The sequence below is a fragment of the Acomys russatus genome, chromosome 23, assembly GCF_903995435.1.
Source record: "Acomys russatus chromosome 23, mAcoRus1.1, whole genome shotgun sequence".
Classification (NCBI taxonomy): Eukaryota; Metazoa; Chordata; class Mammalia; order Rodentia; family Muridae; genus Acomys; species Acomys russatus.
The window spans coordinates 24,219,084-24,362,910 of NC_067159.1; the positions used below are offsets into that span (position 1 = coordinate 24,219,084).

Sequence of the window (143,827 nt, forward strand, 5' to 3'; positions counted from 1 at the left end):
GCAGATGAGCTTTTAGCCAATCGCATGCCAATCATTGAGCTTTTAGCCAATCGCAGACTGCAAACCAACAAGGCATGTCCAAATAAAGCAGCTACTGCCCTGTGTCCAAGCAGCCTCTTTCTATATGTCGTCACTTCTGTTTTCTAGCCAAACTGTGGAGTAGAATTCTCCAGACTGGCTTTGTCCCAAGTCATATCCAATAAGAAATGGGTCTTTTGTTCTCCTCAACATGATGCCATTAAGTGTAATGTAAGGTTTTTCTTCTTTAATGAGCTGCCTAGCTCTCTCGCATGGTTTACCTACACCCTAACAGGTTTTTCCTCTGTCCTTTTCACTTTAGTTCCTACTTTTACTTCATTGTTTAGATTGATAAAAATCAGCTTAGCAAATTACTTGGAGAATTTGCCTGCTTTATAGAAAGTTAGCACTTTACAGTTTCTTCAGAGATGAGAGAAGACATTTAAATTGAAGAAAAATCCTTAACGGTGGACATTGTATCTCTCCAGGTGATTGCTTTCTGACTAATGAGCTGCCTAGCTCATTGAAGTTCAACAGGGCAAGCTGGGCGTTGCCGCACTGAAAACATCGCACTACGGCACGCCCCTACGGCACACCGCCGCAGAGATCTCTGGAAGTATCCAGAAACCCTATGGTAAGCTTGGAGCTGGCTCCTCACTGGCCCACTCAGAGAACTTTCCCTTCATACTGTAAGCAAGATCACCAGGCCTGAAAACCTGCTGGGCCTTGTCAGATGACAGACTGTTTACAAACAGGACTGAAACTCCAAACACCCATCAAGTTCCCACCAAGGCTACAAGCATTTCCCTCTGCATCCAGCCACTCACTGGATGGTGTCCAGGGGTCGACGGTCAGATGTTGCGTAACAAAGCCCACACTCTATCAGCAGGGCACTTGTACACGATCATCCTTTGGCAATGGGCCTTGGCTTTCATAACCACATTCTTGGATTTGCTTGTGAATTCCTTTTTAACAAACCACGATAAATGAATGTCCGTGCCTGGTGATTCAATTTTGCAATGAAAAAGTGAACTGGCTAGTTGAAGGTTCTCAGACAAATGCAAATGGACCTACCTGGCCCTGAACATTGCAAAAACCAGATAAAGGAATTTGGAAATTACCACAGAACACATCTAAAAGGCTAAGGAGATGTTTTCAATAGTTAGTGTTTTCAGCAATATTTAACATGTTCATTAGAACCAGTAAAATAGATGATAGATGATAGATAGATAGATAGATAGATAGATAGACAGATAGATAGATAGACAGACAGACAGATATATATTTACAGAGCTAACCTGAGGGCAACAGGAAACTTAACACCAGAGGCATGGCGGGCTCGGCGCTAACAGCCCCAGTCTTGTCTGCAGCCCACATTCACACTTTGCTCTCTTTTAATGAGGAAGAGTGGCAGGAACAGGCTGCCGTTGAGCAAGGGCCAACACCGCATGTGGATACTAGTCAGGCTCTGCACAAAAGCCTGGCATTTCTACAACAGCAAAAAGCTGGAAGAGGAGATAGGACCGTGGCCATGCTTACAAAGCTAGGAAGAAACAAACTCTGGGACTGGAAGGGTAGGGTTGGGTAGATAACAGAGCCGAAACAGTGCTGAAGGCTCCTCCAGGAAAGCACCGAGGGTGTGTACACCCACTTCTGAGAGTAGGTTAGGGACCAGACCACAAGCTCTCGTGGGATTCTCCAACATCCTAATTCCACAAGAAATCCAAGCAAACATTGTTCCGACTGATTTTTCCATGAGGCGAAAAGATCTATGGATACAGGCCAGGCTGGAAAAACGGGACAAAAGGCTATACAAAAGCTATAGGAGACGTGAGACATTTGGAGTAAGCTGAGACTGCCCATGTCTCTGGGAGCAGATCCAGCCAACTCAGGAAGGGCAGCCGAAGGCTCTCTGTCTAGCTAAGGTTGAAAAGCCTGGGAAATAAGACAGGAGGTGGTTCTGGGGAAGGTCAGAGAGGTGTTTTCTCTCGAAAGCACTTGCAGACGTCAGAAAGACTCTTAGCCTTAGAAGTGCTGATACTCAAACTCACTGGCTTGCTATTACATGGTCTGACTTCATTTTGGGAAAGCAACACATAAAGGAAGGGATGTTTATGGTCAGTAAGAACAGCAAGAGGGCTGGTGGCCATTTTGTAAATCATAAAAGACCTTGATCCATAGCAGGTCAGAGAGAGAAGGTTAGGATAGGTTTGTTTGTTTGTTTCTGTTTTGTCAAAAGATTCTTAACCTCCATGCCTTCCCTCCCATAGGTACATGTTGCTAGGAACACATACCCAAATCTGCCCATGAATTGAAAGCTCCAAACAAGGCCTTCATTATAAAAACCTCATAATGAGTTCTGGTAAGTTGGCCCAAAAACTCCTAGAGAGAAGTCTTAGCCTGCCTTGTTCAATTCTTCACTGTTCTTGGCCCAAATTTTGTCTGATCCCTGACTCTTGGCAATGGCGTTTTATGCAACCATGAATCTCTCACTGCTTTGGGTCCTGGTGTGATGAATGGTCTTAGGAACTGCTCCTTAGCACTGCGGTGGCAAAATAAACAAAAACAAAAAAACAAAAAAATCCATAGACAAAAACCCCACAACTCTCACCTTGAAGTGAATCAAGGTTTTTATTCTGGAACCAAATATAAGTGCCCCAGGATTCAGGTTTCCCCAGATACCGTGTTCGACAGTGGAAATGATTTCTTGAAAGATTTTTATTAGTTACAGATCAAAGTAATAAATCGATGGACTTTAGGGATACATGGCTCGGGGCCATGGCACAGCCAGTAGGGAAATTGTTCTGGGTTACAGATGATACCATCTGATGACATTCTTAGCTTTTGGATTGTGGAAAGCAGTGGCTGCCTTAGAAAACATACTTAAGATTTTGGTAATCACAAGGATGTTAAGTCTGAAATGAAAGGTTTTCAAAAGGATTCAAAGTGGTCTAAGATATCTTGGCTCTGGCCTGCCACCTTCCATATGAAACCTGTATCTCTCCACTTCCAGCCAAGCCAATACACCTCATAAAATCTGCCAGTCTCTGCCTCTTGTCTCTGTCTCTCTCCTTGCTTAGGAGACCCCTCTAACATTCCCTCCTCCCTCCCTCCCTCTTGCTATTATTCTTTTGTTCTTATCAACTGGCTTAATTATCATTTCCTTTGTACCAGACATGCTTCTATATTTACCTCAAGATGGCACTCATCTAAATATATAGCCACGCCCCACTTCCCCAACACGTACACCCCCGTCCCCTGCCTTGGTCTGTCTGTCTGTCTGTCTGTCTGTCTGTCTGTCTGTCTCTCTCTCTCTCTCTCTCTCTCTCTCTCTCTCTCTCTCTCTCATTGAACTACAATCCCCACAGAATGGAAACCATGCATAAAGTTAGCTCCATGCCTTTCCATAATAAAGAAGTTCAGCCATTTGGCCTCAGAGCATCTTTTTGTGGCTTCCCACTCCCACATCCCAGTCCTGCTTAGAACTTCAACTGATGGCAGTGCCTTTATCCATGACAGTGATTTTACCAGTGCTGACCCAGACCCCTGCCCTCTGCCTCCTCTTTTCTTGGAAGTTCTAGGGTGTGATGGCGTTCTTAGCTTCAACCCCACTTGCCACGAAAGCCCATGCACACCATCCCCACCAGAGCAACACTGGCTCCATTTGTAATTTATCCCATGTTCTATGGCCAGCTTGATCTCTCTGGTACATTGTACATGGTTTTTCCTCATAGCTTGTGTTCATTTCTCGTTGACTTGTGCCTTGTCCTTCAGAGACCAGAGTTTGAAATCACAAAGCTCTGGGGCCTCTAACAACACCTTGATTCATTTCCTACCTGTCTCTGAGCTCCTACGCAGGGCCAAGAAGGAGGCAAGTGTAAGGCATGGTTTTCATTCTCTGATGCTTATATTCCAATGGGAGAAGGAAGGTAGGAAGGAAGGAAGGAAGGAAGGAAGGGCCAAATGGTTATGATTCCATGTGTGTACCACCAAGAGATGAGTGGAGAAGACACACCTAGTCCAAAGGAAATGATAGCTAAGCCCGTTATTAAGAACAAAAGAGTAACAAAAGGGAGGGAGGGGCTGGGGAATGACACTAAACCCATTTTAAACCACAAGAGTGAGAAAGACACTAGGGCAAGTTTTCTGAGGCGCATCAATGCGGCTAGATGAAGAGTGATGTGGGTTTCATGCGTGCTTGCAGCAGACACAATGAGAGGGCGACAAAAGAGCCACATCCTGCTAGGCTTTGACTAGTGTGTTCCGCAGCAGCTGGGCTCTATCCCACGGTGTACTCTACTTCCTAAACTGTACTGAATGGAAGAATAAACGGGGGGGGGGGGGGGGGTGTTCACAGCAGACCCCTGAGCTTTGCGTGAAGAAGCATGCACTCAACAGGCCGGAGACTACACCGGGGAATCTGCAGTTTTCGCAGCCCCTACCCCCACCTCACGGGGACGCAGAGGATGGCTGCGAGGTACGTCAAAGCCCCTGAGGATGGGTGCTGCGAGGTAGCTTTCCAAACACAGCTGTAGGAGCCGGGGAGCCATAAAAGGGTAGCATGATCAGATCTGTTTCAGAAAAGTCATTCTGGCAGAAAGTAGCCTGGGTACCTGCTCACTCAGCAAGAGCCCCTAATCCTTTGCTAATCCTCCCTTAACCCTCTGTGGTTTAGGGCCTGCAGAGCTCAGAACTGGCTCTGAAAGTACATCTGCTAACGCGAGACCTCTGAGAAGACCACATCCGAGTGGTCTTGAATTGTTATTTTAGACCTGTTAGGCTCCAAATATTGATGTAGTATTGTAGGCAGTGAAGGGAGCGGGTTGTGGAGGCTCTGGAACTCGATCCTCAGAAGGGGGTCTGGAGAGTGGAGTGTGGGCCTAGAGTGGGTGGATCCCTGTTTAGAGCTCCTGGGTGGACAGAGCCTATGTTTGGTAGTACAAGTCCAGCGGTTATTTGGGTCCAGCCACAAAACTATTTACCTCCAAACCCCAATTGTGTCATGTTAGGGAGCCGAGCCCACTTGGATTAACCTAGTCTAGTTTCTTGCAGCCAGTGATGATTAAATACACTGATACATATTTTGTGTTGGCTACAATAATGGCTTTCCAACCAAGAGCCTGTACATCCACTTTTTGAAACTCCATTGCAGGAGTTTTCAACACACCTTATTTTATCATCTTCAAACTTTACACGAGAGAAAGGCTATCTGTGGCTGCATGCAGCCCACGGGCCATAGTATGGACATGCTATACCACAGAGCTAGATTTTTACAAAACCTGCTTTTTCTTTTTTTTTTTTTAAATCTGGTTACTCCACTGGTAAGAAATGCAGGCCACTTGACACAAACTAATAGCACAAATGGCAAGGTGATGTCCATCCGTTCTTCCAACCTTCATCCACCTCAAGTTCCAGGTCTTGTGATGCTCGGGTCCAGCTTCTGTTCCAGCTGCATATGACTCTTCCACAGTAGGTCCCACCTCTTCTGAAGCTGAGCAGTGCTTTTGAAAGTAACACTCTAGCCTCAAAGGGCAAGAATTACATCTTAAGATTCTTTTTTCCTGGCTCCCTGTGTTAGATTTCTGAGGCAGTGTAAAGAGACAGAAGGCAGAAGAGACAGGGGTCTGACCTACAACAGACAGGACTGTGTTTATTGGTGGTCACAGCAAAGGGGCAGTCTCTCCGCCTTGGGAATTGAGGGAAGAGAAAAGCTGGTTGTGACTGACGCTTTATATGGGCGGGCTAAGGGGTTTAGGAATGAAACTGGTGCAACATATTTCTCTCCTACGATCTCCGGACCCACATCTCTCTCTTCCCTAAGGATGTTTGCTGAAAGCAAGACAGGCTGTCCCAACACAGTCCTCCCTAGGATGCTTGTTACTGTGTGACAACATCTCTGCTCCTCCCCTGTGTTATGTCTGAGGTCTGGAAAAGTTCCTGGAAGCCAAATGCCCATGCCATAGGTGTCTCCGGTCTTTGGTAAGCACAACTGGGATGTGAGTTCCAGGCAGATGTGACAGAGAGCCATTTGCTCATTGTGTATCAGTGCCCTTTGTCACCTGGGTCCCCCTGGGTTCTCGGCTTCAATGTTGAAGGGGGTCTCTTCTGAATGTCAACTGCTTCCCATGATCTATGTTAGTCTAGGGGTTGAATCTTAGGATTCAGGAGGCCAAGGCAAGGGGATTGTGAGTTCTAGGCCAGTCAGGGCTACATAGTCCCTAGCTCAGAAGGGAAGGAGGGAGGCCATTTTTTTATTAGGTCGCCGTAGCTGAGCCACATTGAAATGTTGCCTTACAGCTATGTAAAGCACCTGAATTATGATTACGTTTTAATTTTAGTCCTTCAGCCCATTAATTTCATGCATACTTGGGTGCATGAGCCTGAACACACATGTGCACGTACATGCATACACCATACTACCACTTCCACACAAACAGTCAATATCATGACACTCCAACTGCTAAGGATCCAGCTGTGAAGGGGCGATCCTTTTAGCATAAGAAGGAATGCTGAAAAGTGTTTAGAAAGTAAATGGATAGGCCAGGAAAGATGGCACCATGGTTAAGAGCAATTGCTACTCTTCTAGAGGACCTGGGTTTGGTTCCCAGTGTCCATATCAGGCAGCTCACACTGCCTGGAACTCCAATTCCTGGAGACCCAGTGTTTTTTTCATAGCTCATGGACACTTGGCATACAAATGGTATAGAGTCTTATACTCAGTCACACACACACATACACACATGTGCGCAACGTGTGTGTGTGTGTGTGTGTGTGTGTGTGTGTGTGTGAGCACGCGCATAGCCCTGGCTGTTCAGGAACTCACTATATAGACCAGGCTAGTCTCGAACTCACAGAGATCCTCCTGCTTATGCCTCCTGAGCCGGGACCAAGACATGGGTCACCTTGCCAGGCTTAATGAAATAAATCCTAAACTCAAGAAAGAAAAAAGAAAGCAAAGGGTCTCCACACAGTCTCCTGGTTATTGCAGCACCACTCACAGGAGGGCAGGGTAGTAGAGTGTCTCAGTCATAAGACAGGATTCCTACAAGATTACTCGTGACTTCCCTTTGTCATTCTAGCAAGGACTGTGTTGGGACAGCCTGTCTCTCTTTCAGCAAACAACCTTAGGAAAAAGAGAGATGTGGGTTAGAGATTGCAGGAGAGAAATATGTTGCACCAACTCCTTTCCTAAACACATGCGGATACCTGCAAGCCCCACTTTTGGGGTGCTTCCAGAAATAACTAGGGGGCATTTTGAGCCCTGGGGGGGAATCTGGTTTTGTGTAGCAAGAGGGGCAAGGATTAAACATCATAGGAAATGACTGGATATAGGATACAAGCTTTTTTTTTTTTTTTTAAGTCCAAAGAATGACGTTTGGGGGGAAGGAGTGGGAAGGAAGCAGGAAATTCTGTTGAATTTAATTCTGGGGATGCTTAAGTTTTTATAAGGAACATGTGTATTTTCATATAGCTCATAGGAAGACAGTCTCATTTAGAAAACAAAAGCTACACAGGCTGCAGCTTCTGCGCCTTTCTCTGCAGCAAGGCACAAGTAGGAGGCCACACTATGGCATGTAGTGCATGTCAGACCCTTGAAGGGGAATGAGACACAAAGCAGCAGGAGGCCCACATGCTCCCCCAACTCCAGGGTCTGAAATGGAATCATACCCAAGGGTAAAAGTTGGTTGGTGACCACTGCGAGGTGCCATGGTAAGCCATCATCTCTAGCATAGACACCCTGCTTTGAGAGCTCTGAGCACACCCCTTCAATGGAGGTCCCTGACTTCGAGTTGCTCACTCACATATGCTTAGGCTACAAGAAATGGAATAGATGGAATAAAGGTGTATGCCCTGCTGCTGCTGTCATGAAATCATCTGGTCTTGACAGAGGCTCACGTGACCTGCCCCACTTCCCTCCCAACCCCTGACCCCTTTCCAGCTCTCGGGCCAGCCACTGAACTAGGTGTAATCATTCTGTAATCTGGGGTTCCTGATCTACACTTACCCTGTGACTCATTCTCTCACTACCTCCGTGCCATTGCCCTTTGCAGAGTCCATCCTGGGTGTCTTCTGAGTTAAACACCCTCAGGTCTGCTCCCAGAATACTCTTGGGTCGTCCTAGGAAGCATCCCTACAGATTGTCCCCTGATTGCTTGCAGTGAACTCTACCAGACTGTTGGCTTGTTGTGGGCAAGGGTTGTAATATCTGCCACAGTTGCCTCTGGGTCGGGGCAAAGGGCTCAGAAATGTGCTCAGTGACTAAATTGTTGGCTTGTCATCCTTGTCAAGTCAGGCACAGAGCATCCACGGCTATACTCCCGTCCTCCCTGCCTCTTCACTAGAATGCACACTTAACTCAACTGTCTTGTCCTGAAAACTTCCACGTGGAAAGCATAGGATGCCGGCCAAGGTCCTGGAAACAGGAGACTCCCAGCACAAAATTCTCAGAGTCCCTCTACTAGGGATGAATAAGGGTTGCGAGGCCCAGCTAAATAGGTTTGAGGACTAAGGTTTTTTCTTGTCTGTGACCATGAAAGTCCTGTTACCATGGAAGCCTGAATGTCCCCCAGAGTGGCTAAGCCCCTGGGAAGGCGGGAGAGGGAAGACAACTGACTCATATGAACAGTACACAGGAGACTCACACTGAGACCTGAGCTCAGTCACCGACACAGCCCAACCCAAAGACTCCCACATAAAACAAGCTCTCCGTGCATGATACAGTCACATTCTGGGTTACAGGGCAAAATGCCACAAAGGTCCTTGCAGTTGGTGCTGTTTATAAACAAACAATTCTTGACTTGGTGGGAACCACTTTCCTCTGATATGAAGGAACCATGCTTCCCTTGGTCTCGTTGGCCATAGTTTGAACATTACTTGGGACATTATTTTTTTCCCCAATACTGGGTTATGTCAGTAGCCTAGAGACTGAGCCCCTGGAATTTCTACTCTGGAGGAACACACACGCACATACATACATACACGTGCACGCATGAACACACAGTAGTTAGGGGGCCATTGGCTATTGTAAGGGGAAGAGAGCAAACATTTCTTAGCTTTGGCTTCTCTCGGCAAGGAAAGAGGGGGTGGCTGTTGGCATTTCTTTTCTGCTTGCATTTACCTTTGCCGCTCATTTTCTTCTTGACTGGACACTTGCCCCCCACCCCACTCCAATGTCCTGCAGTTCTTCCTTGTGAATATTAGCATCTATTTTCAAAAGAATTTCCTCACGTACTTTTGCCACTCAGTTTTTTTTTTTTTTTTATCAAGACCAAATCCTGGTCTCACAGTGCAGGATTTGTATCTTTTTGTGTCACTCTCTACCCACTGCTTCATAGCTCCAGCTACCTTGGACCAGACAGTGAAGAATTTAATTATAAAAAGGTAACATCAGCCGGGCGTGGTGGCGCATGCCTTTAATCCCAGCACTCGGGAGGCAGAGGCAGGCGGATCGCTGTGAGTTCAAGGCCAGCCTGGTCTAAAAAGCGAGTCCAGGACAGCCAAAGCTACACAGAGAAACCCTGTCTCAAAAAAAAAAAAAAAAAGGTAACACCAAGTCCTCTGAATAGACTGCCCAGTCCCCTGATCACATTGGCAGCCAGGATCCCCTACAGCCCATCCCTATTGTCACTTTCCACACTGACAATACAAGGTGGCCCTCACTCGGGGCCCTGGCTTTAAGTCTGCAGGAGCTCTCTCCTCCGCCTTGGCAAGTTTTTTTGCTTAGTCACAGCACAACCTTTGCAATGGTTACATTTTAATCTCATTAAAAAAAAAAAAAAAAATCCCTGTAGCCTCAGGGTGGGGACAGGACTAACAGGAAGCTGGGAGGGAGCAGCATCAGGGCATGTGACAAGGGTGACATCTGGGATGAAGAGCCAGGTCCTCAGTTGTCCGTGCCAGCTCTGGGGCCAATAAACTTTACCCTTCTGTTTGGATTGGCCTCGGGTTTTTCTGTGTTTAGAAAAACCTAAAGGATCTATCTGGAGCTGGCAATGGGACAAGTGAAGGTTAATGACCCAAATTTTAAGTTAGGGTCCCCAACTAAAGTTTCCCTGACTTGGTTAATAAATAAGCCAGTAATTAAGCTGTTCTGGTACATTCTATCCTATAGCCCAGAAAGAATCTTTCTTATTGCCAGCAGATACAAAGGCTAGATTAATAACTCGAGTCTCTGTCCAAACTCATTATGGCTGTGACCTCTCCATAGGGTGCACGGCAAGGCCACTCAGCTACACCCAGCATCCCTATGGCAATTCCATGGAGACTCGGAGGAAAAGGGAGGCTCCTGGACCACTGTATGGGACTGGCCCAGGAGGGCTTGGCATGCGTTTGCCACTGCTCTGCCATTGTGCCCACCACCGTGCCCACTGCCTTACACACGTTTCTTTAGTTACTCTCATGACACTGCTGGGGCACAAAACTGTGATCTCTGCAACATACAGGGAACTTGTAGCTCAGAAAGGTTAAATAGTAAAAGCAAATCGAAGCCTGGCACAGTGGCTCACGCCTATGATCCCAGAATCCAGAATCAGAGATTGGCAAATATCTTAGTCTGGGACACCCTGGTCTAAAGAGTGAGTTCCAGGACAGCCGGGGCTACGCAGAGAAACCCTGTTTCAAAAACCAAAAATACAAAATAGAAGCAAAGTGGCAGAAGCAGAGGTCTCAAGTCCCGTGACCTGATGTCAGAGGGTGCCATATACTACCCCGACTGAGTTAGTACAGATCACAAGGGCTACAGCCTTTTCCCCAAACAGGGAGATCAATGCGTGGTGTTTTCTGTGGAATTCAGTGAGTCAAGGAGAAGGATATGCAGGGGCCATGGGAAGGGAAGAAGGCAGGAAGCTATGGGCAGGGAAGCTGCGAGGCATCTAATCTGTAGGTTGAGACTATCCAAGCATGTGCGGATGCATGCTGTGAACAGTAGCCAGGCCCCAGCACTCAGGGAGAGAGCTGCAGGGCAGGCAGATGGTACCCCATGCAGTTCTTCTTGGTCAGACTCTGTAGACACTCTTTCTGACACCTGGGGCATAGAGAGAATTGGGCTAGTTCATGATACTTCTGCTAGGAAAGGTCTTTAGACTCAAAACCCTGTCAAATAGAAGTTGATTTTCTCTTATGGTTCGAACATTTTTGTGTGGATAATTCTGCAAGTTTCATTTTGTCACTCTTGAAAAAAAATGTTTGCTTTTAATAAATTTCTTCTACAAATCAAATATATGTTCTCTTAAAACTACAGTCTTCTGAGTGACTTGTTCAAGATTCAAAAAGAATGCATCTCACGTGTTTCAGTTATAACCAGGCGTCCCAACAATGCAGTCAGAGCCCTGTGAGAGGTCACTGAGCCTGAGCACTCAGCCCCCTGGCAGCAGGACTCTTCTGCTCCTCCCGGGACCTCAGCGCAGAAACTGTCCTCCTAAAGTCTCTGCTTGATTTCATCTCCTGTCTCTGTGACAGGCCCATGATGCTGAAGTCTCCTGAGGTGGCCTGTGCTCCACCCACACTTCCGGTGAACATGCCCTAATGCCTGCTAAGTGCCAAGCAAACCTCCCTACCACTCTACAAAAGCTCTTTGCATTGGAAAAGCATTGGGTTTGACACTGCAGACTGCGTAGACTACATGAATCACAGTCCCAGCTTGCTTGACATACGGTCCTGAGCATGTCATCCTGCATCTTAGTATAGAGGTGACAGCAGTACCTTTCTCAAAGGGTTGAGAACCATATAAGTTCTCAGATGTAAAGCGCATCGATGGTTCCAGCTTGCACTCAGTTCCGTGTCTAAGTCACTGGTCCCCTCGACACAACATGAGTTAGCAGTAATGACCAGGCCAATACAGCAAAGTCTAAGCACGTCTTGCAACAGTAAACACAGGATGTTCTAGAAAAACACAAAAAGGCCTGGGTAACCTAGGAGGTTTCCCGAAGATTCACAGGCTAAACAGGGATTTTAAAAATCAGTTAACAATAGGGAGGAAATGCAATGATAGGGAGAAGAATGTTCCAGATTGCTTGCTTTCTATGATGTGTCTAGACAACACGCAAGTCACTGAGAAGCCTGAATTTGCAATGTGCCTGGGGTTTTTGTTTGTCTGCCATTGTGGCTACAACGCCTGAGAAAACAAGTTAAGAGGAGGAAAGACTTGCTTTACATTATGATTTCAGAAGGTTCAGTGCAGAGGGACAAGCCACTCACAGAGGCCTGCCCCTGGGGACCTACTTCTTCTAGCTAGTCCCCACCTCTCCAAATGACCACAACCTTCCAAAAACGGCACCCCAACTGGGCACTGAGCATCCAGAACACAGCCTGCGGAAGACACTTTGTACCCAAACCTTGACACTACGTCCACTGAAGCATTACTGAATAATCCACAGGATTTAGGTGTCAAAGGTCTAAACTACATTCATCTCCAGCAAGGTCAAAATGGAGCACACATTCTATTTGTCATCAGTGGCAAACAAGCACTCCAAATGGGCCTCCAAATAGATTAATGTAGGGCAATGTACTGGTTTCTTGGAAGATTGACACAGGGTGATTCTTGCTTTTCACCCCCACTCTCCCAGCATAATGCATTATAACATGAAAACTCCCCAACAATTTGCACTTATACCTAAACACACTGAATTTTAGTTTGCAAGCTAAGTTTTGTTTTTTAAAGAACAACTGCTTTTATGACAAACGTTCAGATGGGTCCTGCCAACACTCACTGCTCCTCTCTACATTAAACTCACAAAAGGCAAGTTTGGGCCTGGCTCCAACCTACAATAGATCTTCAAGATGAAGTCACCACAGGGCTGTGTTGCAGGACCAGCCAGCAAATCCCAGCATGAACCGAGCAAACATTAGAAGAACAATAAACCAACCAGACTGTGCACATCAGAAGGGCTCGGCATCTCAGAGAAGCAGCTGGGCCTGTGATTGATTAAATGTCTTTTTCCTGAGACAGAATTTCTCTGTATAGCCTTGGCTGTCCTGGGCTCGCTTTGTAGACCAGGCTTGTCTCGAACTCACAGAGATCCTCCTGCCTCCGCCTCCTGAGTGCTGGGACTACAGGCGTGTGCCACCACACCTGGCTTAAATGGCAATTTTTAAAGAAACTACGAGAGAGAGAAATTTCCCAGCAACTAATAATTCTTCTTAGAAGGCCAATAAAACTTCTTTCTTAGTTAAAAAACAAAACAGCAACAACAACGAAAAAGAGATTACTATCTGGGAATATCAGGAGGAAAGGGCTTTCATAATTCATCCCAAGGCAATGATTTTCCAACAAGTTTTGGCTGAGGAACCTTTGTTTAAACCGTTACCAAGAGGTCCACGGGAGCAAGAATACCAACTGCTCTGGTTGAAAGCAGGGTCAGGGTACAAGCCAAAATGAGTTCAGTACTGGACATCCAAGTAAAAAGCCAGGTATAGTCAGTCACATGTGCCTGTCATCTCAGGGCGTGGGAGGCAGAGACAGGAGGAGGATCTTGGGGGTTCACTGACCAGTCAGCCTAATCAGCGAGCCCCAGGTTGCAGTGAGAGAGACTGTCCCTGATGGTAGAATTCTGTTCTTTCCTTTCTTTTTCTTTTCTGTATTTTCATCTTTTCTATGGTGAATAGGTATTAATTTTAACATAAGAAAGGTAGAGATTAAGCCGGGTGTGGTGACGCACGCCTTTGATCCCAGCACTCGGGAGGCAGAGGCCGTCGGATCGCTGTGAGTTTGAGGCCAGACTGGTCTACAAGGCAAGTCCAGGACAGCCAAGGCTACACAGAAACCCTGTCTCGAAAACACACACACACACACACACACACACACACACACACACACACACACACACAAAGAAAGGTAGAGACTACATAGAGATGGGTGGGTAGTAGTCAAGCTATCTATCACCCAGCCAACAATCTCTTGCAGTATGCCTCATAAACTATTCTTTAAATATTGCAGCATAGGACCCAGGCCCCCTACACAGATGTAGCCAATGGGCAGCTCAGACTTCACATGTGTCCCTTAATAAGGGGACTGGGGTGGGGGTATGGAGCTGTCTCTGATATGGACTCTGATACCAGCTTTTTGATCACTTCCCCCTGGCACGACTGCCTCGCCAGGCCACAGGAGAAGAGGGCACACGCCATACTGATGTGACTTGATGAGCTGGCATGGATGGGAAGGGAGAATCGAGGAGGGGAGAGGGAGGAAGGGCGGAACTGGTAGGAAAGGGGTGGGGCTATGACCAGGATGTAAAGTGAATATAATGATGATGATGATGACGATGATGACGATGACGACGACGACGACGATGATGATAAAGATGATGATGATGATGATCATAATAATAATAATAATAATAATAATAATAATAATAATAATAATAATAGAAGGTTGGACATGGTGGCGCATGCCTTCAGTCCTAGAACTTGGGAGGCAGAGATGGGTGGAACTCCGTGAATCTGAGGCTCGTTTCAGGACAGCCAGGGCTACATAGAGAAACCCTGTCTTGGGAAAAAGAAAGTAAGAAAGGAAGGAAGGAAGATCAAGTGTGTTGAGTAGCTTTGTAAAGAGAAAATAGTTGACTTATTAATTCTATTGAAATTAAGAATTGCTACCATTTTATGTTGTTTTTATTTAAGGTTTATGTAAGTTTGTTTTTATGAGCAATATCCATTTAAGGTTAGAAAAGTAAATGTGAAATACTAATTGTAGTTCATCTCATTTCAAAACAGAAATGTTCATCTATGTCTGTCTTTTGTGTAATTTTAAGAAGCCAAAGGTATAGAGAACAAATATAATTGAAAAGCATTTTATGCATGTGAAACTCAAAAAATAAATAGCTATTTTTAAAAAATTATTGCAAAGCCAGATGCTGGTGAGCCCAGCTACTCTGTTGTTGGCTTGTTTGTTGTTTTTTTTTAACTGCCTCTCTTTAGCAGTTCTGGGACTCAAACCCAAGGCCTGAAGCATAGTAGGCAAGCATTCTACTTGCCTATTTGCCTACAAGAATAGGCCTTCATGTTTGGGAGAATTGTGGGTTCAAAGTCAGCCTGGGCAATATAAACACTACATAGTAAGACCTTGTCTCAAAGAAAAATGTTGAGTAATTTTAATAGTACAAGGAAATATGTGTTAAGATGTTAAACTTAAGACACATAGGCCGGGCGTGGTGGCGCATGCCTTTAATCCCAGCACTCGGGAGGCAGAGGCAGGAGGATCGATGTGAGTTTGAGGCTAGCCTGGTCTACAAAGTGAGTCCAGGACAGCCAAGGCTACACAGGGAAACCCCGTCTCGAAAAAAAAAAAAAAAAAAAAAAAAAAAAAAAAAAAAAGACACGTAGTTGATGGGCTGGAGAGATGGTTCAGAGGTTAAGAGCATTGCCTGTTCTTCCAAAGGTCCTGAGTTCAATTCCCAGCAACCACATGGCAGCTCACAACCATCTATAATGAGATCTGGTGCCCTCTTCTGGTGTGCAGGAATACATGCAGGCTGAATACCATATACATAAAAAAAGAAAGAAAGAGAGAAATATAGTTGTTGAGACTATGAATAGTAGTCACATAAAGTATGCGGGTTTTTTTTTTTTAAATTTTTTCTGCACATTCCAGATATGTTACAATAAAATTAGATTATTTTTATAATTAAAATGTGGGGCACGCCTGATGGCTCAGCAAGTTAAGTATTTACTATATAAGTCTAACATAAACTTTATCCCCAGAACACACATGACAATGTAAAGAGAACTGGTTCATAAGTGTCGTCCACTGACATCCACATGTGCACTATGATGTGCATTCATTCTCTCTCTCTCTCCCTCTCTCCCTTGCTCTCTCTCTCCTCTCTCTCTCTCTCTCTCTCTCTCTCTCTCTCTTCCCTCTCTCTCTCTCTCTCTCTTCCTCTCTCCTCTCCTCTCTCGCCCTCTCCCTCTCTCCCTCTCTCTCTCTCTCTCTCTCTCCCTCTCTCCTCTCTCTCTCTCTCTCTCTCTCTCCTCTCTCTCTCTCTCTCTCTCTCTCCCTCTCTCCCTCGCTCTCTCTCCCTTGCTCTCTTTCTCCCTCTATCTCACCCTACCCCTTACTGCACATCCTTAGCTGGCCTAGAACTCACTATGTAGACCAGGTTGGCCTTGAGCTTACACAGATCTGATTGCCTCTGCCTCTCTAGTGCTGAAAATAATCACCATGCCCAGAAATCTTTCTCTTCTTTATTTTAGGTATTTCGTTACAGCAATGAAAGACAAAAACACTCGAGATTAATTATTAATCAATATTAATTATTCTGCAAATATTCTTTCCTTAAAGGAGTGCTGTTTGTATTTGTTTGTTTGTTTTTTCAGACAGGGTTTCTCTGTGTAGCCCTCGCTGTCTTGGAACTCAATCTGTAGACAGGTTAGCCTCAAAGCCGGCCTCCCAAGTGCTAGGATTAAAGGCATGGGTCACCATGCCTGGCTTGTTTGTTTGTTTTGAAACTATATCTCATGCATGCCAGGGTGGCCTCAAACCACCTACATAACCAAAGATGGTCTTGAATGCCTCATCTTCCTGTCTCTACCTTCTAAATGCTAGAATTATAGGTATGTGCCATCACATCCAGTTTCTACAAATATTTCTTTAGATTTATTTTATGTATATGAGTGCTCTATCTACATGTACGCATGCATGCCAGAAGAGGACATTAGATCCTGGTATAGATGGTTGTGAGCCATCATGTGGCTGCTGGGAATTGAACTCATGACCTCTTGGAGGAGCAGACAGGGCTCTTAACTACTGAGCAATCTCTCAACTCCTGTCTACAGATATTTTTAATCACGGCATTTATGGCCAAAAAAACCTTAATGCTATCCTATAATCTCTCTGAGGCAACAGAATCCCAACTTAATTATTACCACCCACTGAGGAAACCAAACTGAGTGATTAAACCGGGGACTTTCATTTCCTGTTTTGTATACTGACTGACTAATCACAGCTTTAATCTATACCGAACACTCTTTAAATTGTTTGATAACCGACTCCCGAGTTACCAAGCTCCCCATCCAACAGCCTCTTATGATCAACAAGCACAATAGCAGTCACAGTAGACGTGCCCCCTATGGCCACGCTTCTGGAAAGCACCTGTACAAACCCGTTACTAGTTCCGTAGTCCCTGCAGCTGCATCACTAATAAAACAGGAGGCTATAGAGAGCAGTGGTCCTCAGCCTTCCTAATGCTAACCCTTTAATACAGTTCTTCATGTTGTGGTGACCCTGCCCCCCCCCAACTGTAATTTTGCTACTGTTATGAATTGTAGTGTAAACGCCTGACACGCAGGCTATCTGATAAGTCCAGGGCCACAGTAAAACAGACCTCCAGCTGAGGTCTCTGTACAGTTCTTCACTCTTGATCAAGAGGGTGTGGGTGGGACGAGAGAACACACCTGGGCAGGCGCCTGGTTTTTAATTCTAAGGAAGGCGGTGACTGTGTGTTTCCCCACTGGCTGGGGTGAGACCTCACAATTTTAATGCGCTAGTTTTGGAAAGAGTTGGCACACAGGAAATGGAGAAAGCGAAAGGTGTCACTGCTCCAGGCCATCAAATTCCTAGGATAGAGCAGTGGTTTTCCTAGGTGAGAAGGATTAAAATGTTGGCGAGTTCTCACACTAATTCCACAAAAAGAATTTTAAACATCAGGGGTTGTTTGTTCTCATAGATGGAAAAACAACCAAACCAAACCAACCAAACACATCAAACCCCCCAAAACAAAACCAACAAATGGAAACCGGGAATGAAAATGTTAACCTCTTTCTACAGCGATGACACCACCGGGACAATTTTTTTCCCCTTGTCTTCTTTGATCCAAATACTTAGAACTTGTGAGTCTGCTAGGTTTTCAGGAGTGCTGTGTGGTTGCATGCATTGGGGACATGGTAGGGCTTGTCACCAGCCAAGCAAGAGGGATGAAGGGGTTTGAAAGGAAAGCACAAACAACGCTATCAGATTCCACCAATGTCAAGGGAAAGGAAAGGCAGCAACTGAAAGGCACTGGGTGTTGGTGACTCCTCCTGCTTTACAGGGCTCCTGCAGGAGAGCGTTAAAGCACAGGAAAACAAAGGTTACAGTTTACCTAAAGAAGGAAGCAAGGCAAGCCCGCTGCCCTAGAGACAAAGGAGAAGACTCACAATGACTGTGCAACCACGCTTGTCTGGTTTGCAGTCTCTCCTTTAGCTGTGGCGGTACAGTCAATAAAATATGTATGGCACTAAAAGCATATAAATCATGTGCAAACACATTGAGGAATTTAAATTACCTGTAATATGGACTAGTAAATGTTTAAAATAAAGCACTTGGGGAGTCGTCATCATTCTCCCCCCCCCCCCCCCCCGGGTTGTTTCGAAATAGGTTTCTCATTGTGTAGGCCAGGCCAACGTTGAATTCCTGGTCTCCTTGCTTCGGCCTCCTGAGTGGTGGAATTGTAGGTGTGTCCTACCACACTGTAGTCTGAAAACAGTCTAGGTTTTGGTCGGGCCCGCTGGGATTTGTAACAACAGACAGTAAAACAACATAACAGGTTCTGGGGCTAGAGATGTAGCCCTCTGTCAGAAGGCATGTGCAAGATTTCACCCCCAGGACCACAAATAATTATTCTCACTTACTGAGCATTTACCACAAAGCCAAGTACTGAACTAAGAACTCACGCCTACCCAGTGGAGGATCTGACGCCCTCTTCTGGCCCTCAGGGCCCTGAACACACACTGTGCACATAAACTCATGGAGGCAAACACACATACACATAGATAAACAATTTTTTATTGTTTGCTTGGAGACAGACTCTCTCTACATAGCTCTGGCTGTCCTGGAACTCACTATGTGGACCAGACCAGCCTTGAATTCATAGAGATCCATCTGCCTCTGCCTCCCATGTGCTGGGGTTAAAGGTGTGCACCCCTGCCACCACCACCTGGCGGCCAGACAGATCTTTTAAAAAAGATTCTAGAAAAGAGAAATAACAGTTTAGGAAATATGACCACTAAAGTTTAACCAAATATTATTTACACGAAATATATAAAAAGTCAAGTAATTCAGCAGAAAAATCAATTGTGGTTTTTTTGTTTGTTTGTTTGTTTGTTTTTGTTTGTTTGTTTTGTTTTGTTTGTTTTTGGTTTTGGTTTTTCGAGACAGGGTTTCTCTGTGTAGCCTTGGCCATCCTGGACTCACTTTGTAGACCAGGCTGGCCTCGAACTCACAGCCATCTGCCTGCCTCTGCCTCCCGAGTGCTGGGATTAAAGGCATGTGCCACCACGCCCGGCTTGTTTATATTTTTTAAGTAGGCCATGAAGGGGGTGGGTCACACTAGGCCCAGAAATATTTGTTCAACATCAGCCTCACTTCTTCTGGAAGGATCTCCACTTCTTAACTAGTTTGCTAACTCAGATTCGTTTTTTCTTTTTGAAAGATTCTGCCCCCTTATAATGAAAATCTTGTTCGGTTCTAACATAGCTGACTGATTTCAACAAAACTGAAGGTTTCCTGAGTGAAACTTAATACACGGTCAGTTTGAGATTACACCCAGTCAACCCCAGTGGGAATGGTGGAGAATCAAAGCTTGTGTGAGTCATAAAGCGTTCTCTGTTATAGTCTGTTCCTTATGCTTCACTCACCTCGAAACGAAATGTCCTGTGATAATAATCGTATTATTTAATGTTTCATGAGCTTAGGCCTTGTCTTTCAAAGGACAGGCTTTTGAAAAGGGGAAAAATATTAAAGGCGTAGTCTCTGATTTCATATAGTATCAGCAAATAGGGTAAACCAACACGCTGGGGGGGGGGGTTAAAAAAAAAAAGATCAGTTTGGGGAAGAAAGGTTCTTGAGTGAAGCAAAGCCAAAATATAAAGTAATAAAACAAAACAAACGAACATAGCATTCCATCTGCTCTAGAAAAATGAGAGCAGGCAAGCTTCCAAAGCCTCGGTGGTGGCTTTGGGGGGGCGGGGGGTGAACAGTCACGAGGCGCCCGGCCGCGCTCCGCGCTCCGGCCAGCAGGGGGCGCCCCTCCGCGCGCCGCGCTCCCTCCGTCGCCCCGCGGCTCCGCCCGCGCCCCGCCGCCCGGCGCCACGCCCGCCGCAGGCCGAGGGCCAGTCACCCGCGGGCCTGCGCCCCGCCGGCCCCTCCGCGCCCCGCCCCTGGCCCGCCGCGGGACGAGTAACGGTTACGAAGCACTTTCTCGAGTGCGGTTTCTGCTTAGTCATTGTCTTCCAGGAAACGGCCCTCTTCTTTTCGCCGGCGGCTCCGGTTGGTGGCCGCAGAAGCCGCCGCGGCCGTCCGCGCCAGCGCCTCCCTCCGGGACCGCCTCTCCGTCGCCGCCCGGCCTCCTCGGGCCCGAGCGCACACCGGGCTGTGGCCGCGCGGCGTCGGCAGCCTCGCGCTCGCCTCTGGGGCCTGTGGGGCGGGGAGGGGGGCTCCGCCGCGCCCTGCGAAGGCAGCCGTCTTCCCGCCCCGCTCTCCGCGGCCCCGTCGTTTTCCCCGGTTCTCCCCGGGCGGCTTGCTGCCATGGGCACCGACAGCCGCGCGGCCGGGGCGCTCCTGGCGCGGGCCAGCACCCTGCACCTGCAGACCGGGAACCTGCTCAACTGGGGCCGCCTGCGGAAAAAGTGCCCGTCCACGCACAGCGAGGAGGTGAGCACGGCGGGGCCGAGCCCCGGGTGGGGTGGGGGGGTTGGTGGGTCGTCTTCCGTGGGAGTGTGGGGCGGGGGTCGGGGAAGGTGCGCGGGTAAGTGGGGACAAGCAGGACATGCCAGGGCCCGGCCCGCCCCGGAGGCCATCTCCGGAGGTATGGAGGTGAGCTGGGTGCCATCCCGGCTTGGCAGGTGCTACTGCCGGGCGAGGGGCGCCTCCGGCAGTCTCTCATAGTTGATCGCACAGCTCTCTAGCTCACGGGGGTCCCCTGCCAGGCTGGGGGATGTTGGACAGAGCCACTGCACCCCTGCGTCCCCATCTTCCTTCCCAGGTAAAGGAATATTAGGTTAGTGCTTGGTAGATGAACTAACAATGCGCTTAACTTTGATATTGTTGACATCGGTTTCTCTATTTGTGCTGAATTTGGATTTGGGGCAAATACTTACGGCAAGTTAACATTTTATTTGTTTCAAAACGAACCATTTATAAGCCGAGCACGGTAGCGCACGCTTTTAATCACAGCCCTGGGGAGGCAGAACCAGGGAGGGTCTCTTGAGTTGGTTGGTGGCCAGCCTGGTCTGTGTAGCAAACTCCTAGACAGCCAGGGCTACTCTGTCCCAACCCTCTCCTTCTCCACCCCTTCACTAGTTGGAAGTGACAGAGATTAATCTAGAATTAAAACGTGTTATATTTGTGTTAATGGCCCATTCCTGAGCCAGAAGTTCTCCATGGACTGTGCAACTAATTGCAGAGGCATATTGGTAATGGAACACGCAATTATCATGTGTTGTAAATAATAAGCTGGCCATGGTGGTGCTCCTCTAAATCCCAGACTCGATGGGATGAGGCGATAGCACGTGGGATTTGAGGCCAGTCTGGGCTACGATGAGAGACCCTGTCTCAAAAAAGAAAATAAATAGAAACTCTTTAAAAACAAAACATTTACATTTAGGTGCTATAGGATTTTGAGACAGTTCTTCCCGTCTGTAACTTTAGCCTTGAGTAATATCCTGTCATCAAGGTATTGTGGTAAGTAAAAGGTGGCTTTTTATCAACTGGATCATCAGAAAGGTAAACAAATCCTGATTTAAAAATTACCTTTTTCTGGCTGGGCACACTGGCCCATACCTGTAATCCCAGCACTTAGGAGGCAGAGGCAGACAGATCACTGTGAGTTAGTTGAAGGCCAGCCTGATCTACTAAGCCAGTCCAGGACAGCCAGGGCTACACAGAGAAATCCTGTCTCGAAACACAACAAAACAAAAGAATACATTTCCCAAGTTATGTCCTATCGTAACATTAGTATCTGTGATCAGAGACAAGCCTCTGATCTTTTAATGAGGCAGACTATACCAACAGTACCTGGAATCCTTATAATTGTAAATTGAGAGCCTGCCCGGGTCAGATTTAGGAACCTGAGTCGCTAGCCTAGCCTGCGTTCATGTTCCAGACAAGTTGGAATGTTTTGTGAAAACTGCCTGCTTTGCCTGTTTCTCCTAAAGGCATCATCATTGCCTTTTGGCTTGGAAAGCCTGGTTCTCCCAGCACTGAGTCCACTACAGCCTCTGGCCATGAGTAGGACTGTGCTGGGTGAAGCGGTCTCCTCCTGCCTTATCTCACCACAACACACACTAGTGGCTTTCAAAGTCTTTTTTTTTTTTTTCATGTTTTTATTAATTCTTTGAGAATTTCAGTGCCTCTCTCAACCATCATCGAAGAGGCTTTTAAAGTTTTTTTTTTTTAAGCCTTGCTTATTAATATGTATACAGTGTTCTGCTTGCATGTACACCTGCAGGCCAGAAGAGGGCATCAGATCTCATTATAGATGGTTGTGAACCAGGGTTGCTGGGAATTGAATACAGGACCTCTGGAAGAGCAGTCAGTGCTCTTAGCCTCTCAGCCATTTCTCTAGCCCCTCAGGTTGGTTTTTTTGTTTTTTGTTTTTGTTTTGTTTTGTTTGTTTGTTTGTTTTTTGACTAAAAATAATGCATTTTGTTCATTCAGTTCTTAGTTTTCCATTTCTGTGTGTGTGTCAACATATTAGAAACAGGTGCGTTACAAAGATAGTATTAACCCTTGCATACTGTGTGACAGCCTTTTTTTTCCTGTCCTGTTGCACTTTATAAAAATTGACTTTTTAAGCTGGGTGTGATGGGGTATGCCTTTGATCCCAGCACTCAGGAAACAGAGGCAGGAGGATCAACTGACTTTTAAATAAAAATATAATTGACTTTTTAAGTGTGTGTGTGTGTGTGTCAGAGCCCCTTGGAGCTGGAATTACAGCTGTTTGGAAGCTGCCTTGTGGGTGCTGAGAACCAGATTTGAGTCCTCTACAAGAGCTGTAGCTTTTCTTAGGCACTGAGCCACTACTCTTTAAAAAACAGTAATGTGCACAGTTTGAAAAGCATTGTTCAGCCTGGCGTGGTGGCGCGTGCCTTTAATCCCAGCACTCAGGAGGCAGAAGCAGGTGGGTCTCTGAGTTCAAGGGCAGCCTGATCTACAAAGTGAGTCCAGGACAGCCAAGGCTATATACAGAGACAGACCCTGTCTTGAAAAAACAAGACAACAACAACAACAAAAAAAGAGGGGCTGCAGAGATGGCTCAGTGGTTAAGACCACTATCTGCTCATCCAGAAGTTACTGAGTACAATTCCCAGCAGCCACATGGTGACTCACAACCATCTATGCTGGAACTCGACGCCCTTTTCTGAGATGCAGGCATACATGCAGATAGAGCGCTCATACACATAAAATAAATAAAATCTTAAGAAGAAAGAAAAAAAGAAAGACATTGTTCAAAGGATTAATCATGGTCTATAGTGTTTTTCTCGGGATGTTTCAGAAGAGTAGGATGTAAAGTAAACCTAGAAAACATTGAGGGAAGTCTTAAAATATGTCAGCATATTGTAAGGAATCCATAGCAGATTAGGTAGAATGCAATGGTGTGTTCTGTCTGACGAAAAGAACTCTGTCCTGTGTGTGAGCTCAGAGGTTGGTATCTGATGTTTTCCTCTATTACACTCTATCTTGTTGGGTTTTATTTGTTTATTTATTTTTAAAGACAGGGTGTCTCAACTGAACCCAGAGCTCAGGGATTGGCTAGACGCCCATCCTCACTCCCTCATGTCCCAGCACTACCTACTGGTACCTGCCACCATGCCTGTCTTTTGTCTGTGTGCTGGGCTCCGAGGTCAAGCCCTCAGCTTATGTGGCAGCCACTCTACCACGCGAGCCATCACCTCAGCCTGTGCATGAGGAATTTTCCAACAACCAGAGATCAGGATGTGCTGTTGTTTGAAACAGTTAGACTTCACTGAAGAGAGTAAGAAAATTGGAAGACAAAACAAAAATAACCACTAAATTTTTTCAAGGCCTGATTTTTTTTTTCTCTTACAGATTCTTATTTTTTTATTTTTAAATTTTATTTTTTATTTAATGTTTTATACTGTATACTTTAGTCATATTTCCCCTTCTGTGACTCCTCTCAGGCCGTCCCCGTCTCCCTCCCCATCCAATTTTATGTTCTCTCTTTCAAAACAGCCAGAAACCCCACAGAACCTCAAAATGAACAAGCGGAAGACCAGTAAGACAAAACAAACAAGACAAAGCAAAACAAAAAGTCCACAGAAAAACCATGGAGTTTGTTTTGTGTTGCCCAACTACTCCTAGGCATTGGCACTCCATTGAAGGAAACTGGTTTTTTTTTTTTCCCCCATGCCGATTGGTGTCTCAGGCATCTTCAAGGTTAGGGTTGGGACCCTGAGATACCTTTCCTCTCTCAGCACTAAGAACCCATCCCGTCCGGCTTGCTGCCACAGTCTCTGTGGGTTCACATGTGCTTCGGTCCTGTTGCACCTGGAGGACACTGTTTCCTTGGAATGATCATTACCCGTGGCTCCTACCATCTTCTGCATAGATCCTGTGCTTTGAGGAGAGGGTTGATGAAGACAACCCATGTAGGCCTGTGTGTTCCCAAGGCTTTCACTCTCTAAACATTGTCCAGTTCGCTCTCAGTTAATCCTGTCTACTGTCAGAAGCAGCTGCTCTGACGTAAGTTGAACAAGGCACTAATCTCTGGGTATTTGTTTGATATCCTAAGGTTTTCATTTTGAGTTTCAGTTTAGTTTGGGTTTTTTGGTTTTTTTCCTCCCTGTGGTTCTAGTTCTTTGACTTTCATATCCTGAACTGTTTTTATTATTTAGTTCAACTATATTTTTTCCAGTCTTCATTGAGGCATTTATTCATGTCCTCTTTAAGGTCCCTGAATAATTGCTGTTTTGAAGTGTGTGTCTTGTGCTTCAACTAAATTACCCTTCTCAGGGCCTGTTGCAGTATTGCTGTCTTAGCTGCTCTGGGACCCAGGCATCTGGAGTTCTGAATTGTAAATATCTGATATGCAGATGGTTTTAGGTGACCCCTGTGAAAGGATCATTTGACCCCCTCTCCCAAAGAGTTTCAACCCACAGATTGAGAACTTCTGGAAAGGAGTGGTGCTGGGCCAGGGGGAAAGGCTGAGAGGGCCAGCGGAAAAGAGCTAGGAGTGTCCTGTGTCCTTCCCAGGAAGTGCAGTCCCTGGGGAGTTGAGCTGGGTGCGGGGAGGGGCTTCTGCAAGCTGTCCAGGTGAAGCTGAGAGAGTAGAATGCAGAACCGGAAGGATCTGTAAATAACTTACCTGAGCCTCAGCCCTCTGTGGCCACTGGGCTCCCTGGGAGAAAGTATTTCTGTGAGTCAGTGGCTGACACAAAGGAGATGGGCTAGAAAGGGGAGGCTTGAGACAAGGTTTCTCTGTGTAGCCCAGCTCTCTTGGACCAGGAGACCAGGCTGGCCTTGAACTCACAGAGATCCACCTGCCTCTGCTCCACCACTGCCCGGTCCAGAGCTTCTTATTTTTGTGGGGACTCAAGTAGAAGCTCTCGGCGAGGATAGCCTGTGTCTTGGCGGTCTGACCCCGGCATTTTTTGGCTTCCTTCATTCTCTTGGTCTGCAGCCCCCCCCCCCCCCCTTGTTTAGTGTGTTGTTTCTTCAGAGCAATGCGTTGGTGACCGTGTGCAGGACATGTGGAGCAGCCGGGCACTGAGGCTTGGGTGCGTCTCATCTTCTTTGTTTACAGGCTTTGTGACTACATATTGGTGGATCGCACCCTCTGCAGGGGGACTGAAAAGTTTGAGGGTCCTACTGCCAAGGAACAGTAGTATCTGACAGTCCAGGAATACCTTTCTCCTCTTCTTCCTCCTCTTCCTCCTCCTCCTCCTCCTCCTCCTCCTCCTTATTATTATTATTATTATTATTATTATTATTATTACTGTTATTTACAGTAACCAAGTCAAGAACACTCAGATTATCATGCAAAATGCATCCCAAGCAGACTCGCATCTTCTGGCTCCAGTTCTTCCTGGTCTGGACCTATAGTAAGAATGCCTCTTGCAGGTACACACTGCTGTGGGTCAAGACAGCGCACTTCATAAGATGGCCCCATTTGCCGTTCCCACCGCTGACAGACCACATCACCCTTCCACTCTTTATTCGGGCCATTGGCAGTAACTTCTGTCTGTGGCAATGAATCCCTCACAGAAAGTGCAAAGTTTGCATTCCTTCCTGGTGGCTGGTCATCTTGATGCAACCAACCGCCTAGGAGGATCTGTGGAAAAAGAACTGATATAATTTTAAACAAGTTTACCTGTTGGTAGAATTCAACTACATGTTTTCATTTTATTTTATGTGTGGCATATGTCTGTATACCACATGTGTGCCTGATGCACATGGAAGCCAGAAGAGGGTGTTGGATTCCCTGGGACTGGAATGACAGGTGGCTGCGAGCTGCCATGTGGGCACTGGGACTTGAACCCAGGTCTTCTAGAACAACAACAGCCAGTGCTCTGAGCCATCCCTCCAGCTCCCTAAATGTATGTGGCCCAATGCAAAGCTGTAAATATACTTATAACATTTATTTGTGACTCTGCTGTGTAGTCTGGAGCCTGACCTTTGTAAATGACAGCATCGCAATGTCACAATGTCAAAAGTTGGACAGGAAACCTTGGCATGGTGGTGCTCATCTATAATCCATGTGCGTGGGAAGTAGAGGGGGGCGGGGCATCCTGGGGCTAGATCAGACTCAACAACTCAGCCACCTTCCAAAGGACACGCATGGTGGGTTTTGACCAATTGAGTTATGTGATAGTTTTTGTTGTTATTGCTGTTTTGAGACAGGATTTCTCTGTGTATTCCTGGTTGTCCTGGAACTTACTATGTAGACCAGAGATCTTCCTGACCTGAGAGATCCACCTGCCTCTGTCTCTTGAGTTCCAGGATTAAAGGTGTTTGCCACCACTGCTCAGTGTGTGATTGTTTGTTTGCATGCTTGCTTTTTAAGTTGTTACATAATTCAGCTCCAATGACTGGCTAAATTGTGGTGATATTTCTCTTCAATGGTATTGTATGAGTGTCCTAAGAAAAGGGAGAATAGGGAACGAAAAATACAAGGTGACTATTCAGGCAATATACATATTATGTAATTTGTAAGATTAGAAATTATTGTGTTTATGGTAAAGCTAATGAATTCCTCAAGCAATTAACTTTGGAAATTTTCTGTAATTTGTCCAGAATCCAAGGCTGATTAAAGAAATGGTTTCAGAGGCTGGGTGTGGTGGCGCACACCTGTAATTCCAACATTTAGGAAGCAGAGGCAGGCGGATCTCTGTGAGTTTGAGGCCAGTCTGGTCTACAAAGAGAGTCCAGGACAGCGAAGGCTTGTTACACACAGAAATTCTTTTTGAAAAACAAACAAACAAACAAACAAAAAGAATGGAATGGTTTCAGAAAAGAGGCCAGTACTTGGAAGGTAAACAATCTTGTTGGGTTGAGGAATTCATCAGCAGAGCTCTAATATGTAACTAGTCATCTTCCCAGAGAAAAGCACCTTAGAATATTTCCAAGAGTTGAACTAGAGCACTGTTCATAGAATGGTTAACCTAAGTCTGGCTGCTTCAACACTTACTAGTTTGTAAGAGAATATTGATGGAAAAAAAAAAAAAGAGAGAGAGAGAGAATATTGACGTTTTCCCGTTCACACTTGTGTAAGGGAGGCGTTGTGAGAGTGAATAGTGACTGTGAAGCCAGATGGCTGATGGGGAACAAGAGGTGCTGAGAAAGAAGGAGGGCAGAAGGCCACGTATGTCAAGAAATGGAGAGGAATTGAGGATGGAGGGAGCAGGAGTAAGGAGAAGAGAAACAACAGAAACGTTTTGTTTTGAAAAACACAATAATGAAACTTAATTCTTTGCAACCTAAAAACAAAACTTAAAAAAAAAGATGTCACTTTAAAGAAGCAGTGTGTGCCATTCCGGCGGTATAATGGTGGAGTCGGGAGGTGCGCCCAGGCCAAACAGTGGGGCTGGACTCAGGGTCGGTGGCCAAAAAAGAGTGCTGAATTTTTGCTGCACATGCTGAAAAATGCGGAAAGTAATGCTGAGCTTAAGGGTTTAGATGTAGATTCCCTGGTCATTGAACACATCCAGGTGAATAAGGCACCTAAGATGCGCCGACGAACTTACAGAGCCCATGGCCGGATTAACCCATACATGAGCTCCCCCTGCCACATCGAGATGATCCTCACTGAAAAGGAGCAGATTGTTCCAAAGCCCGAGGAGGAGGTGGCACAGAAGAAGAAGATATCCCAGAAGAAACTGAAGAAACAAAAACTGATGGCACGGGAATAAATTCTGCATAAAATAAATGCAGATAAAAGTAAAGGTCTTCCGGTGGTCTTTATTTACAAGCAGATTGTCTCAGAGATTACATGTTAGATAACAACAACAAATGTATTAACTTGTAATTTTCATTACTATTCTCTGCATGACAGTGCAGACTATGAATCACTGCGCCCTTGGTTATCTTTAAAGCAATGATTCCTAGCTGCCAGAGTTGGTTAATTAGTTGATCAGAAATTAGTTTAGGGTCAGGCTACCAAGATGGCTCACCAGGCACTTGCCTTCAGGCAGGACAGCCTGAGCTTGATTCCTGAGACTCAATGGTAGGCAGGAATTGATTCTTAAAAGCTGTCCTTCGGCTGCCCATATAGTAAACCAATGTAATAGAGGATTTTATTTTGTTTCTCTCCTTTTGTTGTTTTTAATGAGTTTAGTGAGGGGTTGGGCCGATGGCTGGGCAGTTAAGAGCACTTGTTGCTCTTGCAGAGGACTGGGCCTGGTTTCCTGCCGGACTTGGTGGGTCACAGCCATTTGTAGCTCCAGTTCCAGGGGATTTGACGCTTTCTGGTCTCCATGGACACATGCAGGCAGACAAAAGACACGTATAGTCAAAGGAATAAATCTAATAAAAAAGTTTAGTGAATAATGAAATGGTGTGCTTCCCCTATAGAATAGTAGCCATTAGCATGCTTGGTAGATCTAAGTAGCATGTTGTAATTTTTCTTTTGGTATGTACATGTAGGTCTTCATTAAGTAAATATGCATCTTATTAGAGGCCACTATCACTGACATTGAGATAAATACAAGTGCCTATTTTCATTTATAACATACAATGATGTTAGTGGAGGAATATTTTATAAAAACAAACAAACAAACAAAGCACTGAAGATAAGGTAAGAAGTGTACCCTGGGTGTTAGGAAACGACTTACGGATTGTCATGTTGCAAGTTGATCCATGCCTGTGGTTTTCAGACTGTAGACTTATATGGCAGTTACTTGGATGTTTGTTAACAGTATGTTCTGGCTGTTTTTAGAGAGTCTTTGGCCAATCTTTGATTGAGCACAGGAGTTTGAATGCACAGTTGTGGTGCTGGGGACTGATCCAAAGGCTGGCCTCAGGAATGCTGGGCAGCTGCTCTCTTGTTGAGCTGGATCCCTGAACCAAGACTGAATTACAGCTTCGTGCCACTACGACCTGGCCCAAGTCCCTTTATAACCATATTCTTGAAATAGTTTTTTGTTCTTTATGAATAATGTCTCCAAGTTTCACTGGTACAAAATTACCTTTTGAATGCTGCATTCACGAGGTAAAAAGCAGGTGAATCCCTGAGTGTGAGGTCAGCCTGGTTTACACGGTGAGTCCAGGACAGCCTGGTTTACACGGTGAGTCCAGGACAGCCTGGTCTACACAGTGAATCCAGGACAGCCTGGTCTACACAGTGAGTCCAGGACAGCCTGGTCTACACAGTGAGTCCCGGGACAGCCAGGGCTATGTAGAGAGACTCTGTCTTAACAAGCCAAAAAAGGATAAGAATAAAACAAAACAAAGGTTTGCTGGGAACAGTGGCACATGCCTCTAACCCCAGCACTCTAGGAGGCAGAGGCAGGTGGATCTTGTGAGATCAAGGCCAGCCTTGTCTACAAAGTAAGTCCAGGACAGCCAAGGCTACACATAGAAACCCTGTCTCAAAAAACAAAACAGCAGCAGCAACAACAACAACAAAAAAGGTTAGAATTTATAGTGCCGGAAACAATAATAACTATTACAGAGTAAACATGGGCTGGTGTGGTATTTTTTTCTCTTACTCCTTTCCCTCCTTCTAGGTGTGACGAGCTCTTGACTAACTTTGAAATGCTTCTTTCTGCAGCTTCGAGACTGTATCCAAAAGACCTTGAATGAGTGGAGTTCCCAAATCAGCCCTGATTTGGTCAGGGTAAGTGGACTGTGAAGTGGAAACCCTGCGAGCCTGTGCAGGTGTGAAGTCAATTTTCAGTTTGCCGTGTGAAGCCCAGCAAGCAGTTGGCCATAAAGCTCTGTGGCTTTTTTTTTTTTTTTTTTTTTTTTTTTGCTGATATGGTGGCCTGCTCTAGTAGGGTTGAGCAGAATATCTGGTCTCTAGCTAGTTCCTCATATAGTTTTCTTCTGCTTAGTTCCCACCACAGTTTGCTCACCCATCAGTGTTTTGTTCCAGTTACTGTTTGGTCAAGTATAAGAGTGCTTATCAAGGGCGCTGGAGAGATGGCTCAGAGGTTAAGAGCACTGACTGCTCTTCTGGAGGTCCTGAGTTCAATTCCCAGCACCTACACGGTAGCTCACAACCATCTATAATGTGAACTGATGCCCTCTTCTGGCCTGGCAGGTGTACAGGTAGGCAGAGCACTGTACACATAATAAATAAATCTTTTTTTTTTTTTTTTATTTTTTAAGAGTGATTATCAGCCTTAGTTGGTAGGTTGCTTGGTAGAATGTCAATCCAATAATATAGATAGGAACACTTTTTAAATGTCACTTTCTCATGAAACAGTAAGGAACTGTACTCCATTAAATGCCAGTACGTGGCCATTTTCAAAAAAGTTAACAGACCCAATAACTGTCTGCAACTACTCTGAAATCAGCAGGCAAAGGTTTGTGTTTGGTCATGTACTACTTTAAATAAAGTATGGAAGAGGAGCCAGGCATCATGGTGGATGTCTGCAATCCCAGCCCTTGGGAAGCTTGAGGCAAGAAGACTGAGTTGAAGCCAGCCTGGGCTACAGCAAAAATTCCAGGATTAGTAGGACTCTGTTTCAAACAAAGAACATGTGCTAGAAGTGCTGGTTCCCTTGGGCAGACTGTTTTAAACCGTATAGCTGCTGTACAGAAATTGGTTGTCATCTGTTTATGTGACTTAACCATCTCTTCTTTCCGTGCTTGACTTTGTGCTGTTAACTTTGTACTTATTTGTGCTAGGTACTGTAATGTGTGCAGGGACAACAAGAAAGATAATGTTGCTTTGTTAGATCGTAGGCAGTATGTTTCTGATGGGTAGGTGCTGTCTGTCCTTTTACCATTATCCCAATAGAGTATTCGTTGGGATGACCCCTGCCTTTTAAAAAATTATACTCAATAACATAAATATTTTAACTTAAAATATTTACAATTACAAAACTGAGTACACTGTTGTCGTGCAGCTCCTCATTCTTATGCATTGGGTATCTTCCCGAGGGACCTGAGTATTTATGCACACAAACTCCTACACATGGATGTTTTTTCCAGCTTTATTAATAATTGACAACGGTTTGAAATAGATGTTGTTAGGTAGACAAATGGAGATTAAGACTGTGGTGCATCCAGGCAGTGAGATTTTACTGAGTCCTGAAGAGCAATGCATGACTAAGCCAGGAGAGGCACAAAGGAGCCTGAAATGCACGCCGCTAAGTGAAAGAAGTCGTTCTAAAAGGGTGCGTTCTGAGTGATTGCAGGTGAAGCACTCTGATGGGATGGCGACGGTGGAGGAGGCAAAGTACATGTGGGAGAACTCCCTGTTCTTCCTGCTCAGTAGGAAGAAGCTATAATGCTCCTTTTCTTTTCTTTTTAAAGCAGCTATGTTACCTCAACAGGTCAAATTGGTGTGCTGGTTGGAGTGAGGATGATTCCTTATAGGCTTGTGTTTGTTGGGAGGGTTAGGAGGTTTGGCCTTGTTGGCTGAGGTGTGTCACTGGGGCATGAACTTTGAGGTTTCAAAAGCCCATGCCAAGTCTGTTGTCTCTCTCTCTCTCCTGTCAGCTTATCAAGCTTATCAGGGGCCTCACCCCATGAGCCAATAGGTCCATGCTTGAGAGCAGAAGGCATCGAAACAGGAGTAGTAACTATGGACATTTGGGCAACTTCTTCATGTAACTTGCTTGTGCCATCAAGTCATGGTCTCTTTTTACAGCAATAGAACAATAACCCAGACAGTTGGTAATTAATATAGAAGGTTTTCCACAGGTTTTAACATGTAATTATTCAAAATAGGTAATTTTCATCAATTCTGATACTTTTTTATTAACTCTAAGCTCCTCTTAGAGTTTTATTCATTTATTTATTTATTTTTGGTCATGGATACTTTTGAATACTTGGTCAAAATGAGACTTTTCTCCAGGAAATAGATCTCTCTCTCTCTCTCTCTCTCTCTCTCTCTCTCTCTCTCTCTCTCTCTCTCTCTCTCTCTCTCTCTCAACCAATATATCTCTACTAAGCTTTTAAAGTCCATTAGAGCTCACAAAGAATCTTATCTGTTAGTTCTTTGTTTCTGAAGTGCTTAGGACAATAAAAACTTGACAATCAGTAGTGCTGATTTTATGTCCATTGAACGTTGTGTTTCCTACAGGAGTTTCCAGATGTCTTGGAATGCACCATGTCGCACGCAGTTGAGAAGATAAACCCTGATGAACGAGAAGAAATGAAAGTTTCTGGTAAGCTCCGCCCCTTACAGTCACTGTCCTGTGTGCATGGGGGGAGGTCACCGGACACACACATGGGAGTAAACCCTTCCTTCTCACCCCAAATGCCTTGGTCACCAGACTCTAGCATAATTCTAATGTCAGGTTTTAGGAAGGAGTTACAGGACGTCAGAGCTGAGTGCTGTGCAGTCAGGATGAAAGTTTGACTTACTGTTCCTCGTTTGTGTGCTTTGTGTTTACTCGGCAACAGAAAGATTAAAGTGGGAGAAGTGGAGAGGATAAAGGGAACGGTTGGGAGCAGTGTCTGTGCAGAGCAAACCTAACCTTCCCTTCCTGGGAGCTGGTAAGCAGTGGCGGGGCCGCCTGGAAGTACAGAAGGATGTCTGGGCAGTAAGCCTCGGGGAAAGAGGCAGTGCATATCAATGTCCTGTACATCAGTATATGCCGGTGACTGCTGCATTTCAGAAGCAGCAGTAAAGGTTAGCAGATTCTGCCCTCAGCTTACAGACAGCATAGCAGTCACTAGCATCTCAAGCTTGCCTAGATTCAGGCTCCCTGAATGTGGAGACTCCTGATAGAATAACCTAGGGCTAGCAAGTGTTTAAACTCTTTGAGCCTCAATTTGTTTATCTGTACAGTGGGATACAATTATTTCACAGGCTTCTTTATATATAATATGGATGAAATAACAAGAGGCACATAACTAGGGCAGTACTTGCCACAAAGCAGTGCTGGGTCTCCATTATTTATTAAGTAACATATTGAGATGGATATGTATGCTGAGGTAATGAGATAGGAATGGTCTTTTCATTCCAATCGTAATACTGTCCTGCTTTATGCTAAACGCTGAGCTGTCCCTTTATGATTATATTTGTGCATGTAGTTGTCAAAGCAAACATACCAGGAAAGGACTGTGCTCCCCCGTCACACCAGTGGCATTAAATAATGTGACCGTTAGCCTTGACCTGGGTGTAGTGGCACACAACAGTAGTTCCAGCTTCTTGGAGGATGAGGCAGAGGATCAGAAGTTTCAGCTGGCCTGGCAACGTAATGAGACCCTACCAGCTAAAAAGTTAGTTAGTTGATGAACCCACACACTATGAAGGTATGCCTGACTCCAAAACCTGTGTCTTCTGTTAACTACACATCACTGCTTGTGTAGGAAAGGAAGTAAAGCCAATATTCTTGTGTAGCTGGTGGTAATCCATCATTGTCTCCCCCACATTGTCCTCCATTCCTGTACCATTTGAGAATTTTGATAGGAATAAAATTCTCCCTGTAATCAGCCTTTGTCTTTCTTTCTCAGAGTACCCCATCTTTCAGAGAGAGAGAGAGAAGGCCATTCCAGATGGCAAAATTTAGAGATCAGGTGTTAGTAGTGGGAGATTTTATTTGTGTCAAAGGGAGGAGGATCAAACCCAGGGCTTCACACATGTGAGGCAAATGCTCTATCACCTGGGAAGATTTTTCAGTGTGTGTGATGGGAGCTAAAGCTGGACCTAGCTGGTGAGCACTGACTTATCTGATAGGGGAGCTATAATGGCCGCTCATGAGGCGTAACACCAGGGCCAGATGTCTTAGGAAGATCTAGCAGTAGAAAAGAGGGCAGATAAACAAGTAAACAGGAACATTTGTTGCATATGTTGAACACTAGTCTCTGATTATGAGCATTTTTGTTATGTTTTCTTCCATTGTTCTGTTTTCTGTCATTGTTTTCCTACATCTCTTACATTTGTTTACAATTCTAAATGTACTCAGTAGACTTCAGGTTTATATAAACATGTACATATAAAGTTGAGTTTAAGTCAAGCATGTTTCCTTTATTGAAAATTAATCAACTTCTAGGGGTAAAGAGCTGGCTGCGGTGTAAAGAGCTCGTGCTGCTCTTCCAGAAGACCTGACCTTGGTTCCCACATAAGGCACCTCACAGCCACCTGTAACTCTAGTCTAGGAGATCTGACACCTCCTCTGGCCTCTGTAGCCAGCTTCCCCTACACATGTATATGTACACACACACACACACACACACACACACACACACATTAGATTTAAGAGAAAATAAACTTCCCTATTAACCAAAGAAATATCAAATAATACAGTCCTGGAAGGCTACATGTTATGTCTGCTAAATTTTAAGAAATGAGTACAAATTGACTGCCTGGAACTCGAGATGTTTCAGTCTCAGAGGTTTTCAGATTTTCTATGTTTGGGTGGATTTCACCGATTGCACGCCCTGCATGGTGAGGTGGATGGCCTGGTGCACTGGGGCATGGCTGTCACAGGACAAGGCATATAAGTAGAGCAAGACCCACGGGGTACACTGGTCAGAATCACATTTCTAACACTCTGCTTTGGGAAATGATTCAGTGTAGGGTTGAACAAAAAGTTACCAACTTGTTTACATAACAAAATACTGGAGCTGGGGCTGGAACATAAACTAACAGATGTTGAGTGGGCAGGACCCCGTCTGATGAACTCCACCCCAATACAATGCAGAATAATTCTCAAGAATGAGAAAGAAGAACTGGGTGTGCTTGGTGCAGCTGCAGCCCCAGCATTTGGGAAGGTGAGGGCAGGAACGTTGGGACTTGAAGGCAGAGTGGGCTAAAAGGAGACCTTGTCTCAAATATATATATATATTTTTTAGTGTGTAAAAGTATATGTTAAAAACATAGGCCAGGGTTGTATTTGCCTTCATACAGTGCAGCATTGAAAGGAAACCAAGAAAAGACTAAAAAAGCTTTGAGTGATAAGACTGCCTGCTGTCTTTTTTGGTCTTTGCACTTTTATCGATCTTTCTTGTTTGTGGAGTAAGTAAGCACGCTATTACCAGGAAAACTTTAAAATAACGTCTACATAGAAAACACATATGAAGTATTTACCACACAAAGATGAACCTAACAGGGCTGGAGAGATGGCTCAGCAGTGAAGGGCACATACTCCTTACAGAGGCCTGCAGTTCAGTTCCCAGCACCCGTGTAACTACATCTCCAGAGGATCTGATGCCTCTGAGGACACATGCACTCCTGTGTACTACACACATGCACACAAGTAAAACATTTAAGAGATAAACCAACTAGAGCTTTTAAAAAGTTATACCATACTTTATATTGTAGACTTTTCTTTTTTTCAGTTTTCTCATTACACATTTGAGGCTTTCTTAGATTTGTCTTACTGTAGAAGGTATGTAAAATGCTCCATTATGCTTACTTAGCTTATGAAAATAGACACTGAAGCTGGGCGTGGTGACACACGCCCTTAATCTCAGAACTCGGGAGTTCAAGGCCAGCCTGGTCTACAAAACAAATCCAGGACAGCCAGGGTTAACACAGAGAGACTCTGTCTGGTTGGGGCGGGCCGGTGGGGGTGGAGGGGAGAGAAGCAAAACAAAACAAAACAAAAAAAAAATAGACACTTAAAATAATTTTAGGTCCAGTTTATCTTGAGAAATAGACGTGTTGACAACTAGCATGTAACTTGACAACTAGCATGTAACTTAAAATTTACAGTATGTGTGCATATGTCTGTCTTAAAATGGGGTATGCAATTATAGAAGTAGGAAAAGAAAACTAAATCCGATCTTGGTAATCCTGCACAGTAAGATGTGGACATGTATGCACAGTGAGGTGTGGATACATATGGACAGTGAGGTGTGGATACACATGCATGGACAGTGAGGCGTGGATACACATGCATGGACAGTGAGGCGTGGATACACATGCATGGACAGTAAGGCGTGGATACACATGGACAGTAAGATGTAGACACACATTCATAGTAGGTGTGGACACACATGCACATTAACGTACAGACACATGTACATAGTGAGGTGTGGACACACATGCACAGTGAGGTGTGGACATACACAGTAATCAGCTTTTTCTTTGTTGTCCAGCAAAACTGTTCATCGTAGGATCGAATTCATCATCATCAACTAGGAGTGCAGTTGACATGGGTAAGCAAAACTTTTTCAGGTAGGTGGCGGCAGCGCACACCTTTAATCCCAGCACTTGGGAGGTAGAGGCAAGCAGATCTCTGTGAGTTCCAGGACGGCATGGTCTATAAAGTGAGTTCCAGCAAAGCCAGAGCTACACAGAGAAACCCTGTCTTGAAAATAAATCTTCTTCATAATATAGGTTTTTAATTATCGTAAGTGAATTAGTAACAACCATCTAGATAAAGAAAATAAGCTGATTTCAATTTTACCATTTAAAGACTTGAATAGGATTAAGTGTTCATTTACATATAGTAATAAATACATTGATAGAAATGTAAAAGATGTAGTAAATGTTACCTGTTTGAGGATCGAATTTCTTTTGAATCATTATTAGCCCTTTAAATATTACACGACAGATGAAATACTAAAATCAGAGACAACAAAATACAAATAGTTTGGATTCATTTTTAGCACCTGATTAGTTAAAAATAAAGGAAGGAAAACCCCAGGGAAGAGGGCAGGTGAGGGACCCACCTGTCTGCTGCTCAGAGATGTAAAGTTAAGCACTTAGAGACATGCTCTCAAGGACAAGCAAATTATGCAGTAATCTATTGTTCAGAAAATGATTAATGACCAAGACAGGATTGAGTGGGGCATGTTGGGGGCAGTGAGGAGTGTTTTTAGTGTAACACAGTCTCCTTTCATGTCTCCCTTTCCGTCAGCATGCTCGGTACTTGGAGTTGCACAGCTGGACTCTGTCATCATCGCTTCACCTCCAATTGAAGATGGAGTTAATCTTTCCTTGGAGCATTTGCAACCTTACTGGGAGGAACTAGAAAACTTAGTTCAGAGCAAGAAAATTGTTGCTATAGGCACCTCTGATCTGGACAAAACACAGCTGGAGCAGCTGTATCAGTGGGCGCAGGTAAGGATGTGCAGATGAGGACACTTGGCTACAGCCGTGGAGCATCGTGCATCTAGGGCATGTTTGCTGTGGGTGACGGCTGGGTGGGAGCTCTGAGACAGGCTTATCTAAAGCACCAGGAGCTTAACGTTTTACTGAACTGAGTATTCATCCACCTCAAGGAGTGAAGAAAATGTGGAATGCTAAGTTTCCAGAGCAACCCAGAACTGCATTTCAGGCTTACGTGATGAAATGTTACACTTTGTGTATTATGGCTCTAATTTCTTAAGTAAGGAAATATATGTATTTACTTTTCTGTTAAGTGAAGATGATTAGACTTAATTTATAGAAGCTGATATAGGGAAGGCATCATAAAACCTTCATCCTCGCACTCTTGCTCTAAGACCCTACAAAATTAGGAGGGAAGTACCAGCATGTTACCCTTACTTTCCGTATTTTTTCCTTATTCTTTTTATTTCATTTTCAGCTGCTTCCTCAGACCTTTCAGAATTGATGACAAGCAGGAAGGCCATAGAAAGCATTGTCTGTTGACTTGGTAGTAGTATTTGGCCCAAAACCATCTGGACACGTAGTGATCCAGCAAGTATATAGTATATACCAGTTAGCCAGTGCAGCTACTGAAGCTATGAGTCCTTTAAGTGCCTGATTAGTAGCCACTGTTTATACCCTGACATTCATTCAGTGTATACCTTGAAGATAGATTCCCTGTTGCTAAAACGTTATCCTTAGAATCGCTGCTTCAGAGGCAGATGTGCTAGATTGCTAATGATTCCGGCAGGCTTCATTTTGAATCTTAATAGTAAGCATAATTCTGTGTTGGCTTTTCTCTCACCCTAGGGCTATTTTCCGTGTTATCACTAACATGGACTAGGAAGGCATACATTAAAACACAAGTTGGGCAGAAGTACTTTATAAATGAACCATTGTTAAATACTGTTTTATGTTCTGAAGTCTATTGCTCTCTTTTCTAAAAAGTAGGGGTAAGGTGGTTGCTGTATTAGCAGAGTTCACTTCCTAGCACTCACCGAAGTACCCAGGAAGCGGTGCCTGCTTGTGATACCAGGCCCAGAGAAGGCAGAGACACAAAGATTCCCCGGGGATTGGTGGACAGCTGGTGTACTGAATTAGTGAGCTCCAGTTCATTGAGAGACCTTGTCTTAAAAGTTGGGTAGGAAGTGATTGAGGAAGACACCCAATAACAACCTCTGCCTTCTGCATGCACCAATACACACATGTGCAGACAAAGGCACAAAATCAATTGTCTCACTAAACATGCAAAGCAATAGGCTTCACTATAGAGCTTTTTCATACATACGTCATTATACCAAATTCTAATTAATTCTCCTCTTCTTCTCTCCCTTGTGAGACCCCCTTCCTTTCTTCATTGTAGTCCATCCTCTTCCTTCCCTTTCTAGCTTCACGACCTAGACACACACACACACACACACACACACACACACACACACACACACGTACAGAGTTTTATATTGAAAGTCCCACATGTGAGAGGAACATGTAGTATTGCCTTTCTGAGTCCAGCTTAATTCAGTTCACATAATAGTTTCTAAGTTTGTTTATTTTCCTGCCCATATCATAGTTTCCTTTGTGGTGACTAAAACTCCATTGTGTTTATCATTTTTTCTTTACCCTTTCTGTTGGACACATAGCCTGCTTCTGTTTCCTAGCTACTGTAAATTGTATCTTAGTGCTTTCTTCTTTCTATTTTCTGTATGACATAATTTAAAACAGTACATTTTATTTCCACTTTTAGGTAAAACCAAATAGTAATCAAGTTAATCTTGCCTCCTGCTGTGTGATGCCACCAGATTTGACTGCATTTGCTAAACAATTTGACATACAGCTACTGACTCATAATGACCCAAAAGGTAATAATAATTTTATTTATAGGCTTTGATCATGAGCGTTTGGAAGACAGAAGCTGTTTGTTCAGTGAGCTGGAGGTGCAGGCCTGTGACAGAATGCTTGTCTAGCATGTACGTGGCCTAGGTTTGATCCCTGATGTCATACACAAACTTTTTTTTTTTTTTTTTTTTGAGACAGGGTCTCTCTGTGTTAGCCTTGGCTGTCCTGGACAAACATTTTCAAAAAGAAAAAGACAACAAATGTTGAAATTAATTTTAAGTGTGTGCTGTGATAATATAAATGTAAAACACACACATCTTTATTGTCTCTGTGCAATGGTGGAGTTGTAAACCAGTTGGCAGGATCCTACACATAAGAATGAACTAAACCATATCTCTAGACCTCACATATTTTTGTTTGTTTGTTTTGTTTTAAAGCAATTAGCATAATGCTTTGATTAATATAATTAAGTATTGTGCTGTGACCAGAGAAAGCAAAAGTTCAAAGTAATAGAAAAACTAGATTTCCTTTTTCCAATGATGAGGAATATGTTATGATATCTACCTAATATACTAATGGGGAAGCTGACTTCAAATCCTCCTAGAGTTATACCTTTTTGCACTTATTAGACATAATACTGTATGAATCACACACACACAGTGTGTATGTATATGTGTGTGTCTGTGTGTCTCTGTGTGTCTGTGTTTGTATGAGCACATACCCAGAAAAATATCTTGATGAAATACACAGTAATAGAAATGCTGGATATAGGGTTAGGAATGATTTATTTTCTTTTTACTCTCCTGGATATTCCCTGGTTGTACATCAGAATCCCCAGGAGATTTTCAAAAATTGCAAGTTCCAGTTTCCAATAACCAGAAGTTATGAATTAAAGAGGCCAGGGTACAAGGATGTGTTTTCTTTTTTTTTTTTTTTTTTTTTTTTTAATTTATTTATTGTATATAAGTGTTTTTATCTGCAGAAGAGGGCATCAGATAGCATTATAGATGGTTGGGAACCACCATGTGGTTGCTGGGAATTGAACTCAGGACCTCTGGAAGAGCAGCCAGTTCCCTTAACCACTGAGCCATATCTCCAGCCCAAGGATGTGTTTTCAAAGAACTGATTGTTTTTAATACTGTGGTTCAGTTTAGAGGGATACAGTTTTGTTGTTAGGATCTCCTGCAGCCATGCAGGCCTGGAGGTCACTATATTGCCAAGAATTACCAGAACTTGTGGTCTTCCTGCCTCCATACCCAAGTGCTGAGGTCCAGTTGTACCATCAGAGCTGGCTTAAGTGCCTGGGGTAAACAAAACCAGGTGCTAATCGCTGGCCCAGTATTCAGTTTTGTTGTGTTTAAATGCTTACTTACATAGAAGGAGCTTTTGTCTTCAAACCTAACTTGTTGGGGTTGCTGTTTTAGAACTGCTCTCTGAGGCAAGTTTCCAAGAAGCTCTTCAAGAAAGCATCCCTGACATAGAAGCCCAGGAGTGGGTGCCGCTGTGGCTGCTGAGATACTCGGTCATTGTGAAAAGCAGAGGAATCATCAAGTCAAAAGGCTACATTTTGCAAGCCAAAAGAAGAGGCTCTTAACTACCGTGCAGGCTCACACCTCATTGACCTGTGTTTATCTTGAACATACGATAGGAATCCAAATGATAAAATTGAGATGTGTAAAAAGATCTAGCTATTGCCTGCAAGTGTCATTGAGGCATGTATTCAGTTGTTTTGGCAGCGTGGTCAAGTTTTGAATACGTCTCTTGCCTCCGCATCAGCACACTCACAGGAACCACTGTCTTCTTTTCATTAAACTTGTTTTCTAACTGAAATAGTCTATAAAGAAAAATACCTGCAATATATTTCCTTTATTTTTATGAGTAATAGAAATCAAGAAAATTTGTTTTTAGATATATTTTGGCCTAGGCATCAGGGTGATGTATATACATATTTTTTATTTCCAAGATTCATTAATTGCTTCTTACTCTATACTTCTATAACTAAGCAATTAAATTACAATTGTTAAAACAAATACTGGAAGAGATTTTTTTTTCCTGTCATTGTCAAAATAATCTATCTCAGAGTAACTATAGCAGCTGGGATCTACTAGTAACATAAATACAATCCATTCTCTGATCCACGAATGGAAATTTAATCTTGTGTTCTCGCTTACAGCTTAGCTCTCTTTGACTGTGTGCTCTGTATGTTTCTTCCCTCTCTTGTTTACAAAGGCAAGCCACAGTGAATCCGAGAGGCTTGAGGCTTTAATGTCACTGTTTGGGAGTTTCATAAAAGGAACTGTCATCTTCTGATTCTTTGGAACTCTTGACACATTTTGTGTGTTGCTGCTTAAAAACATTCACTAAGTCAGTTGCACTCACCATGTGCTCAGCACTGTGGGCTCTGGAGATGTGGAGTAAGAATCAGCCAAGTAAAAGCCAGGCGTGGTGGCGCACGCCTTTAATCCCAGCACTCGGGAGGCAGAGGCAGGCGGATCGCTGTGAGTTCGAGGCCAGTCTGGTCTACAAAGTGATTCTAGGGCAGCCAAGGCTACACAGAGAAACCCTGTCTCAAAAAAAAAAAAAAAAAAGAATCAGCCAAGTGAAGTGTGTGAATTCTGAACTTATCAATTACTGACAGGGAGGGAATAAAGCCGGAAAAGGCTGGGAGCAGGGAATCATCTAGTTTTGATTTCATACTAGTTTAAAAACTAGACAACTGCAAAGAAGCCATGATCTTTACATGCAGCATACTAAATAAAGGTCTTAATCTATAAATTGTGTCTAACCCAGTTTCAGTTTTTCTTTAAAAAGTATCTTATATGCCAATATTTTTAAACCATAGGCCGCGGTAAAACAAATTTTGCTCAGAAATTTTCAACTTAGAGAAAAGAACTGTAGTTCTATGTTAAGTCGGTACAAGAGATACAATAGACCTTTTTTCTTTCTTTCTTTCTTTCTTTCTTTTTTTTTTTTTTTGAGATAGGGTCGCTCAACCTCAAACTCACAGTGATCCACCTGCCTCTGCCTTCCTCATGAGTACTGGGATTAAAGGCATGAGCCACCATACCCAGCCAACAATACACTTTTTTCTAAGTAAGACTTTGTGGTTACTGATTGGTTTTCTCAGAATTATGTGAAACTAACCGATTGCCTGCTAAAGCTTGTAGAATTTTAACTGAAAGCCTATAATTATATTGTTTGTATATAATGCTAAATATAAGGTAACTTTTAAAATTGGTAATATATGTGTCTTCATATGACAGATCTTTAAGTATATGTTGTATTTTAAATCTGTGCAGTGAGCTGGCCGAGCTACTCAGAAGGGAACCTCAGTGTCACCTTTATTAAACCTGGAAGTGGGGGCGCATTTTTGATGTGTCTATGAGAAAACAAAACCTTCGCTCATGTGTGCAGATATTAGCCTTGCTTGTGGGCGTCTCTTCCACTCTCGGCAGTGAAAGAAGCCCAGTTGTGGGCTCATTTCATGAAAGAAATGTTCATGTCTGGAATTTTTAAACGATTTGGTTCTTTTATTCCAAGTCCTTATATTATTGGATAACTTTTTAAAATGAGATTTTTGGGGGTCTGGAGAGATGGCTCAGTAGCTACAAGTATTTGCTGCTCTTGCAGAGGGTCCCAGTGCCAACTTAGTAGCTCACAAATATCTGTAACTCTAGTTCCAGGGGATCCAATGTCCTTTTACATACACATAGGCAAAATACATTTGTGTGTGTGTGTGTACATGTATAAATACTCCCAAGTAACTAACTGCTTAAAACAAAAAGCCAAGTTGTCAATATTGTGTATGACAAATATATTTGAATGTAGTGACCCAAAGTAGATTTTTAGTATAATTTCTTTCTTAGTAAACATTTAAAAAAGAGTATGTAGCCAGGAGGTGGTGGCGCATGCCTTTAATCCCAGCACTCGGGAGGCAGAGGCAGGCGGATCACTGTGAGTTCTGGGACAGCTTGGTCTACAAAGCGAGTCCAGGACAGCCAAGGATACACAGAGAAACCTTGTCTCAAAAAAACAGTCAAAAACAAAAGGAGGAGGAGGAGGAGGGTGTTAGCTTACTACATTTCCACAACCCGGTGGTGCCTTACTCTGCAGCACTCTGTGACTTGGGATTCATGCCACAAGTTTACCTAGATTCCCACCAAAGAGCCTGGAGACACCAGAAGGGCCCAGGTCTCTCACAGGCTAGATTCATGTGCTGTGAACTGTGGAGACTTTGTTTTGTTTTTGAGGCAGGGTCTCTATGTTGTCCTGGAGCTTGCTACATACACCAGGCTGGCCTCTGCCTCTCTGGAGTGCTGGGATTCTAGGTGCACACCACAGTGTACTGTCCCGGAAGACCATATTGATGCCGAGACACTAATACCCATTTAAGGATGGCCGATGGCCAGTGCTAGGGCATGAATCATTGATAGCTAATTGGTGCTCTGCCTGAGAAAGGCCGTCTAGACATGTGAGCTGTGTGCTTGAAATGGCCATCTAGACATGAGGCTTTGATCCCGTCATGCCAGTGATGGGAACATCTAGAACCTAGAGCATCACATTAAATAAATCATGAATTATTTTTAAAAATACATAAATGTAAAATGAAAACCAACATTATCTTGTATTGCCCAGGCAGTTTAGGTGAAAACCATAAAGCTATTTTGTCCACTCCCCATGTGTAGTTCAGGCTGTTCTGTGTCAGGGCCAAGTAGTAACCAAAATTAGGATCTTGCTTTTCAGAGATAAAATTTCTAAGGCTCGTCTTAGTCATGTCTTTATCTAAGTGTTTCCCTCTGGGCTACCTACCAAGTATTTTCATTTTTGAAATGTAAGCAACTGATCACTGATGTATATCGGCTGGCAATTCACCCTGCCAAATGTACATAAATAGTATTGTTAAGTTTCAGGGGAATTCAAATCACTTGTGCAATTTGTGTTCTCATTCTCAAATGCACCAGCCTTTGATTCTAAGCCTATTTTTCCAACACTTAATTTCCAATGTTTCAAACTTAATTGCCTCTCTTTTCATCATAAAACTGAGGAAGGAATATGTCAGAGTTTGATTTTTCAACAATATGTAACAATATTTTTAAAGTTTTCAGATTGAGGGAAGCAGAAACTAGAAATAATTAACTATTCTTATGTGTCCAGTAGTGTACTAAGTCAAAATATAACACATTGTTAAAAATAATCTTTATTTTGCTTATATTACTTAAAATGTGAGGCTTTGGGGGGGTTGAATAATGGGAACATCCTAAAGCATCGCGTTGATTTTGAACCATTTAAATTCAAATAGTATGATTTGAAAATAAATTGAGTTACTTGAAGAATCTAAGCCATAAAGTTATTCATTCACTCAGTAGAAATGTGTGCTGTGTAAGATGCTACAGATGGACACACAATCCTGTCTTTAAAGAGCTTACAACATATTCATGAGAGGAGAGCAGGCCATGTAAAGCAAAAAAGGCTATCTCGGTTGATGGCAGAAATGGGGAAAAGGTTGGAATGTTGAAAGTGACTATGGGTGGAGGCTAACAAGACTTTCCTAAAGGAATCAACTTAGCATCCATCAGGTTTGGACAAGGTGTGCTGAGCATTATGGGTAGAGATCCTTCTCTGCCTGATTTGTAAATATGTAAGCATGCCAGTGCAATGAAAGCATCTTTAAAACCTTATTCTGGGCTGGGGAGAGGACTCCATGGATACCTCACAGGGCAAGCATGAGGATGTGCGTTTAGATTCCCAGCATCCACAGTGGAGCAGTGATCCCCGCTCTGGGAAGCACGCAGCCTGACCAATCGGCAAGCTTCAGGTTCACTGAGATTGTATCTCAAAAAATAAGGCGGGGTGTACTAGAGGAAGCTACCCAGTGAGGAAGACCTCTGTCTCCTCAGGCGTGTGCAAGGGCACACAAGCACACGAACAGTTACACATTTAAAAGCCTTGAGATCTCAGTAAGAATGGAAAATTCATGTATAAGAGACTAGCTAGGCGGTGGTGGCACACACCTTTACCCCAGCATTTGGGAGGCAGAGTGCTCACAGGCAGAGCTCTGAATTTGAGGCCAGCAAGTTCAAGGCCAGCCTGAGTTACAGAGAAACCCTATCTTGAAAACAAAAAAGAAACTAAAGCTTTGTCCAATTGTCATGTGTTCCCTCCTCCCCCAGTTAGGATATGGTTGTATGTCCCCCTTGCCAAGATGTGCTTTGTTGGAATGTATGTCATATGTGGTTTGAGTATGTTCTCCCCGCCCCCTTTGTTTTCTTGTTTTTCAAGATGGTTTCTCTGTAGCCTTGACTATCCTGGGCTCGCTCTGTAGACCAAGATGGCCTCAAACTCACAGAGATCCACCTGCCTCTGCCTCCTGAATGTTGGGATTACAGGCAAGCGTCACCAAGCCTGGCATTTCTCCCATTATTTTAAGATAGTTTGTGTCTTAAAGTAATTTACTTTAAGTCAGCTCTTTCCCTTTCTTTGTTCAGTCCTTATTCTTGCATTGTGCATTCCCCTCCCCCTTGTATCATTAGAATTTTTTTTCACCTATATCTTTGGAGTAGTATGGTCTGGATCTTAAATGCCCCACAGAGGGCCATGTGTTGGAGGCTGGGCTTGGTCCTTGGTTGATGGAGCCGTGGGGATGTGGTAGAAACCTTAGGACATGGGGCCTGGTGGAAGTTAGGTCATTGGAATTTTGAAGAGGGATGGGGCCCTGGCCTCTCCTCCCTCTATACATCTCAGCCACGATGTGGCTTTGTTGTCACATACTCTGCACCACAGTGACAGCGATAAGTGACATGAACCACAGCCTTTGAACTATGCACCCAAACAAATCTTTGAAGTTGTTTAAGTCAGAAGTCTTGTCATGGTATCAGACGGCTGACACGCATGCAGTAAACTCTGTAGGTTCTGTTTCTCAGAATATATTTCATACTCAATCTCTTTTTATCCTTGAGGTCCTGGAGACAGCCCAGAGCCTCCACTGTGAGGCCAGCAGGCCCTTTGCCACTGAGTTACCTAACTCGTGCTCAAATGATCATTTACATAATCCTCTGCTAGTCTCTCTCACCATCTGAAGAGAGTACTCTGTCTACTTCCAGAGTATACATACTCCTGCCGATGAACATCTGCAGTTTTCTTCCTAGCAGCAATCTGTCCTCTCTCTAGTTGCTTTTGGTTTTTTAATTTGCATTTTTAAATTTATTTTGGTCTTAGTGGCATAACAAAGCAAAGAAATGAAAACTTCAAAGCTTTCTCATAAAAACACTAATTCCAAAAGGATATACTGATAAACACAAATAAACTTAAAATCGTTTCTTTTAGTTTTTATTTATTTGTCTTTTGAGACAGGGTTTCTCTGTATAGCCCCAGCTGTCCTAGAACTCACTCTGTAGACCAGACTGGCCTCAAACCCAGAGATCCATCTGCCTCTGCCTCCCAACTGCTGGGATTAAAGGCCTGCACTACCACAGCCCTCTTTGACCTTTTAAATGAAAATACAAAAACAAAAGACTTGGAAATATTTCAAACAAAAAAACTGGACACAATTTTCTGAATTTGTGTTTCAAAAGATAGCATCAAGAGAATGAAAAGACAATTCCCAGAACAGGTAAAACTGTTCAGAGACCTTATCTGATAAGGTACAACAGAGTACATAGAGTTCTTACAACTTAGTAAGAATGCCCAATTAAAAATATATTAAAGATGAGTGCAGCCTTTTCTCGACAACAAAACCCTGGGCAGCCAAGAAGACTGCTGAAAGATGGTCAACATTATTATCATCAAGGAAACGTAGGTTAACTAGTGAGATGTCACTAATGAAAATGTAAAGATGGACGACAGCCAAGTGCTGATGAGGACACGATGCAGATGTAACTCATATGATGGTGAGACCAAAACTATCCCTATGGGAAATACCCAGGCATTTCTTTTACCGTTTGTTTGAGACACAATCTTGTCAGGTCGCTCAGACTGGCCTGGGTCCCCCTGTCTAAGTATTACAAGTGTCCAAGTTGCAAGCCATGCCTGGTTTTGGCATTTCTTAGTGTACGCTCAGCATATGGCATTATTCCACGCCTAGCCAGTTCTTCAGATTGACGATATCGGGCTCTCCATGGCTATTTGGGCCAGAAATCTCCTTCATAGTTCTCATCCTAGCGAAGCAGTGAGCTTCCCACAGATGGCTGAGAGAACAAAATAGAACCCTCTAAAACCTAAACTGAAAAGTAACAGCCCCTCACTGCTGTCATAAGGTTTTCATCTTCTTCACTTTTATGCCACATAGGCTGGATGGATACTCATGGCACACAATGGTTGCTTGAAAACTACAGACCACACCCAATTCTTCAGGAAAAACAAAAACAACCACTGCCCCCAACTTCCTAAGCATGAGTTTCGTGGGTTTCGTTTGGTTTTTTGAGCCTTGGCTGTCCTGGACTCACTCACTTTATAGACCAAGCTGGCCTCAAGCTCACAGACATCCTCCTGCCTCTGCCTGAGTGCTGGGGTTACAAGAGAGCGCCACCGCGCCCAGCTGAGTCTCGTGTTTTTACGACAATTCTTTTTTTTTTTTTTTTTCAGAGACAGGGTTTCTCTGTGTAGCCTTGGCCATCCTGGACTCACTTTGTAGACCAGGCTGGCCTCGAACTCACAGCAATCCGCCTGCCTCTGCCTCCAAGTGCTGGGATCAAAGGCGTGCGCCACCACGCCCGGTTCTTTACGACAATTCTTAACATTCAAAACTTGATCACTATGTATAAAGGGAACAAAGAGGAGCTACTTTGTGGGAAGTACTGTAAGCTTTGTCACAGGTAAAAACAGTCTTGGCGGGCTTTACCCTTGGACACACCATGGACATCTTGAGATAGACTGGGTGGAGCCATCCTGGGCCTGGAATTCAAGAAGCAGATCTGGGGACTCTATCTGGACTATTGTTTTTCTAATCGACCCTCAATGGGAGTAGGAGACCGCCCTTCTCAGCACGTGAGGCAGGCAGGCAGAGAGGAGAGAGCAGCAGCAGGTTCAGACCAGGCTTGAGCGCTACAGGCCAGACCAGCACAGAGGCCAGAGACACCTAGGGACTCGTCCTGTGGAACAGATACCGGAAGGTTCACTCTTTTTCCCCCTTTAACCTTTTTTCCCTCTTGTGTAAGCTAGTAGAGCCTACACTACTTAACTTGGAAGCAATGTATCCGTGTAAAGATGTGTTTTTAGAAAAAAAGTTAGTGTTTTAAAAGTGAAGAATAGATTTTATGAACTACATCTTTTCTTGCTCCCATTAATTCCTTTACCCCTTCTTCAATCCCTTTCAACATATTCTAATTCTCCATCTTTCATTCGCAAAACAAAACTGTGGTGGCGCATGCATGCCAGCACTTAGGCACAGATCGGTGTCATCTCTGTGAGTTCGAGATCAACTAAAACCCTTTTGATTCTGGCCAGTCTCTTCTGCTGAAAAACAACAAACAAACAAACACTTTTATCCCTCTCCTTCACAACTTCTTTCACTTTTTAAAAAAAGGATTACTTCGAATCCCGAGACATTTTTAGTTAAATCCCACAGCTTTCTGATTATTCTCCAAGAGCCTGGGTGCATTTAACACACATCCTTGGATCCCAATCAAATCTCTCGAAATCTCACATTTAAGTTCACAAATACTGTTTTCTTGTTTGTTTGTTTTTCGAGACAGGGTCTCTCTGTATAGCCTTGGCTGTCCTGGACTCACTTTGTAGACCCGCCTGCTTCTGCCTCCCGAGTACTGGGATTAAAGGCGAACGCCACCACGCCCGGCTACAAATACTGTTTTCTAAAAGGATTAAATAAAGTCTCCCTTTGCCTTCGGTTAAGACTCACGTCAAAGATCTTATAATCACTGCACAGGGAGAGACGGATGGTTAGCAGGGTAAATGATATGACTTCCCAATAAGTGTAAAACGGCAAGGAACGCCGCTAAGGTTGCGGAGAGCCCGAGAGAGAGAATCCGAAATAGAGGCGGGTCTGATCTTTGGAGCGGAAGGAACGATTCTCGCGAGCTGTGGTTTCCGCCGGGAATCATAAGCTCGGCCCTTATCTGACGTACTTCCGACGCGTCGGGCCGGAGGAAGCCGCTCTAGATTCCGGGAGAACAGAGTCGGGAAAGATGGTGCTCACCCGGTCCGGCGTGTCTCGGACCAAGCTCCAAAAAAGCCCCCAGCAGAAGGTGAGCGGTCCCAAGTTCCCCGGGTCTCCCCGCCACTAGGCAGAGAGGCCCCGCGGGGTAGAGGACGGCGGGGCGGGGCGGAGGAGAGCGAGGAGGACCCGAACTTTGCGCGCGTGGTCCTGCGTCGGGCCGGGCCGGAACCTGGTTGTGCCCTGGGGTTTCTTAGAGCACTTATGAGGGTTTCGGTCGTTTGCCTTGCGCAGATGAGGCCTTTTAAGCTTACTGTTGAGACAATACCAGGGAAGGTTAATTTCAGCCACCGTGGCCGAGTTCAATTTTGGAGGATGGGAGGGAATATTATTACACGTGGGGAGGCCGACTGTGACCCAGCACCAACTCCTCTCGCATATCAGAGCCTCTGATTGTGTCCTGTTCTGTGCTCGTTAAGATTGTTTGGATGGATTGTAAGGGATATAGCACACAGTCCTTTCCTGTGTGTAAAAACTCAGGCAAGCATTACACATTCCTAAACCTATCTGCTCAATTAGTTATAACTACCTCCACCCCTGGACTTCTGTAAATGGTTTGGATCCCCTCACCCCCTTTCTTTAAGTGGGAAAATACTCTTTTTAAGTTATTTCTAAAGTCTAAGTTGAAGCAAGTAAAGACAGACTTATCATGGCTTTCTCTAGTACTTTCTTAAGTTCTGCTCCCTGGAGGTCATGTTGTGTTTGCTTGCTCTCGTCCCAGCCCTATCTAAACAATATTGTGTTTGCTTTTGGTTTGCAGGGTTCTATTCCCCAAGGAATTGGGACACATTTAGACAGCAAGAAAGAGTCAGGATCCAATGGCAGTACGACTGGATCACAGATTGAAGAGAAACAAAGTTCGGCGCTCTCTAGGAGGAAGAGGAGCAGAGCTACAGGCCCACCAGCAGAGGTCACTGAATTGGCCACGGATGGAGAGACCTCTGAAGTAGAGTCGCATGCTTCTGGGATTTCTTCTGTGTGTGAGGTGCAGGAGCCCATTATAAGAGTAACTAGAAAAAGACGAGTCGTAATTGCACCCACCCCAAAGTCCAGTGTTAGGAAGAAGCAGAAACTAACTCCTCAGCATGAATCTCTAGATGAAGGAGTTGTTTCTGAAGCAGAGTCACATGCTTCTGGGGTTTCTATGCTTGTACCTTCCATAGAAAGAGGAAGCAGAACAACTAGGGCTAATTCTCAAACAGATTCGAGCCAAGAATCACAGGCAGAAGTTGTATCTGATGCTGAGTCATCCTGCTCAGGCGTTGCATTGTCTAGGATTGCAGCTGGGAGAGCAGCCAGGAATCTGCAGAAGAAAGTACAGGCCCAAGAGGAGATGAAGGATACTAAGATTACACCAGGAAATAAAAAGCAAATTTTGGGTATATCTGTGGATTCAGAAGACTCAGATATTAAACAGACTTCTCAGTTATCAGCAAGACCACTTTCTCAGATAAATAGCCTGACTTTTTCTAGTAATGGCTTTGATGATTCCATCCATAGAAGTTCAGGAAAAGACTTAACACAGAACTATCAGGATTTGTATACACAAGAGGAAGCAAAAGCTGATGTTGCATCTCTTACAGAAATCAGGAAGGAGAGTTGTAAGAGTCTTGGTGAAGAGGACCGCAAAATAATAGAGGAAAAAGAAATTAATGAGAAAGATTCCCAGTTGACTCTTTCTGAAGTTCAAGACGCCAGCCTTCAACAGTCAGTTTCTCAGAATCATGCAAGTGCCTTAAATAACAAAGGCAAACCACAGCTTTCCCGGTATGAGACTGTAATGAAGTCATTAGTGCACAAGTTTGCAGTTGTGAAAGTAAAAAGATGGGGTAACGAGAGAGGGGGCAGCATGAAGACGAAGGACTTGCCACACGTCGGTGACCATAGTGATAGTAATGTGCCCACAAGTGTGGGTGTCAGTGAAGACAAGAACAGCCAGAGTGGTGCAGTTCCTGAATGTGCTGCCAACCTATGCAAGGCTGAATTCAGCATGCCTCAGGATACAGATAGTTCTGTTTTATTATTTCTTAGCAGTGATGAAAGCCAACAGTCTGAAAACAGTGAGAATGACAAGGACATTTTGTGTTCTGTTGAAAACAGTGGCCAAAAGGAGTCATCATGTGAGGACTTGGAAGATACAGCATCCAATAGCGCACTGTTTGTAATTGACAAAACTCCTGGATTGAGTTCTGATAAGAATTTTTACCTAGAAGATACGGCACCAAGTGAAGTTTCTATTGAGGAAGAGGAAGAGGAGGAAGAGGAAGAGGAAGAAAACAGTGAAGAATCATCTGACAGTGATGAAAATAAAGATGAGTCTAGTGATGAGGAAGACTTATTAAATAACACAAAGTCTAAGCTGTAAGTACTGCCTTTAAAAGTAAATAGGAGAGGTATTGCTGAGGAGTAAACCAAGGCCTCAGCATGGCAAGCATGCCTTTTCCACTGAGCTATTTTTATTTGCATGTATTATACATAACGGTGTTTCATTATGATGTTTTAATTTGTGTTGATAGTGTATTTTGAGGTTTAATTACCCCTCATACTTTTGTTTTTCGAGACACGGTTTCTCTGTGTAGCTTTGGCTGTCCTGGATTCACTTTGTAGACCAGGCTGGCCTCAAAGTCAGAGTGATCCATCTGCCTCTGCCTCCTGAGTGCTGGAATTAAAAGCGTGCGCCACCATGCCTGGTACCCCCTCATAACTTCTTTTATCCCCACTGATGTCCATTTTCCCAGCTAGACCTCTTCCTACTCTCATGTCTTTTGGGGACATGATCCAATGAGCTTACAGGACTGTGGGTGAGGGGCTATTCACAGGCTCATGAGAAGCTTCCCAGTGCTGTACCATTGAAGAAAATGTCTCTCCCTCCCCCTGTAATCATCAACTGCCTGTAGGTCCTCAGGGAGACGTGGGGCTTCATGGGCTTCTGGACCCTCCATTAAAAAATGCTGACTGTGAGTTTCACATCATGTACCCCAGTCCCACTCATCTCCTCATCCCTGATGTGAAACTCACAAAGAATTAATAAAAGTTAAAAAACAAACAAAAACCCAAAATGTTGACTGGTCCAGTCTTATGCAGGTAATCAACAGCAACTGTGATTTCTGAATACAACTACTATTTCATATCCAAAAGACAGTATTTCATATCACTGCTCCCTGTCCCCTTCCTCCCAGTTTTACTCTCTCTCTCTCTGCCCCTTGTGGAGGAGGTGATAGAAATGTCTCATTTAGAAATGACCATTTGAGACAACTATTCTCAGCACTTGGACCAGTTTTGAGTCTTTGTAGTAACTGCTACCCACTGGGAGAAGAGTTTCTCACCATACCTGAGCTTAAACCTGAATATTTACAAGGTTAAGTAGTTACAATATTTTTAATAGGTTCAGCGTGTCTAGCAAAAAAAACCATAATGTGTTCCCCAATAGGGCCTATGTCCAACCAGAGGTTTCTGACGAACTTTATGGTACCAGGTTATGAGTTTCAGTAAGTGGCCCTCAAACTCAAGTAGGAATGTGGTTGATTACACCAATAACAGTGCACCAGGAAGCAGGCACAGCTTCTCTGACAAGTCAGTAGTGTACCATGGAGGCAGGGTCCACAGCTGAATAAGACCACTGATGACTTTTCTTCTGAAGCAGCCTGCACAGTACCCTCCAGCACTGTAAGAGTTAGCCAACAAGAAAGATGCTTCTGGCTTAGTACCAGCTTGAATTGCATGTCCTGTAACCAAAGCCTGGGATACCTTTAGCAGTGTAGTCTTAGCATCTAGCTCTTGGTGGGCAACCAAGAATCATGGTTTAAAAAAAAAGTCATGTAAAAGCCTGTGTTGTTTTGAGGGCTCTGAGGACCTCCCTGACCAACAGTTTAGAGGGAGATGAGCCTATCTTTGTTCTGGGAACAGCTTTATTCATCCACTCACAGCACTCAGTTTTTGATATATATCTGTGTCATGTGGTTGATTTGCCATAAAGGTACAAACAGCATGATTACCTGCCTATAATGTCAGTCTTCCAGCGGTAGAAATGGATCGCCGAGCAAGCCAGCTAGCTAGACTAGCTGAGTCTGTGAGCTCGGGTTCAAGTGAGAAAGACAACTTCAGTATATAAGGTAGAGAGTGATCAGGGAAGACGCGTAAGGTCAGCCTCTGGCTGCATGTATGTGCATGAATACCCACACACATGTATGGAAACATGCAAGCATAAGCACACAAAAGAATAAACAAAACACACAGGAACATAATTTTTTCATGTTAATTGTAGAAATACAAAAAAATATTAGAAAAATAATCACCTGTGGTCCCATCCATTTCCTGGTGAAAGCTGTAATATTTGAGGCGTTTTCTTTAGTAGTTGTCTTCCTGTTCTAAACTTGCTGTTCCTGGTGTAGGCCACTAGAGATGTAGGCAGCCATGTAAGAATCAGGATTAACAGTTGTCCTGGATGGCGGCATGCACCAAAGCCCGTATTGGAAACCAAACACACAAAAATGCCCTGTCTCTGAAGTTAGTTGTTTATTGTTACTGTTAGAGACAAATCTGCAGGATCCAGGTGCCTCCACCTGTGAGTTGTAGGGATATAATGTGTGTTTGCGTCTCTTTCTCCCAGGATGTGGAGTTGAACTGAATGGCTTTTCTTCAAGTTCTTTATGAAATCTGTAGGTATGTTATGTGCTTAATCCCCTTAGAAAGTCTTGGAGTCTAGATGTCTTCTCGGCGGTGTTGATTTGTTACTCACCCTAGACTTTCTTCTGAATGAATGTAGGAGATACATGATCCGCCAGTGTTTCAGGAAGTGCATTGTAAAGATAGGATGCTCTGTATCCATGTGTGATTTAAACACACAAACTTGCTGCGTTTTGTCTTAATTACATCATCTTTAAGTGATCTCTTCTTTTTCAGTCTGAAGTTGACAAGTAGCAGCATAGACCCTGGACTAAATATCAAGCAGTTGGGTGGTTTGTATATTAATTTCAATGTAGACAAACAGCAGTCTCACAAGAAAACACTAAGACAGATCAAGGAGAAAAAGAAAAACGAGGTAAGCTACACAAACTACCCCATCCTCTTTAGTCCTGTGACAAGGACTACTTTTCCTATGGCAAAACTATTGGCTCTTTTTCCATCTTGCTAGATAGTTACCCTTTGTGAATGGAGTGGGGTTTTTTTTGTTTGTTTTGTTTTGGTTTTTCGAGACAGGGTTTCTCTGTGTAGCCTTGGCTGTCCTGGACTCTCTTTGTAGACCAGGCTGGCCTCGAACTCACAGTGATCCACCTGCCTCTGCCTCCCGAGTGCTGGGATTAAAGGCGTGCGCCACCACGCCCGGCTCTTGTGAATGGAGTTTTATCTGTAAGAGATGATACTTGAAATAAACTAATTCAAGATCAACATTAATATTTCCTTTTTCATCCGCTGCTTAATAGATCCCAGGGGCCCTATTTTCTTGCTGTATTTTTGTTTAAGGTTTATATATGTATTTGGGTGCTCTGTTTGCATATATACCTGCGTAACAGAAGAAAGCATCAGATCCCATTATAGATGTTTGTGAGCCACAAATGATTACCTTTAAAGGGCAAAAATCATTCAGGACTAGATTGGTGCATTTGCATAAATTTAAGTGGGGAATAAAGATAAAATACTTACTTTGTATTTTTATAGCTTCTGCAGAAAACAGTCATTACACCTGATTTTGAAAAAAAAGATTGTGTCCCACCATACAGTGAATCAAAGCATCAACTTCAGAAGCAGCGCAGGGTGAGTAGGGGCTTACTGTTTAGATTGCTCACATGTGCTACCCCTTTGTATTTTCAGGATATGTAATACTGTGATTGTGCAGTTAAATTGTATCTGTGTACAGGACCAGAGTTCTTAATATACTAAAGGCCATAAATGTGGTTCCATCGACTTATTTGGTGTGGCTTTTCATGTCTTTGCAGCCAAATGACACATACAAATACAGTTTTGGGTTGTTTGTGCTTGGGAGTGAGCCATGGGGTCTTGGGCATGTTGGAAGCATGTATCCTGTCACTGAGTATGCCTCCAGCCCACAAATAGATCTTAAATGACCAGGCTGCAGTGATGCACACCTTTAATTGCAGCACTCGGAGACAGAGGCAGGTGGATCTCTGTGAGTTCAAGGCCAATCTGGTCTACAGAGGGAGTTCCAGGACAGCCAAGGCTACACAGAGAAACACCTGTCTTTAAAAAAAAAACAAAAAACAAAAAAGGAAAATATACCTTAAATGGTGACACCCAGCATATAGGTTCATCATCCAAACCACTTGGCTTTTTTTTTTTTTTTTTAAGAATTATTTATTATGTATACAGTGTCTGCCTGCATGTGCACACTAGAAGATGACATCAGATCTCATTGTAGATGGTTGTGAATCACCATATGGTTGCTGGGAATTGAACTCTTGACCTTTGGAAGAGCAGCCAATGCTCTTAGCCTCTGAGCCATCTCTCCAGCCCTCATTTGGCTTTTAAATGCATTGCTGTAGGCTGTGAGCTTTATTGCATAGAGTTAATGCAGCCTCCTTAGAACTTGGATCCACTTAGTCTGGCAGAGAAGAGCAATCTTGTTTTGATTTGGACATATTAAGTTCTGGACTTGTTGAGAGTTAAGTAGCTTCTGACACCCTTAAATAACTGAATTAAAAAACCTTATAGACCAGCTCCTAATGTGTCTTTATATATTACCTCTTATATGAGCTCTTTTAGACAACAAAAAAAAAGTGGAAGCTGTCTGTTCTTTCTTATCAAGTCATCACCAAGGAGTTTCATTTATGAAACTGATCCTGTGCCACAGGAATTTTGTTTGTTTTGTTTTGTTTTTTTTACTTCATTCTTTTTATAAGGATCCTGGAGGTAAATGCTTTCTGTAAGTTGGGTTTGGGGGGGTTTTGGTGGTAGTGGTGGTGGTAGGTTTTTGTTGTTGTTGTTTTTGGTTTATTGTTTATTTTGTTGGTGTTGGTTTTTTGTTTTTGTTGGTGTTTTGTTTTTGTTTTTTGTTTGTTTTGAGACAGTGTCTCATATATCCTAGGTTGGCTGTATAGCAGATGACCTCTTAAACTTCTGACCCTTTGGCCACTAATTATCAAATACTGGGGTTATAGGTGCACATTGCCCAGCCTTATTCATGTAGTTCTGAAGATCTTAACCCTAGGGCTTCATGGATGCTGGGCAAGAACTCTACCAACTGAGTTCTCTTCCCAGCCCTGTAGATTCTCCCCTTCCCAAAGGCCTAGGTTGGCATCATCCAACCTCAGTCTGTCGCAAGTATTGAGGCCACCGGTACACACAACCACACCTAAGTAATTCACACAATTTTCTGCTTTATAATTTTAGGGAAGATCACCTTTATAACACACTAGGAAATGTGTCTGATTTAGGGGAAATAGTCTCTACTCCTTTTGGGGGTGGAAAGATGGCTCGGTGGTCAGGAACACTTGCCGCTCTTATGGAGGACCAAAGTGGTTCTCAGCATCTATGTTAGGCGTCTCATAACTGCCTATAACTGCAGCTCAGGAACTCTCTGCATTCACAGGGACCGGCATACACATATATGCACACATACATATAAGTAAAACATTTTTAAATGTTTATTTTTAACACTTTTATTTCAGAAAGAGCGACAAAAAACAGCTGGTAATGGTTGGTTTGGCATGAAAGCTCCAGAACTGACAGATGAACTGAAAAATGATCTCAAAGCATTAAAGATGAGAGCAAGCATGGACCCCAAAAGGTTTTACAAGAAAAATGACAGAGATGGCTTCCCTAAATACTTCCAGGTATGATACAAACAATAGTGGTTGTGTTCTTTGGAGAGCCATGCTGTTCGCTAGTAAAATAAGAAGGATTTACATGTACATACCAAGTCTGTGGCCATGTCGGCTTCGGCTTTACAATGCTAGAGCACAACTCGAGACAGCCACCGTCTTGTAATGGTCCTCAGTATAGAGAGGTAAGATTCAAGTGGGGACTGGGATCAAGGTTAGCTGGGTTAAACGCACCAGGTCCTTGCATCTGAGTGTATGGATAGTCCTAACCTCAGAGAACAAGTGCATGCCATGTGTAGAGAAAGGAATTATCTGTTGCGTTCCTTTTCTCTTTTCAAGGTGTGGGGTCATCCCTGGGCAAGGGGTGAAAGCCATTTAAAAGCTGCTTTTTGCTGTCTCCCAGTGAACATGCAAGTTGTGTTTGTATTCTTCTCAACCCTTTTCCACTCAGTTGGCTTATTATAGTTTCCAAGTTTCTTTCCCTCTGCCTTCATCATAGCTAGTTTTGTGTTCTGTCATTTAGTTATACTTCTGAGAAACTGAGTGATTCCTGGCGACCTTTGGCATAGTCTGTATCACGCCTTTGGACCTACATAATCTGCACCCAGACTAGCTTGCCAACCCTTTGTAATTGACCTCTCATAATGTGTCACCACACTGAGCTCCCAGCCTCCTCCGAGTATGTGCCAGTCTTTGCTGTTCTTTGACCTCACTCTCCCTAGTTTGCTTGGTAAACCTCTACCTATGTAGAGCCAAGCTAAATGTCATCTTTGTTATTCTTACCTCTTTTAATAACCTGGTCACTAGGTCTTCAGGGCCAGGTAGAGTGTTTTGTTCCATGTGTATCATTTGTGCTGCAGTGTTTTTTAGTTTCTGTCTGGCTCCATCGTAGACCGTGACCCCACACTGGCATGGAGTAGATGTTCTTAGTCCTTGTTTTCTGCAACCCCTAAGCACAGTGCCTAGCACACAGGGGTCACCCTGTAAACTGCATTCGGGAAATGAACAAATGTAGACCCTTTATTGAACAGCTTCTAGGCTGGCAGTGCATGATAGCCTCTACGATCCAATAGGCATGCACAGTTCATATTGTGACACTGGGTAGACAGCAGTGCTGTTCATCATGGGTTTACTGTTTAGCACTGAAGGGTATACAATTTAGACCTGTACTATGTTGTGCTAATATCTAATGGGGCAGAGATATTCACTCTGACGGGGAAATGTCATCAGGAGCATCGTGTCCTGGTCAACAGGTGGCATGCTCTTAGTACATGTGTAATGGAAGCTGTGCTTCCCATTCCTCGCTACAAAACCCTTTAGATCTACGTGGAAATACCAACACCCAGGCACTGCATGGTTTATTTCCATCAATTCTTCATAGGTTGGGACCATTGTTGATAATCCAGCTGACTTCTACCATTCACGAGTTCCCAAGAAGCAGAGGAAAAAGACTATTGTGGAAGAACTGCTGGCTGATTCTGAGTTCAGGAGGTGACTTACATCTTACTTTTATAATATGTGTGCTTTTCTTTAAATGCACATATGCTTGTAGATTACATTTGGTGACTGTTGACTATGTTTTTATAAAAAAAATAACCAAACAAAAATAATTTAGTGTTTGACATAAAGGAAGTTAGAGCCTCATACCTATTTCTGCCAAACCACAAATCATGTAGCCTTTAAACTGCACTGTGGCCTTCTGAGAACAAGGTGAAAGGGAAGTTGAATGCCTTAGTGTTCTTGTAAAAACACTTAGTTTCTAACAGACCTCTTATCTAGAGAGCAGACTTGGAAGATCGTTGCTTTTTGTTTGTTTTGTTGAGATGGGGTCTCTTCATTATGAAGCTCTGGCTGTCCTGGAGCTCAGGGATCGCCTGCCTCTGCCTCCCATGTCCGCGCTGCCCCAGCTCTGAGGTCCTAAGACATACCAGTATTACTGTTTTCTCTGAGGAGAAACTGTTTCGCTTTGTCCTTTTTGTATTTTTACCCCACATTTATATCTAGATCTGCGTTACCTGGTAAATGGTATCAGTCTTTCAATGACAACGCTGGCTGGGGAGTTTAGTGCAGATCTGTAACTCCACTCATAGGAAGCTGAGTCAGGGAAGACTGTCAGTGAGGACAGCCTAGGATACATAGAGGTCAAGACAGCCATAGCAAGTCACCTTCTCAAAACCTTAGTAAAGCGAATTACAAACTCTGAGGACAGAGACCACTGTGGCCCTCAGCCTCCTGACACCTGGTGTGATTTATACAAGTGATTCAGTGCAGAACGTTTTGAAATTGAGTCTCCTCCCTAGAGCTGTATTGATGCTAATACCTAATACATTGTGCTTTAGATTCAGAGCATAAAGATTTGCTTTTTCCTTTCAGATTTAATCGAAGGAAGTATTCAGAAATCATGGCTGAAAAAGCAGCAAATGCTGCAGGAAAGAAGTTCCGGAAAAAGAAGAAATTTCGCAATTAAAATCCACAAAGCATTTTATAGATTCCCCTTAATTTGCTGAAGGTTATCACATAATTTGTATAAATATATATAAATATTTTGTGATTTCTGTTTGGAAATAAAGCTGACAAAATAAATCATGTGACTCTTGGAATAAAAATAGGTATATGTATAGATAATATATCTGGTTCTAGACTGTTTAAGGAAAATGAATATTAAGTATTTTAGTATGTTTGTCCAGTTTTCAGTATTTGGTTATTTAAAGAAAATACAGTTAGTACATAAAATTGTAGTACAGAATCTATTATGTTTAAAGATCTTTTTCAAGCCGGGCGTGGTGGTGCACGCCTTTAATCCCAGCACTTGGGAGGCAGAGGCAGGCGGATCGCTGTGAGTTCGAGGCCAGCCTGGTCTACAAAGTAAGTCCAGGATGGTCAAGGCTACACAGAGAAACCCTGTCTTGAAAAACCAAAAAAAAAAAAAAAAAAAGATCTTTTTCAAATGATTAAAAATATCTAAGTTATATTAAAAAAATGAACTGTGGGGTGTGTGTGTGTGCAGAATGTTGACCTTATGCTTACCTGTTTCCTCCTGTATACAAGCTATGGAGTGTAGGGTGTGGGAAGGTAACAGTATTCCTGAAGCAAACTCATGAGATACACGCAGAAACAGAACTAAGTGAAGCTCAAATAAGCCTGAGGCCATATAAAGGCCTCCCGGAAACTTTGGGATAAGAAGATCCAAGAAGGCTGGAGTTTTTCCTCAGCAAATGAAATCGGAATGATTCATTCTACTCAGGTTAGTTCTGAGCAAAACAGGATTAAACAGGATTTTCACTTGGCCAGTAGTTCGTATGACCTAGTTTACCTCAGGCAGCTAAGCTGCTACCTGGTACCCAAGGAGCATTGATCATATCCATTAATGCTACTTGGCTATAGCTCCTTTATGTCATCTGTTGGATTCCTTATTTCACTAACTATAAAATTTTATATTGTGCCTTCATCTTTTAGGGTCACAAGCAGCCTAACATTTGTTTCCTTTTATTAAAAGGAAAGAAAAAAATTTTTTTTAAAGCTGGGTGCAGTAGCACACCATGTAATCCCAGCACTCAGGGAGGTAGATCTCTGAGTTTGAGGCCAGCCTGTTCTGTCTAGTCCAGGACAGTCAGGGCTACACAGAGAAACCCTATCTTGAAAGATAAAAAAACCAAAACTACTCCAATATGTGTTGCCTCTGCATGGTTATTGCATGTGTACCAGGAGACTTGGTAACATTTCTTCCCTAAGGCTCAAGGGGCCACACACTACCGCATGATTTCTATCCTGTGGATGCTAGAATGAGCTGAAGAATTCTTTGCTTAAAAACAATGAAAGTTTGCCTGGTGTGGTGGCGCACGCCTTTAATCCCAGCACTCAGGAGGCAGAGGCAGGTGGATCGCTGTGAGTTCGAGGCCAGCCTGGTCTACAAAGTGAGTCAAAAAACAAAAACAATGAAAGTTTGGTTTTGGGGTTTTTTTTGTTTTGTCTTTTGAGACAGGGTTTCTCTGTGTAGTCTTGGCTGTCCTAGACTTTGTAGAAAGGCTGGCCTCAAACTCACAGTGATCCACCTGCATCTGCCTCCGGAGTGCTGGGATTAAAGGCGTGTGCCACCACACTTGGCTGAAAGTACTTTTTGTGTATTGTATTATTGTATATTTACCTTTACATTAACGCCCATTGGCTTGTTCTTTTTGAAAACGTGTGCATATATAAACATGTACATATGTGTATATGTGATATATACACACACAAAACATGTAGTTTGTCTTAAATGTACCTCAAACGCTTGGTACTACTGTGAGGTGGGAGGGCCTTTAGGAGGCAGGGCTCACTGAAGCTAAGTCCCTATATGGAGGGAATTAAATCCCTGGCCTCTTTGCCTTTTATTCTTTGCTCACTTTCTTCTACACATTTCCTTCCTGCTATGGACTTCTTGCCACAGGCCCAAAGTGACCACAGGTTGACAACATGGGAACATCCAAAACAAACGTTTGCTCCCTTTAAGCTGATTATCAGGGATTTAGTTACAGCAATGGGAAGTTCCTCTATTTTCCACTTGTAGTAAAGTAGGGAATGTTTTACAAAATACTTCCATCAAGTAAACTGAAAGTACTTAATAATGAGGTCACCTATTAAGTATGGGCTTTTCAAGATTATTTTAAGTCTTCCAAAGCAGAATTGTGGTCCAATCCTGAAATCCTAGCACCTTGAAGAGGCAGGAGGATCAGACATTGAAAGTCAGCTTCAGCTACATAATGAGTTGGTTTTATATAGCAATGCTGTCCCAAATGACCAAAACCTTCCAAACCGTAAATAATGTCTTAGTGTTGTAATTATAACAAGATGTTGTGTTGTGAGGTATCCAACTGCTCAGACATAGGTTCCAGACATAAAAGTCTTTATTAGTGTCTACCCTCGGTGTTTGGGTCCCTAGTGCAGTCCTGATCCTTTCTCATAGTGGACTTTGAAGCACAAAGAAAAAACACATTCTAGGGTGACAGCACCTCAAAACAGTTAGCCAGATGCGGAACCATAGAAGCCAAAAAGCAAGGTTAGTACATTTAGGGACTCTCCCAGAACTATGGACTTTGATGGATTAGGTCTTCATTCTTGATTTGGCAGGTGTTGCTGCCTATGTGATGTGCTGGACTTTAAGGCCCGAATGGTACTGCTATCATGGTGTCAGCTGTGTTAAGGCCTGGGGTCCTATTACAAAGGTAGGAACTTTACCTGCGGACCCATCTCATCTGCTTGGAACTGCTGGCCTCCACATATTTGCATCCTTCAACTTAGGATGGGGTTCTGCTCTAATAAACAGTTTAAGTTGTAGTGTAACTTGAAGGTGCATGTGATCTAATGTACGAAATGCAGACTCACCTAGTTTCCTGAAATGCTGAGAACGTGTGTTAGTCTACAGTTGGACAAACTGTAGATCTGCCCAGCATCATCACTAGCCCAGGAAAAGAACAGTTTCTGCTCAATTCAAGTTGCTTTCTTTCCACTGTAATCAGTTCTAAGACTTGTAAAGGAACATTTGTGTTTGGATAACGGGCAAATTTGACTTGGTTCATGAATGTACACTAAACAGGGTTGAGCTGACAGCTATCGCTGGGTGTGAGGTAGATCAAGTAAAGTAGTTGAAAACCTGCATCTGTCTCCTTTCACACCTTCGACTTTTCCTTGCCCTGTTCTTCCATTCTGTAAGCATTCATGGAGAATCTGTTGTTATGTCTGTGTACCACCAGGACATCTTCAGGATGTTCCAGGGACCTCAAACTCGACATGCTCATATTCTCACACACTTGTTCCTGTGTTCCTTATTTTTTGCCTGTTACGTCAGCCTTCCTCCACTGCCTTGGCTTCTTTTAAAACATAGCAATATTATAGGAGTGTGTTTTTGTTTTAATCCCAGGTATTGCGGATGTGGGACTGCTTGGCAGCAGGTGACTATGATTTGTCTCATGCTCTGGCAGGGATATGATTTTGCTAGCTGCAGATAGTTTCTGCAAATGTGTGATGTTTGGAATTCTGGGGACTTTTCAGAGATACATAAATGCTAGGGCCCTGAGAGGTGGAGGGGATTGTTGGTTGGTTGTTGGTTGTTGGCTGGTTGTTAAGTAGTCATGTGAAAGAAGAAGAAAGTAGATATCCTGATGTCAAAGATCAAACCTGTCCCAGGGAGCTTGACACCCTAATCAGTAGGAAGTAGTTTAATTTAATGCTGCTCCTTTCTGACCCCTGACTTTATTCATGGATCTCTTACTTTTCTTCTCTATTCTTTTTTCTCTCATATCTAGTGTCTCAATACGGACACAGACACATTCGAGCCGAGGAATGATAGACTAAATTAATTGAGGCTGCACAGCAGGGTTATGGCTTGGGAACGAATGAGATCAGGTGGCTGCATGCACTTAGTTTTGCATCTCGGGGCAGTGTACACGCTGCGCTACAGCCTCAGGTCTCTCGACTTTCTGAGTCAGGGTCTTTCTGTGGGAAGGACTGTAAGCTTTGTCACAGGTGAAAGCAGTCTTGGTGGGCTTTACCCTTGGGCACACCTTGAATACCTTGAGATAGACTGGGTGGAGCCATCCTGGACCTAGGGACTCTACTTGGACTATTGTTTTTCTAATCTACCCTCAATGGGAGGAGACCGCCCTTCACAGTCAGGGGGAGAGGAGAGAGCAACAACAGGCTTATACCAGGCTTGAGCATTCGTGGATTAAAAGGAGGATCAGCGAACAGGCCGGACCCGCACACTGGCCAGAGACACCTAAGGACCCATCCCATGGAACAGATACCAGAAGGTTCACTCTTTTTTCCCCTTTAACCTTTTTTCCCTCTTGTGTAAGCTAGCTGGGTTGTATAATAAAGTTTAATTGTTAAGAGCCGGGCATGGTGGCGCACGCCTTTAATCCCAGCACTCGGGAGGCAGAGGCAGGCGGATCGCTGTGAGTTCGAGGCCAGCCTGGTCTACAAAGTAAGTCCAGGATGGCCAAGGCTACACAGAGAAACCCTGTCTCGAAAAGCAAAAAAAAAAAAAAGTTTAATTGTTAAAAAACAGAGCTTACAAGTGGCAGACCTTGAACCTGTGACACTCTTGCCTCAGCCTCCTTCAAATTCGAAATCTGTGCCTCCAAGCCAGGCTCCAAGCACGTGGTGTGAGTGTGGACAGGCAATTCAAGGCTCCGTTTATTGGCTCTTCAGCATAAGAGAAGAAGGCAGTTAACACTGACCAAAGAGGTGACTGGGCTGTTATTTCAACAAAATCAATCAGTACGCTTTTGACTTTACTGGGATGGACTAAAGTTTGATTACTGTGCACTGTGTATTAGTCCCAACGTGGTTTCAAAAAACATGCTTCCTGTATACACACACATACACACTCACACACTCATTTTATTTGATGGACTATTGAGTTGTCAGCTTTGCTCAGAAACTTCTGAGTTACTCATAAAACATCCTAGTCTCACAGTTTATAGAGACTGTAGGCACATAAGCTGCCTAGAAAGCATAGGGGTCAGGTAGACTTAACACCAGCTCCAACAGGCAACAGGCCAAGTTATACTAGTCTTGGAGAAAATATTTTTGTAAAACATAAATATTTATATAGAGAGAGCTGGCCCAGACAGCAAAATAGACACTATAGGAAGACAGACGCCAAGCCTTCCTATCTTGTTTATCCGTCGGGTATTTATGTAGGATCCATTGAAGAATCTGTCTTAGCGAAAGTTTGCTCCCCTTTCTGCAAAGCAACCCAGGCAACTGTTACCAGAGCTCACATGTCAGAAGTGTTACTTCTCATAAGCTCCCAGGAAGCGAATATATACTGCTCAGCTGCTTGAGTCCCAAAGCTAGTTAGCTAAGAGTAAATGCGGCGGCCTCGCTGGCTGGCTGGCAGTAAGGCGAACTGTCTGGAGGCGTGCTTACCGTTGAAGTCTTGGGGATGAAGACTGTCCCTTAGGTTCTCCTCGGCTTCATCACTGTGTGACTCCTCGGTCTCCACTAGCTCTCAGTTGGTGAGGTCATAAGGAACTGCTAGTTCTGTAAACATTCTGTCCTTGAAGCCTACTCCTGTACCATGATAAAGCTCTTGAGAGAATGTCTGTCATGAACACAAAGGTAAGGGCTCAGAATTGGCTTTTTGTTTCTTTGGACAACAATTTGGTCATTCCTTTTCAAAATCTTTGAAACCATAAGCCAAAATAAGCTTAGTTTATCTTGTTCTGTCAGACAAAAACTAGAGATGGAACTCATTTTAGTCTCCCCAGCAATGTGTGAGGATGCCTGTTTCCCACAGCTCACAGGTTCTCAAACAAGTGGAATTTGGTTATAATTTATAAATCACAACATGTATACCCATGGCCAAGCTACTTTATTATTAAATATTATAGTAATAATTCATGATTATATAAGGGAAATCTTAAAAAAAAAAAAATACCTGGCTCTGCTAAACTGTAAAATAGTAATAAAAATTTCAGACCAATGCAGCAAACCAGAAAATCCAGAAACCAGAGAGTATACAGGAGATTAGACAAAGATGAAGGAGGCGCTACAAATTAGTACAGAGAGACAGAGGGGTCAACACCAGCAGCTCTGGGGCAGAACGCCCATTACCCAAGATATCCCAGATGGAGCAAAGGTTTACAAATAAAACTACTAAAGGAAAGTGTTTAACAATCTGGGGGCCTTCAAACCTAGAAGCTAGCTGGGCATAGTGGCATACTCCTTTAATCCCAGCACTTGGGAGGCAGAGACAGGCAAATTGCTGTGAGTTCAAGGCCAGCCTGGTCTAAAAAGTGAGTTCAGGACAGTCAGAGCAACATAGAGGAACCTTGTCTCGAAAAAAACCAACCCAAACCAAACAACAAACCCCAAACAAACCTAGACACTAGCAAACACTGACAAATTACAATATATGAATTTTGTGAGATGAAAATCAAGTTTCATAAATAAAAGCAGCACAAGTAGACTGGAAAATAAATAACATTTATTACCAATACAAGGCAGTTTTCTTTCATAAAGAATTACAAATAAGAAAAACATCTTACTATATAGCCATCCTAAGTGGGTGGGATTGACACAATAGAAAAATGAGCTCAACACAAGTATAGCTAAATTACAGAAAATGCAACTTACTCTCTATATATGGGAAAGTACTCAGAGTCATGCATAATGGAAAAAATGAGTTTAAAACTATGATTACAGTTTCCTCGCGTTTGGTAACATGGGTTGTGGGGGAATGGGCATCCTCACCCACTGCTGGGGAGAACAGAGTGAGCAGACTCTGTAAAGGGAAGCTGCCAAACCTTATCACAGAAGGCACTGATTAGCATCCCGGGAGGAACAGCCCTTTGGGCCAGCAGTACCACTTCATACTCTTGTTCACAAGAGAGCAGGCCGTTCACTGAAGCACCGTAATGGGAAAATAATGGACGTCTAAATGTCTACGTATTGGGCCTATGAAATACAACGGCACACTGCAGCTAGTCTGCCTGTAGTAACTGCCATAGGTGTGAGACTGCAAAAATGTGTTTGATAATATTACATATGATCAGGATGCTATCCGGTGTACAGAAAGCCGTAACTTCTACCTTTTAAAATAAAAAATTGAAAACATCTTCAAGTAGCCATTAGCACTACTGGCTTGTAGGGAGAATTTCAAATCTCGGACACAGGAATTACAAGGACATGTACTCTTTCCTGGACCTTCACTGACAATTTTGAAATTTTTATGCTTTGCATGAATGAAGGGTTTTGTAGGTACAATGGATTAAAAAAAAAAAAAAAACTCCATTCATTCCTACGCTTATTTACACTTGGTGAAGTGGAACGCTAACCCTGTGCAAAGTTAGACTTGTCAGAAAACGACAAGACTCTTGCCTCTATCTGGCAGGCAGAGTGTGCCCACTCCCAACACCTTTGCACTAAAATCGTGGAGGAAGAAAATAGGCAGCCCTGAAATGAAGCGTTCTGGGCTCTTTCTCAGAGCCACTGACACAGCATCTTGTAACAAACAACAGCGGTTTACTTTTTTTTTTTTAAGATCCTCTCGAGATTCTGAAGGTGAGGTGGGGGTACTTCGAATGCCCTCGGGCTAGACTGCGGGTCTGGTTTCCGTAAAGCTCCAGGCGTGGGGTGTCACGTGAGACCCAGGCCTACCCCACGCTCCCATGGAGGCCGACAACTACCGCCACCTCCTCCCTTTTTTCCCCCTTTCCTCCCAATTGGGATCAGCCCGGGTCGCGTCGGCTAATGGAGGTCCCGGGAGCTGCAGCTAAGGGTTAGCAGAAGGCAGCTGGGGCTGTGCCTTGAGTTAAGCTGTTTAGACTACAGAGAAAAGGAAAAGAGTAAAAGTTAAAAATAATTTTCCGAGAATTAAAAAAAAAAGTAAAAATCCTCCCGACTCCGCCGGGACTCGAACCCGGAACCTTTGAATGCCTTCATCCTCTAGAAGTCCAATGCGCTATCCATTGCGCCACGGAGCCACCTGTTGGAGTTTCCGCGCATCTGCCGTATTAAGCCAGAGGCAACTGCCCCGTCCCCGGTCCACCACGACCGCAGTTAACTGCGACGCCGGAGCCCAGCCACTGTGCCCAAGACCCCTCCAACTGTAACGGAAGCCAAGCGAGGCCGGCAGGCGCTCGACCTCCCGGGAGCCGCTGCCAACGGGCGTCTACGGGCCGCGCGCAGGTCGGGAGAGCGCAGCCGGGTCCGTCGTCCTACGCCGGTCGCGCCCGTCCCTCCCGGGCTCCCTGCCTGCCCCTCACCCCGCCTACCAGCTGTGTCCGGCGGCCGCTCCGGTCCGGCCGGGGCCGCGGAGCCTGCAGGCCCGGACTGGCCGTTTGCGCCGGGCCGGTAACGCTGGGCACTTCCGTCGCACCTGCGAGCGGCCGCGCCCGGGGCTGCGAGGCGAAGGCAACGAGCCTTCTTGGGCCCCGTGCTCTTCCCTTACGCCGGGACCAGCGAGCGCGGGAGGGCCGCGCCGACGTCTGTGTGCGTGCTTGTGCGTGTTTATCTGCGCGGGGCTTCGTGGCAGCGGGGCTTGGGTTGCATTTCGCTCCCCACAGACCCAGAGCCGAATTTCGGAGGTATCCGGGCTCTGGTGGCCTGAGGGGGGCGACGCGCCCCGGACCGAGGTATCCTCCCGAGAGCTTGTCCGCTACGCCGGCCGCCGCGGCACACCGCCGATGCCCGCGCGCTCCCCACGCGCGTCCGGGTGGGCGGCCTCCGGAGGCGGACGGCGCGCGTGGGGGCGCGCGGTGCGGATGCGGGCGCCACGGCTGCCGGGCGCGCGGCCGAGCGCGATGGCGTGGTCTCCCCGGGCGCTGCGGCCAGTGCTGGACCCAGCACTTCTTTGGTCGGAAGATTCACGGGTGTCACCGTGAATCCAAGCGGCGGCGTGGGGAGGAGTGGATCTTCAGTTCCCGCCCCCCTGATCGCCATCAGAGCGACCCGGAAGCCACGCGAAGGGAACTAGAGAGCTAAGTAAGAACCCGGTTGCTAGGCAACAGCTGCTGCCAGACAAAAGCCCCAGCTTGGCTCCAATCAGTGTGCGGCTCCCTGGGCCCCGCCCGTATAGGAATCGAGTGGCGCGACCTGAAGGTGACACTACAACACCAAACTCGCATCACGGGTGGCCATGGGGTGGTCCCTGCCCGGCAGAACTGGACATCAAAGGATAGGGTTCTTGCCTGGCAGGGTGCGCTAAAAGGAGAGAGGGAATTCTCAGGAAGAATATAGTGGGGGAGGACATTTTTATGTTAAAGGATAAATATCAGCCTCCCCATTATAGAAAGGAAAACCGCACCTACAGTAAGTTAAATCACACACATAGGGGCACCCCGCTAGAGAGGCGAACTGAGAAGAGTCGGGTTTTATTGTACCTTGCAGGCTAAATATATTACCCTTCACGGCTTTAGCGATATTGACACAACACGTGTGGACAGTTGACAACAAAAGCAGTAGCCAGAGGGTCTGCATGTTCGTGTTGGTTCTCTGAACTCGGACTCTGGAGCAAGGCATATGGGCCCCAGATGCATGCTTGCACACAAAATGGTTTTCATTATAGGAAAGGAATGCTGAGCTCAGGAACTACTGTGTTTTATAGTGAGCAGTAAGCCTGTTCTTTGTTCTATAGAGAGACATTACCTCACCTCTCAAAATTGCTCCTTGCAAACACAACTCTGAAAAAAAGGCCCGAAGAAAGAGCGCTCCATCTTGCATCCTTGATTCTTAGCACACCTAACAAGAGCATGCAGTGACACTGATGGTGAACTGCCTCCACAGATAGCAAGTGACGGAGTTCTGTCTGATGCCGCGCCGATTTCATAGCATATCAACAATTTCCTTAACAACAAGGATTTTAAATATTTAGACAGGATTAGCAAAGACTATGGGGGAAACCAAGCTTATGTGAAGCACTTGGGACAATCAAGGTTGTATACTTTGTCACAGCAGGACAAATGTCAGGTAAGCAATGCTTCTCTGACAACACACAGTTTATAGAGTCTGGCTTTGTGGGTAGATGTGTTACCCCCAAAAAGAACAAGGATGTGTATTGTGTTGCTATATTAGGAAAAAGATTCAGTGGGGTTTTGTTCTCCTATATAAACTAAGAGCTGACTGAGGATGGATAATAAATAGCAATTATACACCTAAACCAAGAATTCCTGCAAGGACAAAAAAACAAAACAAAAACCGACCTCTTCCTGTCAGCAGAGGGAGCCAGAGCATGGGCTACAAGCACCTTCCACAGAGCTGAGCTCAGCCCTTCCCTAGTTTCCCAGACAAGACAGCTGTAACCAGCAGTGCTCTGTCAGGAATTCAGACCCGGTACATAGCTTTAGGGGTCTGCAGTAACAGTTTCATGTTTGCCCAACAGGATTACTTTCAAGTTGCTGTGTTGTTCTAGGTAAAGCACTTGGAAGCCATTTCTGTATTCTCCTGAATCTCTAAATATCTTTTTTTTGGGGGGGGGGGGGAGTACCGAGACAGGGTTTCTCTGTGTAGTCTTGGTTGTCTGGACTCGCTTTGTAGACCAGGCTGGCCTCAAACTCACAGTGATCCACCTGCCTCTGCGTCCCGAGTGCTGAGGTTAAAGGTGTGTACCACCACCGCCCAGCTTCTAAATATCTTTATTCCTAGCAATTTTTATTAGCTTTGCTTTACTCTAGAGGTTACTGTTGGTGAGTATTTTGGTTTGACACAGATAGGCCTACTGTGGAAGGTAAAGTATAAATTTAAAATGTAATTCTTACCTTCAAGGATAACATGAATTCCCTGATGTGTGGCCTATGGGTATGAAACAATATGAATATAATGTAAGGTAATATATGAACGATATATATTGCAAGTTGCAATTGGGTATCCCTCCCTCCCAAAAAAAATGTCTTGTAGCCTGAACCCCCAAATAATAAGCTCCGACTTGTTGTAAAATATACCCCCAAAGAAATTTCCAAAGGATAGATTTTTAGCGAACAAAAACAGTGTCTTGAGAAAAACAAAACAAAACAAAGCAAAAACGAAAGAAGACACAAGCAAAATATCTGGTGGTAGTCTGAAATCATCTATGGAGTTGGACTGATGTTGAAATCTTGGCTTTTGTTTTCAAGATTTGACTCCTAACTTCTCCAAGTCGTCTTTTCCTGGTCTGAAAAACCATATAGTTGCTGTGAGGATTAATTAATGCCTGCAGGAATTTATCCCAGGCCTGGCACAACGTAAATGTGACGACTAGCTTTTGACATTGTCATTAGCAATTATCTCTCAATAAAGAAATAAAGAGAGATGGCTCAGAGGTTAAGAACACTATCTGTTCTTCCAAAGGCCCTAAGTTCAATTCCCAGCAACCACGTGGTGGTTCATAACCATCTATAATGCAATCTGGGCCCTCTTCTGGTATGAGTACTATATAAATAATAAATAAATCTTAAAAAGAAAGAAAGAACTCTCAGTTCCTGGGGAAGAAGTTCAGATACAGCATCAGTAAATTTGTTGCAACCCTAGTAATGTCCCCTGCCTCCTTACCCTACCCACACACAGCATGAGCCACGTTTGTTTCCACTTATCTCCTCTGCCCCAAAATATCTAAAGTCAAGGTTTTCCCACAGTGGGAGGCACTGTGGGAAAGGGCGCTACCGACTTCTCCTTGGTCCAGTAGGCAGAGAAGGCCATGAAGACTCAAAGTTGTCACAACAAAGTTGGGCATGGATTGCTTCCATGGTTCTGTGCCATTAACTTATTTAAAAGAAGAGACCCAGCTGAAGATAAAGAGAGTGGCACCCAGCCCACACAGGGAAGGGCTGGCAGAGAAGGAGCTAGCAGAATGTCTTGCGTGAGACTTGTGGAGGTCGCATCACAAAGGGAAACTGAGGCAATGAGGCAAGTGTAGAAATAGCACAGCTGAGCTGGGTGGTGGTGGCGTACGCCTTTAATCCCAGCACTTGCAAGGCAGAGGCAGGTGGATCTCTGTGAGTTTGAGCTCGAAGCCAGCCTGGTCTACAAAGTGAGTCCAGGACAGTCAAGGCTACACAGAGAAACCTCATCTAAAAAAAAAAAAAAAAAAAAAAAAGAATTGGGTGGTATACCAATTTTAGATCTCGAGGCTAGCAATCTATGGCTGCTAACCAGGCTTCAAAGTCTAGCAGAGCTCAGAAGGGATGTAGGACCAGCCTGGAAATGGCAGTTGCCTATTTGCTGCCAAGAAGGTTGGACAAAGGCCCAGACTGACCTAGATCTTCCAGACTGGACAAGCATTGTACCCAAACAAACCAGAGGGCACATGTGGTCTACTGTCCCTGGGAAATGATTCAAATCAGCAATAATTGTACCATGAATAAAGTTCATTGGTGATGGTATACTGCCACTGCACTAGGCTTAGCCTTCTGGAACACTGGTGAAGGATACAAGCACCTCTCCTTGTCCTCCCGAGCAAACTAGCAAAGTCAGACAGAAGAGCAGAGGTAAGCCCAGGAAATGGCTTCCAGGTTTAGGTTTTAAAACTCCTCGTTATCTCACTAAGACTTCTCTTCCTAGCTTTAAATCTGTATTAAGCAGATCTCAAGATTCCATCCTCAAACCTCAGAATTAACTTGTTCAACCTCCATGGCCTTAGAGTAACTGTAGCCTTCTACATGGTACTGGAGAGAGGATGCAGGCTGGGGAGGGGAAAGTCATCACTAGGGATGTTCACCAGAACCTTTCAGTACATTAGCATAGTGATACAGAAACTACAGAGCAGCTCCAGGATGAGCCAGACAAGACTGGGCATGGAGCTTCAACCAGGTTATGACCATTACGGCCATATGACCCAGGCTCCCAAGAGGATGGATAAAGAAGACACTAGAGCCAGAAGTGTCTGTTCTTTGGGGGCTTCAGCTATTTCCCTCTGCGATGTTTCTGCCATAAACCCCCACAGATGACCCCAGCAATCCCTTGTCTCAGTATAGGTGTTTTATTTCTCATCAGGTTTCTCTCTCTCTCTCTCTCTCTCTCTCTCTCTCTCTCTCTCTCTCTCTCTCTCTCTCTCTCTTTGTTGTTTGTTTTGAGACAGGGTTTCTCTGTGTAGCTCTGGTTGTTCTGGAACTCACTTTGTAGACCATCCTGACCTGGAACCCAGAGGTCCACTTACCTCTGTCTCCCAAGTGCTGAGATTAAAGGCTTGCACCGCCATCACCTTGTTGAGGCCCACCGACACTGAGACATGTCCTGGCCTAACATCAGAATAGCCATTCTGTCTCTACTCCCCATCTTGATCATAAGGTAAAATTAAGTTCAAGTTCTCAGGCTCTGCCTCCCAATGATTAATATGCTGACACTTCATAAGGTCAGAGTAACCTCTTATATTGTTCTGTCTCTATGGTTTCATTACCCAAATGTTGTATACTTTGTTAACTGGACATTCTTTAAGCCCCCAACTGCAGGACCAATCATTAAAGGTCAGAAACGCTTTGTTTAGCTCATCAAAATGACGTAATGCTTGCTTTACGTAATGTCCTCCCCTGGCTTCCCACCTGGTTACCTGGTTGTTACCTGGTTACAGTTTTTCTTGTAAGAAGCCTGCCTTAGAAACAGACTGGCATCACAGTCTTGGTTCCTGAATCCAGATTGTGTCCTTGAATGATCAGACTTGGCTAAGAGTTCAATAAACTTCCATCTATCTGAGTCTGGTGTCTAAGTGGTCAGTGTGCTGCTAGTCCTGAACAGTAACACACCTGGCTAGGTTTCTTAATCTAACTAGAAATAACATCCATTTTTAAAGTTCCTTCATTTGTTTGCTATTACTTTGTAAGAATCACTCCTCTGGTTTTATAGTTTCCTGTGCTGGCCTTAAACTGGCTATGTAGCCAAAGATGACCTTGAACTTCTGATCCTCCTGCCTCCACCTTCTAAGTACTAATATTACAGGTGAGCCCTGTACCACCAAGCCCATTTGTATTTGGTGCTGTGTGCATGCTAGCCAAGCATTCTCCCAACTAAGCTACCTCCCAGGCCCCATTTGCCGTAGCTTTAAGATGCCATTTGCTTTACCTTGTCTTTGCCAAGTTCTAGCAAGTTATGGAAGAATTGGATTTTTGCAGGCAGTGGCAGTTTTCAAAACCTCATCTATTTCACCACCCCGTGATCATATAATCTTTGGTTAGGTAGCCTGGCTTGTCTGGAGAGAGTTGGAGGAGAGGAGGAGAATGTTTCAGAGAGATGTGCATGGCTGGGAGCAGGGATTAAGGGGCAGGATGAGGCGGTGGGTTTTGAGACAGCCATATGACACCGAGACATTACTTAGCTTTTCCCTCCACACCTCTGAGAGAGAAACTCCATCCTTTCTTACTTCCTCCCTCCTGCTGGGGATCAAACTGAGTTCATTAAGTTTTCTCAGCAAGCAAGCACCTTTGTCCACTGCTGCCTTGTCTGTCTCTGTTTTGGTTTTTGTGATAGGGTTTCTTTGTAGCAAAGGTTGGCCTGGATTTCAGCTTGTAGCCCAAGCTGCCATTGAACTTTTTGTGCTCCCATGTCAGCTTCTCAGATGCTGGGATTATAGCCTGTGTTTCTGTGCTTAGGTACAGAAAAGCGTTTCTACTTCTCAGGGTTGTAAGGAAGATGCTGACACAGTGACATGCCTGCAAGATCTAATAATCATGATTTATTGTTGATGTACAGATTATCCCAGGCTTCAGCAGCTTAAAACAATAAAAATGTATCATCTCTGTTGCCGTGGGTCAGGGGACAACTTAGCTGAGGGGTTCTGGCTCACGGTGCCTCTCAAAGTTGTCTGGGGCAGTAATTATCTGAAGATTTGACTAAAGTTGGGGATTTGCTTCCAAGATGACTCACATTGCTACTAGAAGAAGGTCTATTTCCTTGTTGTATACACCTTCTCTCTAGGAGCTGCATCTGCTAGAGAGTTTTATGTGACAGGGAAATAGGCAAACACACACACACACACGGAGAGAGAGACAGAGACAGACAGACAGACAGACAAATACTGAGAGACTGACTATACTCTTGATTTAGCTTCAGAACTCACAAACCCTCACTTTAACCCACCATGCCACAGTACGGGAGCATCCCAAAGGCTGCAAATAAGGCATTAGGAGTCAATCTTGGAGGCTGACTTCTTAACTATTTATAGTGATCCTACCTAAACAAAAAACAAAAAACAAGGTCTCATTATGTATCCCAGGCTGGCCTCAAACTCACAATTCTCCTGCCTAAGACTTGGGTCCCAGTGCGGGTATGACAAGCATGTGCCATCACTCCTAGCTCCTGCTTTCTTAGAACATGGCATATACATTCTTCCCTCTTTTCTCCAATCAGCACACACACTGAAAAAGAAGACAGTTGAGGTGATTTGATTCTTTTCGGACTTAATTGCTTTGACTGAGCTAGGAACACCCACTTTCATATCAGGCATAGTCATGATTCAGACATTTGGGAGCAGGCTCAGCATTTACCTCAGTTAGTCTGAAGAACATGGAACATATTGGGCTGTTCCTTGTTTCATTGCTACTTTCTTCTCAAAGTAATCCATTCTGGGCTGTATTTTTATTCTTTAAGATAGCAGGTTATGCTGGGCATGATGGCACAGGCCTTTAATCCCAGCACTTAGGAGGCAGGGGCAGGCAGATTGCTGTGAGTTCAAGGCCAGCCTGGTCTACAAAGGGAGTCTAGAACAGCCAGGGCTACACAGAGAAACCCTGTCTCAAAAAAAAAAAAAAGATACCAGGTTACACAGTCAAGCCGGGTATGGTGGCACATGCCTCTAATCCCAGCACTCCGGAGGCAGAAGCAGGCAGATCACTGTGAGTTTGAGGACAGCCTGGTCTACAAAGTGAGTCTAGGATAGTCAAGGCTACACAGAGAAACCCTGTCTTGAAAAAATAAACAAACAAAAAGAAAACAAAAACCAAGTTACACAGTCATAACCAGTAGCAGAGGAGTAGGCAGAGATTGGCTGAAGTTGACGAGAATAGAGAAATTGCCCTCTCTGTTCTAGAAAGCCATACAGATGATTCATTCAGTTCCTAATGACATGGCTGTATCACTGAATTTGCTTGTAGAACAGCAGAGGCATCATGCTTAACTCGCTGTCCCAGTAGCAGGTATAAAATGCTCAGGAAGAAAAGAGCTGTCTACTACCAAAGTCTCCGGTACAGCAATGGAAGGGGCAGCCTTTGTCCTCTTTCTCTGAGCTCTTTCCTGGTAGCCAACAGTTTGTGGTGTTATTATTATTTTGTTGTTATTATTATTGTTATTATTTTATTTTTATTATTATTATTGTTTGTTTTTGTTTTTGTTTTTTGAGACAGGGTTTCTCTGTGTAGCCTTGGCCGCCCTGGACTCACTCTGTAGACCAGGTTGGCCTCCAACTCATAGAGATCTACCTGCCTCTGCAGTTTGTGGTTTTAAGCCTGTGGAAAATGATAACAAAAGTAGAAGGACCTTCAAGATACTGTCCTAATAGATTCTGTAGTTCTCCTCTTCCCTGGGGGCTGATGGCCACCAACCCACCAAGGCAAGAGGAGCAGAAGATCAGGTGCAGGGCCTGGAAGGCCTTACGCACAGCAGAGATGAAGCATTTCAGGAAACACCTCAGTAGCTAGTTTCACTTTACTCAGGAAGAACAAAAGCTATAGAGCCCTTGCAGAGTGGAGGAGGTGGGGGTTCCAGGACAGATGCTCATAATTGGTTGGAATCGGGCAGTTTAAGGATGTTTGTTTTGTATTTGGCAGCACGCTCCTATCATACAAATGAGAACACAGTACCTAAATATCCTAAAGACACAGAGGGGAGAGCTAGCAGGGAGCTGTGTCAAGAGCCATATATCAAATGTGATTAGGGACATCTATCTCTAAAGACACTCTCCAGATGAAGTCAGACAGAGAGCTGGAAGCCCTGCTGGGGAGAGGGGGCTCAGAATGGCTATCTGGACCAGGAGGATTGCAATTTCAAACAGCAGGGCCTTTCCAACAGATTCTTCACTTGAGCCTTAAAACATGACTCATGGAGATGTTGATGCATTGACCAAATGGATGGATTCATGAATTCAAGTAAAAACCTACCTGAGTTGATACTTAGCTGGCACATGCTCACATAACACAAGGGCTAGGACTAGTTTCTATTGGATAGGCCTCTTTGTTGCTGGGTTGACCCCTACATGGGTCCTCATTGAAAACCAGGCTATATCCAGGCATGGTGGCACACGCCTTTAATTCCACAACTCAGGAGGCAGAGGCACACAGATCATTGTGAGTTCGAGGCCAGCCTGGTCTACAAAGTGAGTCTAGGACAGCCAAAGCTACACAGAGAAATCCTGTCTTGAAAATCAAACAAACAAACAAACAAACAAAAACAAAACAAAAAAAAGGAAAGAAAGAAAAAAGAAAGAAAGAAAGAAAACCAGGCTACACAGAAATGTTTCAGACCAATCTAATATGCCTTACTGATAGGACCAGCTAGGGAAGAAGGGATACAGTTTGATTGGCTACAGATCTGAAAGGAGTGGGACGTGGGAGTCTCAGAGAAGCAGTAAGATGAATCTTGGAACAAGAATGAAACTCAAAGTAGAGCAAACTAAAAAACAGATTAATAAACTGGGCATGGTTTATTAACTATTCCTGTAGTCCCAGCAGTCGGGAGACAGGTAGATTGCTGTGAGTTCGAGGCCCGCCTGGTATACAAAGCAAGTCCAGGACAACCAAGGCTAACACAGAGGGACCCTGTCTCAAAAAACAAAAACAAAAACAAAACAAAACAACAAAAACAGATTAATATAGCTCTTTAACAGACCCAGAGGCAAAAGCTGGAATTATTGCAGAGGAAGTAGAGACCACCAGCTAAAGTAGGTGGAGACTGGCTCAAGTTGACGAGGATAGAGAAGTAGCAAGAGAAAAAAATTATGTGTCAGATTCAGCTGTATCTAAACTAGACCTTTATTCTTATATTAGCCTGGAAATATTCCATTCATCACTGGCATGGCAAGGGCAGGGTCTTCAGAAACCTAGACTGCTCTCCATCGTTAGCATGTGGCTTTGATCTCATGGTCTAAGATAGCTGTTCAGATTCCAACCAGTGTGTCTACACTTAACAGTACTGAGGAAGGAGCAGGCTATGCCTGCCCTGTCCCCTTTGAGGGATCGCCCTGCATGTAGTAGGACACTTAGCAGCATCCCTGGCCTCTACCCACCAAATGCCAGTATAACTTCCACTTCCCCTCATGTGACAAGCAAACATGCCTATGCACATTGATGGGTGTCACTTAGGGAGCAAGCCAACCCAGGTTTGAGAATCAGTGCTTTTGGCTGACTTCTCCAAGGCTGTCCATGATTCCCCTGCTTATAGACTGTAGATTAAAACTTAGCCACAGAGACAACAGCCTGGGAAATGTAACCGCCATTTCAGCTAAAATCAGGAGTTCTGGAGAGGAGGAGAGGAGAGATAACACAGTGCAAAGACTCTGCTGAATTATGGCTGTTCTGATCCAGGTTCCAGCTACTGGGTAAGATGTGTGGTCCCAACCATAGCCAGTGGCATCATAGCTCTGTGAGTGGGCCATCTCTTCCCCATTCCTCTCACATGAGTATCAAGTATCACTTGCTACTTTAAAATGTGTGGACTGTAACTCAGTCTAAACTGTGTGGCAAGGTACAGCCTCTCCTAGTCACCTTTGTCTGTGGATGGTTCTTTAATTGAATTCACATGAGACAATATACCATTCTCTTCTCTCCCCCCCCCCTCTCGTTTCTAATCCTTACTCTTTTTCTCTTCCCAAGCTCTCCTTCCCCCACAACTCTAAAATGAGTCCATCCCTTGAAGTCCACTAGATGGAAGGAACAGCACAGATAGCCCCAAGATGGAACATGGCTAGTCACTGGCCCCTCCGCCAGCCCCAGCCAGGCAGATGTCAGGTATCCTCTGTCTGCCTCCATGATTGTGCGCTCCAGAGGCCAGCTTTGGATAAATGACACATTTGTCCTAGTAAACGTGACCAACTCAAATCATGCCATACGCGCCTCATTGCAAACCTGTCCCTGTGATAGCCAGATGGGCATGCTACTCCCTATAGCTGCCAGCTAAGGGATGAAAATGGCTCTCATGGTGGCACAACTAACGTGGATGCTTGCAGGGGGAATTCTGTTTCGCTCATCAGGCCCCCTTCTCCTATTTAAATTTTTCTCTATTAAAAAAAACTTTTTTTTTTCACTTTTTATTTGTTCAAAAAACACTTCCGAGGCACCGTTTTGGGCAGAGTATCTTGTGGGGTTTGGTATAAAAATAAAGCGTTACTTATCTTTCTGGAGCTGGCACTAGCCACGCCCTCCTGTTGCCTACCATCTCTTCCTTCCGAACTCTCCTGGCTCACTTCCCCTCACTAGGGACGTTGCTCTGCTGCACTTTGTTTCTCATGTTCCTTTCCCTGTGGAGGTCTTGGACATGAACATGCCCATCCTGAACAGGGACTCCTGCCCTCACTCCTCAAACACGACATATTTATGCATATACTCACCTACATGTGCATGCAAGTATAAGCATGCATACACATAAGTATGAATGCACACAATCAAGCATGTTCATGTATACATACACATACATGAATATGCACACACGCACACACACACACTCAACTCTACTTCCGCCTTTTCATCAGGTCCCAGTTGCCTCATTCTTCCCTCTTCATCTTCAACATTTTTTTCTGAGAGAGACTATTGTTGTTTTTAAACAAAATCCTAAACGTCTGATTTTACCAGTAAAGGCTCAGGAGCCAAATGCTGGCTTGAAAGCCTGCTAGCTCAGAGAAGCAGAGAAAGCACACAGCTGACCTTCCTACTCAGCCAACATCCCAGAAGGAAATAATTCCTTCTCCTCCTTCACAGTCTTAGAAACCCTTCAACTCCATGTACCTCCCCCCTGTGTTCATTTATGTTCACTCCCCGTCAACTCCTTGCTTGCTCTGCCTCTTGACCTATGGTTGGCTTTATTTGGCTCTTGCTTACAGAAAGACCTTGGGTTGAAGGTGTGTCCTAGGGCTAAGCCACACCACAACTACTTCTTTACAATACACAGAAAGCTCTTGGGTTAAAGATGTGTGCTAGGGCTGAGCCACACCACAACAAGAAACAGGTTTGTTTGTTTGTTTGTTTGTTTTCCAGTTCACAGTCTTGGGGTTCACCATGTGATCAAATATCCTGCAACAGACTGGTCCACTTCCAGGCTCCAGCGCCACTTGCCATGCTTTCTTAGACACTTCTGTAGCAATTTGAGTACGCCAAATACCTAGTGTCTGGGAACTCCTTTGTGAGTGCCTCCCTCACTGGACCGTATACTACTGGACAATGTGACAATCCAAGTGTCTTGGTCACTTTCAAATCGACATCTAGCACTCTTGGGCACAAAGTAGATATGTAATAAACGAAGAGCCAGTGACTCTGTGGGTGGGTATACCCTGGAGGAGAGAAGTACACAGACAGTACAACTTGCCAGGTGTGAGAAAGGGGCCTGGCCACTGGGCAAGGGGAGGGATGGGTGGCAGGATCTCTCAGCAGAAATCTGTATTTGTATTGAGTCAGGAGTAGGAAAAAGCAAAGTGTAAAGGAGAAGAAAGAGCAGCTGAGGCAGAAGAAACAGGCTAAGTAAGGACAAACAGGCAGCGAGGCCTCTGGATCCAGGACCAGAGGAGTTCAGCGAGCAAGGATGAGGCAGGCGCCCAGGAGCAGCAGGACCAGGGGGCCTGGGGCACTGACTAATCCTCTGGTCTGTTCTCCTCCCTCCACTCACTCCCCTCTTCCCTGGATACCTTTTTGAGAAGCTTCCAGAATCATTGGCTCTAGAGTCCTTAGGGTGACAGGACATTTTATAGAGAGGAGATTTCTTCCCCATTTCTCTCTTTCTCCTCTCTTGCCCTCCCCTTCCATCCCCTCCTTTCATCCTTCACCAGACTCCGTTCCATTTGTGGGGATTCCTCTCCAGCCCAAGAGCTGGAAAGAGTATTTCCTTCTTACTATGTTTTAAAAGACGAACAGAACCCTAAGTTAAAATTGTGTCCTCCCCCCTTTAACAAGAACAAGAGAAGCAGATTAGCTCTAACATGTGCATCACCAAGGGCAGAGAGGAAGCTCATGTTGGTTCCCAAAATAGGCAGATAGAGAGGGGCCAGTTTAGTTGAGCAGAAGTGTGGCAAAGAACGGATAGAACAAGGCTGTGCCCTGAGGTGAGCCTGTCAGGTGACGCCCACTCCTTGCTCCCACCTCCTGAAACTGCTGGACAAAGTGCCAGCAGGCAGGTGGTGCCTCCGAAGGTTTTGGTATGGAGAAGGACATGGAGGCCTGGCTCAGGCTAGGGAAGGGGCATCTTGACTCTCATGATAAGGGCTAACCAGAGAACACATAGCTGGAGGAGCAGGACCTCGTGCGCTTTCCATTTCCATGCAAGAAATGTGCCAGGGAGACCCCGGGCTTTCTCTCTGCAGAGACTTGATGTGTTATCCATTTACCTGCAGAGTGCTGAGGTCAGCCCCAGGGCCTTGTGCTTGCTCAGCAAGCTTTCTACCTCTCAGCTGCACTCCGGCTGAGGCTGTTGCTTAAATGTGCTGTTTCTCTGTCAGGGAGGAGCCTCCAGGGCTCAGCAGCTCTGGCAGGAAGGAGCTGTGAAGGGAAGCTGCACCTCTGCAGCTCCTGATAGCAAAACATGGTGGGATAGTTATGTATGTATGTATGTATGTATGTATGTATGTATGTATGTATGTATATGTGTGTGTATTCTCAGGGCCAGACTGGTGTGACGAAGACACTGTAGTCTGACTCCAATGCCAGGGTTGCTGGCTAAGGTGGACACTCATGGGTGACAGACTTGGAATCAAGACTGTAGTTCTGAGGTGGCAGGGGGATATAACTGTAATGCTTGTGTGTGGAGACAACATCATACGTTCATGTCTCCCAGAAACTCAGTGCCAGAGCTGGCTAGACCCCAGAGGGATCTAGTGCTTGAAAGCGCTGATGGATTGTGGGGAGCACATGAAGATGATGGCTTGGAGCAAATCCAGGTGTGCGGCCCACAATGAAGTTCACAATGCTCTCCTTGCATAGAGCTTTGCCTTGAATGGTTCTCCGGGGGAAAGTGGTTGGCCCTAGGCTACCTGGGCACACAGAACAAAGCACCAGGGAAGACAAATTTGAGTCTGGAATAAGTGTATTTTATTTTTTTGATAAAACAGAAGAAAGGAGGAGGAGGAAGGGCCTCAGGAGGCACTTTAGGCTTACACAGGGCACATGGGGGAGGGTTCACTTGAGGAACAAGGGCTGAAGACAATGAAGTTAGTGTGACAGAAGCCTGGCAGGAGGACAGCCAAGAAGCAGTGTAGGTGGGAGCGCAGGTCTGGAAGAAAGAAGGGCCTGTGCCAGGAGGAAGCGGGACAACAAAGGGAGAGGGGGTCCTATAAGGATGTAGAGGGAACACAAAGGAGGACACGGGAGGGACCGCCACAGGGCACCTCAGAGATGTCAGCAGCGGGGAAGATGTGACTCCGTCTGCAGAGCTTGTTCTTTGGGAGCCCTGGCTGTGCCCTAACCAGTCCACGGGGCTAGTGCAAGGTCACTGTAGCCCAAATGTGGAAGGGAGGGCCAAGGATTGGCAGGGTGCTTGTGACAAGCCTGGAGTGATGGGGCAGTATTTATTTGTTCATTCAACAAAAACTCACTGAATGTGTACTAGGAATAGAGCAGACAAGACAAAATCCCTGATCTCTCTGTGACATGCATGCATGCATGATGTATGTATGTATGTATGTATGCATGTGTGTATGTATGTATTTATGATGGCGTTGAGCAGGGTTGGGGGCCAGTGTCAAACCCAGGATCACTTGCTTGCTAAGCAAACTGCTGGGATGTTTTAAAAGCGTAAATTGTGCTGGGTGGTCAAGCGTAGGCCCTCACAAATGTTGGGTCATTGCTCAGCCACTGAGCCACATCCACAGCCTCCATAATCTAGGCTACCGTCTAAGGAGAGGTGACAAACAGCATGCAAGGGGACACTTTTATGCACATTCAAAACGTTGATTGTTTTTCTCCACCCCTCAAGCAGATCAGAGGTGTTTGGAACCAGGTGCTGCTGAGCTCTGATTGCAAAGGACAGAGCAGAAACACAGTCAGGACTTTTTGTGAGAGTACTCTCTGGGGTCTGTACACCACTTTTGTGTACTTTCTTCTTACCAGCTCCCAGATACAAATCCCTTCAGGATGAAAGAAAACGAAGAGTTCAAATGTCTGTCCACCCGGAACTGCCTAACGTTATCCCTTCCAGTAGCTTCTTTCATCGTTTTACCTTCTCTCTGAGGGATACTCTTTAGAACAGCCTAGTGTCAGCCTGGAACTCCCTGCTTAAAATGATTGGATGATCAGTTGATCAGAATGTGTTTGAGTCCTAAGAAACAGAAAGCTCAGCTACTTGGCCCCACTATCATCTCAGTTGACAAGTAGCCCAGGGAAAATGACCCCCAGGAGGTAATCGGTGACTCCATAGCAAGGAGCTCAAGCTCTTGTCACATTCTGGCTCTGTCAGAGTTAGCAAGGTGGCTGCTGTATCCACATATCACAGGGCCTAGTGGGAAGTGGGGGGTGCTTTGTCCCCCGTGTATCTGCAACAGGAGAGACCTTTATCCAAGGACTCAGCAAATTGCCTTTTTGACTGTCTACAGTACTAACCCTGAGCCAAACTGCCACCATCTTTGAGAGATTTGCTGGTCCTGTCCCCAACTTCCCGGATCAGAGAAGAAAGGGGTGTGGACGACCATGAAACTTTCCCCTGAATATCTAGCTGCCTCTTCAAGCCAGCTGTATGCAGTTCTACCCTAATTGCACATGGCTGTGGGGGAGGTCGGAGGAGGATATATGGGGGAAGGGGGAGGAGAGCGGCTTTCATCTGCTGCCTTGGAGAACCCATCATCTCTGTTGGGTGGCTACTTTAAGAGTACCTATGCTCCTGCCTGTACCCCCTCATTCACTGCTCTGTAAGTAAGCCTAATGAACTCACGGGTTCCCCCAGGGGAAACTTTGGTGGACTTGAACCTGGGTTTGTCAGTGGGAGGAGGGGTAGAGATTATCTGCTTTTCTCCCAGAAAAGGATTTTAGTAACAGCTATACTTGCAAATGCCTTCCTAAATCACTGGCAAGGGAACAGGTACTCCATGGCTGCTTAGGAGAAGCAAAGGCCAAGTATAATGTAGATTAGATTTCCTGCTTAAAAAAGGAAAAGAAGAACTGGGCGTGCTGGCTCACACCTTTAATCCCAGCACTTGGAAAGCAGAGACAGACGAATCTCTGAGTTTGAGGCCAGCCTGGTCTACAAAGAGAGTTCCAGGACAGCCAGGCTGTTACACAGAGAAACCCCGTCTCAAAAAACCAAAAAAGAAAATAAAAAAGGAAAAAAGAGGCAGGGGTTGGAGGCCCTTACCTCTAATCTCAGCATTCAAGAGGCAGGAAGCAGAGGCAGGTGGTTTTAAGTTTCAGGCTAGCCTAGTTTATAGCTAGGGTTCCAGGACAGCCAAGGCTACACAGAGAAATTCTGTCTCAAAAAACAAACAAAGAACTCTGTTGGCCAGGAGGCAGTCAAGGGTGAGAGGTCTCTGATAGGCAACCGCAGGTGTCTGTCCCAGGTAACTCACTCTGATTTTCAACACAGAAATCTCACTTGGTAACAAGGCCCTAGCCCATCAGGTCTCTGCCTACAGCTCCAGCCTCAGCCTTGTCAACTATACCCAGCTGTGGTCTCCAATCACCACACAGCACTGTGATCTGAGCCTTCTGTTCTCGGACGCTCCATGCCTTCGCCTGTTGATGTCTTATTTGCTCAAGCAGCTTTTCTCTGTTCACACTGTTTGCAAGCATTCGGCACCTTCCTGTAACACCTGTAATCTGAGTTGTAAGTAGCACAGGTGGCTAGACACACAGTCAGACACAGATCACCGGTTGAAATTCCAGCTCTGATGCTCACTAGCTACGTGATCTCAAGCCGAATTCTGAAATTCGCTTAGCAAAGTGATTCTTTTGTAAAGCCGTAAAAACGAGTTTATTAAAAATAATGGGACTTGCTTTATTGGATTATTTTAGCTGTTTTTGTTATTTTAGTTGATGGATAATGTAGCAGATTGCACTGTAACATTTTCATTTTCGTGCGCATAGATCGTGCTACTTTACCTCTATTTGCTGCCATTGTTGGATTATTGTGAGGACTATAATGTATGTAGCGGGCTCGACGCAATTATCTAGCACATCAAAACTGCTGTACGCCAGCTCTTATGTGGCTTTGGGTATGCTTAGCATTCTCACAGAGGGGCATTCGTTGACACATGCACGGAGCAGCCTAATAGCAGAAGGCAGCTCTGAGACATTTGATCATTTTGCAAATAAATATTCCTCACATTTCACCACCCAGGATCTGTGCATTGAAAGATAGGCGCCTACAATTCTTTTTTTTTCTTTTTAACTTTTGTTTTCCTTTCGGTGTTGTGGGATTAACCCAAACCCTCAAGCATGCTAGGCAACTCCACTGCCGTTGTGCTGCACCCCAACTTCCCCTGTAGCCTTTAGGGCGCTGGTCTTCAGTGTAGACGGGCAGCTTGAAGCCTCCTTGACCATCACTTGTGTCTAAGAGCTGTCTCTAAAAAGAAATTAAAGGTGCCTGCCCATGGTCCCTTTTCTCCAGCCCTCTCCTGGTGCCCTTACTGGTCACCTAGATGAAATCAAGCAGGCTCTGCTTTTGGTCCTCGCAGCTTGCATGGATACTCTCACCTCTGATGGTTAGCACAATATCTAGGGAATCTAAGCCAAAGACCTCCAGTGTCGGAGGGGTTCAGTTGCCTGGCGAGCTCATGTGGCACAGCAGACATCCTTTCTTTCTCTACCCAACCCCCTAGAATTCCTAAAACTCCTGTAAGGTTTGGCATGTTCGGTGTGCTAAAGGCTTCTTTTATTGTACTACTGGGTCCCTGGTATCTGACACTTGAAAGACCCTTGGGATCTGTAGAGACACAAGTGTGGCTTTTTATATGCTAATGAGGCACCTTGACTGGAGAAGGAAGGGCACCTTAAGATGGTCACATGCTTTGAGGTGTACAGCTTTCGGGCTCCGCCTGTCTCTCTTAGGTGGGATTGGAGACTGAGTCCAGTCACCGGTGAACTCTGAGTCATCCCATCGTGCCTGCATCATGAAACTACCATAGAATTCTGAAATAAGTGGGTTCATTGCTCTAGGCTTGTAGGCACATCCAGGTGCCCAGGAGGGAGTGTGCCCTAGATGGCATCGATGCCCAGCTGTATACCTCGGCCTATCTGTCTTCCTTCCTTTGACTGCTCATTACTGTATTCTCTATCGAAATCCAGTAATAGTATGCCAAGTGTTTCCCTGAGCTCTGAGGGCCAGTTTAGCAAATTACAGAGCCAGAGGAAGGGAATGTGGGAAACCCTGATTTAGAGCTAGTTAGCCAAGATTTAAGGCACGTGGGATGGGTGATTGGGGGATACTCTTTGAGGCTGAGCTTTACCCTGTGGGTAGTGTCAGAACCAAGTTAAATTGTAGGAAACCAAGTTGAAGCCGAAAGAACCGGTTGCTGTGGAAAAGCCCATGTTTGATGGCAGAATTGCTGGGTATATGGGGGGAAATGTATTTTGGTATTCTTATCACATATACAGTGTTTTGCCTGCTTGTACCCCTGCAAACCAGCAGAGGGCACCAGATCACATTATAGATGGTTGTGAGCCACCATGTGGTTGCTGGGCATTGAACTCGGGACCTCTGGAATGGCAGTCAGTGTTCTTAACCACTGAGCCATCTCTCCAGCCCTTAGTATTCTTATCAATTTCTGCAGAAATTACTGCACTCTGAGTTCTCGTATTCATCTTAAGCTTCACTTGGGTGAGGATGTTCTGGGTTGAGATCAACTCTTTTAAGTTTCAAAGAACTAACTTGTCAGCCTATGTCTGAATTTCCTCTATACCAGTGGTTCTGGGGTGGAAGGTGGGGGTTGAGCGACTCTTTCACATGGTTGTTCAATGCTTAAGACCATTAGAAAATACAGATTTTTACATTAAGTTCATAACGATAGCACAATTGCAGTTATGAAATAGCAATGAAAATAATTTTATGGTTGGGGGTCACCAGTGTTAGTTCATAAGCAGATCCACTAGTCTGCCTCTAGGTTGCTTAGCAACTTCTGACATCACCTGCCACCAGGTGCATGCCACAAGCCAGAAGCCCTTCAGCTGCACAGCTGACATAAAAGGGCCAACCTGCCACCACCTTGTCTCTCTTGCACTCTCTCTGCCTCATCTCTCTCCCACTCCATTTCTGGGGTGCCCCTCTCCTATTCCCCCCCCCCTTCTCCCCCTCTCTCCCTCTCTCTCCTACTGTCTCACTATCTCTGTGTCTCTCTACCCTCGTGGCCTACTCAGGCCCTAAATCCTCTCCCCTAATAAATCTCTTCAGATTATATCTGTTGCATCTCACTATATATTCTTTTTTTTTTTTTTTTTTTTTTTCTTGTTTTGTTTTGTTTTTTTTTGTTTTTCAAGACAGGGTTTCTCTGTGTAGACTTGGCTGTTCTAGACTCACTTTGTAGACCAGGCTCAAACTCACAGCAATCCACCTGCCTCTGCCTCCCGAGTGCTGGGACTAAAGGCATGCGCCACCATGCCTGGCTCTCTCTCTATTCTTAATGTGAGGAACTGCGTTAAAGAGCCACAGCATTAGAAAGTTGAGAACCACTAATCTATACACTCCCTGTGAAGACTCACTCTATCTTTGTCAGTTTTGTTTTGTTTTTTGTTTTTGTTTTTGAGACAGGGTTTCTCTGTGTAGCTGTGGCTGTCCTGGACTCCCTTTGTAGACCAGGCTGGCCTCGAACTCACAGAGATCCGCCTGCCTCTGCCTCCCAAGTGCTGGGATTAAAGGTGTGCGCCACCACGCCCAGCTTTATCTTTGTCAGTTTTATCTCCTCTCAAGTAGTTACCTAATTGTTGAAAGAAAGAAACAAAAGACACTAGAAAAGGACTCTGAGAGATAGGATGATAAAAGAAACCTCTGTACCCTCCACTAGGCGTATGTATTTGGATAGTTAAAAGCAGGTGGGCTTCATAGCAGAGCAGGTAGGGATGACCAAGGGAGCTGATCCTCGGCACGAACTGACTAGCAAAGTCAGTTCCCCTCAGACAACCCACAGAAAAGCCATTTGTAACAAAAGGCCAATTGGTCCATTTCTCCTTAAGATGATTGTAATACTTAATTGGTTCCGTTTCTTATTTTATGTGTCTGAGTGTTTTGCCTCAATGAATGTCTGTGTACCACTTGTGCCTTGTGCCCACAGAAGCCAGAAGAGGGCACATGGATCCCTTAGAAATGAAGTTACAATTGTTTACTGAGAATTGAACCTGGGTCCTCAGGAGAAGCAGTTAGTGGACTTAACTAAGCCATTTCTCAGCCTCTGCCTTTTTGTTTACAAAAACATTGACAGTGCCTAGTCATTGGCTAGCACTTACTGAACTCCAAGGACTGTTGTAGGTACTCAGTGGCTTGTTTATTCATCCCAGAATGCTGCTGCGGCCTGTTTTTCAGGGTTACAGGGCTATTTAAAGCCATAGTTTCTTGCCTATCCACTTTGTTCTCCTCCACAGCACTTAGCAACCTCAGACATACTGCATGCTTGCTTCATGGCTTGTCCTTGACTCTGTACTGGGACATAAAGTGGATGGTGCTGACTGTTACACCCACCAACTACAAAATGCTGTGTGGTAAATAGTTGACAAATACTTAAAAGTTGCAGTAATATACCTATTTTAACCTGAGGAGCCAAGTTGTTTTCAAAATCCATGATCACAGACAAGAAAGCACAGACAGAACTGGGGCACAAACCCAGACAACTCAACTCCAGGACACAGACAAGCACGACAGTCCGACAGTCCGTTAGGTCAGGTGCACAGCACTGAAAGTCAAGGGCAAGCCTAAACACAGGTTCAAGTATTTAACTAACTAGCAAAGTCGGTGGTGGTAAGGGTGTCGAACATCACAGTGTTGCACAGGAAGGCAGTTCCTGCAGCCTGGGTGGTCTAGGGAACTGTGTGGAGAAACATGGAGGTTTCCCTGGGTCTGGCAGAGCAAGGAGGACTGGGAAGGTTAGAGTGAATGTGAAATGTGTGAAAATGGGGAGGAGAAAGCAGGAGGAAAACTTGGGAGAAAGTGTCACCAAGCCTTGGGCTGGATGCAGGACGGTAGGATGCCTGTGTGAACTGGCACCTGGGTTTGGAGCTTGGGGGATGGCTGAGGGGCGGAGCCAAGTGAGATAGCAAAGGGCTCCGAAGAGCAGGAAGAAGAAAGTCTGTAATGTGTATGGAAAAGTATCTGTCTTGAACTGGGCAGCACTCAGAGTCAAGTAGGGGAGGAAAATAGAAGGGGAATAGGAGTGCGTCTGCAGCTAGGGTGACGGGGAGGCCGCAGGGAAGGCCAAGGCCTCAGGGCACGGGCCACAGAGGCAGCCTGACTCCAGACTCCTCTGCCTTTCACTGTCCCTGACTCATTCCTTATCTGTACAATGACTGAGGGAGGGAAAGGGGGATGGAGAGAGAAGAAGAAAGGGAGAGAAAAGGGGAGGGAGGGAGGAGAGAAGGGGCGGGGAGGGGGGAGAGAAAGCACACTTGAGCATTGGCTAAGAAGGTAACTGCCTCTTTTAAAAGCTACAGAAAAGCCTCACTTCACTGACTTTCAGCGTCTAGAGCCTGAGGGTAATGCAGGCTGCCAGGCCCACTGGCATACAGGCGAAGCCAGCCCTCACAGAACCCGCACAGGAAGCCAGCAGATAACCCAAGGCAGCAGCAGGGATTCCGGTGCCCCCACCCCCACCCCCTCGTGTCAGCACTGCTTTAGTAGGACCAGGGAACGGTGTTGTGGGACAGTCCAGGAAGGCGGTGCCCTTCCGAGCTCAGGACAGACAAGCTACTTCTGTTCTTGAGTGTCCCCTTTGCCTCCGGCTCCTTACCCTTTTGGTTTCTTGTAGTGTTTGCTCACCTGCCTCAGAAGGCAATTTCAGCACTTTGGCAAAATACGAGTTAGTACCTGTTTTTATAATTATAGCTTAGCTAGCTGAGGTACTTGATTCTGTCTTCGTTTTCTGTTGCATTCCGGAATATCTTGGTACTACAGTGATTGTTTTGACCTTGTCAGTCAAGAGCTTGTTGGGCAAGAGCCGAAACACCTTCATGTGACCATCAATTGCTTGTTGAGCCAGCTTTAATTTCTAACCTACTTTATGAATTACTCACCAGTGAAAGTAAAGCTAGAAATTGCAACATAATTTTAAACTGTTCCCCGGGGGGATATTATTGGGAGAACACACAAAACTGTTTTCTTAGCTCCTCAGGGAAGTTATGCCACTATAATAAAAGAAACTAGATTATGATGTGTGCCCGTTGCCATGTGCAAGATAGAGCATTAGATTTTGGGCTCATAGCAGTGACCATGGCAACCCAGTCCTTATTCTTATGGAATTTCCTCCTATACTTTCCTAACTAGCTGCCAGGTCCTAGTGGTATCACTCAGTATAGACAGCTTGCTTAGCGTGTATGAGATACCATGTTCAACCCCCAGCATTACCAACAAAATGGCCATCAGTCTGTCGCTTAGCAGGCTTACCTGCAATGGTACACACCCACTTATCTTTTTGAGAAACAAGGATTTTTTTTTTTTTTTTCTGAGGCAGGGTTCCTCAGTATAGCTTTGGCTGTCCTGGCCTCACTTTGTAGACCAGAGTGGCCTCGAACTCACAGAGGCCTCTGCCTCCCAAGTGCTGGGTTTAAAGGCAGAAACAGGGATTTTTCAAAAAATGAATGAATTAATTTTTTTCATGAATGCGTCATTCATGTTCTTTCATACTTCATTTGTGTAAACATGGATGAGGATTCAGGGAAGGGATGGATTTGATGGTATAAACCCAATGTAGGTCTTGATCGTCTGTGTTTAACTGGGCACTGATGGCTCCTGATCAGTTGAAGATGAGCGTACTGGCCACCAACAAGTCAGTATAAAATGTACTGGAAAAGGACTCTCAGTCAGATTTTTGTCACTCTGACAACATACCTGAGAGAAGCCATTTAAAGAAGGACAGATTTATTTACAGCTTGCAGCTGCGACTGTTATTGTAGCTCCCTTCCTTGTAGCCAGGTCACAGAAAGATACTGGCCAAAGATACTGGGTCCAAAGACAGGGTGTTCTCTTCTCGGGCTCACCCCAGTGGCCTGCTTCCTCCAGCAGCTTGGGACCCCATTTTCCATGCTTGAGCCTTTTTGGGGGAAACATTCATTTGGGGGGGCATAAGCATCTGTTGATGCATCTCTACACAAATGGACAACTTTCCCCCCATTTCTTTTTCTCAGACAATGGCTCGGAAGCAGACTGAACCTGGCCATGGAATCCCACATGTGGATGACAAGTGGCTTCCATCTGGTCACTGGGTAGGCCTTAGCCAGTCCACTGCTGTAGTGCCCGCGCTACCATTCTAGGCTACGACAAGGGTCTGTGGATTAAAAAGAGGACGCAACAGTGGGTCATTCATGCTAAGAGAATGCCGTTTATTGGGAGTAACAGAACTGCTTATATAGGGGAGGAACCAGCAATTGAACAGCACTGTGGAAAGTCCCCAAGAGGAGGCAAACCAAGGGCCAAATAATGAGACTCAAAACAAGGAAAATGAAGCAACCAGTGGAGCACAATGTTTCAACTGCAGACAAAAACAAGTAATGGTCAGTCCCAGCACAGCTGCAGTTCCCCACACTGTCCACACTACATCCCTAGCCAGCCAAGCTGACCTCTCACATCCTATCGTAGCCATGAAACGGGGAGGTTTACAGACATTCTAGGCCACTAATTCCATGTGCTTCCTCCAATTCTCAAGAATGCCAAGGTCCCTAAAACACAAAGGGTCCATGGGGGGGGGGTACAGGGGGGGGTGCGGGGAGGGGACAGATTGAGCTCATTACTCCAGATGCTTCTGTTCTTCTGTTCTGAAGGTAAAGGAGGTGAAAATCAAACACTACCCGCCCCTCTAGAAACAATTTTCTCTGTGTTGAGAGTGTTTTCACTTTCTTAATCTACTTAACTTCTCTGAGCCCCTTGGAGCCTGTGAAGTAAATCTCTCTTGTGTCCTGAGAGAGCATGAAATAAATATAGAGCAATAATGAGGCTTTGGGCCACCTGGGAGGTAGTTGGTCTGGCTGAGAATCACAAAAGGACCAAAAATAAATAAATAAATAGAACCCTGCTCGGAAGGCTCAGGGAGCACGCTTGTCTTCTCTTGTAATTAAATTGCTGCTCTGCTTGCTTCTGTCATCCTGTCAGCTATATTCATTTTATCAAGGCAAATTGTCCCTCCAGTTCTCCATGTAGCCCAGTGCAGTGCCTGGAGTATGGCTGGTGCTCAATAAATACTTATCATACGTAGGACAGAAGGGTAGCAGGGAGAAATTGGATGGACAGAGACCCAAGCATCTGAGAAGGGCATGAAGAAAATGTTAACAAAAACCTGAGAATTGTCACTCGTCTTGAAAGCAGGGTTCTCAGTCTTATTGTCATTGAAAACGCTGAAACCGATACCTGCAGGGAGGGTATGACTGGTGGGCGTCCCAGGGTACGTGCCCCTGCTCTTACTACCTCGGAACAGCAGGCAGCTGTGGCCCCAGTGAACTCAGAGTGTAGTGACTGGCACATGGACAAGCAGTGGCCCCTCTAAGACAGAAACACTGGAAGCCAGTTCACTGTTTCCTTGACCTGTGCTCATGGAGGCCTCAGCAAGGAGACAGCGCTTATCATGGTGTCCAGACAGCCCAAACCCCTTGGAGGGTTTTCAGGCAGTGAGTGAGACTCATGAGGAGAGGCTTTGGCACTCTAGGGACAACTATTGTGGGCCCCATAGAAAAGTCATAGGAGCCAGTATGAACATTAACTTGACTATGAGACACCTGACCATCTTTATAAATCTCTTTCACATTCAGCCTCCTTGTAATTTATAAGGAAAGCAGAGAAGACACCATCACCCCTATTCTATCAGCAAAGGAAGCAAAGTTAGTAAGGAGAAATAGTTCCTATTGTCACACAACCAATGAAGTGTCCCTTCAGGGTTGTTGACCTCTGTCCTTAGAGGTTTACAGCTGCAGTGCTGGCAATGGCCAGCAGGGGGCACCCTTCACAAACCAAAGCCATGTCAGCCAAGAGGGGTCCAGCACTCACTACCTTGGGGATTTCTGCGCGCCCCCCGCCCCCCTTCAGGGAAAGCCTACCTAAACTAAATCCTGAAATACTGGGTAAAATCAAACTCAAGGTCAGTCTACTAAGTAACCTATTCCATAAAGTGTGTCAGTATTTTGCTTCCCAAAATTGACAATTGTGCTGTGTTTTGATATGCTCCTCTCAAAAATATTTAGAGGGAGTGGGCACAATGTCTTTAAATGATGCCCTCACCCTGAGAGTGATAAAATCATAATAGAAGTCAAACAAAATTTAGACAACATGTAAATCGAGGTAAAGAGTAGATGGGAACCTCATATATTATACTTGAAGCCTTTCCATAACTTTCAACTTGTATCCAAATAACAGTTATTCACACACAAAGACGGTGTGTATGTCATTTTATTCTTGTAGGGCTGGGCCTTGTGGTCCTACCTGACTTGAAACCTCAGTAGGGTAGGGAGTACGGAGAGGCCTCTTAGTAAAATGTGGCTTTGGCCTACTGCAGAGTCCCGCCCTTTGCCCTGGGCTGGCCAGGGTATCTGTGTGCAAAGCTTGTCCGATAACAGAACCTCCTGACAAACAGATGACCTTTGCTGCACATGTTTTGTGAATCCAACACATGCCTGTACTTGGAAGGGGAGCAGGGACCTTGCCAGAAAATGCAGAATGAAGCTATAGGGTCTGGGACACAGGGGATACTGCAGGGCCTGGGGCCTGGGGTCTGGGACACAGGGTGGGGGGGTGGGGGGCAGGGGCACTTCAGAGGCTGTGCAATGGAGAGTAAAAGCATAATTCAGAGTGGATAAGGCCACTACCCACTTCTCTGCTGGGTTAATCTTCCCAAAACATAAGACTCCTAGAATCTGAGCATGTGCAACATTAATAGTAAAACATTAACAGGAAAACACTGCTGTGAGGAACAGCCAATAGAAAGGAGCCAAAATAGAAAGCGCCAGAGATATAGTAGGCAGAGCCTAAGGCCTACCTCCCCCACTACCTCTGGTTCACTTAAGCCTGGGATAGGAGAGTCAAACATTTATATATAATAGTCTTCCCACCATGGCTGTAAATTGCACATTAGAGGTATTTATTTTAAGAGATCCAAGGGAAAGTGGGGCAACTCCTGAGTGCACAGTAGGTCTTAGGACTGGCCAGCATCACAGAGGAAATGTACTTAAACTCAGATTAAGAAGGGATGCAGTAGAGGAAGGTACAAGAGAGAAGTAGCATGCATCAGCCAAGCTCAGAAGGGCTGAGCTCCTCATCTGAGTTGTCTTAGGAAGTAATGGGAAGGAAGGCAGTTGGAGGCTGAGAGTGAAGGTTGGAATTTTGACCTGTGATTGGCAGCTGAAACAGCAGCACCTTCAAAAGCATGACCTGGCAGAGCTATGGAGGGTGGCCAGAGGGGAGGGGAAACTGGATAGGTGACGCCAGCCATAGGCCCAGTGAGATGAGATAACCCGAGGAAGGGACTAGCAGAGAGAGAGAGAGAGTCATGGAAAAGAGAGAGAAGTGAGACATTCAAGTTTGAAAAGACACCATATGTGCACTTTTTTCTTTTTTCTTTTTCCATTTGTGGTACCAGAGAATCAAACCCAGGGCCTCAAGTATGTTAAGCAAAAAAATTTTTAACCAATGAATCATATCATCAGCCATATATATAAAAAAAGTGTTCGGACCTTCAGGACTCTGACGTAATCAGTGGATCAATGCCCTGTGGGGTTCATAATACGATGATGGCTATTGGGAGGTGAGGACTAGTTGGAGGAAAAGGCCATTGGGGTCACACCCTGGAAAGACAATGCCACACATGTGGCCTCTTCCTCTCTCCCTGCCCCGTTTCCACTTCCAGGTAAACAATGTTTCTTAGCCACACCCTTCAGCCCCAAGGGGTCTGCCTCACACAACCCAGAACAAAAGGCTGCCTTTGGGTTGGAGTCTCTGAAACCACAAGCCAAAATGAATCCATCCTACTTGGAAATGGTTTCTCTCAGTTATCTGTCACTCACAGTGATTGATGTTCATAGCTGCTAACTGCTGGTCGCAGGGAGAAGGCTGAGGTGGAAGGGAGATGAGGTTTTTAGACAGACTTGTGAAGCTATGCAGGAATCCACACTGACTTCTAAATGATCTGACTTGGACCACTTGCTAACTGGGTCTCTTGAGAGGTATATGGGTCTAGGGAGGGGTAGGCATTTTGAGTCAGGCATAACTACCTTGATTATTGGCCATGTCCAACACTTTCCCTATGCCCTAAGAGAAACAGAAGGGGCTGATCTTCCAAAATTATTTTTATTATAAAAGTAAATTAATTACTGTGGAATATATATATATATATATATATATATATATATATATATATACATGTATATATAAATTGTGAAGGAGAAAGTAAAAGAATGTGTTATCCAAGGACCTAGAGACTTCTAATGCCCATTTCATTTGTATCCTGCTATTTTATATTTCATATTTTATCCTACAACTAGTATATTCTAACTTTATATTCTGCTTATTATGGAAATTTCTGTGAGTCCTCCATTAATGATTGAGTTGTTAGTATATGCAAATAGTATAAAATTATATGGCAGCAAAGACCTCATAATGAGAAATAAGCATAACTTATCTCATCCTTTTCCACTCTTATTCCTGTTATGAGGCAAATTTTGTTTTGTTTTTTGTTTTGTTGGTTTTTTGAGACAGGGTTTCTCTATGTTATCTTGGCTGTCCTGGACTCACTTTGTAGACCAGGCTGGCCTCAAACTCACAGCAATCGCCTGCCTCTGCCTCCGCCTCCGGAGTGCTGGGATTAAAGGCGTGCGCCACCAAACCCGACGATGAGGCAGGTTTTAAGTGTTTTTGTTTCAAATACATATGGTAGTTAATGCCACACTTCTAAATAAGACACTGTTGACTTATCTTTTAAAAAATCTAGCAACTCCCTTGCTTTCTATTGTCTTCTTAATGTCAGTTCACTTCTATTCCACTGGGTTACAAGGACAGGCAGAACAACGTGGCCTATTTACGGCCGGCCTTTAGAGCTCATTTAGCTCCATTTCCACTATCATATCATTGCTTTTGGAAATTGTAAAGCCCCACACAAGGTCAAGGGGAGGAAAAGAGGCCCTGTCACATGATAGAAGGTGGTTCATGTTACATCTGAAAAGCAGCACATGGAGTGGAAGGTCTTATTACAAACTGCTTTCTCACTCAACCTATTTTGTATTATGTTTATAGATTTTCATATATATATATATATATTCACAAATTAATGATTGCAGGTTCTGTTTCATTTTATTCACTTTATGACGCTGTGGTATAGCTACAGTTCTTTCTACATATACAGAGGTGGCTCATATACATGGATGCTTTGCCTGACACATCATTTAAAGGGTGTGGATTTGGAACTTCTGGTCATAATCAGAAGACTGAATATATTTAACGAGATGTTCCTCATGTTAGCTGTAGGCTAAGTTGTATGGGGTGGGGGGGGTAGTTCCTTCAAAAAGCTTTCTCTATTTGCCACAGCCCCCAACCAATGTCTTTTACCACCTCCTTTGCTGTGTTTTGTAGCTCACAAGTACTTTGAGGCTTTGATTTAGAAAGAATAAATCCATATCCTACCATGAAAAATTATAATAGCAATATTTTGCATTTGTGCTTTCTTGCTTGCTCTCTTTTTCTCTCTGCGTGTCTCTGTCTCTGTCTGTCTCTCTATCTCTGTCTGTCTCTCTGTCTCTCTGTCTCTGTCTCTGTCTCACTGTCTCTGTCTCTCTGTCTCTCTCTCCCTTTCTATCTGCTTTTTCTTTAGAAGAGACTACCATGGAGATGTCTTCTGTTTTCTGTTGTCTCCCTGCTCATCTGAAGAACAGGTACAAATGGTTTGCCACAGTCTCAGAGTAGACCAGCTACCTAAGCTGGTCCTGTTAGGAGTCCCCAAGGTGGAACACAAGTCTCCTGAAGGCCTTAGATTTGGCATCAGTGCTGGGTCCATTGCCTTGGGGTTCCCACCAGGAGTGAGGGGCACAACGAGCAGCGTTTCCCAGCCCCAGTCTCTCCTAGGCATGAGTCTGGGCACAGAGAACTTGTCCTGCAGGATTCGTGACCAGTGTTTATACCACTGCTCAGAGACAGTCCTGACCGTCCCTAACAGCTCAGAGACACAATGCTCACTTTGTCCTTTCAAGGGTTCCACTGTTTCTAAAATGTCAACAGATAACTGTTAAGTGCTGATTAAACAGCAGAAAGCATTGGCTGAGGACAACAGTCCCTGTGCAGCTGCTGCTAGCCCCTCAGAACACTGGGGGCTGCACTGGGAGGCTGGCAGGTAGGTTGTACTGTCTGCTCAGGACACCCTGTCCTTTGGAAACCAGAATTTTCAACAGCTCTTTAATATTCCGAGACCTATTTCCTTTCAGCTTAGGACTGCGGCTTAATTGCTCTTAAATGTCAGGGGATGCTCTGCCATTTTGTGGACTAGTCTTTGTTAGGCAGTTTCTCTCAGATTCTAATCCATCATTCCATCTCCTCCCCCACCTGCAGCCATGCTCCTAAACTCTGTTTCTCGGGCTCTTGGCGTTCATTAGAGGAGTTTCTACCATCTATCTTGGATGCATATTGCTTAGCAAGTGAATGGTGTAAAATAGCAATATCTTTTTCTTTGCCCCATGAATCTATAGCTGGGGCAAGCTTCTGTAAGGATAGCTCATAATTTCCAGGGCAGCTGTTGTTGGACCCATGTCTAAGATGACTCACTGCTGGCTGCCTGGCTGGCTCTGGGTTTAGGCCCTGGGCACTTGTTCTTCTCCATGTGGGTCTCCTCATGTAGCCTGGGCTGCTTCACAGCCTGGTGACAAAATTCCAAGTGTGAGCAAGAGGAGAGGGAGAGCAAGGCAGAGGCCAGGCTGCCTGTTGTGACTGAGTCTCAGAAATATGGAGAATTATGACTAGAGCAATAACAGAGTCCCACGTGGGTGTCAGGAGAGTATAGTGACTCCACTCTGCTTGATGGGGCAATGAGAAGGTTCTAGAAGAGAGATAGGACCAGAAATACTACCTCAGCCATTTTAGAGAGATACAGTCTACCCACATAGGTATAATTTATATGTGTATACCTCTAGTAATATACTATTTAATTTTACATATTATCTCTCTTTTTATCTTGTCATTTGCTTTTTAGAAAAGCACTTATGTAGCTCAGGCTGGCCTCAAACTCTATATAGCTAAGGATGACCCTGAACAGATGACCTCCCGTCTCCCTTCCTGAATGCTGGGATTCCAGACATGTGCCACCATGCCCAGCTAATTTCTTACTATAAGTTCATTCATTTTTAGGATTGTATAATGTCTCACAGTAACTAGCTCAATTTTGTTCTTTGTCTCATGCTGTATGTGCACAGGTTTTTCTTATGTGTTTCTCTTTCAATTTCATATTGTGTCAGTCTGAGCATGCTCAATCAATCTGACAGTGTATGTTGAGCCTACTGCTGCAGCTCTGAACCTGGGGTGAGGGTTAGCAGGTTAGAGACATTCAGCAAATGTCTCGCACACTTTTGATTTTCATAACTAGGGTATAGTTCATGGATGCTGTGTAAGGCATACCCCCTTTAACAAAGACTATCTCATCCAAGATGTCCATTTACTGAAACGGCAAAACTCAGTATATAGTTAGGAGTGAAATCTGAGGTATCTATAGTTTCAATTTTACTATGTAATCCTAAGTCATTTGACTAACTCACTGGACCAGTTCGCACCCCAGCCCAGACAGGATGCAGCTTATCTTATCTTTTGATTTTTTTTCATTCTTCACCAGTGCTTCCCCTTGTAAAAGGCATATTCACATATGTTGTCCTTTATGTGTGTGTAGCGGGGGTGGGGGTCAGGGGGGAGATGGGAGTCATGTTGGAGCTCAACTTTATGTCCTTGCACGTGCTAGGCACATGCTTTCCCTCTGAGCAACACACCTAGGCCCTAGTAATAATAATAATAATAATAATAATAATAATAATAATAATAATAATAAATATATATAATTAATATATATGCACACACACATACACACACACACATATGTACACACACAATTAGTCTGGGTTTTCATTTGTTTGTTTTTCTGTGGGTTTTTTGTTTTGTTTTGTTGGATAGGATCTTGTTATATAGTCCAGGCTGGCCTCAGACTCACTGAAATCCACCTGCCTCTGCTTGTTTTTTGTTTCAAGACAGAACCCACATCGGCCTCAAATTGCCTCAGCCTCCCAAGTCCTGAGGTGCCAGTGTGTGCCACCCTTCGAGGCTCATTTTTTGATAGCATTGATTTGTCCTACAGTGGCATTTGTTAGCACTGATTTGCTAGTCGGGATCCTGGTCCCTTATTAGCTGCGTGCATTGCAAATATTTTATCTAGTTTGTGTCTTGTCTTCTCACTTCATGGTTCTTTTGATGAATAGACGCTCTTAAGTTTTCTATTAAGCCTTCAATCATACACTGTCCTTTATGGTCTGGAGTATTATTTATGAACGCCTTTGGAGCCCCCAGGGGTCTTCTGCTTCCCTCGGCTGTTATCACAATGAGGGTCTCATTTCTGCCAGGTGGTGAGACCTACAGTTCCAGTGGCTGACGTCACACAGCATTCTCCGCTCAGCTGCTGTATTTGCCCAGTATTTTAGGCACATTATTTTCCGAATGTACTCCACTTTCCCTGCTGGCAGTGGACTCTTTCTATGACCTGTCTAGCCTGGGCTCTACCTAGGATGGACTCTACTGTCTGGGAACTGGCCAAAATGAACTGACTTACCTCATGCCCCAGGGAAGATGTCTGTTGAAGATGTCTCTTCATCATTAGATTGCCAGAATCAAGTTCCAGTTTTCCAAATTAGTGGACTATTTCATTTGTACTAACCTTAAGACACTCTCTTCTCAGGATGAAGCCAAGCAGTGCCTAGAAATAACTGCTGCTCATAGGAAGACCCCCCTCAACATGAGCCTGTTTCTTGTGACCATGGGCTTTCAAGGAAGGACTCCCGGGCTAGTCCCCTCAAAACTGACCACAATGAAAGAATAACATCAGAGGAAAGTCTAAAATAGCACTGCTTCCTGCTTTCCCATGTCCTGACATGTCACATTCCATCTCTTATAGAGTCATCCCCCACCTTTTAGGCCTCCTTTCAGCCTGGGTTTCCCCTGGCTCAGCATTCAGTGCTTTGTCAGGAACTCAGCTTTTGTGTCCAGCACCTCTTATCTGCACTGACAGATACAATGTGCCCTGACTCAAGACGCCATGACCCAGACCCAAGGTCTGGATAAAGTAGATGAGCGAAGCTTCCAGATGTCTCACCTGGTCAATCACCTGGCTGGAAGAAGGTAAACCTTAAAGCAGGAGATGAGGAGGAGGTGAAAATAAGAGTCCAAGAAGCTCAACGTGAGGAAGAGCTAGGATGGATAGAGTGAGGGGATTTGAGAGTCAGGGGTACGCATATGATGCAAGGCCAGTGTGGGCACACTGTGCTACCCAGGAGCACATGGGGCATTGCAGTATTCGAGAGCGTAGGCTCTGTAGGAGATGATCTTCTGGGGGGCACTGTAGTACTTGTGGTCACGGTAATCTTCAGGAGCACAGGCTCTGTAGGAGATGATCTTCTGGGGGGCACTGTAATATTTGGGGTCACGGTAATCTTGAGGAGCACAGGCTCTGTAGGAGATGAGAATCTTTAGTGTAAGAACCCTGCCATCCTGGTCTGTAGTGTGGGACAAGAGCAATAACTTGCATGCCTGTGTAAAGGTTAAGTGGTAATCTTTGCGTAGTGTTGGGCGGAGTAAATGATCAAGAGGCAGCGGCTTTTTATCAGCACTAGCCCATGAACAGCCAGAAGGTCGGGAAGTTACCTGATGATTGTACTGTGGTTCTGCTGGCATCTACGTGGAGTCAATGCATGTGGCTTCTGTGTGTGGCTGTGGGGTCCATGAACTGAGAATGGCTTTTACATTTGAAAATGATTGAAAGAAAATGTAGAGCCGGGGGCGGTGGTGCACATCTGTAATCACAGCACTTGGGAAGGCAGAAGAAGGTGGATCTTTGTAAGTTTGAGGCCAGCCTGGTCTACAAGGCAAGTCCAGGATAGCCAAGGCTATATGGAGATACCGTGTCTCAAAAACAAAACAAACAAACAAAAAACCAAACAACAACAACAACAAAAGAAAACTTAGAAGAATATTTTACTGCGTGCATGAATGTTGCGTGATTTAAATGCTGCTGGCCATGGTGTTTAATTGGAGCACGGCCACACTTGTTTCTTCTGTATTGTCTCACTTTCTGTCTTTTAAAGGAAACTTGCTGATTCTTGACATAAGCCTAGACATAAGCTTTCCTCAGCTGGACCAAGCGAGGCTGTCTTTCCACTGTGAAGCCTTCCTGATATACTGTCTTCCTACTGGTCTTCCCCTGGGGTCCCAGAGAACCTCTTGGCCAAACCAGCCTCCGCTGATCCAGCTGACCCAACCAGAACAATTACAATACATTCCACAGGGAACCAAAACAATGCAGCTCTGTTATTAGAAGAAATGCACACCACACCTCCCCAAGCAAGGGATGTCATCACTCAGCAAATAACGCCTGAGTTATGTTTGGATGTATTTTGTTCTTCATGTTTAGAACACATAGACAAATAATTTAAAATTTTATTTGTACTGATTAAATTTTATTTATTATTAAGGGCTGGAGAGATGGCTCAGGGGTTAAGAGCATGGCTGTTCATCCAGAAGACCAGGGTTCAGTTCCCAGTACCCACATGACAGCTCAGGACTGTCTGGAACTCCTCTTCTGGCCTCTGTAAGTACTACATGCACATGGGACACAGACATACGTGCATGCAAAACACCTGTATACACACAATAAACTAATAAATAAAGTTTAGATGGGGGTCTTGCTTTGTAGCTTCAAACTGTCCCTACACCCTTGAATTTGAAATAAGCTTCCTCAGTGCTGGGATTATAGGAATGCACAACAATGCCTGGCTTTTCCCAAATCTATTTTTAAGTGAATCACCTCCAAAATATGTGAAACCCACTCTCAGATGGAATTTTAATCGCCCAGCCTTTACTTGGTTTGTGCCTCTTCTCTTCTTTGCTGGTGTCTATGTTTGAGCTTTGGATAGCTGAAGGTCACTGTGTTGGAAGAAGCCATGTAAGTGCAAGCCAGGGGTTTGAGAGGATTGCTAAGGTAGACATTGACATTTCCAACGACGACAGCAGAAGTTGGGGTGGAACACGATGGGCCAAGTGACCGTTTCCAGGAGATGCAGGATATGGGGGTGGGATATCGATGAGGAAGAACAGAGAGGAGGAGAGACGGGTGGCATGGGTGCCTCCCATAAAGAAGGGGACAAGAAAAGTGTGTGGTGGTGGTGGGGGTAGGACCACCTTGGGGCTGCACAGGATGTGGAGGACTGAGCGGTTTCTCTGGCGGTGCTGGTATAGGAAGGCAGTAGGGGTACCCTCATTGGTGATGGAAAGAAGAGCCTTAGGGTATGGGGACCCCAGAGGACATACTGGGCAAGGATAAAGGGGAATCTCAGGAGGGTGGGTGTGAGGCCTCTGTGAAGGACTTTGAAAATAATGCAGAGTTGACAGTAAGGAGATGTGTCCTGAAGGGTTTACATTAGGGGAGGAGGCCAAGGACATAGAGGAATCTGAGTCACCTAGGATTAGTTGATTTATGACTCTTAATACTGGAGTAAGGTGGTTTCCTCCCAGGCTTAGGGGAAGAGGCGAAGGAAGTGAGTATGAGGCACCTGACAGGGCAGGAGGTGGGCATTTCGGCTGTCACAGGCCTACCCCTCATAAATTGCTAACTCAAGGCTTGCTAGCTGGCAGTGTGTGCATTTCTCAGTGAGTCCTCATTTCCTGAGCAGCTCACAGAGTAAAGGTTTAAAATAGTAAAGGAAGAGGCTCAGATTCCTAAAGACTTTGTGTCAACATGACTAATGCCGGACGCCCTGCCCCCAGGTGCCTGTGAGGCTGTGCTCCTCCTCAGCCAGCCTTCTCTTCAGCAGACCCCAGTACCAAGACAGCCTAACCCATCCATCTATGACATCTTAGCCTCAACTTACTTATTGTTCCACTTTATTTCTCTTGGTGCTTCCTACATCCATCCACTCGGCCATCCATTCTCCGTTTCTTAGTTGCCCCCTGTAGAATGGAAGGCCCCTGAGGTCACAGGCTATTGTTTGTCAGTCTTTTTTTTTTTTTTTTTTAAAGATTTATTTATTATTATGTAGACAGTGCTCTGCCTGCATGTACAGCTGCAGGCCAAAGAGGGCATCAAATCACATTATATAGATGGTTGTGAGCCACCATGTGGTTGCTGGGAATTGAACTCAGGACCTCTGGAAGAGCAGGCAGTGCCCTTAACCTTTGAGCCATCTCTCCAGCCCTCGTTTGTCGGTCTTAAGTGCCTGTCCTTGAGCAGGGTTCAGGTAATAATGAAGAAAAGATGGCCAAGTGAATGAATGAATGAATGAATGAGGACTGATTGGCCTAGGTGGACATGCCTTCAACCACACACACGTTTGTTGGGGACGAAGGCACACAATTGTTACTCTAATGATTTGGTTAGCTCAGCTATTGGGTGGTCTTCTTCACCACACCTCCCATACCAAAGCAACTTTCCTAAAACTCAGCGCCCATAGCGCTCTGTCACACTCTTGTCCGATCTAGCCTGACAGCTAACACTTCAGCGACTTGCCTTCTCACTCCTAACCCAGCATCTTCCCCTTCCTCTAGACCCGACTTTCTGATATTGGTCAAGATAGCAGAACCTAAGATTAGATTAGAAAATTGAGCCCCTACCATGACCTCTGCCAAGGCCTGTGAGGAATTTGATCATTTCACCTATGTTTATAAGATAATATGATACGGGCAGGAGAACTGTTCCTTTCAGAAGGATTTCCCTCAAGGAATGACCCCATGATACCTGAGTATAAGGTAAAGGGATAAACAGGATTTGGCGGCACAATAAACTGTTGGGGAAATGCACTCCAGGTCAAGACCCTGGAGCTAGAAGCACAGCCTGTTAGAAGAACCAGCTCTACCCTAGAAAAGCAGTAAGTCCATAGGAGATGGGAATCGTAGGGTGAACTGGCAGTCCACGATCCAGCGCTTACTGTGTCCCTCTGTGCTAGTGAACGATCCTTTCCTTATTGTGAATGCGAAAGTCAGTATCTAGGGCAATTAGAGGGTGAGTCAAGGCACACACAAGACTTAGCCAAGTGCCTACATAGCAAATGCTCAGTCAGCAGCCACTCATGTGCACTGTATCCACATGCCAACTGTTGTGATATACAAATATAGATGACACCACACAACAGGTCGGGTACAAAGAGGTTTATTTGGAGGGGAAGGAAGGGGAGATGAGTTAGGGCCCCAAGTGGGCCATGAGAGGTGGGGTGGGGAAGAGAGATGAAGAGAGAAATAGAGAGACAGTGGGAGAGCATAGGAGGAGAGGGTGAGTGGGAGAGAGACAGAGAGACACAGAGAGAAAGCCATAAGAGCAAGAGAGAGAGGCGGGGGGGGGGGGGGGGGGGGGGGGTGAGACAAACCAGAAGAGGAGAGAGGGTGCAGGCATCATAGGCAGGTTCTTATGATGTCAGAAGTTGCTAGGCAACCTAGAAGCAAGCCATTGGGATAACACTAAAGACTAGGAGCTAAGAAGTATCCAGTGTGTAGTCTGGGCTACAGTGAAGCATAAAGGTAGTGACTCTGCCAGGCCACTCAGCTCTTACACCAAGCACCCTCCTTCCCTAGCTACAGGCTCAGACCTTTCCAGGACACTGAAACCTACAGAGCTTGCTTCGCTCTGGCCTGCCAGCCCACTGGAACTTTTCCCCCTACAGATCACATGACCTGTCACCTTACAAAAGAAGTAAAAGCCTCAGACTAGCCATGAGACTAAAAGGCCAGGTTCTCTTTGACCAAACTGTACAGACTTGAGCCTACATCTGAAGGGGTCAGCAAGGAGATTTTGTTCAGGCAGGGAAGAGCCATCCATTCCTGGTCAAATTTCTAGGTTTAATTTAGGATAAGATGGACTCCTAATAGTTGCCACATTGAATTATAGCCCCTATGGGTTCTAAGTTCCCTTATAGAGCTATTGCCAAGCACGCAGGAGCCCCGAGCTCCATCCCCAGCACAAAAAAAAAAAAAAAAAAAAAGTCTTTAAACCTTTAAACAAGTTGAAAGTTTCAACTTCAAACCTTTAAGCAAAAAGCTGCAGGCCTATGGCATCATCCTAAAAATCGTCACCATAGGTTGCTTAATGAAGGCAGTCTGTGATATAACCACAATGCCAAGATCACACTTAATGAAATTCAATATTTTCCAAGCGCCCTTATCCTCAGGTCAGTGTAGGAGCGCCAGGTGCTGTTCTCACTCATGTTGTGACACTGCAGCTGGCACTGAGTGACATGGGGCCTCAGCCAGCCCTGCAGCTGCTTCATGCCTCTCAGCTGCCATGTTCTCTGGCCCACAGCAAAGGTGAGAGGTGTCATCTGGAGACTGTGCACTCATTCATTCTTATTCTCAGTAGAGAGCTACATCTATGCTCACAGTAGCCATCAACATGAGACAGCAATGTCTTAGTAAAGAAATTGGTTTTAACTTGAAGTTTAAAACTTTTTAAAAACTACCTAATATTCAGTTCATATTCAAATTTTTTTCTACTTGTCCTCAAAATGTCTTTTATAGCTATTTCAACCCCAAATCTAATTGTGGTACATTTGCATTTGGTTGTTATGCCTTTTTAAGCCTACTTTAACCTAATTTTTTTTCTTACCTTTCTTTTTTTCCCCATGACATTAGTTATTTTGATCCTATAGGATGTCCCAGGCTCCAGACTTTTCTGATAGTGTTTCCTTATACAGACAGAATCCAGTAAACTTTAGTTTTTTTGTTTTTGTTTTGTTGTTTTTCCAGACAGGGTTTCTCTGTGTAGCCTTAGCTGTCCTGGAATCTCTTTGTAGACCAGGTTGGCCTTGAACTCACAGCGATCTGCCTGCATCTGCCTCCTGAGTTCTGGGAGTAAAGGCTGTGCCACCACGCCCAGTGTAAACTTTAGGTTTCGTTTTGTTTTGTTTTAAGATTTATTTATTTATTATTATGTATACATTGCTCTGCTCGAGTGCCAGAAGAGGGCATCAGATCATATTATAGATGGTTATGAGGCACCATGTGGTTGCTGAGAATTGAGCTCAGGACCTCTGGAAGAACAGTTAGTGCTCTTATCCTCTGAGCCATCTCTCCAGCCCATAAACTTTAGTGTTTAAAGAAGAGATCTTGTGTGTCCCAGGCTAGCCGCGAACTCACTATGCAGGTGAAGGTGACCTTAAACTTCTAATCCCCCTGCCTCCACTTCTAGGGCTCCAGGTCTAAAGACTTGTCACCATACTCAGCTTACATGATGCTGGCTGGAGCTTGGTCCTGGGACTCCGCCTGCTCCAAAGCACTTCACCAACAGAAATATGTTCCTAGCCCAGTCACCAATTGGTTAAAGTCATTACTATTCATCCCACTAAAACAAAAGTCATCAAGGATGGTAGCTTATTCGTGCCATCCTCGCATGATGGAGACTGAGATGAGAGAGCCACTCTGAGTCTGAGACCAGTGTGAACTATATAATGAGTGCTAGGAAAAACCCAGTCTACTGTCCTTTCACTCTGAAATCAGATATCGCTACAGCTAATAGTGTGTCCATCCAGAAAAATCACAGTTACACTTGCACACACAGCTTTGTAGGTGGAGTTTTCCACCATCTGACTTCTTCTCAAACTTAGAGTTGGGGGACCATATTACCCACTCTTTCTAACATAATTTTTCACTTAATTTATCTTAAAGCATCTGCTATAAGGTAGCCAGATTATTTTTATTCTTTTAAATATCTATATAACTTTCTGTTATATGGATTATCATAATTTGACTAATTTAAGTTATTTCTAGGTTTTCTTTTTTTTTTCTCTACAAGTAATGTTACAATAAACATCCTTGACCACAGACATATTTTTGTGATATGGCAAATCTATATGAAGTTGCTGTTTACATTTACAGTCTTGTAAGAGCACTGAGCACGGCATCCTAACACTTGGAAAGTTGAGGCGGGAAGACTGTGAAAGCTAACCTGGGCTGCATAGAGAATTTGAGTTCAGCTTGAGCTACTTAGGTTTCCCTCCCTCCACAAAAAACAAATCTTTAATAGTTGTATGGTTGCTTCTACTTGCAAAGTGCTTAGAGTGAGTCAGGGTGCGATGCTGGCCATGCCCTTTCTAAGCAGTACTCTGTCAGGTGGCTGGAAAACCCAACTACATGATCCATGTTTTCCAGGAAAATTTGCAGCAATATTGATTGAAAATTGTTCCTAAAATTATTTTGTTGTTGTTGTTGTTATTATTATTATCATTAGGTTTTTTTTTTTTTTTTTTTTTGAGACAGGCTTTCTCTGTGTAGCTTTGGCTGTCCTGGACTCCCTTTATAGATCAGGCTGGCCTTGAACCTATAGTGATCTACCTTCCTCTGCCTCCAAAGTACTGGGATTAAAGGCATGCGCCACCACGCCCAGCTCTGAACACTTTGTTGTGAAACCATGAATTAGAAATGGATGCCCGCAGGGTTTCTAGGGAGCCTGGGATAAAGGGTGAGGAGATACACTGCTGAGGAGCATCTTCAGTGGAGGTGGGACTGCGTGACTCCAGTCAAGGCAGGAAGATCACAGCATAACCTCAACAAGACCTTGCCACATTGTTAATACAGTCATGCACTTGGTAGAGGGATGGGCAAAGGCCAGTTCCTCCAACTTACTAACCCTCTGCCCCCCAGTAAACATACAATTGCTAAGTTCCTTAGGGCACAGCACTTTTTCAGATCTGTGAAATCACTTTGTACAAAATAATATTTTTTAAAACTCTTAACTGTCACATAGTAATTGCACATATTTAGAGGTATAGTGTGATATTTCAGTACCTTCATGGGATGTGTAAAAATGAGATCAGGATAATTGGTACCTCCTGATATTTATCGCTGATTTATGGGTGAGGTCTTTGGAGACAGCCAGCTACCTAAGACTCATGGTTTCTCCTTTCCGCCCTGAGCAGTGAGTTTTAGAGCTTGGAGTGAAATACTCACAATTTGGTTTTCTATGTAACAAACAAAACCCTCAAAGCTTACATGCTTTGCATAGTCTCTGCATGAAGAGTATATTTTGGAATCATTCCTATTACTTTAACTTCCTCTTGAGATTTGGGCAATTATTGACCATTATTAAAAGATAAGCATGTGCTCAATGTGAAGGGACAAATAAAGCTCCTGTCAAGTATTTGGGAGGTGGAGGCTGGAGAGTTAGAAAGAATTTCAAGCTCACCCTTGGATACATACTGAGTTCAAGGCCAGCCTGGGCTGCATGAGAAGACCCCATCCAAAGAAAAGGTCCAGTAGCTCAATCTGAATATGAAACAAAAGGGAGCTAGGAAGGTCAGCGTGCCTCACCATCACAACGGTCAATTATGGCCGAGCTCAGCGTCTACATCGGGGCTTAGAGCTCAGCTCTGTTCCAGCTACTGCCTTTGTCTGGCCACAGTATTTCCTGGCCTCACTCTCACATCTACTTCCAGTCTGCCCTCTATCTTGCCAGCAGTGATTTTTCTTACAACTCAAATGTAATTGTGTCACCATCCTTTACTTATAAGCTTTCCGTGACACGCATGGTCCTCAGAATCGCATCATACAATGTCCTCATGATGTGGTCCCTACTGATCTCTCTAACTTGTCTCTTTAATTATGATCTATAATCCAAACCTGCGATCTTGACCTATGACCCCCAGCCTTGAAATTCCAAGCCATTGGCAGTTCTCAGAATAATTCTACTCATCCATCCTTTAATATCAGTGTCCCCCGTCCCCCCACCCCCCACATCCCTATGCCTGTAGCCACTCCATCCTCTGGGGTTTCATACATCCTCAGGCTTGAAACAGCCCTTCCCACTTTTTTTTTTTTTTAGACAGGTTTCTCTGTGTTATCTTGGCTGTCCTGAACTCGCTTTGTAGACTAGGCTGGCCTCGAACTCACAGCGATCCACATGCCTCTGCCTCCCAAGTGCTGGGATTAAAGGCATGCAGCACCACACCCGGCTCATATTATTTATATTCTGAAGAACATTCCACTCTCATTCCTCAGGAAAATAGGCTGGCTCCTCAAAGCAGAGATAATGGCACTTTCTGCAAATTCTCTTCAACACTTAGTAAATATCAAAGGAATCAGTAGAAGGTTAGGCATTTTGGAAACATTTGACCTTAGGGTGTTCAGAGAAAGATGGTAAGACCTACGAGGGCCCCAGAAATCGACAGAGAGAGTGACACTGCATTAATAAAGGTGTGACAGCTCACCTTGGTGTCAAGGACTGCTGTGCAGAGGTAGGGTAGATATGACCTAGTGAGGCTCCCCAGGGGGCAGCAGTAAAGCTCTGGCGGGGAGGAAGTGGTCCTGGGGCTAGGTAGGGGGCAGCTTTGCAGCTACAGAGAGCACTGGGATGGGTTGCATCTGGTTGCACTGAGAGAGGAAGGAAGCACTGCAGAGGAGATACGGGCTCATTGGTGACCGAAGATCTCCCTGCCTCTCAGAGGCCCCAGTGCCGTCTCAGGCATGAGGATGGAAAGAGTCTTCTGTTGAGTGAGGGACTCCCCTCATAGCAAAACTCTTATGGAACTTGTGTTCCGACGTGTGGTGCCTGACAGCCCTGAACATCCCATGATTCTCTCATGCAGTCACTCTGCCGCACAGCTCCGAAACCTACACATACATCCCAGCAGTCCTTTCTTGGCAGCCTTAGGGTACTTATCTAAGAGGCCTGGCCCACTTCACTCTTCCACTAGGAAGGAAAGAAGGCCGTGGAGAAGTTATGGGACTTGTCCTAGATTTGTAGATGACAATGAGACAATCTTAATAGAAAATAGAACTCAAGACAGGTGTGGTGGCGCTCGCCTTTAATCCCAGCACTTGGGAGGTGGAGGCAGGCAGATCTCTGTGAGTTCGAGGCTAGCCTGGTCTACCAAGAGAGTTTCAGGACAGCCAGGGCTATTACATAGAGAAACTGTCTCAATAAACCAAAGGGGAAAAAAAAAAAAAAAAGAAGAAGAAGAAAAGTAGAACTCTTGGTTCCTAGGCAGTGATGTAGATGACTTTCCCAGGTGTGATGATTTCACACACCCACTTACTCTGTGAAGTTTTCTTTCTCTTGCTGTTTCCATTGGTCATGTAGAGATCAAGAATACAGTCTACTGCAGGGTTTGGTGGCGCACACCTTTAATCCCAGCACTCGGGAGGCAGAGGCAGGCGGATCGCTGTGAGTTCGAGGCCAGCCTGGTCTACAAAGTGAGTCCAGGACAGTCAAGGCTACACAGAGAAACTCTGTCTCAAAAGACCAAAAAAAAAAAAAAAAAAAAAAAAAAAAAAAAAAAAAAGGTAAACAAACAGGATTACTTTCACCAGATTATTGTAAGGGTAAATATGAGCACATAGTACATGAATATAGTACATGCTGACTAAGCACTGGTTAGTACTGCTAGGACTGGATAAAGACTAGAATTGGGAATAAAGAGATTTAACTTCTCATGGGCTAAGTACAATGCAGCGGTTATCAGGTTATTCCACGTGTGACCTTGGAAGTTCTTACAGCTTCCACTGAGTATAAGGCAGAAGAGATGATCCCTTGGCACAGAGTGGGGACACCCAAATAGTGTTCCTCTGCTGTCGTCACTGGTCCTGAATCCCAGTTGGTCATTAGGACCAAGGCAATTCCTTGGAGTTGGCGTGAGGGTTACATCTCATACTTCTGTATCCTTTCTCTTCACAGCACAGTTCCCTGAGAACTTTATTTCTACCAACTGCAGTCGGGCTAAGTTGATAAGCCTGTGGTTTGCTAGTTTATCTTCCTTAATGTGTGATTTGCACTTCCTTGCAAGTTCATGAGGATGTAGCGGGTTCGGTTCCATCCTGTACGCTTAACTCTTCCCTATGTGATGCTGACACAAGCGATGAGAAAGCGGTAACAAGAAAATGGCTTTTGACTCTGGGTGTCCCCCCCCCCCCCCGGCAGAGTCACTGGCACGCTGAGCTAAGATGGTATGGAGCTGCTTCAGACAGTCCAGGGGTCATACACAGTTTGTCTAGCAAGCAGTCAAGTTTTCTAGAGGCCAGGATCAGAGCCTGTATCAGCCACCACCTGCCTCCACCATTACCAACGGCTCCCTTCCCTTCTGTCTCTGCCTGGAAGAGGCCAGGTCTCCCTAACAAAGCCACTGCTCTTAGGTTAGATGCCTCAAAGAGTTCTCTTGATATTTCAAGTTAAAATCATGGACAAGGACTTAGGATAGTTTTCTCTGTGGGTCTGAACGAGAGACAGATGACCCACCCAGGATCTTACTTGAAACCTTTCTCCCTTTCTCCTAAGCCCACCCAGTGCTCTCCATCACTGTTTCAGGATAAGTCCCAACTGCCACCAGTGCCACTGCCCCCAACCTCTCAGCCCCCCCACCTCTGCCCCCCCACCCCCACCCCCCACCTCTACCACCCCAAGGGTGCTGCTTTTGTCCTCTATGTTGGTGTCAGAGTTCTGTCTGACATCCTGTAGCTTAGCCATGTACCCAACACCCTCATCGAATAACTCCCTTGGTGACCTACAAGGTGGGCAGAACCGAGGGCAGCCTGCCAGCTGGGCTCCCTCTGCAACCTCCAACCGGAGATGTGTGTGTACTGTAGGTCTGAATTCTCCCACCCCGGAGTTTTCTTTTTATAGATTCACAAAACAGAACAAAACTCTTGGTACCGATTTGACCCATTCTTCTTTCCCAAACTGGGTTAAACGAAAACAATAATTGTTAAGCTTTAGAAAGAAAGAGAGGAAAACGCCTCCCCACAGAACTGCTCTAGTGCACCCCCTCCTTGGGAGGGAGGGTGGTTTTTCCCTGCTGGCCACGCTAATTCTCTTGGGAGGCAAGTTGAGCCTTTTGCCTATTGTTCCTGCTTTGGCTCTTTCTGTGCCACAATATTACAACATTTCCCTCCGCCTGAGTTCTTATCCAATCGCCATTCCCTACCCCAACCTCAACACACGTGTGCGCATGTGCATAACACACACACACACACACACACACACACACACACACGGACAGACAGACAGACACACACACACACACACACACACACACACATTCACATCTCTATGTACATTTAGTTCTACACTGTAATCACTGGACAGAACCCTGGAAGTATACGCAGAGCCCTGGGTTTGCAAAACCAGGAACATACTTTCCCAGGAGATGCTTATGTAGCAATCAGGACAGTCTCCTGCTCTACCTTTTAATTAGCTCAGGGAGGTGCAGCCTAACGGTGTGGGTGTGCTTGCCAGCTGTGCTTTTCGGGAAGTTATATGATTGGCACTCATCCTGGGTTAGCAAATTATAGGCTGCTTGCTTGTCTTGGAAGTGTGAGTGCTGACCTTACCCCCACAGGACTTCGTATACTCTAAGGCCTGTTCCAGCCAGCACTCAGAGATCCATAGGGACCACTGTGGCAACATTTAGCCAGCTCTCGGGTCTTGCAGCCCGTTGGAGAGATGGATGGCCTTTAGTCTGAAAGGGATTGCTTTGATCTGTGACTGTTCAATCCACTTGGGTGCCCTGTTGCAGAATCAATGTCTGCCTCTGCCAGGGGCCAGAGGAAAGATTTCATGGCTTGAGGGGGTGCCTGTGGCTCTCTCACGCAGGGCTCGGTTTGCACTGTAGGCTGCCTGACACCTTGTCATCACGACATGAGAAGTTGGGGGATTCTGTCTGGCCCCCCTCCTGAAAGGCTGCCCTATCTGTACTTCCTCACAGGGGCCCTGTGGGCTGCACAGCTGAAATCAGATCTCTCATCGCTGCTGTCTAATTGAATGTTTCTCTGCACAGCCCTCTCTTATTTTGCTTATGAGTCCTGTCTCCAAGTGACTGCATCACACTTTCAACTCTGGTTTTGATTTCCAGGGTTCAATGTACCCTCTTTAAATGCGTGGATGCTGGTGGCTTTCCAGCTGAAAGCAGCCAATGTCCCTTCAGTTTGCTCACACCCCCAACCCCTACCCTGTTTCCACCTCACACTTCCAGTTCAAACCCATCAGGGCACTTTTCTGTCTTCATTTTTCTCACACTTGGGCATGGATTTACTGTTTATTTTTTTTCTGTCTACATATCTATATATAACATAGATGCTCGTACACATACAGAAAGAGATATACACACATGTGCATGCCGGAATGTGTGCACACAACCCCTGTCCCATTTGCTCTTTGGGGAAGGGACTTGACCAGCCTCTTCCCATAGCCCTTGGGCTTTTTCTCTGGCAGAGATTTAGTCACTGTCCCACTTAATTACTACAGTTCTCTGTCTCTCTCTCTCTGTCTGTCTGTCTCTTTCCTTTCTTTTTTTTCCCTTTTTATTTTTTATTTTTTGGTTTTTTGAGAAAGGGTCTCTCTGTGTTAGCCTTGGCTGTCTTGGACTCGCTTTGTAGATCAGGCTGGCCTTGAACTCACAGTGATCTGCCTGCCTCTGCCTTCCGAGTGCTTGGATTAAAGGCATGTGCCACCACACCCGGCCTTTCTTTTTTTGACAAGGTATCTCTGGCTGTCCTGGAACTTACTCTGTAAGTTCTCTCTGCCTCTGGGCCCCAGGTGCTGGGGTTAAAGGAGTGTGCCACCACAGCCTGGCACTAACTGCTGTTCTTCAGCCTTTGGAGTCTTGGCTTCTCACCACCAAATCCCAGCATGTTCATCAAGGGTAATTCAGAGAGCTGAAGGGACCAAGCTCTTCAATGTCCCTGTCCCTTCAAGGTCTAGACAAAGGCAGAGTACAAACCAAGGGGGTCTCAGAGTTCTTTGGAAAATGTTTTCTTTACCCAGAAAAATATACTTTCATAACCTCTAATTTCATAAAATCTACTTAAATCTAATATTTCACTGGACTTTATACTTATTTTCCAAAATAAAGGGGGAAGGAAAGTTTTTATGTAGATTTTAAATTTATAAAAGGATTTGTTTTTATTACTTATATGTATGGATCTCTGTTTGTGAACATGTACTTGTGGGTGCCCACAGAGGCCAGAAGAGGATGTTGGATCCCCTGGGACTAGAGCCGTGGGTGGATGGGAGCCCAGTGTGGGATGTAGGTGCTGGGAATCTTTAGAAGAGCAGCATGTACTCGAACCACTCAGCCATTGCTCCAGCGCTCAAGTTTTCATTTAGGTTTTATAAGACTTGGCGAGTTCATGAATTTCAAAATCTGAAAAGCCCAAACTCTTATAAAGTAAAAATTCCTTCTCCTAGTCTTGTCTCTCCTCTGCCTGGGTCCCACCCTGCCTGGGTCCCACCCTGCCTAGACAGTGACAGTTGTTACTTTCTTTTGTGTTAGATGGATCTTGGTAGTTGTGTGCCATAATAAAAGTCAGCACCTACTTCATACACGGTGACTTGTCTGGTAAGATGCTTACAGGGTAAAAACACATACAAACCTGATGAGTTTGATCCCCAGATCTTACAGTAGAAGGAAGGACACAACTCCTTAAATTTGCCGGGTGTGGTGGCGCACGCCTTTAATCCCAGCACTCGGGAGGCAGAGGCAGGCAGATCACTGTGAGTTCGAGGCCAGCCTGGTCTACAAAGTGAGTCCAGGATGGCCAAGGCTACACAGAGAAACCTGTCTCGAAAAAAAACCCAAAAAACCAAAAAACTCCTTAAATTTGCCCTCTGAACTGCTGTTGTACATGTGCACTAGCACGCGTGCGCACGCGCGCGCACACACACACACTAGTAGTTTAAAAAGGAAATATGCTTACTGGTAATCATAAATGATTCCTGGTGCCTCAGATTCAGAATGACCTTGGAGATTTGCAGAGGCCAATGAGAAGTGATGTGAGCACTAGCTGTTCTTTCATGGTATATATGTTTTTCATGGCAGTAATTAACCATACTTCTTAATTAACAAGATGTCCCTAGAGTGATAGCTCAGTGGTTAAGAGCACTGAGGTTCTGAGTTCAATTCCCAGCAACCAAATGACTCACAACCATCTGTAATGTGATCTGATGCCTTTTCTGTCATGCAGGCGTACAGACCACTCACATACACATGCATACAAATAGAGAACTCATATACATAAATAAATAAATGTTTAAAAAAAGAAGATGCCGGGGAGTGGTGAAGTATGCCTTTAATCCCAGCGCTTGGGAAGCAGAGGAAGGTGGATCTCTGTAAGTTCGAGGTCAGCCTGGTCTACAGAGAGAGTTCTAGGACAGCCAAAGCTACACTGAGAAACCCTGTCTCTAAAAACAAACAAACAAACAAAATATAAAATGATGTCACTTGCAAGTCACACCTGCTAGCTGGGTTTTTAGATGTCATGCCATGGATGTACAAGGGAAAAGTACGTACTTGTCTGGGGAAAGCCACCTGGTCTTCAGTTAGGACTTAGGAGGAGGAAACAGGGTCCTGCCTACTGAGCTGTACCCCTGCACCAGCTGCTCCCCCCAACTATTGAGCTGTACACCCCGTCCAGCTGCTCACCATACAAATTCCTTGAGGGTGTCTCTTCCAGTTCATGCCTGAATGTAGAGACTTCCAAGCCTTTGAGCAGTGGCAGCGCAGGTCTATGGGTAAGAATTGGGTGTATGCCTGGCCAGGAGGGACAAACACAGAGGTGGGTAGATGCTTTCCCAAGGACTGTGCATGGGGCCTGCAATTAGAGTGCACTAGAGGACATCTCTGGGCTCATGCCCATGGCAGCGCTGCCTCCTTAGGCTGTAGAGATGTTGAATCATGGGAATGGGCAGAGCCCTTAAAGGCATTGTGAAGCAAAACTGAAGAGAGGAAGGACTCTGGTCCTCAACCTGAAGGACCAGGCAGGTGCAAAAGACAGGGGGAGAGTCAAGGACTCTAAGCACCAAGGAAGTAATGGGGGGGGGGAATGTCAGAGCCAGTGTCTCAGGGAGTTCTGTTTCCCGACATCGAGGCAACTATGGGCTGGAGCAGTAGGGCCCAGTCAGAAGGCTATGGCAGTAACCAATCAGAATAATGGTGACATCCTTCATAGAGACAGGACAGTGCAAGTGTCCAATATCACCAATATCACATAAGCGGGCACTATAAAGCCTGGTACCCAGGCAGAGGCATGGGGAGGAGAAGAGGGTTCAGGCCATACCTGTGGCCATGCCTTAGCTGGCTGGGCAGATGCAGTGTCAGCCACAAAGGAACTGCAGAGGAAGGACTAAGTTTGTGGATAAAGAGGATGGCTAAGCTGAGAGCTACCAAGTGTAGCTACCTACCTGTAGGGCATCTGAGTAGAGGCCTACCAACACCCGTGTTTGGAAATCCTCATTCTAAGAAGTAATGCTGAAATATGTTCTGCTGAAAGCGTGGGTGGATGAGGAAGGGGAGAGCCCAGCATAAAACCCCAGCAGGGTGGCCATAGATGAAAGGCCAGCATTTCTCTAGACAGGACTCACTGAGGCCCTAATGGAACTTGAGTCTGGCATTGCTGGTTTGAAGACTTACGCGCCATGACGTGGGGGCATACTGGGTGGAGGAGGATGGGCCTGCGAAAGTAAATTCTGCTGTGTTAAGTAGGATGGGCCCCTGTCTAGAAATGGACCACAGCTTTCAAGGTCTAGTCGGTGTTCTTAGCCTCTGTCCTCCCCTTGGACTGTCAGCAGTGGGTAGTAGATGATAGGACATGAATGTGGACTTTCATGGCACTTTTCAGAGCCACGTAAAGCCAGGTGGAGGGGTGCAGTATGGTCCAAAGTGCTCTGTATTGAACGAACAAAGTCATTACCAGTGACAGGAATGGGTGGGCCGAGGGTTGTGCTGGAGCCAACTCCTCCTGGCTCACAAATCTCTGTGTTCCATGCTGTCATATTCACAGCGTAGAATGGGCTTCGGTGGGGGTATTTACACCATGGTGATTGGCAGAGGCTGAAAAGCAGGCTTTTGCTCATCAGAGAGTCAGTTGTTAAACATTACCATGCTAACACAGCCTGTAATCCTAGCACTCAGGAGACTGAGGCCGGATAATTACCATGAGTCAGAGGCCTGCCTGGGTGACAGAGGTAGTCCAAGGCTAGCCTAGGCTACAAAGCAAGACCTTGCCTCAAATTGTTTAATGCTTACTGATACACCACTGGGGGGAGTAAAGCTTGCATGTCTAGGCAGGTGAGCAGATGAGTTCAGAAAGAGACATGGGCAAGTGCAGGAAAATGAGGGCTGAGAGTGTAAAATTTGAAACTTGGGAGTTTGAATGCAAATCCTAACTCTGCCATATACTAGGTGTGTCACCTGGGACACATTATTGAAGTTTTCTGAGCCTTAGTTTCCAGCTTATGCTTACTATAAAATTTTCAAAAGTTTTACATATAAAGCACTTACAACTTGCTCCTTTCAATGAATTCTTTATACCACAGTGCATGTTCTAAGACACTCCAAAAAATAAATGAGTCACGTCACTTATCTGCCTGAAACCCCTCTTGGTAGAGCCCCATCCCCATTTCCGTGGCCACCGTTCGTTCTCATGACTTGCTCATGTGCCACCAGCCTGTCCCAGCTCTGCACCTCACAGTACCTGCTGTGTGCCACGCTGTCTGCTCATACCTACCTGCCCTACTGTGTGTTAGTGCTCTGTCTGTCTTATGTGTCATTATCATCGCCTCCCAAACAGCTTGAGGAGAGGTGCTTCCCTCATCCTCTCTGAATCATTTAGTGTAGGCCTTGGCACCTCGTGCCTTTTCAATAGACGTTTGTTATTTGGCCATTTAAATGTGTGATTGATGCATCTAGAATGAAAAATGAAGAAACTGGAGGAAGCTGTTCAAAAGGAGAAATTGAGTCACGGAGTCCCTTTAAGTGCTGTGGCTGCCCATACAGCTGTCACGGGCAACTGTAGAGACCACTCGGTGACAGCTTCCCCACACCATCTCTGGCATAACGCAGATGATGCCTTCCAGTCACACTCTGCTGCTAACCTTTCTGGGTGCCTGACTAAAGGAGGAACCCTAAGCTCGTTATTGCTTAGGAAACTAGCCGGACACTGTTGGGTTTAAAAAAAACCTCTGTTGTTTTTTTCATGAACAATAGAGAAAGAGAGAGCTTTCCTGTCTACACTGTGCCTGGCTTTTGGCGCCTTCCTGTTATCATAATGGTTCTTTGTTGGGGGCTTTTCAGAGCAGTGTGGCGACATTTCACCCTCGGCCACACTTTAGACACTGTCAGGGCCCTGCTGACTGTGCCACAGGCTGTGGGTTGCATCAGCTTATTTGAGCTCTTGTGAGGTTAACTGGGCATGGTGACTGGCTGCAGTGCTATCTGACTCTGCAGAACAGCGTTTGGGAGAAAAGCAGAAGGGGTGTACGAAGAGTGCTCTTGGCTGGAGCCTCCAGCCTAGAACCTTCCTCAGTTCCCCTGCCCACAGCCCTTCCTTCATGCATCTCATCTGGAGAAGGGTAAGCTGTGTGAGTACAGACCTTTGTCCCCCTCTTGTTCCTTCTCACACCTCCCGCCAGCTACCACCTACTGTTCCTTTTCCCTAATGTATGGACAAATAAAGATAGGCGACAGTGATACCCAGAGGGTGAGCAGATAGCAAGAAGCCAAACTGGACTCAATTAGGTGATTTGATAAACTCTAGTAGGCCAGAGTGACTTAGCATGTTTCACCTCCTAAGGATATTTCTCAGGTATTCTTATAGAGGCCACATGAGTCTGCTGTGCTTTAAAGATGATATTCGTTGGCTAGCTAAAAATAGAGTAAGATCACATCACCTTTGTGAATCTAGCCAATGTGCTTAGAGCTGTTTCCCTGATAGCATCTTAGCCTATCTGGACTCTCCTCCTGGCCTTAAAACAAGCTATTTTGGTTCCATCCCCGAGAACAGCCAGGTCATCTTTTGTGGCCTTGTCTTCTCTGCAGCCTCAGCAGATGCCTGCTCTTTTCTAGACAGTGATATGGCTCCAGAGGCCCTGCTCTCACCCATTCCCTTCTTCCTCACAGGCCAGGCCAAGGGGCAGATGCAGAACAGTATCATTAGTCCCTATCCCATTTTCCCTGGTCTCTGTCTGACAGAGAAGGGAGAGCAGCTGTCACCCATCAGAGATAAGTCACTTACTTCCCTTGTGCTGGCTAGTTTTATGCCAACCTGACACAAGCTAGTCTCAACTGAAAAGACGCCTCCCTAAGATCAGGCTGTAGGCAAGCCTGTAGTGCATTTTCTTAATTAGTGATTAATGAGGGAAGGCCCATCTCGTTGTGGGTTATGCCGTCTCTAGGCTGGTGGTCTCAGGTTCTCTTAAGAAAAAAAAAAAAAAAAGAAAATGAGGACTAAGAAAGCTACAGAGAGCAAGCCAGTAAGCAGCACCCCTCCATGGCTTCTGCATCAGCTCCTGCCTTCAGGTTCCTGCCGCTGGGTTTCCTCTCTAGATGCTTTTGGTGATAAACTGAAACGGAAGTGTGAATGAAATAAACTCTTCCTCAGGTTGCCTTTGGCCATTGACTTGGTTTGGGTTTTATTGATATGAAGAGACACCATGATCAAAGCAACTCTTACAAAAGGAAAACGTTTAATTGGGGATGACGTACAGGTTCAGAGGTGTAGCCCATTTATTGGCATTGTGGGAAGCATGGCGGTGTCCAGGCAGACAAGGTGCTGGAGCAGGACCTGAGGGTTCTACATCTTCATCCGAAGGCAGCAGAAGACTGTGTGCCACAGTGGGCATAGCCTGAGCATATAAAAGGCGTCAAAGCCCGCCCCTACAGTGACATACTTCCACCAACAAGGCCACACCTCCTCCAACAAGGCCACACCTCCTAGTGGTGCCACTCGCTATAGGGCAGGTATTCAGTTCATGAGTCTATGGGGGCCACTCCTATTCAAACCACCACAGCCATGGTGCTTTATCACAGCAAAGAAACCCTAACTAAGACAGTTGTGGCTGCGGGAAGACTGAAAGATTTCCGGGGAGGACCCCTCTTTAGGGACACCTTGACTTCAGAGATTCCTGTGGGACCATCTGAGGCCTCTGGTATGCCGCATGTATTCAAAGTTGTCTCTAAGCCTGATCATAGCTCCTTGCAGTGACTTTCCCAAGAGCTTATGCCAACAGAACACTTGCATGGGACTCTCCTTCTCAAAGTCTGTTTCTCAGGGCAGCAGTCCTCACAAAGAAACGGGCAGCGGTGCTCTGACAATCTCTTGGCTTGTGACTCTTGCACTACATTCCCCCAAAGCTCCCCGCAGCCTTTCTCTACTTGAGTTTCCTGGTGTGAGCCATTTTTAAAGCCCGGAAGACTCGTGGGGACCCCTGAGGGAGAAGATCTGAGTGTACAGGCCTCTCTGTGCGCGAGGCAGGAGGCTGCTGGGAGAGGATGCCGTGTGTCCAAAAGCCTGGGGGGAAGCTGAATGAATGATTCCAGGGAGATCAGCCTCCTGAGGAAGCTTCCCGGGCCCTTGCAGCCCAAATGGGATTGTGTCTTTCCTCCTGAGCAAAATAGAAGAAGAAGAAGAAGAAGAAGAAGAAGAAGAAGAAGAAGAAGAAGAAGAAGAAGAAGAAGAAGAAGAAGAAGAAGCCACAGGGAAGCCACAGTGCTTTCTGGAAAAGGCTGGCTTTTATTACATAGTTCACCAAACTGCAGAAGCCGCCCTGTTCCCATGGGCCCATGCAAATGTACCTCTAGGACTTTGCTTCCATCCACACACTGAAGTCAGCTATGAAATTGTGCCGTTAGACTCCTACCGGCTCCCTCCATGTACAAGAGAGGCAGATATGAAAGTGGGAGTAAACAAAACCAAGGGGCTTGGCGAGATGGCTCAGCAGTTAAGTGTCTGTAGGTTAAGGGCCTGCAGGTTCTTCCACTGGAACCAAGTTTGGTTTCTAGCACCTGTGGCAGGTGGCTCACAGCTGACTGTAAAGTCAGCTCCGGGGCAGTTAAACACCTCTGGCTTCCAAAGGCGCATGCACTTATGTATGTGGTCATAGCTGCCCCTCAACACATAAAATAATATAAAGATTTTAAAAGACACTAGAGAACTATTGAATGCACCATTCCTCTATTGGAGAAGAGGGAAGACCTGCCTCTACCTCTTTGGCTTGGCTTTGTATCCCAAGTTCATACTTATCTGCTAATTTTGGAAGACCACAAGATGCCCCCCCGAGTATAACAGGAGACAAGAGTGAGGGTTCTTTCATTTGCAGCCCAATGAGGAACCCAGAGACCCCCAACTCCCACCCATCAGACCCCAACCCATAACGGCTTTTGTACCTGGGACCTGAGCCGGAACTTCAGTTAGTTATGTGACAGGCCTGCAGGTCCTTTCCTGCCCCTCCATAACTGGAAAGAGGCCAAGCCACTATGGCATAGTATCTTTGCCTCTCTCTCCTTCCAAGGAGCTCTAGAAGTGTACATATTGAAAGGGCAGGTGCCCACACGTATGGGACTAACTTTTCTACTGTATTTGATATAGCAGTTATCGTCATCTTTGCAAGTCTTTGATACTGTGGGTAAGCAAACTCATTACAGTGTTTTTTGGAGGCTGGGCCTGGGCATTCCCTGGAGTGCATCTTATGGAAGACAGACAATGGGCAAAAACATACTTCTGTCCAAATGATAAACTACCTCCTTTTGAGCTAATTGAAATCCCTGCAGGTTTTGCTAATAGGTTTTGTTTAAAAACAATTGGTAGCCGGGAGCGGTGGTGCATGCCTGTAATTCTAGCACTCTGGGAGGCAAAGGCAGGCAGATCTCTGTGAGTTTGAGGTCAGCTTGGTCTACAAAGCAAGGCTACACAGAGAAACTCTGTCTGGAAAAACCAAACAACAAACAAACAAACAAACAAACAAAAAACCAATTTGCAAAAATGTATCTTAGGACAGTTTCTGCTGAAGTTGGAAAAATCAGCAGGGGATACTTCCTTATTTTATCAGGTTCCCCCTCCCCAAACTCTAAGAGAGCCAAGGGAGGGGACAAATAAAGTCAATAGATTTTAGTAGTGTGGATAGCATAGCTGGGGAGGTTCACTGTTCACTGCTGTGAGGGATAATTAGGTTGGCTACTGGACTAGTGGGCAATATGGCAGAAACAGAGCGGGGGTGGGGCTCTAAAAGCGAGCATCACTTCCTGAACTGTCGCTGGTGCTGGTTGACCCCGGATCAGCTGTTGTGTTTTAGAAAACAGGGGCCCATGCCCCACACAACTAAGACACTCCTGGGTCACCAGAGCACTTGAAACAACACTTAATGCAGGCCCCTTTACATTATGCAGGGCTCTAAAACCCTGATTTGCCAATTTGTGCATCTTTCTGCTGTCGACAGTTTCCCACAGCACATCACATATGCCAGGGACTCCAAGATAAAAGAAACTCGAGTCTAGATAACAGGGGTCATGCTGTCCCGTCTCTTGCTTATTGAGGGTAGGCAAACCTCAATGATTAGCTGGCTTCGGTCTGTGGGGATTCCCAGTCTGATTAGAGCCCTGAAGTCAATGCAATTCCACGTAGCCCTGAGATGGGACATGAAACAAACACACAGAATTAGACAAAAGCCCCTGCCACCCCATGTTAGCTTAGATCATCCTGAGTGAGTAAATGTCCCTTCCATCTACATGTGTGCGCACACACTCCCCTGCCCACTGCATTTTTATACACACACACATATATCTATTATTCTCTGTCTGTGTAATGGTGATAAAAAGAAATCCAGGTTTAGTTTTATCCCTGTGATGTCTTCTGTGGGCCAAATGATGTCATGAGTCTCTTCCCAAAGATGAGAGAGTAGAAAGCATCCCCCACCATAAGCACTTTCATATGCTATTATCTGGCTGTTGTGTGTCTTGCTATGTTGTGTTCAGGGAACAGGGAAAGCCTGAGGTTTAGACTCACATTCACTGATCTCCATGTTAACAAGACCAACGCTGGGGGAATGCAGTAGGATGTTGGCTTGTTTTTCCAGGAAGGCTGACTGAGCAACTCTCCAGACATCTGCAAGTACAGGGCAGAATTCCATCCAGCATTCCAACTTTGCGCTCAGCATTAACAAAAGCCAACGTTTCATTTCGTGGACTGTGGAATGTGGGAGTTCTACAGTCGCTCTTCACGTGGCCATTCAGTTTTATGTTCAATAAGCACTTTGATTTGAAACACTTTTATTGCAAAGTGAGAAATCCATTAAATGACATTTGATGAACAATGAAGTGACCCCGGTCACAGTTTGAACACCACAGTCTCACTTGTCAAAGTTAATTACTGGGGAACATCTCAGTCATAGAATTAATGGCTGACTTAGATGTGTAGGGCTCCAGGTGTGTGTGTGTGTGTGTGTGTGTGTGTGTGTGTGTGTGTGTGTGTGTGTGTGTAGGCATTTCTTGCCTATTCTTTGTAAGATTTTTCTGATTTAAGCCACACTAAAAATTAGATGCCAACCTAGCACTCAATGCAGCAAGGATTTAGAGTTTTGGGATCTCAGTAGTCATTGATGTAGGCTTATGTTTTCCTGAGGTTTTGCTTGTAACAAGGCATCATTGTGTAGCCTAGGCTAGCACTAAACTTTCTATCTCCCTTTCTCAGCCTGCCCAGTTTTGCCATCGTAAGTGTGCACACCATGCCTGGCTAGGTTGTCTATTAAAGTTCCATATCCAAGTGCCCCTTCTGTCAAGTCTGGAGTGACCACAGGTACACGTGGAAGGGGTGGTGGTGGGTGTGTATCTAAAGCAGAAAGAAATTCTGCTGAATACTACCTTGCTATATCCCAAGAAGATGGGTGGGGGAGAGACTGGTGCATCTCCTCTACAAAGAAACAAGCTTTTTTATAACTGTGAGACATCTCATCTGATAGTATGGGGCTGGTCATGTTCCCTTTATAGGTCAACACTGAAGATGTAGCTGCATCCTTGCTCCCCTAGATTTGAACCTCAGCTCCACCACTTACTTACCCACTATGGATTTAGAACAAGACAGTTCTCAGTTGTCTCATCACCTATAGGTAGGGATAAAACCTCTTCCAAGGTCCTTTAAAGAGCCTCAAGCCTACTTATGTTAGTCAGGTTCTTATTGCTGTAAGCAAGACACCTGAAACAATTAAAAGGAGAGAGGGTTGAATTTAACTCATGGTTTTAGAGGTTTAGTCGCCTGACTCCCCTGTTCCTAGGCTATGGTGAGGTGAGGCACCATGGTGGAACCAAGTTGCTTGTTTTATGGTCACCAGGTCTCCTCCTCCCCCAAAAGCTCATCCAATTGTGAGCTCATCAGTGAGTTAATCCACTAATGAGTTCAGTGTCTGTGTGATCCAGTCCCTGCCCAAGGGCTCTCCTCTGAACACTGAGACATCAGGGTCAAGCCTTTACTATCAAAGCTTTTGAGACATTCATACCCAAACCCAGCTGTCGACGAGTGTGAAAGTACTCTGTAAGTTCAAAGCACCAACCAAGCACATGTTACTGTTGAAGAGGTTAGCTTTGCACGTCTCCTGATTCCTCTGCAAGATATGACACAGTAAAAGTCATAGTGTTATCAGTGTGACCTATCCCCCACTGATGCCACACCCACACTGCTCTTTTCCTTCAAACAAAAGGCCCCAGGTGAACAAAGGCTTGCCACAGTTGAAGGACAGCAGCCCCATCTGCTTCTTTCCTGAAAGGGAGTCTGATGCCACGAGTCCCTTCTCTGCGGGGAAGGATGAGGGTGCCCCTTCACTGCGTATGACATGGGAACATGGCCCTGCCCTACAGAGTCAGCAAGGGAGGGCTCTCATTGGGTTCAGCAAGCTCAGCCTTTCTCGCTGGGGACGCAGGAAGGTACCGCTAACTTTGCTGTGAGAGGATATAAGGGAGAAAGGACACATCTATTCTTATGCTGCGCATTTCAAATCTTTAGTATGCCCTGTTACTAATGATACATTGTTTGTAACACATCTCTCAACCAGTGATGGTATACCCGAGAAGTTAAGCTTGAGAAGGCACGTCTTCATCTGCAAATGGCAAAAGGAATTTAACCAGTGCATTTTGGTGCTTCTGATGCCTGGCACATGATAGGCACTTGTTGCTGACTTGAGTGGTGGCCATACCCAGGGAAGGAGAAACCTCCTGGCTCCCCATGGGTAAAGCCTGGGCCCATTGCAAGCCTCAGGGGGCGTCTTAATCCTAGCCCTGCTAGCATCCTTACAGCCACGTGGCAGAGACTGTGCAATGGACTGTGTGGACTGTTCATTGCCTGGCTGCACAAGTGACAGTTTTAAGTGCAAGAGTTAGTGTCCAGCTTCTTTCATGTCTCCATTTGAAGAGAGTGACCTTCTGCCAGCAAGAAGTGCCCGAGGTTTTGGCTTGGTGGGGATGGAAGAGCAGAGTGAAGCTGATATGGTTCATGTGACAAATGTGAAATGCCCAAGTTGACCTTTTAGCCCACAGTGAAGTGGCTCATCTGATGCTGTTCTAAGGGGCGTGTTTCCATCCGGGTCATGTGGATGGGCCGGGTCTGCAGACTTGAGGACTGGGCGCATGAAGCCAAAGCTGGGTGGGTTTTCTCTTCCAGGCTGGGAAGGCCTTGCCACGGCAGCAGGCTGAGTTGCTCACCCCAGCTAGGAGCCCAGCTGGCAGCCCACAAGAGCTAGCTATAGCACACAAGCATGTGGGAGAGCTTTTGGATAATTTGTCACAAGCGTGTTCAGAGATCACACCTCATGTGTGAAGACTCAAATGTGTAAATGAGTGGCTCAGTGAGGTATTGGATATTCTTCCCACAGCCCAGAAAAAAAGAAAAGAAAAAAAAAAAGTAGTAGGTCTGAGGGCTTGAGTGAAGCTTATAAAAGTAAGCATATGCTTTGAGGCACAGCAGCGTGGCTCTTTCAGACTTACAGGTGAATGGTTGCCTGCGTGTGAAAACCTCTGCCCAGCCTGGTATTGGTTATAAAGCCAATCACGTTAGAGAATGCAGAGGTTCCTTCCGCCTCCTGGAAGAAGGGACTACAGATAGCAAATGGGACAAAAACAGGACCAGAGGAAGCAGACTGAGAGGACAGGAAAAGCCCAGCCACTTGCTTCATGCATGACTCAGCTGCTGCTGCTTAGGGTGAGCTTTTGAGTGTGGCCAGACATAGGTAAGCTCTATAGGATAAGAATGAGCCTTTGGCCCTTGAGCTTCAGTTGTGATGACTCAGGGTGACGTAAGGTCAGTCTGTAGTTCTGGCACTGTGCTGGCCACAGGGCCACTTCAAGAATTCAGCCGTGTTCTTTTTGTTGTTGTTGTTGTTATTGTTTTTTTTTTTTTTTTTTTGAGACAGGGTCTCTTGGCTGTCCTGGAGTCTCTTTGTAGACCAGGCTGGCTTCAAACTCACAGCGATCCACCTGCCTCTGCCTCCCAAGTGCTGGGATTAAAGGCGTGCGCCACCATGCCCAGCTTCAGCCGTGCTCTTACATTGTTGTGATTGTCATTGCCCAGTGTGATTGCCCTAGTGACCATTGCCACATCATACATAACACATGTTACCCAGAAATAGCACACATACAATCACACACACACACACACACATGCATACACACACACAAGCATGCATACACACATGTGCACACACACACTCACAAACCCAGACATTTTATATGTTCACAGGCTATTGGTCAGGAGTTTTGAAGCAGTGGAGGAAACAATGACTTGTCACTCTTTCATGTTTAAGGCACCAGCTGGGAAAGTTCCAAACTCAGGCTATCTCAGTTGTCAGGGCCTGGAATTATCTGGAGACGCATTCATGCACACTTGTGCTCCAGCCTAAAAGATGCATGAAGGTTGGAAATGTCGGTCCAAGAGCCTACTTGGGCCTCATAACATGGCATTGTCAGAGTAGTAAGACTTGTAACGTGACATCTGGCTTATTCCACCCTAAGTTTTGTAAGAGGAACAGGAGAAGGTGAGTCACATTTTTGCCCTAGATTCAGAAGTTTGCTCTGTTCCACTGGCTATGAGTGGGTCCCCAAGCTTGGCACATGTGGATGGAAGGAGGGTTAGTATATATGTAGACATGTTCTGAAACCGCCATAGGGATGATGAAAACCAGTCAGGCTTACGCTGGCACGTTCACTCATCTAACCCTCAGAATGCCTCTGTGGGGTGAACAGGACAAGAAAAAGGACCCTGTTCTGTTGATGCAGAGCAAGGCAAGGAAAGGTCCGTCACTCCATTCTGAGCTGCAAGGTGGAGAGTTCCTAAGTGATGTTCTCACTGGTCCCTTTCATCTCTGCGGTATGGCAGTTTTCTGTTCACTGTGGAAAGAGGTGGCCCTGCCAGCAATTTGACCAGAATCCTACTTACACTATTTCAACAACTCCTGTGACTTCCTGGAGCCAATGGAATTGCTTCCACTTAGCCTGCACCTGGATTCAGAAGGCAGCTAATTTTAGACTCCTTGGTCCAATGCCAGATATCAAAGGAGAGTTGAAAGAATAATCTATGCTCAATTAGAGTACAAATTCCTTCAACTGAGACCAATTCTGGTGCCTTGTTGTATTAAGATAAGAAAACCTACCCCCCCCCCCCCCATTTATCACATCCCTTTAAGCTGAGATGTTTCAAGTAAAACTAGAAGGGGGAGGGGCATCAAGAGCTTTAAGCAAATTACTCACTGAGAAAGTGTGGAGCAAGCATGAAGAATTGTAAGAGTGCAAAGTTGTGAGAGCTGTGCAGATATAAAGTGATTAGCATAACACCCGTGTTCCTTTTGTGAGGGGAAAAATCAGGCATCTATAAATTAAACATTTAATTTAAAATTAACTTGCAAGTGATGTGATGGAGGGTGAACTTCCTAGCAAAAAATTTCCTGTGGAAAGTTGCTTTTTAATTTCAATTTTGGTAAATGGCAGTTTCTAGGAATTGGATTTTCTTTAAGTTGGACCAACTTGTATCACATAATTTCCAAGAAATTGCTAATATGGTGTCAGATTTTTCCTTCTGTCTATTGAACTATCCACTTTGAAAATTGCATTAATAAGTGGAACTAGTTTCCTTTTACTTTATGATTTATATTTTTATAAACACAGTGACAGTGAGAGAAGGGTGATAAGAACTATGAAGAAATATTGGCCGAGACTTACAACCAAATATATCCCTTCCTCATGGGAATCATGGTGGGATATCAGTACAGAAATACCACACTCAAGGCAAGCAAGATGGATCCATATGAAGGCATTTGTGCCAGGCCTGGGAACATGAATTCAATCCTCAAGATGCATATGGTGGAAGGAGAGAACAGATTCCCATAAGATGTCCTTTGACCTCCACAAGCATGCATACTGTGTTTCCCCAACACACAAAATAAATAAATATAATGCAGAGTCAACACACACACACACACACACACACACACACACACACACACACACACACACCCACCCAGCAGGCCTTTTGTTGAAGGACTCAGTGTATTTTTCAGCATACATAATACTTTGTAACTAATATGGATCATCTTGTAATTCTAAACTTAATTATAGTTTGAGCATTTTAAGGAGGAAAACTGAGCACATGAGGACTCACGCAGATGTTGATCTGGCACCTTCCCACGGCTGGCACTTCCTTGAATGTTGTGTGTGCTAAAGGAGACATAAGAAGGTCTCTGTCTCTTTTCGTCTCAATGTAGCTATGGGCTGAGATGGGTGCAGAAGCCACTGCAGCAGCCAGCTACATTCACAGCAATGGCACATCAAGCAAGAATATAGTTCCAGGTCATGTAACCCTGAGCCATCATGACATGACACGCATCTTGAATGGAGCTTCTGTAAGATCCTCACAGCTGGTTCTCAGGCAGCTATGCCCCTAATATGATTGATCAGCAATAGTCCACATTTCCTAGGGCTTGACTGTCTTTCTCTTCTCTGTATTCCCACAGTTGTTCTGATGAAGGATTTAGACCACCCTCCCCTTCCACACAGACCAGCAAATTGTCACATTAATATCTAGCAGATTATTTAGCCATCAAGACACTTACATGTCTATTTTTCTTTGGAAAAATGAACCTGCCATGTCCTATGGGTCAAAAGGTTGTCACCAGGAAGCTAGGATTATTAATGGCTGAAGGGTTGTCAAAAGTAAATCAAACAGAGTGGAAAAGAGCAGCTGAAGCTGAGATTAGCAGCAGGGGCCTGTGCCAGGCACAGTGAACAGAAGACAGGGCAGTCTCTGCCTGTGGCTCACACAGCATTCACGAGGAAGGCATCCCTTAAATAATGTGTGTGATAGGCTGATAGTCTCAGGAAACTGTTACTGCCGCCTTCTAGAAGATCATGATTATTCTGGATTGTTTGTTACCTGAATTGTCACACAATTTGCACTGCTGTGAACTGTAATGCAAATGTCTGATGTGCAGGGATATATGATATTCGATCCCCAAAGGGCAGAACTGCTGCTCTAGAGGCTGTAAAGGAGGGTTCGCTTCTTTTTCCAGATAATTCTACCTTGCGTCAAGCTGACGAAAGCCAATCAGCACAGGAAAGCAGACCTCTAGGAATGTCTTTGAGTGTGTTTCAAGGGAGGATCATGTCATGAGGACTCTGGCTCAATGAATGGTTTTGCCTATTGATAGACTCAAAATCTGAGTAGGTTATTAGGGAGTGTGGAACTTCCTGTCTAGTGGGAGGAAGTTGATCACTGGGACCATGTCTTTGGAGAGCTCTGTTTTTTCCCTCATGAACATTTCTTGTTGCTGATTTGCTCTGCTTCCCACCCACCACAAAGCTACCATGTCTTCTCACCACCATGATGTTCTGTCCTAGGGTATGGGCCAGCCAACCATCCATTAAACTCTCTGCAACCATGAACCAAAATGAAAATAAATCTTTATTCATTTCTCATAATTTATGTCAAACAGGCATCACAGCAAATACAGAAGGGAAACAGGAAAGGAGACATCTAGGGGTCTGGAGACATTGGACACTGGCCTCAAGGAAGCAGACATTTCCATTCTGTTAGGGTGAGTATCTCCCCATGAACTCCCAGTCTTCGCTCTCAGGCGGGACGAGAGGCATTTGGTACTATAAGGATGGCGAGGCTGGAGCAGACAGTGCTCTCCAAGATCAGAGTGAGGAACGGCCTAGAGATGTAAAGCAATATGTCGTGTGCAAGATGAAAGCTAAGCATCATACCAAAGGGTTTATATTTATCCTGAAAGCAATGGAAAAGTGCAGAAAAGTTTTAAACAGGGAACTACAAGGTTTGGAAAAGATAACTCTACCAGCAATGCAAATCAGATTGAAGGGGAAAAAGGCAAGAAGCAGAAAAGCTCTAGTCAGCTATTCCAGTAGTGCCGGTGAATGCAAATAAGACCCTAAAGTAATTTGATGGCGATGGGGTATGTGGGGGAGGCAGTGTGGAAGATAATTAGGAGATTTGGCCAACCACATGGGATGAAGACGACACAAGACTGTGAATATGACGATGTAATGCTATGACTCTAGACAGAAGAGGTAAGAGAAGGGTCTCAGGAAAGCTGAGGGTTACCCTCATGATGACCGTAATATGCTGGGCACAGACACCACAGCCTGCGTTACTGAAGAATCAATACTGTTTCTAGAACCTAGACTCAGCAGCACCTATTCTCATCTGTCATCCTATTCAAGACATATTACAAGGCTATCTGATGGTCGGTCAGAAACAGCGTTGCATGTGTGTATTCTAGCTGCAAGGGAAGCTGGGAAGTCAGTACCTAGACTATTTCTGATTTCTACCTAAAGTCGTAAGGTGGAGAAGTCTTCAATAAAAGTCTTCCTGAATTTGCTGATCAACCATAAATGGCAAATATCCACTAAACATATGAGAAGTTAAGAAAACCAAGGCCAGAATCCTGGGGGGAAAATTATTTAAGGGACAGAAAGAGTCAACAAACACTACTAAAAAGGAATATTCAGAAAAGTATAGGATACATGAAGAGGAAGCATTGAGCAGGACTGAACAGCCACTGCATGTGACAATGTGATGTGGCCAGTGGCTTGGGGGAGAGCATTTGCAAAGTCAAGTGTGGGTGCTTACAAGTGTAGAGTAGTGTTAATGAAGACAGAATAGAGAGTCTTTCAAGAAGTCTGACTGTGGAGGGAAAAAGGAAAAGAAAGTTGAAATTAAGGAGTGGCAGAGAATGGAAGGGTGTGGACTTGAGTTTTTGAGCCTGCAGCATTTTGACTGCGTGCTGGGCCAACCCTGTGTTCCCTAAATGTGCCCACAGCCTGTAGGGAGAACATATTTACCAATGGCCTATCCCTTTCTGTTGCTCTGGTGACACTACTCTGTTCAGCAAAAGGTATTAGTGTTCCTTTTATGGCCTCAAACTCCCTAGAGAGCTGCTTCTTTAGGGATTAAGAACATAGAAACCCTCAATTTTATGTGTAGTGTTTGCACGTGCTTACTGTAAAAGACATCCAGGAAGGGTGGAGGCATGTCGGAGGCAGGAGGCTTGACCTGAGCCCAATCCTGCAGCCCCTCCACCTGGTGCATCATTTCTACCAGGTCCCAGATAGAAATGGCATCCAGCCATCAGTGACTGCTGCTGCCAACTTTCTTCTGTACCACCCTAGAAGACTTGGCAAATCGGACGTTCTCAGGCTCTTCCTGCTGACATGCTTGCAAGCCCAACAGCTAATGTCTCATCAGCCACCTTCCCTAGGCGGAGCACAAGAGAAGCACCAGCGCTCCGTTTGTCTGAGTGACAGTCCCTTTTGCTCTAAAATGTCTTAACAATTAGACACACAGGTCCTTAGAGATGGGCAGAGGCTGACCCTGAGTACCAACCAACTCAGCTGCTGTGCTGGCAGCATCCTCCCCTTTCTCCCTCCAGTAACAGCTTCATGGCAGGCCTGGCAGGTTGCTTGGAGGATGTGATTCTGCCTTGCATGGGGGGGGGGGCGGATTCTCTCCAGGTGACTTTTTACCTCCCCCGTCCCCGCTTACTGAGAAGGGTCTGTTTGTTTGTGGCCCTCTGACCCTCAGAGATCGCAGCATCTGAACAAGCACATAAGTACTGGGTAGGGCAGACATGTATGTGCCTGACTTCTAGCCGAGATTCCCTGGAGATAATTAAGTTAAATGCCTTTGAGTCTTGGCCAAGCTCATGATAAAATTAGGAAAGGCCTTGAAAAGGAAAGAGAAACTGTAGTTTGTAGTTTGGGCAAAGTTCTTCATTAGCTGTTCTTTTTCTTTCTTTCTTTCTTTCTTTCTTTCTCCCCTTTAGACACTATGGTGGCTTGCTTCTGAGGCGGTTTCCTTAAGGGAAGACAAAAACTATATTGCAGGATGCTTGGCTAAGATATGCAACCATGTTGGATAGACAGTATATAGGAGAGTGAAACAGGAAAGGCAGGACAAAGGGGTCTTCTGGCTTCAGGCTCAGTGCTCTTTATGACTGACAATGCAACTGGGGACAGTAAGATTTTTTTTTTAAAGATTTATTTATTTATTATTATGTTTACAGTGTTCTGTCTGCATGTACACCTGCAGGCCAGAAGAGGGCATCAGATCACATTATAGATGGTTGTGAGCCACCATGTGGTTGCTGGGAATTGAACTAAGGACCTTCGGAAGAGCAGTCAGTGCTCTTAACCTTTGAGCCATCTCTCCAGCCCCAACAGTAAGATTTTATGAGCTGTATTCAAGAAGGAGCCTAAAGGAAGACACAGGCTGTTCCTGGCTGCCTCATAGGGGCTCTTTTCAAACCCAGCTTATCTCTGACCCTGAGTGCTGCTGTGGTCTCTCTCTCTCTCTCTCTCTCTCTCTCTCTCTCTCTCTCTCTCTCTCTCTCTCTCTCTCTCTCTCTCTCTCTCTCTCTGTGTGTGTGTGTGTGTGTGTGTAGAGTCAGCCTCTTTAGAGTATGCTACAAGAGAGTGGCCCCAGTACTATGATTTGAGAAGACCAAGGAAGCTCTTTGATACCCTCTTAACATGTATTTATTTGTTTTATGTATTTAAGTGTTTTGCATTGCGTGTATGTATGTGCACCATATGCATGTCTGGCGCCCATAATCAGAGGAGAGGATGTGCTCTCTGGAATGCGAGTTAAAGGTGGTGTGAGCCACCACATGGGTGCTGGGAATGGAGCCCTACTCCTCTGTACGGGCATCAAGTGCTCTCAACAGCCACAAAGATGTCTCTCCAGCTCCTCAGATCCTGCCTTGAGCTCACGTATTAGGAACATAGAAGGCTCTGGTTGGGAGAAGCACTGTGGCATTCCTAAGGAAGGAGCCTCTGAGGGCATTTTGTAAGAATCTTAGAATGTGTCCCTAGGAAGAAAACCAGTGCTGGTCAGCACACCTTAGTGACTGCACACCTTACCTAGGGCTGACACTAGGAAAGGGCTCTAGCAGAATAAAATGATTCGGGTGCTAAGTTTTAATAAGCCAGAGACCAACTTCATGCTCTGAATTTTAAGTTTTAACCTAGAAGACAAAGCGAATATAGTTGCAAAAGTAAAGGAAAATCTTAGGTAGCAGTCACGTGTAGTGTGAATGGATGGTGGGGGCCATTGTTGCTAGCCTTCTGCCTCTCGGGTGACAAGCTGATGTACTTGTCTTTTCCTGCCACCACCTGTCACTGCCTTCCATCACACCTCCCCATGCTGTCTTAAGTGTTCGTTTTACATGGCATTGTATTCTTGGCCCCATTAGAGTTTAAGCCTCTTTTCACAAACCAGGCAACAGTAATGTAGACAGAGCGATGACAGGCACATGGGCCAATGGGTAATCTTCATACAAAGAGGCACACCGAGTAAATACCTGTTCGCCAGGCAGCAAATAATGAGGTCAGTGTACCTAGGAGTAGCCAGGGGTGAATGGATTGTCTGTTTGAGTGAGTGCTCTCAGCAGAGTCCCACGTCATTTTTTTTTTTTAAACAAAGGATTTAACTTTATACAAAGGATTTAACCTGGGCAAACACCAGCTGCTTGAGCCAGAGCAGGCAAGGGCCTCAGGAAAAGCCGTAACAGCGCTTTTTCATTAAGGTGAGCCTTTAGCAGTGAAGAAGGCTTATTGAGCAAGATTAGGTGGATATGTCTTATGGATCTCTCACTGCAGAAACTCAAGAACTTAAAATTGAGCACAGTCTTGTCACAAAAGGAACACATGGTCTGGCCATTTTAGCAGAGGAATTAGAAGAGGTGGTGGCTGTAGTGCTATTTGACTCTGAATTTCTATGCACTTGGGAGTGGAAAGGGAAGCCTTTGGCAGGGGATAGATGGTGTTCCAGGAAAATAAAAAAATGGGATACTTGACACCCACTGCAAGGTGGCAGAAGGCATTATGGATAGCTTCGACCATCAACGTGGCTGACACGGTCTAGAGTTATCTGACAGAAGAGCCTCAACTGAAGAATGACCTAGCTCAGAGTGACCTTTTGGCATCTATGTGGGGCATCGTCTTGATTGTTAGTGGATGCAGGAAGGCCCAGCCCACTGCAGATGGTACCATCGGCCCGGACAGTGGCCCTCAGTTGCCTAAGCAAGCTAGCTGAGCACAAGCCAGCCAGAGAGCCAGGCGTCATGTCCTAGGCTCCTGATGTACTTACTTGACCGTGAAGTGAATTCCTTGTCTGGGAGTAATGTGTGGAATAGCAAGCACGCCTGCCTTCAAGTTCCTGCCTGAAGTTCTGTACTGACCTCCCTCAATGATGGTCTCAAGTTTGAGCTGTAATAAACCTTTGTCCCACAAGCTGCTTTTGGTCAGAGTGTAGAGTGACTTGTCACAGCAAAGAAAAGAAGCATAAACAGTATTTTAGTCCTCTTCCTGTTATACTAATAACCGAAGCCAGATAATTTACAGTGAGTAGAAGATGGGTGGGACAAGATGGTACCCACCTATCACCCCAGCACTGCAGAGGCCAGGGCAGGCGGATCACAAGTCCAAGGCCAGCCTGGCTGTACAGCAAAACTAATTTACAAACAAAACCAACAAGATAGTTTATTTGGCCTCTGGCCCTGAAGGCTGGACAGTCCAAGAGCACAGCTCTGTCATACTTACAGCATCCAGCAAGCACCTTCTTATTACTTAGAACACATTGGGAGCATCCCATGGCAAGACATATCAGCTGTGTCTCTCTTTATAAAGCCACTGATGCCATCTCAGGAGCCCACCTAACCTTAATTGCATCTCAAAGGTTCCACCTCCAAAACCATTACTCTATGAGTATGGACTCTGTTTCCAACACATGAACCCAGGCTCTCCCTAGGCAAAGGCAAGCTCTGCCACCGAGCTACAGCCACAGCTCGCCACCAGGTGACTTCCTGAGGATACATTCAAACCATAGCAGAAACCATCCCAGAACTGGTTAGTTTCAGAGTCTCCAAGGTGGCTTCCATGCTTGTTTTGTAGGCATGTTCCAAGCAGTCTCCTCCCACGCTGAGTCACATCTGGCCTGTTGGGCCATACCAGTATGGCAGAGAGGAGGGGATAGTAGAAAGGACCAATGATGCTGTGGATAGACTGTCAGAGCATCCTGGGGGCGGGCGCTGACAGCCCTCTTTCCTGAGGATGTGCAAGCAGGCCATGGATAGACCAATTTACAGGCGAGCTAAGGGTCCCCCACACCTGTCAGCACCAGTTTACCCATCAAGTAAATCAGTCCTCTTGGGAGCAGGTGCTGTATTCCAAATGAAGCTTAGATGACTGCAGCTTTAATGACCTGTTTTATCACCCTCATGAGCCAGAACCAAATTCCTGACTACAGACACCGTGAGAGAAAACAGACTATTATTATAATTTTCAGGCATTAAGTTTTGAAGCTATTTATTTTTGTATCCAGAAATAGTGAATCTAGTACCCAAGAATATGGGTCTTTTAATAGTCAATCCAGAAATCTCTTGGCTGTTTTTTTTTTTTATCACTATCCTAAATCTTTAAAATGTTATATGTATGTGTTCACATGTGAGGGTGGGTGCATATGTGTGTACACATGCATGGAGGCCAGAGGACACCTTCATTGTCATTTTCAGGCACCATCAAAGTAGATCTTTTGAAGCAGGGTCTTCACTGGCATAGAGCTCATCAAGTGGGTAAGACCAGGTAGTCGGCAAGCCCCGGGCCCTTCCTTTCTCTCACATCTGCTGGGGCCACAAGTGGGAGTTACCAAGCTGAGTGTTTTTGTTGTTGTTTGTTTGCTTGCTTGCTTTTCAAGATAGGGTTTCTCTGTGTAGCCTTGGCTGTCCTAGACTCACTTTTTAGACCAGGTTGGCCTTGAACTCACAGCCATCTGCCTGCCTCTGCCACTTGAGTGCTGGAATTAAAGGAGTATACCACCACCACCACCACGCCCGGCTCCACACTGTTTTTTTTTTTTTTTTCCTAATTTTTTTAATTGAAAAATAAAATCATTCATATTACATCTCAATTGCTATCCCATCCCGTGGCGCTGAGTGTTTTTAACATGTGTTCTGAGAGTTGGATTTAGGTCCTTGGCTTGCACAGTGAAAACTTCACTGACAGAGCTCTCTCCCCAGCCTCCTAAAAAGTTTATTTTTATTTTTATTTTTTTAACACCAGAGGAGTTTAAGTAACTTTATTAATAGTATATAAAGATGTAACATTATATAATTGATAAAGTTATATTTTTAAGGTGATGAATGGTTAGAAAAGATGTTTGTGAAGCTAGACTGTTTGTTTCCTTTCCAAGTCTCATTGTGAAGGAGGTGGCACTTCACTGTGCCCCTTCAATCACTTTCTTTATATGGTGGCATTTTGGCAAGAGTGTTTCTTTTCTATGTGGTAGCATTTCTGAAATAGCTGTATGTGGGCTTTATTTGTTTGTTTTCTAAATAGTAGGCTTATAATAACTCCCTGTTTCGACTTGTAAAACAGTGTACTTCAGCAGAAACTCACAGTTCCTGTCAGTGTTTAAATGCAGGAGACTTAGTGCCAGAGAGCATGTTCTCAGACCTGCTTAGCTCAGGAGAGGACAAAGGCACGGAATCCGTGCGTGCGGGAGTAAACTGCCTCTCTAGCTGTGAATTCTGTTTTGAACAGACCCAGATGCTCGCGTGAATTACAGATGACAGAAGCTGACAGATGGGGGGATTCAACGATGCGTCCCTAAGGAGTATTGGTTTCAATCACAGCCCGCACAAGGAGCACATACCTGAGATTTGGGGGTTATTAGGAACCCTCGGCACCCCATCAAGAAAGCCAAGTCTTATAGCCTAAAGCCACAGCCCCTACTTTCTTCCTAGACTCTACTCTGGTCTCCGTAGTTACTCTGGCAGCTCTGCCGAGTTTCTCTCTGAAGAGCCCAGTGGATGACAGAGGAATTGTAGCCATAGCCCAGCAAGCACGATGTTCCTCAGTCTAATTCTTTTCACCACTAAATCTGTAAGCTGCCACATTGCTCTTTCAGAGAGATGTCTTCACTGGCATGCACCGCATCAATCACAGCCTCATGACTGGTGCCCTGGGAAAACTGAAAGAACATCTTAGGGGTCTGAAAGGGCGGTAGGAGATGCTGACTCGGCACTCCTCTAGCCTCCTCCCCAGACCATGGTGTATGGTCTAGACCCTTTTATACATGTCCTCCTGTTGTAGTGATCCCAACCACAAAACCTTTTCTTGCTACTCCGTAACTGTTATGGGTTGTAATGTAAATATCTGTTATGCGGTTTGACACTCTCCCACCAAAGGGGTTGTGACCCACAGGTTGAGAACCACTGCCTTAGAGTGTTACAGTGAGGACTACATTTAAGAATAAGATAATAGCACTTGGGAGGCAGAGGCAGGTGGATCACTGTGAGTTCAAGGCCAGCCTGGTCTACAAGTGAGACTAGGACTGCCAAGATAACACAGAGAAACATGTCTTAAAAAAAAAAAAAAAAAGGAAGGAAGGAAGAAAAGAAAAGAATAAGATAGTAGCTACCTGTCTCTGTACACTGGCTATTTGGCTATGTGCTGCTAGTCATTATTTAGTGAGTTAGTCCTCACAACCTTATGACGTAGACACTTTCTTCATCTTTCTATTGATAAAACAACCCAGGCACAGAAAGGATAAGCAACATCTCCTAGTCAGAGTTAACAGGTATGTCAGAGTGATGCTTCACGTCTTGGTGGTCTGACCTGTGGACCCTTCTGTCACTGGGACGCTAGGGCCCAACCATTAACGCCTATTGGTCAGAACTGCCTCCAGGCCCCACCTCTTGAATTACATATGTGAGTCCAGTGACACATTTCCAGAAGGTGCCTGGCAGACTTGGGTGCTGGGTGCTTGCTGTCAGCCAAACAAGGAGTGTAGAGCAGGCATAGAGCCAAGGGCTGCTTGTGCTCATCTGTAGCCATTACCCAGCCAGCCAGCACAGAGGATGTAGTCAGCAGGGCACATGGCTGGAAGCACAGCTGGATACACAACCAGGACTCTGGGGGTAATTCCTGCCTTCCTATTAGAAATAAAGGAGAAGCGGGCTGTACTGAATGTCCCGTTGGCTTCTTGGCTTGACAGCTGGTCTCTAGTGCCTACTGCCTAAGATAGCAAAGATGTTAGGCCAGGCCACTGCCCTAGAACAGAGAGGGTGGGAAAGGCCACCCCATCCCCGACCTCTGCTCTGCTTATTACTAGGCCTGTGGGAATCCAGACGCATCGGGTTTTGGGGCTGGGGTGAGATGGAAGGGAGGGTTGTGCAGGAAGACAAAAGAAGGAAAAGAATGCTGAGTGGGCAGAGCAGTTAAATCCAGGGTTACCTTCTGATTGGGTCCCCTGAACCTTAATGGAAACCCTAGGACTCCCCCACAGCCCATTTAGGAAGCCCATGTCTGGGTGAAGGCTCATCCACAGTGGGCTGATGGGGAGGTGGGTGAGGGAAACACTGCTCCCCGTGGGATTAAAATGGATGTCCCCGCTTGTGACCAAGGCCAGAAGGCTCCATTGCCACAATAGGCCCCTGGACTTTGTGCTGTTTATACCCGTCTGTGCAGAAAAGCATCTCCCTGGACGTGGTGACTGTCCTGGGCCTGATGAGCCTTCTTTGTCGCCCTTCTTCAGCATGTGGAAGTGTCATGATGAGTAGTCATTCCAGGTGTCCACATACCTGCCTGGGTGTCCTGACTTCTCAAATGGCAACGCTTCCCAGTGTCACCCCTAGTGTCACTCTATCACAAAGGTTCTCTAGGCTGGCACTGACCTATGCTATGCTCACTTTTCAGGCACATTTCATCCCTACAGGCCGGAGCTAAGGACATGATTTACAGAACTGGATGTCCAGGTTCTAGGCCTCTGGGTCAGAAGTTATTAGGAGTTGTAAGGTGGCCACAGAATGGCATTAAATCAGCTGTAGGGCCCTTCTGGGTTCAGGGGCCTGTGTATGTTGCAATCCAACATGTACACATGGAACTGGCTCTGGCATGGGTTCAAAGAGGCTCATGTTCCATAGGCAAAGTTAACTGGGTCAGAGATATTACACAGTTATGTTTATCTTTGAATATTAAAATATTGCATTTCAAGATCCAGTCATCAAGATTTTAACAAGCCATTACAAGTCAGAAAACCCCAGACGACCTTAACTTTGGGCGACTGGGGATCGGCACATCCTAGGTGCTCCCGTATTAGGTCATGCTCTGTCATTGTTACTAAGCATATCCCCAGCTTCTTCCCTTCCCCGAGTGCCAGAGACCTCATCTCACAACTCCATTGAGGCCAAATGCACCCTTCTAACCGGAGAGCTCACTTGAGATTGGCATGGAGCCAGGCTACCCACAGAAGACAGTTTCCAGGGGAATGAAAATTCATAGCCCAGTGGTGCAGATAGAGATTCAGGGGCCTGGAACAAGCTCATAGGCGCCTAGAGGAGGAAGAATGAGCAATGGGTTTTCAAGGTTGGACTTGCAGGAGGATAGAGACGGTGCCAGGTCCAAGCCCACCACTTGCCTAAGTGGGCCTATGGAAGCGTACCCTCAGAGATAGGAGGCAAAGTTCTGACCCTCCAGCTTCTCCAGGGGCTCTGCTCTCTGACTTGGCTCCAAAGTTAACCACCATTGATCTGGAGGATCCTAAGGCCGCTGGACTTAGCAAACAAGAACACAGGATATGAGTCAAATTCAAATTTCAGTTGAACCTTGATAGTGCTTCAGTGTGAGTGCGCCCTTTGCAAGCCTTATTTTGAATTCTCAGTTGTCTCAAATTTGAACTTGACCAGGAAGTCTACCTTTCATCAGCCACCATGAGTTCTTACTCTACCCCCTTCCCTCTCCCAACTCGGGACTGGCTCTGCACAGCTAGACATGCATGCTCCAGACTCCAGCACAGTGCATCAGACTTTCTGGGCTTAGCTGCTGATCTACACTGCCCAGGCCAGCCCTCCAGAGATGCACTTCACAGACACCCTGTTGGAGAGGCTGCTAACCACCGTGGAAGATCTGGTGCCAGGCAGACTCATCTCTGACCTGAGGCCAGCTCTGTTGGGCCTCAGTGCATTCCTTCCCAGCTCAGCTCATCCTTGGCGCTGATACCGGCAGCAGCAGCAGCAAGAGGAAGAGGTTGAGCCTAAACTTCAGGCCGTCGCCAGCCTGCAGGGTGGGCTCTCAGCGGGTTAAGGTTGTGATTATGGCTTGGGGCTGCCTGTTAGGCAAGTTTTTCTGCATTTCTTTCTTTCTTTTTTTTTTTTTTTTAATTTCCATCTTTGGAAATGAACAGATTTCCTTAAAGCATGCCATTCAATCTGCTTAATACTCTAAGGTTGGCCATATTGTCCCCATCTTGAAATTGAGAAAACTAAGATGTTACTATAGTCTTATTACAGGTGCCAAAGATTGAATTACACTCCAGTCTTCTTAATCCAGATCCATGACCTGCTCCTGTACAACCTCATCACTGACTACACATCTGTCTCTAAACTCTTGAATGGTTACTTTACTCTCTACCCACTCTGATCACTGTCTTTAGCATCTTGCCACTTGATAAAAACTATATTAATTTTCTTGCACTTCCTCAGAAAATTAACATAAACTGGATGACTTAACACAACAGAAATTGATTGTAGTTGTCTGTTGTTGTTGTTGTCTGTGCTGAATGAAATACTGGAGGCTGGGTAACCATATAAAGAAAACAAGTTTTGTTGATCATATGGGTTTGGAGGCTCAAAATCCCAAGATCACGTAACCCCCTTGGTTTGGCCTCTGGTGTTATGCTCGCCGGAGCCTGGCCGGGTCTTCCTGTGGCTTCCTGTCTAGTCTTGCTATCTCTTGCTGCCATGAGTACTTTGCCGTGATATCATCCATCACTGGGCCCACACCAGAGGCCAAACCAATGGAGTTACGTGTTCTTGGGATTTTGAGCCTCCAAACCCATATGATCAACAAAACTTGCAGCGAGCATAACACCTTGCCCTTGTACGAACTCACTCCAGAAGAGCAGTGTTCTCTCTGAGGACCTAATGGCGCCCCACAAAGCTGCTGTCCTTCAAAAGTCCTGCTACCCCACAGGCATCTGGAGGGCAAACCGCACCAAATCCATCTATTTATTCTCACAGCTAAGGAAGTAGAAAAGCTCAAGCGAATCAAGCTGTGAGTCGGGCTGACTCCTGGAGGCACAGAAGGAAGATTTATTTCCCTGTCTCTGCATGTGCCGGAAGTAGGTACTGTATCGTGCTCCGTGGCTTATGACCGCACTGCCCTGACTTGCCTCCATCACCTTTTATTTTTAATTAAATATTTTTCATTTAAATTAAAAATATTGTCATACAATATATTTTGATGATATTTTCCACATCCCCACCTTCCCTCAAGGTCCTCCCCGACTCCCTACCCACCCAACTTTATATTTTATCTCTTTCAAAAAACAAGACACAAGACAAAAAATAAGTAATACACGCGCGCACGCACACACCCACACACACACATGCATACACACACGCACATACAAATCACTGCTGTATCAACCACACTCCAGATCAGGGCCCATACCTAGGAGATGCTGGCCAACACAAAAGGAACTCAGTGGTATTTTTTTGCAAACTCTTTGTTTCATTTTGCTTTATTTTGGCACATGACTCATGACTCTTTTTCTGCTGTATGTCTCTAAGTGTCTGCATCCGTCTGATTTTTTTTTTTTTTTTTTTTTTTTTTTTTGTTTTTTTTTTTTTTTTTTTGTCTCTAGCACAAAGAGACCATTAGGCTCACCCTAATGTACTGTGCGCTCATCTTAACTAGAAACATCTGCACAGGCCCCTGTATTCACACAAGACTGCATAAGCCTTAGACAGACGTGAATTTTTAGGCCGGGGTTGGCACACACTGCTCAACCTAGTATGGTCTTTCTCTAGTTGAGACATTCACCAGCACTGGAGAGCACGGGAACCATGGGCTAAGGACCTATGTGAAAGTCTCCCCTTCTCCAACTCACTGCTTTCTGGAAGATAAATTCACCCAGAGCTTCCCATCCCTGATTTGGTGTCTGTCTAGCTTACAGTAATGACTCTTGGACTCCAGTGTGTAAAAGGATCAAGAGTGGTGGTTTTCAACCTGTGGTCACAAACAGCCCTTTCCCAGGAGATGCATGCATCTCAGATATTTATATTACATCCATAACAGTAGCAAAGTTGCGGTTACAAAATAGCAACATGAGTCCAGGACAGCCAAGGCTAAACAGAGAAACCCTGTCTCGAAAACAAACAAACAAACAAACAAAACAAAATAATTTTATGGTTGGCGTCACCACAAGATGAGGAGCTGTGTTAGTGGGTGGCAGAGTTTCTGATTTGTGGGTGAAGAGAAAAGTTCAGGAATTTGCCTTCTGACCAATTCCAGAAGATTTCGTAGGAAAAAAAAATTCAGATCCTACCATGGCATGTAAGAATCCTCATGCTCTGATCCAGTTTCTATTTTTGTTGCATCTTCCAGTTCTCCAGCCTCAGCCAAGATGCTGTGTCCTGCCAACTGGGCCCCTCTTCCTTTCCCTCCTCTCACTCCCCACACCGTGTGGGCCATGATGAAGTGGTTTGGATCTGCAGCCTGCCTGGGCAATTACTCAACTGCCTGTGTCTCTGGTTCCTCAGCCATGATGTGGAGTAACCTTCCTTCCACCAGCCTGTTGTGAAGAAAATCACTAACTGTGAAGGGCCTGGAGCTGGGGCCACTAACTGTGAAGAGCCTGGAGCCGGGGCCACTAACTGTGAAGGGCCTGGAGCTGGGGCCACTAACTGTGAAGGGCCTGGAGCTGGGGCCACTAACTGTGACGCACCTGCAGCACACAGAAAACAAAACAGGAGTTTAAAAACTATCTTTGCCCATTTTTGCTTCTCTTCCTGGGATTCTGCTCTGTCCTTCTGGAAACATTCCTTCAGCTCACACAGATCTGGGGAAGAAGGCTTCACCTGTGTGATATCTTCTCAGACTCCAGGCCCATTAGTTACTGTCTGCTCGTCCACCCTCCTGTCACCATCGCTGCACAGCCTTTATGGGTCAGCACAGCGCACAGGCTAATCATTCCATTTCCCTGCACACACATGAGCCCCTTTCTGAGGGGTTTAGGGAAACACTACCACCTTTTAAAAATTAAGTAGTTTGATGTCTTTTTTTATTTTACCTTTTGCTTTTACTTTTTCCCCTTTTTATTGAAAATACATCTTTCTCACATAATATATC

At 45.1% G+C, this 143,827-nt stretch overlaps 3 protein-coding genes and 1 non-coding gene across 5 annotated transcripts; 3 read left to right on the forward strand and 1 right to left on the reverse strand.

The window, feature by feature from the left end:
- Positions 1-20,429: 20,429 nt before the first annotated feature.
- Positions 20,430-41,137, forward strand: Gclm (glutamate-cysteine ligase modifier subunit). Of its 2 annotated transcripts, none has more exons than XM_051165501.1 (7): positions 20,430-20,641; positions 30,216-30,281; positions 32,700-32,784; positions 36,668-36,727; positions 37,432-37,634; positions 39,406-39,520; positions 40,922-41,137. In XM_051165501.1, the coding sequence occupies exons 1-7, from the start codon at positions 20,516-20,518 to the stop codon at positions 41,089-41,091; spliced, it is 825 nt and encodes a 274-aa protein (XP_051021458.1). In that variant the 5' UTR covers positions 20,430-20,515; the 3' UTR covers positions 41,092-41,137. The 2 variants fall into 2 exon arrangements, with proteins under 2 accessions (XP_051021458.1, XP_051021459.1); XM_051165502.1 differs by lacking the exon at positions 20,430-20,641 and adding an exon at positions 20,817-20,972.
- On the forward strand, positions 25,992-28,389 carry LOC127206109 (60S ribosomal protein L17-like). Its single transcript, XM_051165405.1, has 2 exons — positions 25,992-26,178; positions 27,950-28,389. Exons 1-2 carry the CDS (start codon positions 25,992-25,994, stop codon positions 28,354-28,356), a joined length of 594 nt encoding a protein of 197 aa, XP_051021362.1. The 3' UTR covers positions 28,357-28,389.
- A 9,162-nt stretch (positions 41,138-50,299) lies between the features above and the next one.
- Positions 50,300-60,168, forward strand: Dnttip2 (deoxynucleotidyltransferase terminal interacting protein 2). The gene is made up of 6 exons (XM_051165588.1): positions 50,300-52,026; positions 54,568-54,706; positions 55,324-55,419; positions 57,291-57,455; positions 58,825-58,934; positions 59,817-60,168. The coding sequence occupies exons 1-6, from the start codon at positions 50,315-50,317 to the stop codon at positions 59,908-59,910; spliced, it is 2,316 nt and encodes a 771-aa protein (XP_051021545.1). The 5' UTR covers positions 50,300-50,314; the 3' UTR covers positions 59,911-60,168.
- Positions 60,169-67,827: 7,659 nt separating this feature from the next.
- Positions 67,828-67,912, reverse strand: Trnar-ucu (transfer RNA arginine (anticodon UCU)). The gene is given in 2 exon segments: positions 67,828-67,863; positions 67,876-67,912. It is a non-coding gene; the product is annotated as a tRNA-Arg (tRNA).
- Between the last annotated feature and the right edge of the window lie 75,915 nt (positions 67,913-143,827).

Coding starts and splice junctions, on each gene's coding strand:
- LOC127206109 (XM_051165405.1), top strand. CDS start 25,992: ATGCATCCCAAGCAGACTCGCATCTTCTGGCTCCAGTTCTTCCTGGTC. Junction 26,179..27,949: donor CTTTATTCGGGCCATTGGCA/GTAACTTCTGTC, acceptor TTAAAAAAAAAG/ATGTCACTTTAAAGAAGCAG.
- Gclm (XM_051165501.1), top strand. CDS start 20,516: ATGGGCACCGACAGCCGCGCGGCCGGGGCGCTCCTGGCGCGGGCCAGC. Junction 32,785..36,667: donor AGAAGAAATGAAAGTTTCTG/GTAAGCTCCGCC, acceptor TTTGTTGTCCAG/CAAAACTGTTCATCGTAGGA. Junction 37,635..39,405: donor AGCTGTATCAGTGGGCGCAG/GTAAGGATGTGC, acceptor TTCCACTTTTAG/GTAAAACCAAATAGTAATCA.
- Dnttip2 (XM_051165588.1), top strand. CDS start 50,315: ATGGCTTTCTCTAGTACTTTCTTAAGTTCTGCTCCCTGGAGGTCATGT. Junction 52,027..54,567: donor AATAACACAAAGTCTAAGCT/GTAAGTACTGCC, acceptor CTTCTTTTTCAG/TCTGAAGTTGACAAGTAGCA. Junction 57,456..58,824: donor GCTTCCCTAAATACTTCCAG/GTATGATACAAA, acceptor AATTCTTCATAG/GTTGGGACCATTGTTGATAA.